Source organism: Coregonus clupeaformis, chromosome 24 (assembly GCF_020615455.1).
Source record: "Coregonus clupeaformis isolate EN_2021a chromosome 24, ASM2061545v1, whole genome shotgun sequence".
In the NCBI taxonomy this organism is placed as follows: domain Eukaryota; kingdom Metazoa; phylum Chordata; class Actinopteri; order Salmoniformes; family Salmonidae; genus Coregonus; species Coregonus clupeaformis.
In genome coordinates, this window is record NC_059215.1 from 45,794,677 (window position 1) to 45,915,425 (window position 120,749).

The following is a 120,749-nucleotide window of genomic DNA, read 5'->3' on the forward strand; positions in this document are numbered from 1 at the left end:
CCATGACTATGAAAATGATATACAGTAGGTGTTGTCTGAAGAGATGGTTTGTGAGTCTGGTTTTAAATATGCAAATGGGTGATGGATGTTCCAGGCATTTCAAAGGACAGCAGCTGAGCTGAAGGCACTGAGGACATGGTCCCCAGTGGCCAGGAGTCTGGTGTTTGGGGGTAAGGAAGCCGGAGTCAGATAAGTAGAATGAGTGACAGGGGGTTATGGTGTGCAGCATGTCAGAGGTAAGAAAGAGCCAGGACATGGAGAGATTTGTAGGTGAGCAGTGGAGTTGGTGGAGAGTGCATAGGTCATGTGATCAAGGAGCTATTTCATTGTATGTGATTTTTACAATATGTGTATATATATATTTCTTGAATTGTTTTATGAGAACTAAAGAGCGTGCAACATGCATCTCTATGTAATGAATAATAGACAATTGAAATACTACTAGCCTCATGCCATGGATATCAAATCAAATCAAATTGTATTTTTCACATGCGCCGAAGTGAAATGCTTACTTACAAGCCCTTAACCAACAATGCAGTTTTAAGAAAAATAAGTGTTAAGTAAAAAATAGGTAAGTAAAATAAAAAATTAAAATCAATAACAAATAATTAAAGAGCAGCAGTAATATAACAGTAACGAGGCTATATACAGGGGGTACCGGTACAGAGTCAATGTGCGGGGGCACAGGTTAGTCAAGGTAATTAAGGTCATATGTACACTACCGTTCAAAAGTTTGGGGACACTTAGAAATGTCCTGGTTTTCGAAAGAAAATAAAACATTTTGTCAATTAAAGTAACGATAGATCAAATTGATCAGAAATACAGTGTAGACATTGTTAATGTTGTAAATGGCTATTGTAGCTGGAAACAGCTGGTTTTTAATGGAATATCTACATAGGCACACAGAGGCCCATTATCAGCAACCATCAGTCCTGTGTTCCAATGGCACATTGTGTGTTTGCTAATCCAAGTTTATCATTTTAAAAGGCTAATTGTTAATTAGAAAACCCTTTTGCAATTATGTTAGCACAGCTGAAAACTGTTGTGCTGATTAAAGAAGCAATAAAACTGGCCTTCTTGAGACTAGTTGAGTATCTGGAGCATCAGCAATTGTGGGTTCGATTACAGGCTCAAAATGGCCAGAAACAAATAACTTTCTTCTGAAACTGGTCAGTCTATTCTTGTTCTGAGAAATTAAGGCTATTCCATGTGAGAAATTGCCAAGAAACTGAAGATCTCGTACAACGCTGTGTACTACTCCCTTCAAAGGACAGCGCAAACTGTCTCTAACCAGAATAGAAAGAGGAGTGGGAGGCCCCGGTGCACAACTGAACAAGAGGACAAATACATTAGTGTCTAGTTTGAGAAAGAGGCGCCTCACAGGTCCTCAACTGGCAGCTTCATTAAATAATACCAGCAAAACACCAGTCTCAACGTCAACAGTGAAGAGGCGACTCCGGGATGCTGTTCTGTGAAGGGAGTCTACATTATGGCAAGAACAGCTCAAATAAGCAAAGAGAAATGACAGTCCATCATTACTTTAAGACATGAAGGTCAGTCAATCCGGAACATTTCAAGAACTTTGAAAGTTTCTTCAAGTGCAGTCGCAAAAACCATCAAGCACTATGATGAAACTGGCTCTCATGAGGACCGCCACAGGAATGGAAGACCCAGAGTTACCTCTGCTGCAGAGGATAAGTTCATTAGAATTACCAGCCTCAGAAATTGCAGCCCAAATAAATGCTTCACAGAGTTCACCATCAACTGTTCAGAGGAGACTGTGTGAATCAGGCCTTCATGGTCGAATTGCTGCAAAGAAACCACTACTAAAGGACACCAATAATAAGAAGAGACTTGCTTGGGCCAAGAAACACGAGCAATGGACATTAGACGGGTGGAAATTTGTCCTTTGGGCTTGAGTCCAAATTAGAGATTTTTGGTTCCAACCACCGTGTCTTTGTGAGACGTGGTGTGGGTGAACTGATGATCTCCGCATGTGTTTTTCCCACTGTAAAGCATGGAGGAGGAGGTTTGGCTACCACAGCATTCTGCAGCGATACGCCATCCCATGTGGTTTGGGCTTAGTGGGACTACCCAACACACCTCCAGGATGTGTAAAGGCTATTTTACCAAGAAGGAGAGTGATGGAGTGCTGCATCAGATGACCTGGCCTCCACAATCCCCCGACTTCAACCAAATTGAGATGGTTTGGGATGAGTCGGACCTCAGAGTACAGGAAAAGCAGCCAACAAGTGCTCAGCATATGTGAGAACTCCTTCAAGACTGTTGGAAAAGCATTCCAGGTGAAGCTGGTTGAGAGAATGCCAAGAGTGTGCAAAGCTGTCATCAAGGCAAAGGGTGGCTATTTGAAGAATCTGAAATATAAAATATATTTTGATTTGTTTAACACTTTTTTGGTTACTGCATGATTCCATATGTGTTATTTCATAGTTTTGATGTCTTCACTATTATTCTACAATGTAGAAAATAGTAAAAATTAAGAAAAACCCTTGAATGAGTGGGTGTTCTAAAACGTTTGACCGGTAGTGTATATATACTGTATATTGACTTTAAAAAAAAAGGAGGATTGGAAATGATGCAGACAATGACATTGATGGAAGACACAATCTCTCTGCAATATTAATGCTAGTCAAATAGGCTTGCAGCTTCTCTTCAGTCATAACTTGTCACACGGTTCGTGTTTTACAGACGATTTTCTTGTCCAGATCCTCACGTCTGTAGAAAAAAGCAGCTTTCACAAGCCCCATGTTATGGAATATGCGCAAAATTAATTACGGCGGAAAGAGTGGATTGAGCTGCAGCCACTACAAGAAATAGTACATCTCTAGCACAGGGTTTCCCAAACACGGTCCTCGAACCCCAAGGGGTGCACATTTTGGTTTTAGCACTAGCACTCCACAGCTGATGCAAATAATCAACTAATCATCAAGCTTTGATAATTTGAATCAGCTGTTTAGTGGTCAGGCAAAAAACAAAACGTGCACAGAGTTTGGTAAATGCTGCTCTAGCATAAACACACAGGGAGCTATTCAATATGACATCACCGTGTGATGCACGGGCATGTCAATCGACTCTAGGGGCTTAAATTCAAAAGGTATAATTTTTGCTCTCTCATTTCGGCTCTCATTTGTTGGGAAAGTAAACATGTTATAATGCGATATATTCGTCTCACAATATCACAGTCTTTCACAATAGACTTGTCTCACCCAATGTTCAAGAATGGCCTTTTTCCCTTTATTCAGATTCACAGATTTCCCTTTAAGTCATTCACAATAATATTCAAAGTCGTAGTAATAGACATTCATCTTTCACAGTATCAAATATTTAAGTAGGCATAGTAATAAAATCTAAGGTTATTTGTTCTGAAGATACAGAATAGTTTACATAGCACAATTAAATAGTAGCCATACATACAGTGCATTCGGAAAGTATTCAGACCCCTTGACCTTTTCCACATTTTATTATGTTACAGCCTATTCTAAAATGGATTAAATTGTTCCCCCCACCAATCTACACACAATACTGACAAAGCAAAAACAGGTTTTTAGACATTTTTGCCAATTTATGTAAAAAAATACTAAAATCATATGTTTACATAAGTATTAGACCCTTTACTCAGTACTTTGTTGAAGCACCTTTGGCACCGATTACAGCCTCGAGTCTTCTTGGGTATGACGCTACAAGCTTGGCACAACTGTGTTTGGGGAGTTTCTCCCATTGTTCTCTGCAGATCCTCTCAAGATCTGTCAGGTTGGATGGGGAGCGCTGCTGCACGGCTATTTTCAGGTCTCTCCAGAGATGTTCGATCGAGTTCAAGTCCGGGCTCTGGCTGGGCCACTCAAGGACATTCAGAGACTTGTCCCGAAGCCACTCCTGTGCTTAGGGTCATTGTCCTGTTGGAAGGTGAACCTTCGCCCCAGTCTGAGGTCCTGAGCACTCCAGAGCATGTTTTCATCAAGGATCTCTCTGTACTTTGCTCCAATCATCTTTCTCCCGATCCTGACTAGTCTCCCAGTCCCTGTCACTGAAAAATATCCCCATAGCATGATGCTGTCACAACCATGCTTCACCATAGGGAGGGTGCCAGGTTTCCTCCAGACGTGACACTTGGCATTCAGGTATGGATAATTTTCCAGTATGTATATGATTAAATATTAAGATGAAATAACAGAATCATTATGGGCTTAAGGGAAAGCTGTAACCACAGCTTTTTGTATAGGAGAAGGGAAAAACAGAATAAAGCATGATTGACACTTTGTAATCCAGATGCATGCCTGGATAGTAATGACAGTCAGCACACCCTGTAATCTAATCATCTTTAAAAATGTACTCATATAATTTTTTATGATACTGCTAGTATCACACCACCAATATACTGTAACTGTGTTAAGAGTCCAAGTGGAGGGGAAACCCCACCTAAAGAGAAACCACTTAGACTTTGGAAACAATAGTGGCGTGGGACTAAAATATGTCAATCATTTCCCTTAAAGAGGAGTGAGTACAGTGGGGGAAAAAAGTATTCAGTCAGCCACCAATTGTGCAAGTTCTCCCACTTAAAAAGATGAGAGAGGCCTGTAATTTTCATCATAGGTACACGTCAAGTATGACAGACAAATTGAGAAAAGAAAATCCAGAAAATCACATTGTAGGATTTTTAATGAATTTATTTGCAAATTATGGTGGAAAATAAGTATTTGGTCACCTACAAACAAGCAAGATTTCTGGCTCTCACAGACCTGTAACTTCTTCTTTAAGAGGCTCGTCTGTCCTCCACTCGTTACCTGTATTAATGGCACTTGTTTGAACTTGTTATCAGTATAAAAGACACCTGTCCACAACCTCAAACAGTCACACTCCAAACTCCACTATGGCCAAGACCAAAGAGCTGTCAAAGGACACCAGAAACAAAATTGTAGATCTGCCCCAGGCTGGGAAGACTGAATCTGCAATAGGTAAGCAGCTTGTTTTGAAGAAATCAACTGTGGGAGCAATTATTAGGAAATGGAAGACATACAAGACCACTGATAATCTCCCTCGATCTGGGGCTCCACGCAAGATCTCACCCTGTGGGGTCAAAATTATCACAAGAACGGTGAGCAAAAATCCCAGAACCACACGGGGGGACCTAGTGAATGACCTGCAGAGAGCTGGGACCAAAGTAACAAAGCCTACCATCAGTAACACACTACGCCGCCAGGGACTCAAATCCTGCAGTGCCAGACGTGTCCCCCTGCTTAAGCCAGTACATGTCCAGGCCCGTCTGAAGTTTGCTAGAGTGCATTTGGATGATCCAGAAGCGGATTGGGAGAATGTCATATGGTCAGATGAAACCAAAATAGAACTTTTTGGTAAAAACTCAACTCGTCGTGTTTGGAGGACAAAGAATGCTGAGTTGCATCTAAAGAACACCATACCTACTGTGAAGCATGGGGGTGGAAACATCATGCTTTGGGGCTGTTTTTCTGCAAAGGGACCAGGACGACTGATCCGTGTAAAGGAAAGAATGAATGGGGCCATGTATCGTGAGATTTTGAGTGAAAACCTCCTTCCATCAGCAAGGGCATTGAAGATGAAACGTGGCTGCGTCTTTCAGCATGACAATGATCCCAAACACACCGCCCGGGCAACGAAGGAGTGGCTTCGTAAGAAGCATTTCAAGGTCCTGGAGTGGCCTAGTGTCACGGTTTCGGCCGAGGCTGCCTCTCTCCCTTGTTCGGGCAGGTTTCGGCGTTCGTCGTCTCCGGAATTCTAGCTGCCACCGCTGTATGTTTCATGTTCGTTTGCTTTTGTCTGTTTGTTTCCACACCTGTTTCTGTTTTGGCGTAATTAGTGTCCTATAAGTTTCTCATTGTGTTTGTCTAGTGTTGTGTGTAATTATTTTCCGTCAGTTGTGTGTATTGCTCGGTTGAGCTTCTCTCCACTACGCTGGAGTATTATCGCACCTGTTTGTGCGCGGTTACATTTTGTCGCACCTGTTTGTGCGCGGTTACATTTTGTCGCACCTGTTTGTGCGCTGTTTCTTTTCGCCGTTGTGCGTAATTTTCGCCTTCGGGCCAAGTTGTCCTTTTTGCCTATGTATGGGCAGTAATACAAGAGATTGGAATATCGTTCTGAGTCCTGCGTTTGATTCCACCATTACACCTACAGCACGCCCTGACAGAATTACACACCATCTATGGAATCAGCAGGAGCCGAAGCAGCCCAGACGAGACTGGAGGCCCAGGTTCGGGACCAACAAGATCAGCTCCTGCAGATGGGGACCGCCCTGCAGGAGGTGATTTCCACCCTCCGAGGCTGGGGTACGCCTCCACCGCCTCCCGCCCTGCCAGCACCATCGGCCAGCCCGCCCATTCCAGCGCCGGAACCTCGAGGAGTCCGACTATCTCTCCCGAGGGCCTACGACGGAACCGCGGCTGGGTGTCAGGGATTCCTACTCCAGGTGGAGCTATACCTGGCCACAGTTCACCCGGCACCTTCAGGGCATGAGAGCGTGTCCGCCCTGATCTCCTGCCTGGCCGGAAAAGCGTTGGAGTGGGCCAACGCGGAGTGGAGGAAGATCGACGCCACGACGATTACTTACAACGAGTTCTCCCGCCGCTTCAGGGCGGTGTTTGACCATCCCCGGAGGGGAAAGCGGCGGGGGAGCGTCTGGTCTTCCTCCGGCAGGGGAGGAGAAGTGCCCAGGAATTCGCGCTCGAATTCCGTACTCTAGCGGCAGATGCAGGGGTGGAATGATCGGGCCCTCATCGATCTATACAGATGTAGCCTACGAGAGGACGTCCGTCGGGAGCTGGCTTGTAGGGACACCAGCCTCTCTTTCGACCAGCTGGTTGACATGTCCATCAGGCTGGATAACCTACTGGCTACCCGCGGACGTCCTGCGGAGGGTCCGTCCATTTCACCCTCCAGCGCCTCCGAGCCGTGTCCTATGGAGCTCGGGGGTGCTGGCGCTAGAGAGAGGAGGAGTCGGCAGGCTAGGGGGTCCATCCACTGCACCAACTGTGGTCGGGGAGGACACACCGCGGCTAGGTGCTGGGGATGGCCTCCTAGGGGAGATGACGACAGGTCCCGCACTGGGGATTCCCTCCAGGTGAGTAGGCGCCCCACTCACCCAGAGCTCACTGTTGCCCATTTTTGTATGCCTGTACGTTTTCCACAGGTAGCACCTCATTCCCAGCATAAGGCGCTGGTAGATTCAGGCGCGGCTGGGAATTTGATTGATAAAGAGTTTTGTTTAGCGTTAGGGATTCCCCTCATTCCTGTTGATGTTCCTTTTCCCGTTCACGCCCTAGATAGTCGTCCGTTGGGTACGGGCTTAATCAGGGAGGTCACGGCGCCACTTAGGATGTGTGCGCAGGGGGGATCATCAGGAGATGATTCAGCTGTTCTGATTGACTCTCCTGCGTATCCGGTGGTGCTGGGCATGCCCTGGTTGAGTACCCATAACCCAGCTATTTCGTGGCAGGAGAGGGCTCTGATGGAGTGGTCTGCTCAGTGTGTGGGTAGATGTTTGGGCGTTTCCGTAGGGGCTACCTCGGTGGAGAGTCCAAACCAGGTGCCCGCATTGCACGTTCCACCTGAGTATGGGGATTTGGCTATTGCGTTTAGTAAGGCGAGGCGACGCGGTTGCCACCCCATAGGCAGGGAGATTGTGCGATAGACCTCCAGGCAGGAGCTGCGCTCCCACGGAGCCATGTGTATCCTCTGTCTCAGGAGGAGAAGAAAGCTATGGAGATTTACATAGACGAATCGCTGAGACAAGGATACATACGGCCTTCCACTTCCCCTGCGTCCTCGAGTTTCTTTTTCGTGAAGAAAAAGGATGGTGGTTTGCGCCCGTGCATCGATTACCGTGGTCTCAATCAGATTACGGTGAAGTATAGTTATCCACTCCCGCTGATTGCGACCATGACTGAGTCGTTGCATGGGGCGCGTTTCTTCACGAAATTAGATCTCAGGAGCGCGTACAACTTGGTGCGCATCAGGGAGGGTGATGAATGGAAAACAGCCTTTAGTACCACCTCGGGCCATTACGAGTATCTGGTCATGCCATACGGGTTGATGAACGCTCCGTCAGTTTTCCAATCATTTGTGGATGAGATCTTCAGGGACATGCAGGGGCAGGGGGGTGGTGGTGTACATTGATGACATTCTCGTGTACTCACCTACCCGTGTCGAGCATGTGGCCCTGGTGCGTAGAGTGTTGCGGAGGCTGGTGGAGCACGACCTGTATGTGAAGGCAGAGAAGTGTCTGTTTTTCCAGGAGTCGGTCTCCTTTTTGGGTTATCAGTTGTCTGCGTCAGGGGTGAAGATGGAGGTAGACCGGGTGTCGGCCGTGCGTAATTGGCAAACACCAACCACTGTGAAGGAGGTGCAGCAGTTTTTGGGGTTTGCAAATTACTACAGGAGGTTTATCCGGGGTTTTGGACAGGTGGCAGCTCCCATCACGTCTCTGTTGAAGGGGGGTCCGGTGCGTCTGCAGTGGTCGGCCGAGGCGGACAGGGCGTTTGGGAGGCTGAAGGACCTGTTTACCTCGGCCCCGGTGCTGGCGCATCCGGATCCCTCTTTGCCGTTCCAGGTAGAGGTGGACGCGTCGGAGGCCGGTTTAGGAGCCGTGCTTTCACAACGGTCTGGCGCGCCACCTAAACTCCGCCCCTGTGCTTTTTATTCTAAGAAGCTCAGTCCGGCGGAGCGGAACTATGACGTAGGGGACAGGGAGCTGTTAGCCGTGGTACAGGCTCTAAAGGTGTGGAGGCACTGGCTTGAGGGGGCTCAACACCCTTTCCTCATTTTGACGGACCACCGTAACCTGGAGTACATCCGGGCGGCGAGGAGGCTGAACCCTCGCCAGGCAAGATGGAGTATGTTCTTGACCAGGTTTACTTTTAAGATCACGTACATCCCTGGGTCACAGAATGGCAAGGCAGATGCGCTGTCTCGGCGGTATGACACGGAGGAGAGGTCCGTGGAGCCCACTCCCATACTGCCTGAGTCGTGTCTGGTGGCACCGGTAGTGTGGGAGGTCGATGCTGAACTCGAGCGGGCGTTACGCACCGACCCTAGTCCACCACAGTGCCCGGAGGGTCGGAGGTACGTTCCGCTCGAGGTTCGGGATCGATTGATCTATTGGGCTCACACGTCACCCTCCTCTGGACATCCGGGTATCGGCCGGACAGTGCACTGTCTTAGTGCCAAGTACTGGTGGCCCACGTTGGCAAGGGATGTGAGGGTTTATGTTTCCTCCTGCTCGGTGTGCGCCCAGTGTAAGGCGCCTAGACATCTACCTAGGGGTAAGTTGCTACCCCTGCCCGTTCCACAACGACCATGGTCCCACCTCTCAGTGGACTTTATAACAGACCTTCCCCTCTCCCAAGGGAATACTACCATCCTGGTCATTGTGGACCGGTTCTCTAAGGCCTGTCGTTTGCTCCCCATGCCGGGTCTTCCTACTGCCCTACAAACTGCCGAGGCACTGTTTACCCATGTGTTCCGGCACTACGGGGTACCCGAGGACATTGTGGCTGATCGGGGTCCCCAATTCACCTCCAGAGTCTGGAGAGCGTTTATGGAGCGGTTGGGGGTCTCGGTGAGCCTCACCTCGGGTTACCACCCGGAGAGTAATGGGCAGGTGGAACGCGTAAACCAGGATGTGGGTAGGTTTCTCAGAACATACTGCCAGGACCGGCCGGAGGAGTGGTCAAGGTACGTTCCCTGGGCCGAGATGGCCCAGAATTCCCTACGCCATTCCTCCACTAACCTAACTCCATTTCAATGTGTGTTAGGTTACCAGCCGGTTCTGGCACCCTGGCAGCAGAGCCAGATCGAGGCTCCTGCGGTGGATGAGTGGGCGCGGCGCTCGGAGGAGACTTGGAACGCTGCACACGTCCACCTGCAGCGGGCCCTCCGACGTCAGAAGGCGAGCGCTGATCTCCACCGCAGTGAGGCACCGGTGTACGCACCTGGTGATCGAGTCTGGCTCTCTACCAGAAACCTGCCCCTCCGCCTGCCCTGTCGGAAACTGGGTCGGCGGTTTGTAGGGCCATTTAAAGTCCTGAGAAGGTTGAACGAGGTATGTTATAGATTACAGCTACCTGTGGAGTATAAGTGTATTAACCCCTCGTTCCATGTGTCCCTTCTCAGGCCGGGTGGTAGCGGGCCCACTCCAAGAAAATGAGATCTTGGAGACTCCTCCGCCCCCGTTGGACATCGAGGGGCACCGGCGTACTCCGTGAGATCCATCTTGGATTCGAGACGTCGGATGGGGGTCTCCAGTATCTAGTGGAGTGGGAGGGGTACGGTCCGGAGGAGCGGTGCTGGGTGCCGAGGAGAGACGTTTTGGACCCGTCGCTCCTGACGGAATTCCATCGGGGGCATCCGACGCGCCCTGCTCCGCGTCCTCCTGGTCGCCCCGAGGCCGGGAGTCGGCGCACGTCTGGAGCCGCGCGTCAAGGGGGGTACTGTCACGGTTTCGGCCGAGGCTGCCTCTCTCCCTTGTTCGGGCAGGTTTCGGCGTTCGTCGTCTCCGAATTCTAGCTGCCACCGCTGTAAGTTTCATGTTCGTTGCTTTTGTCTGTTTGTTTCCACACCTGTTTCTGTTTTGGCGTAATTAGTGTCCTATAAGTTTCTCGTTGTGTTTGTCTAGTGTTGTGTGTAATTATTTTCCGTCAGTTGTGTGTATTGCTCGGTTGAGCTTCTCTCCACTACGCTGGAGTATTATCGCACCTGTTTGTGCGCGGTTACATTTTGTCGCACCTGTTTGTGCGCGGTTACATTTTGTCGCACCTGTTTGTGCGCTGTTTCTTTTCGCCGTTGTGCGTAATTTTCGCCTTCGGGCCAAGTTGTCCTTTTTGCCTATGTATGGGCAGTAATACAAGAGATTGGAATATCGTTCTGAGTCCTGCATTTGATTCCACCATTACACCTACAGCACGCCCTGACACCTAGCCAGTCTCCAGATCTCAACCCCATAGAAAATCTTTGGAGGGAGTTAAAAGTCTGTGTTGCCCAGCGACAGCCCCAAAACATCACTGCTCTAGAGGAGATCTGCATGGAGGAATGGGCCAAAATACCAGCAACAGTGTGTGAAAACCTTGTGAAGACTTACAGAAAACGTTTGACCTGTGTCATTGCCAACAAAGGGTATATAACAAAGTATTGAGAAACTTTTGTTATTGACCAAATACTTATTTTCCACCATAATTTGCAAATAAATTCATTAAAAATCCTACAATGTGATTTTCTGGATTTTTTCCCCTCATTTTGTCTGTCATAGTTGACGTGTACCTATGATGAAAATTACAGGCCTCTCTCATCTTTTTAAGTGGGAGAACTTGCACAATTGGTGGCTGACTGAATACTTTTTTTCCCCACTGTATGTATGTTGTGTAAGAATGAAACTGTATAAAACAAGAGCTCCGAGTCAGGATGGGCAGTTGCTCAATGGACCAGCTTGGCTTGTTACTTTGTAATAAAGTCTATACTGAATTCACAAGCTCCGGTGTCTGAGAGATATCTTTGAGAAGTATTTCCACTACATATCTTGGCGTCACAAATAATTTTGGCTAAAAGGGACCAGAAACGGTGAAAACCTGCGGCTGTGGACGTCTTGGGCGAACTGCACAAACAAGTGGGCACTAAAAAAGGTAAGCGAAATTCTTGCTTGATAGTATAGAGTTTGTGGGGTTCGCTCTGGGGCCTGGCCTCAGCAGCAGGACACGAAGTAGGTCTCTCCAAATTCAAGAACTAGAAAAATATAAACTGTGAGCTTTTGAATTCAAAATGCATGCAAAACAATGAAGGAATAAAAAGCCTTGAGGGTTGCAATAAGTAGAAAAAGCCCAGGTAGAAGTAGATCTGCTCAGATAATTTGGGTGCATGGTTTGCTTGTGTGGTTTTGTTTAATTCAGTTCGGTTAAGTTGGACTGTTCACCTGTTTCATTCAGGTTGTTCATTTGATCAGTTTGATCAATCTGTTTGATCCGGTTGTTTTATCTGTTCGTTTTCACCAGACCTGTCTTGTTCAACCTGTTCCAGTTGCGAATGCAACCCGTTCATCTTATTCAATCAGTCTGACTCAGTTCGGGCATTCAACTCATCGGGGTCACTCAGTTGTTCATCTGGTACATTTGTTCAAATCGTCTGATTCATCTGTTCATCCTGCAGATCGTTCTGTTTGATTCATTTCGGCGCGAGCGGCTAAATATCTGTTTGAGGTGATCAGAAAATAATTTAGAAGTCCTGCAGATACCGCTCTAGTGTGTTGAGAAGTGTATCACTAGGGGGCTGCATGGGTAGGCAAAAGTCCTGTGGATACTGCTTTATTGTGTTGAGGAAGTGAATCAATTAAGGCCTGAATTTGCAGGTTGTTTGTGGGAGAAACATAAAGAAAGTGTGAAAGCTTCTGTCTCTGGTGGGGAAGGGGCTGCGCACCACTCCTGGACCGTTGCTTAAGTGTAACCTGGCAGAGAGGACGCACCCAGTCTCGCACTAGGAGAGAAAGAGTGAACGGTGCGTGAATGTCAATTGAAGTACTGGGAGTAGAAAGATACACACTGCCAAGCGGTTTAGAAATAAGAACAATAAGAGTAAAAAGACGATTTATGAGATTAGCTAGAAAAAGGTGGTGGATCTCAGGAGAAGTAAGCGAACTACGAGAAAAACGAACACACACATTTACAATAACTGAGTTTTGGCTAGGAGAATCAAGATTGTGGACAAATTACCAATAGGAAAAGTGAATAACAGGATAAAAAGAAACTAGGGAACAAAGAAGAATACAGGAAGGAAAAAAAAGGTTGAACTTGGGACTGACAGTAGAAATGAGTAAAACAGCAATATACATTTTAAGGGCCAGGTATCCTCTGTGCAAAGAGGAGCTGATAAAGATATCCAAAAATTGGGAACAGCGCAGCAAAAAGATGGGCACCAAATGGCCAGAAGGAGGAACGCTTGACGTCTCGGTGTGTGAGGAAATGGAAACACTAATTAAAAACTATAAAACAATGACACAGGAAAGAAAATAAAGGCCAAGAGAAAAAGAGGTACTAAAAATGTTTAAAGCAGAAGGAGAAGGACTGCTGAAAAACATACGGGAAGCTAGAAACATGTTGAAAAAGGATAATGAAAAAACTAGTGGAAAGAAAGTAGAATGGTTCAGCGGGCAATATCCCCTGGTATCTGGGGTGGTGAAGATAAAGGGAGAAGTAGAGTTGGAAAATGAGTGGGAAATGTATGCTGCATCCACTCAGAGGAGAGAAAATGACCTGGAAAGGACAGGGGAGAAAGAACAAGAAACAGGGAGGAACCCAGGGAAAAAGTTTAATTGCTATGAAGGATTGAGAGGCCTTGGAAAAAATGAAGGTGAGAAAGGAGGAAGATGAGGAATCCATGGACGGATATATGATAACTGATACTGAAATAAAAAGTGGGGAAGTAGAGAGAGAAATAAAAACAGCTAAGCAGGAAGAGGGAAAGAACAGAACAAAGAGAACAAAGAGAACAGGCCTGTAAGGAACAAGACGGGGAGAGCGGAGAAGAGACAGCCAGCTTTAGGGACATAATGTATGGCAGAGAGAGAGAAAGAGGAGGGCTGCGAGATAGAAAGACACTGAAAAAACCTACAAGACTTGGTGCACAATACCCAATCGATATGACATCTTTTTATACAGTATTTGTTAATGTCTTTGATCTTAGGAGCTGCATAGGGATTGGGAGGATGAGGACATTCCATGTTTTATTTCTGTCACTGGTGGGTGCCAGAAGGTCTGCGTGCCAAGATAGCTTGGGGGCCACTGGTGCTAATCTTAGAAGGAGTATGTGATGGAATATACTGACTAGGGTACAACACAATACCATATGGGGTGATACTATTGTTGTTGGGAGTGACACTCAATAATGGTTGGCAACTGTTGGATGGAATTAGCTTGCAAAGCCGTATATAAACTGAGAGATGTTGTATGCCTATCATTCAGAAGACAATAGGCTACGCCCGTACTGCTTGTCATGTGTCAATAGGCATGTCGTAAGGCAGGTCCTCACCAGACATCACTGGCAACAACGTTGTCTATGGGCACAAACCCACCGTCGCTGGACCAGACAGGACTGACGAGTCACGGTTTTGTCTCACCAGGGGTGATGGTTGGATTCGCGTTTATTGTCGAAGGAATGAGCGTTACACTGAGGCCTGTACTCTGGAGCGGGAATGATTGGGAGATGGAGGGTCCGTCATATTCTGTGTCACAGCATCATCGGACTGAGCTTGTTGTCATTGCAGGCAATCTCAACGCTGTGTGTTACAGGGAAGACATCCTCCACCCTCGTGGTACCCTTCCTGCAGGCTCATCCTGACATGACCCTCCAGCATGACAATGCCACCAGCCATACTGCTCGTTCTGTGCGTGATTTCCTGCTAGACAGGAATATCAGTGTTCAGCCATGGCCAGCGAAGAGCCCGGATCTCAATCCCATTGAGCACGTCTGGGACCTGTTGGATCAGAGGGTGAGGGCTAGGGCCATTCCCCCCAGAAATGTCTGGGAACTTACAGGTGCCTTGGTGGAAGAGTGGTGTAACATTTCACAGCAAGAACTGGCAAATCTGGTGCAGTCCATGAGGAAGAGATGCAATGCAGTACTTAATGCAGCTGGTGGCCACACCAGATACTGACTGTTACTTCATATTTGCAAGCAATGGTAGATGATGCATTGGCAAAATGTGAAGTTTGTGCGCAAAATAATGTGTGTAAAGGCATAACCACGTCTATAGGTCACATACCAGTCCCAGAAGGACCATTTAGACAAAAAACAACAACGTAAATATCACATTTACATAAGTATTCAGACCCTTTACTCAGTACTTTGTTGAAGCACCTTTGGTTGCAATTACAGCCTCGAGTCTTCTTGGGTATGACACTACAAGCTTGGCACACCTGTATTTGGGGAGTTTCTCCCATTCTTCTCTGCAGAACCTCTCAAGTTCTGTCAAGTTGGATGGGGAGCATCGCTGCACAGCTATTTTCAGGTCTCTCCAGAGATGTTAGTTCAGGTTCAAGTCCGGGCTCTGGCTGGGCCACTCAAGGACATTCAGACTAGTCCCGAAGCCACTCCTGCGTTGTCTTGGCTGTGTGCTTAGGGTCTTTGTCTTGTTGGAAGGTGAACCTTCGCCCCAGTCATCAAGGATCTCTCTGTACTTTGCTCTGTTCATCTTTCCCTCGATCCTGACTAGTCTCCCAGTCCCTGCCGCTAAAAAACATCCCTACAGCATGATGCTGCCACCACCATGCTTCACCGTAGGGATGGTGCCAGGTTTCCTCTAGACGTGACGCTTGGCATTCAGGCCAAAGAGTTCAATCTTGGTTTCATCAGACCATAGAATCTTGTTTCTCATGGTCTGAGAATCCTTTAGGTGCCTTTTGGCAAACTCCAAGCGGGCTGTCATTTTCCTTTTACTGAGGAGTGGCCACTCTACATTAAAGGCCTGATTTTTGGAATGCTGCAGAGGTGGTTGTCCTTCTTGACGGTTCTCCCATCTCAACAGAGGAACTCTGGAGCTCTGTCAACATGTCCATCAGGTTCTTGGTCACCTCCCTGACCAAGGCCCTTCTTCCCTGATTGCTCAGTTTGGCCGGCGGCCAGCTCTAGGAAGTGTCTTGGTGGTTCCAAACTTCTTCCATTTAAGAATGATGGAGGCCACTGTGTTCTTGGGGACCTTAAATGCTGCAGACATTTTTTGGTATCCTTCCCCAGATTTGTGCCTCAACACAATCCTGTTTCGGAGCTCTAAGGACAATTCCTTTGACCTCATGGCTTGGATTTTGCTCTGACATGCACTGTCAACTGTGGGACCTTATATAGACAGGTGTGTGCCTTTCCAAATCATGTCCAATCAATTGAATTTACCACAGGTGAACTACAATCACGTTGTAGAAACAATTCAAGGATGATCAATGGAAACAGGATGTACCTGAGCTCAAGTTTCAGTCTCATAGCAAAGGGTCTGAATACTTATGTAAATAAGGTATTTCAGTTTTTTATTTTTAATACATTTGCTAAAATGTCTAAAGGGTCTAAGGGACTGCGTCGCCGGTGCATGAGGCCTCACTACAGACCCGGGTTCGATCCCAGGCTGTGTCGCGACCGGGAGAACCTTGAGGCGTCGCACAGTTGGCCCAGCGTCATCCTGGTTAGGGGAGTTCTTGGCCGGCTAGGATATCCTTGTCCCATCGTGCTCTTGTGGCGGGCCGGCGCATGTACGCTGACTTTGGTCGCCAGTTGTATGGTGTTTCCTCTGACACATTGTTGCTGCTGGCTTCCGGGTTAAGCGAGCAGTGTGTCAAGAAGCAGTGCGGCTTGGCAGGTTCATGTTTCGAAGTATGCATGGCTCTGGACCTTCACTTCTCCTGAGACAATACAGGAGTTGCAGCGTTGGGACAAGACTGTAACTACCAATTGGGGAGAAAAAGGTGTAGAAAAAAAATACAACTCAAACAAGAAAAAAATGAATACAAAAAAATGAAAAAAAAAGATTCCAATAAAGAAATATACAATTAAGATTATTTCTGACTATTCTGAAGAAGTGTATACTGGCTATGGCGTCTCAAAATGGACAAACAGTTTTTTTTTGTGAGTATGCAAGCACACTCGCAGCTGAACTGAAGCATGCATACGCCATTTACTCAATGCGATTAATGCGATTAAATGCTGGGGGCCATCAAAACAGCAATGCAATGGAGGCTGTGTTACCAGTATGATAGCCAGGAGAGAAGCATCTTGGAGGGGATGTAGTTTCCAATATTAGGCCTACACTAATTTTGGTAGTGTGTTGGGAAGAGAAGTGCAGGCAAAACCTTATGAATACATTTTATGAGGAGCTTCTTGTTGGAGTCCCTCTTGCAGACCGACACATAGGCTACTGGCACTGCTACATAAATAATCGTCGCTACTATAGCCTATATTACATAGACGTGTAGGCTAGGGCTGTGGCAGTCATGAAATCTTGTCAGCAGGTGCTTGTCAAGCAAATAACGTCCAGTCTCACGGTAATTGAGAAGGCAACAACTGTTGGCGTAATTATTAGAAAATGGAAGAAGTTCAAGATGACGGTCAATCATCCTCGGTCTGGGGCTCCATGCAAGATCTCACCTCGTGGGGCATCAATGATCATGAGGAAGGTGAGGGATCAGCCCAGAACTACACGGCAGGACCTGGTCAATGACCTGAAGAGAGCTGGGACACAGTCTAAAAAAAAACTATTAGTAACACACTACGCCGTCACAAATTAAAATCCTGCAGTGCACGCAAGGTCCCCCTGCTCAAGCCAGCGCATGTCCAGGCCCGTCTGAAGTTTGCCAATGACCATCTGGATGATCCAGAGGAGGAATGGGAGAAGGTCATGTGGTCTGATGAGACAAAAATATAGCTTTTTGGTCTAAACTCCACTCGCCGTGTTTAGAGGAAGAAGAAGGATGAGTACAACCCCAAGAACACCATCCCAACCGTGAAGCATGGAGGTGGAAACATCATTCTTTGGGGATGCTTTTCTGCAAAGGAGACAGGACGACTGCACCGTATTGAGGGGAGGATGGATGGGGCCATGTATCGTGAGATCTTGGCCAACAACCTCCTTCCCTCAGTAAGAGCATTGAAGATGGGTCGTGACTGGGTCTTCCAGCATGACAACGACCCGAAACACACAGCCAGGGCAACTAAGGAGTGGCTCCGTAAGAAACATCTCAAGGTCCTGGAGTGGCCTAGCCAGTCTCCAGACCTGAACTCAATAGAAAATCTTTGGAGGGAGCTGAAAGTCCGTATTGCCCAGCGACAGCCCCGAAACCTGAAGGATCCGGAGAAGGTCTGTATAGAGGAGTGGGCCAAAATCCCTGCTGCAGTGTGTGCAAACCTGGTCAAGACCTACAGGAAACGTATGATCTCTGTAATTGCAAACAAAGGTTTCTGTACCAAATATTAAGTTCTGCTTTTCTGATGTATCAAATACTTATGTCATGCAATAAAATGCAAATTAATTAGATGCCGTCTCTCACAGTTGAAGTGTACCTATGATAAAAATTACAGACCTCTACATGCTTTGTAAGTAGGAAAACCTGCAAAATCGGCAGTGTATCAAATACTTGTTCTCCCCACTGTATCTGTGATTTCTCATAAACAGGGGCAGGGGAAAAAATACATGTCATCTATGCACTTATATAGCAAATGGAAGACGCTTTTCCCGTGGTTCATTTTCATGCTAGCAAGGTAGGCTATACTCCTGTTTTAAAGAGAAGTAATGTGCTTAATATTTGGAAAGTCGAGAAATAAATATAGTAAGCCTAGAGAAAGCTGATGGGATCCTCCTCTTTTTAAAAGAGGCCATCATTCTGTTTTCTCACGCAATTGCATAGCCTATAGAAATGTTGTGCAATAGGAGCTCATGGGCTCTCATGAAATGTTTGATTAGATTTTTCGAAAGCATTTGCATTAATGTCAGAGTTATTAGAGGGACAATAGAGTGCTGAGTACCAGACAGTTAGCAAGTTTGGTAGGCTACTAATAAACATGATCAGCATCAGAGCTCGGAGAAGCCTAATTACCGTGACTAAATTGTCACAGTGGAATTTGACTGCAGTCATGACTCGTGACAGGTATGGCGGTAATACGGTCACCGTAACAGACCTAGTGTAGGCTACACTTCCATGTACAACGTTTTATATTTAAAAAAAATACTTAGTCACATATGCGTTTTTTGGACTTGAGGAGCAGTGGTGTTGAGAGAAACTGCTGGTCGCTAAATCCGGCGACCTAGGACCATTAAAAAATGGCTAGCTGGAGCTCGTCTGAGCGGTCGGCTGTGAATGCCCTCAACCGCTATTAACTTATGCTGATCGCTTAGGTTCTGCTCACTACAGTGTTGTCCGGTTAGAACACGATGTTGAGTCCCATTACTGTCTTAATTGTTGCCACACACACACACACACACACACACACACGTGGACACAGCTGCTTCCATTGAAGGGTCTTATGTAGGTGTGGTCTAAAAGGGAAACAGATACAGTACATCATGAGGATCCATTTCTAAGAAACTAAGACATTAATATACAGCATGCAATAATAATAGAGATGTGCAAATATGATATATTTGTAGCTCAGTTGGTAGAGCATGGCGCTTGCCACGCCAGGGTTGTGGGTTCGATTCCCACGGGGGGCCAGTATGAAAATGTATGCACTCACTAACTGTAAGTCGCTCTGGATAAGAGTGCCTGCTAAATGACTAAAATGTCAAATGTAAAGGGTGCAATAATATTACACTGAGTACAGACACATACCGAAACAGGATATATACATACTGCCAGAGAGAGAAACTAGATACATTTTGTAGCCCTCTCTCTCTGGCTTGGCTAGGGGTGGATTTTATCTAAGGCATGGCAACTGTGCATGCGCTGGCACATAGAAAGAGCTAGATGGCACTGGAAACTTCTAGAAACTGTACAATGGCGCCAGCGACCATAATAATAATATTTGAGGCTATACAGCTTGCAGAGGTAGCATGCAAATAAATACACATTGCTAGTACACAAAATGGTTCGATGTTGCACTCAATAAACCCACACCTAGCAATGATAACAGCACCACTATGAATTAGCATGCACAGGGCACATGCACAAACAATGCTAGCATTATCTGGAAGCTAGCAAACACTACTACAAATGTATCTTGTAAACTTATCTTAGCGCAGGGCAGGTATAACACTATTAATCATTAACCCAGATATCCCCCAGTGAATATGCCCAAACTGTGGAAATTCACACATCTTAAAAGGCCTCAGTGGGGGGCTTAGTCCTGAAATGGCCTAGTCCTATCCGGCAGGACAGGCAGGGCAGAAGGGCAGAGCAGCGAAGGGACAAGACAAGGTGGGATCCAGTCGTACTGTGCAACTAGCCGAACAAGAAGGGTAGCTGATAACCAGTGTCAATTGAGAGGACCATGGGGCCAGGAAGGTACCATCTCTGGTACACCTAAGGGGCTTAGGGGCCGCCCTGTGAGGAAGGTGCACAGAGGCGCAGAGACGGTTCTGGGCCGCCCCATGGAACACAACGGGTGAGGTGAAGGACCCTCTAACTCAGCTGGTGCAGGGCCGCTGGGGCCCATCCGTTGGCACTGAGTATGATGCCGGAGGCTGGCCTAGGCTGGAGATGGAGACTTGCCTTCTGCGGCGGATGAATGTGGCACGCCGGCCACAACTGTCGGTAGCAGCTCAGTGGATGCGGCTGAGGCTGGTGATTCTTTCAGCACTGCTATGGTGGAGCAGGTGGGGAACCCTGGGTGAGGCTCATCAGGGATCTGGAGGCAAGGGCCGGCTGGGCACCAGAGACAGGATCAGTTGGTTCCCCAAGTGCCAGGGCCGGAAACTCAGGGCCTGATAGGGCAGGGAACTTGGAACCTGCTACTAAGACTGCAAGCCAGGTATGGCGGGAGGCTGCGAACCTAGCTGAGCAGGGAACTTGTAGCCTAGCGCTACTATAGGCGCTGGGCACAGACTGAGGCTGGGGGCTGCGAACTGGCTAGGGGCAGGGACTGCACACCCAGAGGAGCAGATAACTCAGAGCCTAGTGGGACAGGAGACCCAGGGCCTAGAACTAGGGCAGGGGGTTTGGCGTGTAGCACTGAGGGAACTGACTGCTTTCCGACTGAGGCTGGAGGCTGCGGACCAACTGAGGGGAGAGACTGCAGACCTAGTGGGGCAGAGAACCTATAGCCTGGACTGAGGGCCGACTAGAGCTGGAGACAGCAAAACTAGAACGGCTTAGGGCTGGGAGTATAGTGCTAATAACTTTGGGCCTGACAGGGAATGCGACTCTGGACCTGAGAGGGAAACTGACTCTGAACCTGAGAGGGAGAACGACTCTGAAACTAACAGGGAAACTGACTCTGAACCTGAGAGGGAGAACGACTCTGAAACTAACAGGGATACTGACTCTGGACCTGACAGGGAAACTGACTCTGGACCTGCCAGGGAAACTGACTCTGGACCTGCCAGGGAAACTGACTCTGGACCTGCCAGGGAAACTGACTCTGGACCTGCCAGGGAAACTGACTCTGGACCTGCCAGGGAAACTGACTCTGGACCTGCCAGGGAAACTGACTCTGGACCTGCCAGGGATACTGACTCTGGAACTGACAGGGATACTGACTCTGGACCTGACAGGGATACTGACTCTGGACCTGCAATCTGAACAGGACAGGAGACTCCAGGGTTCAGTTCTAGGCTCTCTCCTCTTCTCTCTATACACCAAGTCACTCGGCTCTGTCATATCCTCACATGGTCTCTCTTATCATTGCTATGCGGATGACACTCAACTACTTTTCTCCTTCACCCCTTCTGACACCCAGGTGGCGACACGTGTGCCTGGCAGATATCTCAACTTGGATGTCGGCCCACCACCTCAACTTCAACATCGACAAGATGGAAGTGCTCTTCCTCCCAGGGAAGTCCTGTCCGCTCAAAGACCTCTTCATCACAGTTGACAGCTCCACAGTGTCGCCCTCCCAGAGTGCAAAGAACCTTGGCATGACCCTGGACAACACCCTGTCGTTCTCTGCAAACATCAAAGCAGTGACCCTCTCCTGCAGGTTCATGCTCTACAACATCTGTAGAGTACGACCCTACCTCCCACAGGAAGCGGCGCAGGTCCTAATCCAGGCACTTGTCCTCTCCCGTCTGGACTACTGCAACTCGCTGTTGGCTGGGCTCCCAGCTTGTGCCATCAAACCCCTGCAACTTATTCAGAACGCTGCAGCCCGCCTGGTTTTCCCAAGTTCTCTCACATAACCCTGCTCCTCCGCACACTCCACTGGCTTCCAGTTGAAGCTTGCATCCACTACAAGACCATGGGGCATATCTACGGAACAGCAAGAGGAACTGCTCCTTCCTACCTTCAGGCTATGCTCAAACCCTACACCCCAACCTGAGCACTCCGTTCTGCCACCCGCTCAGCCCAGTCCAAACTCCACTTCGGTTGGCATTGTCTGAGAATGCCCACAGGTACGCCTACATAATTTTACTTTTTTTTACATCAGACAATCTCCAGTAAGAATGCAAAAATTCCAGGCAATATCGTCCTATAACACTGCTGTCCACCAAATGCTCAAATTATATTCACGTATAGTTTGCTATGGAAAGCATATTCAGCCAAAATCATATCAAGCCAAGATGATAGCTAGCTAGCTATAACGTTGGCTCATTGATTGTGATATAGTATAGCTTATTTGTTGGGATATACTTTAATGTCAAATCGAATAATTAGCCATCTAACAAGCTATAGGCATGCATGATGTATCAGCTTTTACAATAGCATCACAACTAATTTTCATATGAAGGATTTGCAAAACTTTTTTTATCGTCCGCTTGAAGTTTCAGGTGATGTAAAATGTAGTATGCACTGGGATCAAGCTAAGCTAACTGCAAGCTAACTAGCTATATCCACACTAACGTTAGGGGTTGCAACGATTTCCAAATAGACTTAGTACTGTGTTATGTCCTGCATACAGGATCTCTTCGGGTTTGCACTGCCTCATTATCTTTCTCATTAATTTCAGGGTCAAACTCTGGCTCATACAGTGCCTTCGGAAAGGATTCAGACCCCTTGGCTTTTTCCACATTTTGTTACGTTCCAGCCTTATTCTAAAATTGATTTTTCTTTAAAATCCTCAGCAATCTACACACAATACCCCATAATGACAAAGCGAAAACTGGTTTTTAGAAATATTTGCTATAATATAATACAAAATAAATACCTTATTTACATAAGTATTCAGACCCTTTGTTATGAGACTGGAAATTGAGCTCAGGTGCATCCTGTTTCCATTGATCATCCTTGAGATGTTTCTAAAACTTGATTGGAGTCGACCTGTGGAAAGGCACACACCTGTCTATATAAGGTCCCACAGTTGACAGTGCATGTCAGAGCAAAAACAAAGCCATGAGGTTGAAGGAATTGTCCGTAGAGCTCCGAGACAGGATTGTGTCGAGACAGATCTGGAAGGGTACCAACACATTTCCAAGAACTTGATGGTCACTCTGACAGAGCTCTAGAGTTCTTCTGTGGAGATGGGAGAACCTTCCAGAAGGACAACCATCTCTGCAGCACTCCACCAATCAGGCCTTTATGGTAGAGTGGCCAGACGGAAGACATGACAGCCTGCTTGGAGTTTGCCAAAAGGCACCTAAAGACTCTCAGACCATGAGAAACAAGATTATCTGGTTTGATGAAACCAAGACTCAACTATTTGGCCTGAATGCCAAGCGTCACATCTGGAGGAAACATGGCACCATCCCTACACTGTAGGGGTGTTTTCAGCGGCAGGGAGACTAGTCAGGATCGAGGCAAAAATGAACGGAGCAATGTACAGAGAGATCCTACACCTGCTCCAGAGCGCTCAGGACAGACTGGGGCGAAGGTTCACCTTCCAACAGGAAAACGACCCTAAACACACAGCCAAGACAACACAGGAGTGACTTCGGGACAAGTCTCTGAATATCCTTGAGTGGCCCAGCCAGAGCCCGGACTTGAACCCGGTCTAACATCTCTGGAGAGACCTGAAAATAGCTGTGCAGCAACGCTCCCCATCCAACTTGACAGAGCTTGAGGGGCTCTGCAGAGAAGAATGGGAGAAACTCCCCAAATACAGCTTGTAGCGTCATACCCAAGAAGACTTGAGGCTGTAATTGCAAGTGGCGCAGTGGTCTAAGGCACTGCATCTCAGTGCTTGAGGCGTCACTACAGACCCCCTGGTTCGATTCCAGGCTGTATCACAACCGGCCGTGATTGGGAGTCCCATAGGGCGGCACACAATTGGCCCAGCGTCGTCCGGGTTTGGCCGGTGTAGGCCGTCATTGTAAATAAGAATTTGTTCTTAACTGACTTGCCTAGTTAAATAAAGGTTAAAAACATGATTTTTTTTAAAGATGCTTTAACAAAGTTTTGAGTAAAGGGTCTGAAACCTAATGTAAATGTGATATTTTGTAAAAAAGTAAATAACATAAATTAGCAAAAATTTCAAATTGACTGTTTTTGCTTTGTCATGATGGGGTATTGTGTGTAGAGTGATGAGGATTTTTTAAATCAATTTTAGAATAAGGCTGTAACCTAACAAAATGGGGAAAAAGTCAAGGGGTCTGAATACTTTCAGAAGGCACTGTACATGAAAGGCTGGCTGTATACTACCTTTCTCCAATGCTGGGCTAACATTACAGTTGCTTTTCTGATTAAGTAGCCATGTGGTGAATTTGTTTTGGTTTGCCTCAGCCAATCAGAAGTAAGAAACCTTCAAATGTATAATGTTATCCCCACGACCATACCTTTCTCCAAGTGTGTTTCCAGGAGAGATTCTGGCTTCAGTAAAAGCTGTTTTTAAAATACTTATTGACGAGTATGATATTTTTTTTTTAAATGGCATGTAACAGCTTGATGATACTTCAAGATCATTGTTTATTGAAGTCAAGTGAAACTAAAATGGCTGGGGTGAACCTTCAAGTTCGCTGACTCGATGAGATAGGGTGGGTAATAAATAAAAGGGGGAATAGAGTGAAGAAATGCCTAAACAGTCAAATAGGAAGGCTGTAGGAGCAATAGCGCTTGATCCATTATCCTCATTATTATTATTAGTAATATGGTTTAAATGACCTTAAAAATAAATGTACCCTCAGCATTTATGTGCTCTATACTACAGTATGTACCAAAAAAGGAAGAGGGTATGTACAAAAAATGCATTCTATAATCTAGATCTTCACAAAAATGAATCATGGCATGTAGGCCAAGTTCTCCCTGGGAGATAAATTCAGTAGCGTAAACGGAGGGGGACAGCCATAAAAAAAACTTTACAAATAATAAGGATTTGTGTCGTAGCATTGCTATATGGGACTGGTCTTCTATCCTAAACAGTAGTACGAAAAAAATTGTAGAGAAATAGCTTCCAATTTATATTGCTATGTTTACCCCATATAGCGATGCAATGCGCTGTAAACCCACAAGGAAGCAGCCCCAGTCTGAATGACATTTATATATTGTCATACAGACTGTTCATTAATTGGCAATGTGTCATCATTGGCTAAACGTCCTGGACCATAGGCAATATAATAATAACAAAATCCAATGTTCAGCAATGATGATAATAATAATAAATATAATAATAATATTAATAATAGTGTTAATTCTACCCAATTGAGGGGGTGTCCTCATAATTGTCTTATGCGGAGGGCAGAATCACAGCCACAGGCTAGGCTAGATCTGTCGGCTCGTCCCCTTATCTGTCTTGGGCTTGATGTGCTTCTCAAAGAAGTCTTGAGCCTCCTTGGCAGTGGAAAACGTGTGTGTTGTATTCTGGAAGGTCAATATGAATTTTGCCGAGTGGATAAATCCGCATCTCAGGTTTAGCTTGCGTAGCTGGAATCTGACCTTGTTGTAGGTCGCCCTCTGTTTCAGCAGAGTACTCGGTACTCAGATCTGGGTAGATGCTGATCCTCTTCTCCGCATAGGTCAGAGTCCCCGATTCTGCTGCAAGGCGAACAATTTGCCATTTGTCTTCAAAACTGTGGATTCATACAATCATACACCAAGATCCGTTGCGGAGAGGACCCTTGCGGTGTGCAATGTTCATCAGCGGCATGGGACCCAGCTTCTCCTGCCCAAACAGTTAATAGAAAAGATTGCTCATGAAGGAAGTTGGGTTTCCCACTTCCACACCAGTTTTAATTTAATTTAAGGGAAGGATTTTCGAGTGATTCTGATTCTGTTCTTTGTTAAGAGATTGATTTCCCCTTCTAGCTTAGTTCACGCTGTTTCCATATCACATTGGCCGCTGTCTCCAAACTTTCCACTCTAGCTGAGTAGGTATCCACTTTAGAAGTGAGCAGTGCAAGCGATTAATTTACCGGTTTTAATTGCAAGTTGAGGGTAGAGGTAATTTCCTCACGAACAATCTCTCAGATAGTAGTGGCCAACTCTTTCTGTTGTTGGGTGTTGAGAGCCGCCATGTTCCCACAGGTGAATTGTGAACGGACAGAATATGCCAGCTGGGGGAGCGAAATAGACCTGCTATTGTTCCTTGTAATACAGTGAATGTCCCACACCTTAATATGGTGTTATATGTTAACAATCATTTGAAATTAAGTCTGTTAATTCATAAGTTATTTTACAAAAGAAAGCCACAAGAAAGTCACACGTTTCAATGCATGCCACCAGAACCGGTGCTGAGCACTCTCATAACAAATTAGGGCACATACATTTTGAAATGTCAGCCCTGTTCACCTGTGATTTAGTGGTTTATCCATTCTGTAATTTATGGAAACCACCAGAGTGATGACAGTCCGAGGACTCACCTTTGGCACTCCCAGCCACTCGTCAGCCTGCTGCATGGCCTCTTTGGCATTGTCTACCCACTGTACCTCGTCCCAGCTCTCCCAGTCTGGGCACTGCAGGTAGGGAGAAAGACAGGGAATCAAAATCAGGTTCTGGACTATATAAGCTATAGGAAGTATCCGTTGTCAAGTAACAATAAAGCAGGATGTTGTTTTCATGAATACACTAATAGTTCACCTGGGGCCAGTCCGTCCACCAGTGCTCCCAGAGCCTTGGCATTCTGCCAGTCCTGGCTGAAGTTGGTGATAGGCAGTTCGGGCACCTTGTCCTGGATATACCCCAGCAGCCTAAGCTCAGGGGTCTGTTTCTTGGTCTTGTCCTGGCCCCCATCCTCCAGTAGAGGAGAAGAGATGGAGTAGTGTAGGATCAGGGTACACACCAACCCTAGAACCAGCGTCATATTCCCATCTACTATGGCTTTACTGTCTGTAGGGGCAACACTATATTATACCCAATTACTTTGTAATTACTAAGCTGTACACGGTAACTGCAGGTGGGGTACATAAAACAATGACTGAACTGAATCATAGGAAACTGGCCAAATTGTTTCAAGTCAGTTAAAGTATAGCTACTGTATAGTTACAAGTAATGGCACCTAGAAATAAAAAATACATACTGTATTGGTGTAATGCAACCCCATGCAACCTTATGTAAAGCGTGACCAAAAAGTGTAACATTATTTAATTAACTTCATCCTCAGACTGAACTTCATCACTGAGCCTTTCACCATCTTACTCACCTATAGACACCATCTTGACATTCTCCTGGTCCAGAAACTCCAGCCCCAAAGAGACATTATCCAGCCTCATCTGCCTGAAGGTGAGCCTGGTGTGGTACTTCCTGAACATCTTCTTCTGGCTCAAGACCTCCAGCAGAGCAATGAGAGTCAGCCTGTTGTTCAGGTCAAACTAGAGGTCACCTATAAACCTGTTCACTCACTTCAGGTGCTCATTGCACCACTGTGTGAAGGTGTTATTCTGGATCTTCTTCCATGGTGCATCGTCTGCCAGGTTACAATTGTCTTTTGTTTATAATCTGATCTGTCTGTCCCTCTGTAGTGCTGTGAGCTTTTAAAGGAGGGTTAGATGTGGCATATGAGAAGCCATAGCCTCACAGAGTTCAAGAGTTTTCGTTGGAGGGGAGGGACAAAGTCTCCCCCTCCCTGTTTTCTTAACAAAACATTGTCCAAACCGTTAGCATTTACAGTGAGGGAGTACAATGCACGGAGGAAAAACAGTCCCTCTGACATATCTACCCAGTGTCATCATCATATGGAGTCTTTTTATGGAGAAAGAAGGGTATCAGACACTCATTTTGATGACCTCACTGGGATGGAAATGTATTGATTCTTATGGATGGAGGTCAGTAAGACTATCCCTCGGGTGTAAAGCTGATCCCCAACCGGGGGACCTATGACTAACATCCAGGCCTAACTTAATATACTACACCCCCTGCCTATGTTGACGTTATTCGTTATGTGTATCAGGATAAGACTTATATTACACATATTCTTTTGATGGGCTAGCAACATCTCACATTAGGTTTCCGGTGTAGCAAAATGGGCTTGTGTCATTGAGATGGATGACGCCATTATGGTGTGTGTGTGCTGCTGTATGTTATTGAAAAATCTTGACTCTACACACCATTGCACAATACTGAAACAAGATAGTCCTCTAAATGCCAAACACATGTCCAAGTTTAAGGTACTTTTCGCTGCTTCTTCAGAAAGCACCTTTCTGATTATCAAAAGTATGGTAATACCGATCAGAAATGTCTGGAGTAGGTCAAACAACCTGGCATGATACATAGTGTCTATATGGCAAAATCAACAACTGCTCAACATGACTCAAATGCCATACTGTAGACATTAAGATTTCATACAGTCAATGAGAGGTTTCTACCATGCTGTGTGTAGGATAACAACCCAAACTTAGCATGTCTAATGTCTAATATGTGGTACTACTGTATATCAGGGTAATGGAGAAAAAGTATAATGATCATGAGATTTAGAATGTTTAATTGAGGTCACACATGCAGTACATTTTAGAGCAAATAGTTCAACTTAAAACTCAATTAACTATATTATCACTTTCCATATCTTTACAATATACAGTACATTTTGCACTATTATTTATATTGGAAAAAGCAATGCTTGAATTACAGTATATTTTGCAGAGAAGTTAATTGGATGATAATTCAATTGATCCTAGAGGTTTAAAATGCATGCAAACATTGATTCTAAGGTAGGCCTACTGAATAGTTAGCAGTTTATGGGCTCAAGATCAGCATTAATCTCTAGGTGTTCCTTTACCCTTTTTACCACAATTATGAGTGTATGAAAATGATCTAAGATCATTCACCATGTATTCACACATAGCCTAGGCGTTGCAATGCAGAAAATTAAAATAAGTAAAATAAATAAAGTGATGCGGGCAGTTGGACCTCGAAGGCTAGAAGGTTCTTCTGCAGTAATATTATACTGCAGAAGAACCTACAGTATAATATTAGAGTCCTAATGTAAAACATAAAGAAGAAAACAAATGTATGAGTTCCTGATATTATAACTTTAGGAAGATTGAAGTTGTCTTCTATTGTACAATGTATTTGACATTCACTTCTCTAATTTCTCTCTAGTTAAACTATATAAGTATTTAACTAAAGGGCTCTCCTTGCTACAACATCTGAACATCAGTAAATAACTGAACAGATTAGGAGGAAATGGGTTTAGTGTACAGAAGTCTGACCATATGTACGTATGTGTGCATGTTTGTACTCATATATGTATCCTTGTGTGTGTGTGTGTCTGTGTGTCACACTCAGGTCCTGGTGTAGAGCACGGCAGCAGTCATAGTCGCTACCATGGCAACTGCATGAGGCACCCAGACGATCCACCCACTCTGAAATAGTGACATAAACAGAAACACTGACATCAGCACTGTCTGATAGCCTGCTTTAGCCCTTTAACAGCACCTGATTGGCCAAAGCTGTCATTGAATGCAGAGAGAGCAATGACGGTTAAAAGCACCATCTTCACATAGAGAAAGACGGGAAAAAAATCAGCCCATAGAAAGAGAGATTCTTTAGATATTAATGATCTAGGCAAGACAGGAATATGTCAGATGTTGCACTGTCTGATTAGAAATGTTAGATCTGTCATGGGGAGCCACCACTATTTCCCACAATATTTCTAAGGAATGAGACACTCTTGAATTTTGAGACAGATTTGAGATTGTTTCCATGCAGTGTGCTGAAAGAGATGAACAATGTGAGATGTAGGCCGGGTTGACCTTTGTACCACAATGTGCCAAAGCACCAATACAACAAAACCAGGATAAGGCTGATGAGTATGGCTTGGACATGCAGCAATAGGGAGGTCTAAAGGAGGGAAGGGATATCACAGTAACATAAATAGTTGGGAATGGGTGAAGTTGACCCCAGGAGAGAGGGTCAACTCATGAAATATATTGATATTGGTACATAAAATACACAACACAATATGTCTCTGACCATATTCTAACAGACTACAAGCGTGTCCAAGCGAGTCTAAATCTAGAAGCAACAGTCAAGGGTAGGGGTGGACTGAGATAAGAATTCAACCCTGGCATTTTAGCTGTGGGGAAGATAAATGGAACAAAAATGGCATGGATGGAACTACAGTGCCTTCAGAAAGTATTCACACCCCTTGACATATTGTTGTGATACAGCCTGAATTCAAAATTGATTAAATAGATTTTTTTTCTCTCACCCATCTACACACAATACCCCATAATGACAAAGTGAAAACAGGTTTTCAGAAATTTTTGCAAATGTATTGACATTTTAACACAGAAATATCACATTTACATACAGTACCAGTCAAAAGTTTAGACACACCTACTCATTTAAGGGGTTTTCTTTATTTTTACTATGTTCTACATTGTAGAATAATAGTGGAAACATTAAAACCATGAAATAACATATATGGAATCATGTAGTAACCAAAAAAGTGTTAAACAAATCAAAATATATTTTATATTCTTCAAAGTAGCCACCCTTTGTCTTGATGACAGCTTTGCACACTCTTGGCATTCTCTCAACCAGCTTCATGAGGAATGCTTTTTCAACTGTCTTGAAGGAGTTCCCACATATGCTGAGCACTTGTTGGCTGCTCTTCCTTCATTCTGCGGTCCAACTCATCCAAAACCATCTCAATTGGGTTGAGGTCGGGTGATTGTGGGTGCCAGGTCATCTGATGCAGCACTCCATCACTCTCCTTCTTGGTCAAATAGCCCTTACACAGCCTGGAGGTGTGTTTTGGGTCATTGTCCTGTTGAAAAACAAATGATAGTCCCACTAAGCCCAAACCAGATGGGATGGCGTATCGCTGCAGAATGCTGTGGGAGCCATGCTGGTTAAGTGTGCATTGAATTCTAAATAAATCACAGACAGTGTCACCAGCAAAACACCTCCACACCATCACACCTCCTCCTTCGTGCTTCACGGTGGGAACCATGCATGCGGAGATCATCCGTTCACCTACTCTGCGTCTCACAAAGACACGGCGGTTGGAACCAAAAATCTTGAATTTGGTCTCATCAGACCAAAGGACAGATTTCCACCGGTCTAATGTCCATTGCTCGTGTTTCTTGGCCCAAGCAAGAAGTCTCTTCTTCTTACTGGTGTCCTTTAAATCAAATCTTATCAAATCAAATTTTATTGGCCACATGCGCCGAATACAACAGGTGCAGACATTACAGTGAAATGCTTACTTACAGCCCTTAACCAACAGTGCATTTATTTTTAACAAAAAAGTAAAAATAAAAACAACAACAAAAAAAGTGTTTAGAAAAAAAGAGCAGAAGTAAAATAAAATAACAGTAGGGAGGCTATATATACAGGGGGGTACCGGTGCAGAGTCAATGTGCGGGGGCACCGGCTAGTTGAGGTAGTTGAAGTAATATGTACATGTGGGTAGAGTTAAAGTGACTATGCATAAATAATTAACAGAGTAGCAGCGGATGGGATGGGGGGGGGCAGTGCAAATAGTCCGGGTAGCCATGATTAGCTGTTCAGGAGTCTTATGGCTTGGGGGTAGAAGCTGTTGAGAAGTATTTTGGACCTAGACTTGGCACTCCGGTACCGCTTGCCGTGCGGTAGCAGAGAGAACAGTCTATGACTAGGGTGGCTGGAGTCTTTGACAATTTTGAGGGCCTTCCTCTGACACCGCCTGGTATAGAGGTCCTGGATGGCAGGAAGCTTGGCCCCAGTGATGTACTTGGCCGTACGCACTACCCTCTGTAGTGCCTTGCGGTCGGAGGCCAAGCAGTTGCCATACCAGGCGGTGATGCAACCAGTCAGGATGCTCTCGATGGTGCAGCTGTAGAATTTTTTGAGGATCTGAGGACCCATGCCAAATCTTTTCAGTCTCCTGAGGAGGAATAGGCTTTGTCGTGCCCTCTTCACGACTGTCTTGGTGTGTTTGGACCATGATAGTTCGTTGGTGATGTGGACACCAAGGAACTTGAAGCTCTCAAGCTGTTCCACTACAGCCCCGTCGATGAGAATGGGGGCGTACTCAGTCCTCTTTTTTTTCCTGTAGTCCACAATCATCTCCTTTGTCTTGGTCACGTTGAGGGAGAGGTTGTTATCCTGGCACCACACGGCCAGGTCTCTGACCTCCTCCCTATAGGCTGTCTCATCGTTGTCGGTGATCAGGCCTACCACCGTTGTGTCGTCGGCAAACTTAATGATGGTGTTGGAGTCGTGCCTGGCCATGCAGTCATGGGTGAACAGGGAGTACAGGAGGGGACTGAGCACGCACCCCTGAGGGGCCCCCGTGTTGAGGATCAGTGTGGCAGATGTGTTGTTACCTACCCTTACCACCTGGGGGCGGCCCGTCAGGAAGTCCAGGATCCAGTTGCAGAGGGAGGTGTTTAGTCCCAGGATCCTTAGCTTAGTGATGAGCTTAGAGGGCACTATGGTGTTGAATGCTGAGCTGTAGTCAATGAATAGCATTCTCACGTAGGTGTTCCTCTTGTCCAGGTGGGAAAGGGCAGTGAAGACACTTGCCAGTTGGTCAGCACATGCTCGGAGTACACGTCCTGGTAATCCGTCTGGCCCTGCGGCCTTGTGAATGTTGACCTGCTTAAAAGTCTTACTCACATCAGCTATGGAGAGCGTGATCACATAGTCATCCGGAACAGCTGGTGCTCTCATGCATGCTTCAGTGTTGCTTGCCTCGAAGCGAGCACAGAAGTGGTTTAGCTCGTCTGGAAGTATTGTGTCACTGGGCAGCTCGCGGCTGTGCTTCCCTTTGTAGTCTGTAATAGTTTTCAAGCCCTGCCACATCCGATGAGCATCAGAGCCAGTGTAGTACGATTCAATCATAGTCCTGTATTGACTCTTTTTCTGTTTGATGGTTCGTCGGAGGGCATAGCGGGATTTCTTATAAGCGTCCGGGTTAGAGTCCGCTCCTTGAAAGCGGCAGCTCTACCCTTTAGCTCAGTGCGGATGTTTCCTGTAATCCATGACTTCTGGTTGGGGTATGTACGTACGGTCACTGTGGGGACGACATCATCGATGCACTTATTGATGAAGCCAGTGACTGATGTGGTGTACTCCTCAATGCTATCTGAAGAATCCCGGAACATGTTCCAGTCTGTGCTAGCAAAACAGTCCTGTAGCTTAGCATCTGCGTCATCTGACCACTTTTTTATTAACCGAGTCACTGGTGCTTCCTGCTTTAGTTTTTGCTTATAAGCAGGAATCAGGAGGATAGAGTTATGGTCAGATTTGCCAAATGGAGGGCGAGGGAGAGCTTTGTATGCGTCTCTGTGTGTGGAGTAAAGGTGGTCTAGAGTTTTTTTTCCTCTGTTTGCACATTTAACATGCTGGTAGAAATTAGGTAGAACGGATTTAAGTTTCCCTGCATTAAAGTCCCCGGCCACTAGGAGCGCTGCATCTGGATGAGCGTTTTCCTGTTGATTTATGGCCTTATACAGCTCATTCAGTGCAATCTTAATGCCAGCATTGGTTTGTGGTGGTAAATAGACAGCTATGAAAAATATAGATGAAAACTCTCTCGGTAAATAGTGTGGTCTACAGCTTATCATAAGATACTCTACCTCAGGCGAGCAAAACCTCGAGACTTCCTTAGTATTTGATTTTGAGCACCAGCTGTTGTTTACAAATATACACAGACCGCCACCCCTTGTCTTACCGGAGTCAGCCGTTCTATCCTGCCGATGTAGCGTATAGCCCGCTAGCTGTATGTTATCCATGTCGTCGTTCAGCCACGACTCGGTGAAACATAAGATATTGCAGTTTTTAATGTCCCGTTGGTAGGATAACCGTAATCTTAGATCATCCAATTTGTTCTCCAATGATTGAAGATTGGCTAATAGGATTGATGGGAGCGGCAGTTTACTCGCTCGCCGTCGGATCCTTACAAGGCACCCCGACCTACGTCCACGATATCTCCGTCTCTTCCTCATGCGAATGACGGGGATTTGGGCCTTGTCGGGTGTCTGTAGGATATCCTTCGCGGCCGCCTCGTTGAAAAAAAAATCTTCGTCCAATACGAAGTGAGTAATCGCTGTCCTAATATCCAGAAGCTCTTTTTGGTTATAGTAGTGGTTTCTTTGCAGCAATTCAACCATGAAGGCCTGATTCACACAGTCTCCTCTGAACAGTTAATGTTGAGATGTGTCTGTTACTTGAACTCTGTGAAGCATTTATTTGGGCTGCAATCTGTGGTGCAGTTAACTCTAATGAACTTATCCTCTGCAGCAGAGGTAACTCTGGGTCTTCCTTTCCTGTGGCGGTTCTCGTGAGAGCCAGTTTCATCATCGCGCTTGATGGTTTTTGCGACTGTACTTGAAGAAACTTTCAAAGTTCTTGACATTTTCCAGATTGGCTGACCTTCATGTCTTAAGGTAATGATGGACTGTTGTTTCTCTCTGGTTATTTGTACTTGGTCTTTTACCAAATTGGGCTATCTCCTGTATACCACCCCTACCTTGTCACAACACAACTGACGGGCTCAAACGCATTAAGAAGGAAATAAATTCCACAAATTAACTTTTAACATGGCACACCTGTTAATTGAAATGCATTCCAGGTGACTACCTCATGAAGCTGGTTGAGAGAATGCCAAGAGTGTGCAAAGCTATCATCAAGGCAAAGGGTGGCTACTTTGAAGAATCTCAAATATAAAATATATTTGGATTTGTTTAACACTTTTTTTTAGTTACTACATGATTCCATATGTGTCATTTCAGAGTTTTGATATCTTCACTATTATTCTACAATGTAGAAAATAGGAAAAATAAAGAAAAACCCTTGAATGAGTAGGTGTGTCCAAAGTTTTGACTGGTACTGTAAGTATTCACACCCCTTTGCTATGACACTCCAAATTGATCTCAGGTGCATTCACTTTCCTTTGATCCTCCTTGAGATGCCGCTAGAACTTGATTGGAGTCCACCTGTGGCCAATTCAATTGTTTGGACATTAGAAAGAAACTATATAAGGTCCCACAGTTGAAGAGCACAGTGGTCTCCATCATTGGGAAATGGAAAAAATATGGAACTACCCAGACTCTGCTCCCCGTGTAGCTCAGTTGGTAGAGCATGGCGCTTGCAACACCAGGGTTGTGGGTTTGATTCCCAGGGGGGCCAGTATGAAAAAATAAAATGTATGCACTCACTAACTGTATGTCGCTCTGGAAAAGAGCGTCTGCTAAATGACTAAAATGTAAATGTAGAGCTGGCCATCCAACCAAATTCAGCAACCGGGCAAAAAGGACCTTGATCCGGGAGGTGACCAAGAACCAAATGACCACTCTGACAGAACTACAGAGTTCCTTGGCTGAGATGAGAGAACCTGCCAGAAGGACAACAGTATCTACAGCACTTCACCAATCTCATCTTTATGGGAGAGTGGCCAGACGGAAGCCACTCCTGAGAAAAAGGCACATGACAGCACGTCTGGAGTTTGCAAAAAGGCACGTGAAAGACTCTGAGATTATAAGGCAAAAGATTCTGTGGTCTGATGATTCTGTAGTCTGACAGAAATTGAACTCTTTGGCCTAAATGCAAAGCGCTATGTCGGTAGAAAATATTTGCAGTTGTATGCTACGAGACCTACAGTGCATTCGGAAAGTATTCAGACCCCTTGACCTTTTCCACATTGTGTTACGTTACAGCCTTATTCTAAAATGTATTAAATAATTTCCCCCCCTCATCATTCTACACACAATACCCCATAATGACAAAGCAAAAACAGGTTTTTATAAATTGAAAACTGAAATATCACATTTAGATAAATATTCAGACCATTTACTCAGTACTTTGTTAAAGCACCTTTGGCAGCGATTACAGCCTCGAGTCTTCTTAGGTATGACGCTACAAGCTTGGCACACGTGTATTTGGGGAGTTTCTCCCATTCTTCTCTGCAGATCCTCTCAAACGCTGTCAAGTTGGATGGGGAGTGTCGCTGCACAGCTATTTTCAGGTCTCTCCAGAGATGTTCAATTGGGTTCAAGTCCGGGCTCTGGTTGGGCCACTTAAGGACATTCAGAGACTTGTCCTGAAGCCACTTCTGCGTTGTCTAGGCTGTGTGCTTAGGGTCGTTGTCATGTTGGAAGGTGAACCTTCGCCCCAGTCTGAGGTCCTGAGCGCTCTGGAGCAGGATTTCAACAAGGATCTCTCTGTACTTTGCGCCGTTCATCTTTCCCTCTATCCTGACTAGTCTCCCAGTTCCTGCCGCAGAAAAACATCTCCACAGCATGATACTGCCACCACCATGCTTCACTGTAGGGATGGTGCCAGGTTTCCTCCAGACGTGACACTTGGCATTCAGGCCAAAGAGTTCAATCTTGGTTTCATCAGACCAGAGAATCTTGTTTCTCATGGTCTGAGAGTCCATTAGGTGCCTTTTGGCAAACTCCAAGCAGGCTGTCATGTTCATTTTACTGAGGAGTGGCTTCCGTCCACTCTACCATAAAGGCCTGATTGGTGGAGTGCTGCAGAGATGGTTGTCCTTCTGAAAGGTTCTCCCATCTCCACAGAGGAACTCTGGAGCTCTGTCAGAGTGACCATCGGGTTCTTGGTCACCTCCCTGACCAAGGCCCTTCTCCCCGATTGCTCAGTTTGGCCGGGCGGCCAGCTATAAGAAGAGTCTTGGTGTTTCCAAACTGCTTCCATTTAAGAATGATGGAGGCCACTGTGTTCTTGGGGACCTTCAATGCAGCTGACATTTTTTGGTACCCTTCCTCAGATCTGTGCCTCGACACAATCCGGTCTCGGAGCTCTAAGGACAATTCCTTCTACCTCATGGCTTGTTATTTGCTCTGACATGCACTGTCAACTGTGGGACCTTATATAGACAGGTGTGTGCCTTTCCAAATCATATCCAATCAATTGAATTTTCCACAGGTGGACTCCAATCAAGTTTTAGAAACATCTCAAGGATGATCAATAGAAACAGGATGCACCTGAGCTCAATTTCGAGTCTCATAGCAAAAAGTCTGAATACTTACGTAAATAAGGTATTTCTGTTATTTTTTTTATTTTTTTTTATACAATTGCAAACATTTCTAAAAACCTGTTTTCGCTTTGTCATTATGGGGTATTGTGTGTAGATTGATGAGGAAAAAAAATATTTAATCAATTTTAGAATAAGGCTGTAACGTAACAAAATGTGGAAAAAGTAAAGGGGTCTGAATACTTTCCGAATGCACTGTGTAGGACTATGCCCTTGCAACAGCCGGTGCTCATTCCGCACGTGCGTCACTCCTTATCTTAAAGCCATATCTTGGTTGTAAAATAGTTGCTATTGAGCTGAATATTAAAAATGTTCTGTACCAACAGAAAGCTGAGACCTTCCTCTCCTCTACAGTGACAAGGGGACAAAGCTTTCAAAGCTGTGTTTTCCCACAATTGCAGTTTGAAATGCTATACGATCAGAACGCATTTTTCTCTCAAGCTCATGGGGGGAGAGGAGAGAGGCTCGCTCATCACAGCAGTAGGCCTCAGCGAGAGCCTTCATTACAGGAATCATGAGGATAAAGCGCTTTACTGTTTGACCAAAACATGGCTTTAGCCGCCCCAAAATATAGGACGTTTTGAGTGAGGTGACAATGTAGAATGTGCTCTTTCTACATTTATAGGCAACCTTTTAGTTTTTTTATGATCCATGATCTTGGCGGTCTAACTGATGACAGAGTCGGAGTAGATCTCTTTGCTGATGCCCCGTTTGACTTTGAATGTATGTTTGCGTGACCTCAGCTCAGCCTATCAGAAAACCGGGCCAGCCCATCTTGGTAAGGTCCAGCCGTTGCCCACTGATCAGCCAAAGGCTCATTATAGATTAGTATAGATTAGTATGGCCATGTCACCTTTCTCATTGTTTTATTTTTATATGTGTGTGTCAATTTCGACCAGCCCACACAACAACAAAAAATGGGCCAGCCCATCTGGCATTTGCCAGATGGCCAATCCGCCCATGGTCAAGGGACAAGCAGGTGGGGAGAAGGGAGGGAGCAGGTGTGGTTTGATAAGAAATGCTCTGGTGAATCCTTCCTCTCACGATTCATGTTTGTGTCAGGTTATTTCGCAATGAAAAATATTCCAACCCTCTTGTGCTATGTGGAATGGAATTGAGTTTAGCTCTAGCAGGACTGCCATCATGTGTTCTGCTTTCCATGTCTCTAAGATTGTGTTGTCTTTGTGGGATATGCAGAACTCAGGCTAAAGGGAAGGGGTAGTCTACTACTGGTGCTGCTTGAACTCAATTTAATCTGAACTGAACATTTGAATTCAACTTCAACCCAACATTTACAAAACATAAATGTTGAAGACGATTCATGCAAAACCTCTCCCTCTCCTTACTGGCAGTACCGTATGGACAGTCTTGATAGTGGATAACTCACTTTGTTTCCTTTCTCCCGCTGCATCTTCAGGTCAGCTTTACACTCCCCAAGCTCATCAGTGATCGACTGCTTTTCCTGCTCAGTCGTCTCAAACTTCTCCTTCAGGTCTGACAGCTCGGTCTGTGTCTCCTCATACTGAGAACAGAGAGGTTATAAATATCACAGGCATTCATAAAACATTCAAAGAGCAAGCATAAGGCTTCTGTTTCAAATGGGATAAAACTGTGGTTGTGAAATTCCAGGCCATCTTCAAATACTTTGAACATACATCCTTCCTTCCCCCTTGCCATGAAGTGATCACTGAGCTAACACGGTCGGATCTGACCATTATGGGTTACATTATATCAGGGTATTGAACACATTTTCTGGAGGGCCACACTTAAAATGTATTATATTTCCTGTAAGTCAAAATTAGCAAAGAATAATCCTCTATCGCTTTTGCAATTTTCGATGGTCCCTGATTATCTAGCTTTCGTTTTCGATGACTATTTGCAAGCTGGACAGAGTGAAGAGAGTATAAAGGTAGGTCCATTATAATTTCTACACAGTTTCCATTTGGTTTTAGTCTTTTCAATGTTTTTCACAGACAAAAAAAGGTTAAAGAAAATATATAGTATATGTATTTTAGATTTTACTCAAACTACCCGCAGGCCAGATTCGGCCTTGAGTTTGACACGTGCATTATTTACTGTAGCTTTTATAGCCTATCCAGTCATGTCAAATCACAGACCGTGATTACTTCAAGGAAGGGAGGAAGACAGCGTGCACATCCTGTGCCCACCTCTCTCTGCAGGTCCTTGGTGCGGCCGTCTGACTGGTCCAGCTGGCTCTGAAGCTTGGTGTTGTCCTGCAGGTGCTGCTCCTGCAGGGCCCCCAACCTCTTCTCCATCTCCCCCTGATGGTGCTCCAGGGCCTTCAGGCTGCTGCTCAGCTCAGCACTCTGGGCAAGCGAGCTGGGAGAGAGAGGGGTAGAAAGAGAGATGAAGAAGAGAGATGGATAGAGAAGCAGAAAGATAGAGCGAGACAGAGGTCAGGAGCAGTGTTACTTTATATGAATGATATGTAGCCTGTTGTATTCTAATCGTGACCATTTTGATGTCAACTTTATTGGTCTGTCAATAAGTGTGTGTGTGTGAAAGAAAGTGTAAAAGTCAGAGTCAAAGATAATTAGGGATTTGACTAGAGTAAGGGATTAGAATAAGGGCAGTGTGAGAGCGTTTGGGACCATTTTGGAGTTGGGTTGTGTACCCTCAACTTAGTGTACTGTATGATGTTTCTGAACAGATGTTCTTGCAAGTTGTGTTGCAGATTACAGACTGACCTGGCCAAATCCTTCTCTAACACCATTTGCTTCTTCAGCATGGCCTCTTTCTCTGAGCACATGACTGCACTCTCATTCTGTAGGTTCCCCTTCTCCTTCTGGTAAGCCCTGAGCAGCTCCTCCTTTTCCACCCTGAGGGCAGCACACTCCTTCTGATGTTTATTTAGCACCTCTTGTTTCTCCAAGCGCAGGGACGACACCTCCCTCTGGAGGCTGGTGTACTCCCTCTGTATAGACTCCAGTTCAGCTGCTGTAGAAAACCATAGGGGACGCTCATACATGCCTCAACATGGCATCATATCACAGCCTGAGTGCCAGTCTGTTCTTGTTTTCGCCAACTCCTTGATACTTTCAGTAAAGCTATTTAGTCAGATTACTTTTCCGGGCTGATTAACTGCCCAAACTAAGTTGATGTGGACATACTTTCACATGAATGCAACTGTGAAGCAAAGTTGTGCTTCTTTTACAGTTTGTCAATATACAGTATGGGCTCTATTTTAACAAACCTAACGCAATGGTAAATCTAAGCGCAGGCGGTAATGCTATAGGTTCAGGGGTGTGTCAGAAATATTTTTTGCTATTTTAACTATCACAATTATCGGCGCACTTGCTGGCGTTAGCGCGAAAGGGCTGGGTTTGGATGAATAAACAAGTTGTGGGTTTGTCAAGGCTTGGCCCCTCACTGGCCAATCAGAACGTGCTCCATGGCAAAATATGTGGTTGCTTCAAGTTGTGTATTTATTGTCTTGGAATCAACTCCAATTCCAATGTTAGTCCATTATAGTTTGTTAAATGGCATACAGAAACAAAATAACAAAATGTAGACCTATCTTTGCTAAATAAAAAATGCTAACTTGAACCCATTTGTAGTCCACATTGTTCTAAGTAATTGCATGGCTTCAATAGCATTCACACTGATATACGGGCTAGGCCTACTTTAAATTGCATTATGGCTGAGCATGGACATGCCAAACATTGTCAATAAGCAAGATTACATTAATTATTGATAAGAGAACAAATAATTATAATCAAATCCCCCACCCCCCCTCCAAAAAAATAATAATAATATTGTTTTAAATAGGCTATGTCACACTTACAGGCACCATCATTTCTCCCAGTGGGCATATATAAATGTAAAACAACGCAGACTATGGATGGTTTTACGAACATCCAAACTTTTCACAGTAGCTGGATAAAGATCCAATATAAATAGAAAGGGAGAATGGCCAATCACCGTTATACTGCTACCAAATAGTCCTATGTTTTATGAAGGTCATCAGAACCGTCTTACAGATCAGATGGCATTCACACATCTCCAGAAGTTCCATTGCAAGCACGCCACGGACGTTGTCACCATAAAACCAGGAAGGTGAATCATTCTAATAAGTTTGGTTGTAATAAAATGTAACGAAAAACAAGCCGTTTTTTAAAAACAACAATAAATAAATGTAAAATGTAATGACATCATAAAATGGCCAGGATAAAAAAGACACACATTGCTGTTGAACCAGTCTTCGTTATAGTAGGCCTAAGGGAGGGCTTGGGTTCTGAACATACAGTGCATTCAGAAAGTATTCAGACCCCTTGACTTTTTCCACATTTTGTTATGTTACAGCCTTATTCTAAAATTGATTACATTGTTTTTTCCCCTCATCAATCTACTGTTTTTTTTTTTTTTTGCACATTTATAAAAAATACAAACGGAAATATACATCTACATAAGTATACAGACCCTTTACTCAGTACTTTGTTGAAGCACCTTTGGCAGCGATTACAGCCTCGAGTCTTCTTGGGTGTGACGCTACAAACTTGGCACACCTGTATTTGGGGAGTTTCTCCCATTCTTCTCTGCAGATCCTCTCAAGCTCTGTCAGGTTGGATGGGGAGCGTTGCTGCACAGCTATTTTCAGGTCTCTCCAGAGATGTTCAATTGGGTTCAAGTCTGGGTTCTGGCTGGGAAACTCAAGGACATTCAGAGACTTGTCCCGAAGCCACTCCTGTGTTGTCTTGGCTCTGTGCTTAGGGTTGTTGTCCTGTTGGAAGGTGAACCTTTGTCCCAGTCTGAGGTACTGAGCGCTCTGGAGTAGGTTTTCATCAAGGATCTCTCTGTACTTTGCTCCGTTCATATTTCCCTCGATCCTGACTAGTCTCCCAGTCCCTGCTGCAGAAAAACATCTCCACAGCATGATGCTGCCACCACCATGCTTCACCGTAGGGATGGTGCCAGGTTTCCTCCAGAAGTAAAGCATGGCATCCAGGCCAAAGAGTTCAATATCGGTTTCATCAGACCAGAGAATCTTGTTTCTTATGCTCTGAGAGTCCATTAGGTGCCTTTTGGCAAACTCCAAGCGGGCTGTCATGTGCCCTTTACTGAGGAGTGGCTTCCGTCTGGCCACTCTACCATAAAGGCCTGATTGGTGGAGTGCTGCAGAGGTGGTTGTCCTTCTGGAAGGTTCTTCCATCTCCACAGAGGAACTCTGGAGCTCTGTCAGAGTGACCATCGGGTTCTTGGTCACCTCCCTGACCAAGGCCCTTCTCCTCCGATTGCTTATTGCTTAGTTTGGCCGGGCGGCCAGCTCTAGGAAGAGTCTTGGTGGTTACAAACCTCTTCCGTTTAAGAATGATGGAGACCACTGTGTTCTTGGGGACCGTCAGTGCTGCAGAAATGTTTTGGTACCCTTCCCCAGATCTGTGCCTCGACACAATCCGGTCTCGGAGCTCTAAGGACAATTCCTTCGACCTCATGACTTGGTCTTTGCTCTGACATGCACTGTCAACTGTGGGACCTTATATAGACAGGTGTGTGCCTTTCCAAATCATATCCAATCAATTGAATTTACCACAGGTGGACTCCAATCAAGTTGTAGAAACATCTCAAAGATGATCAATGGAAACAGGATGCACCAGATCTCAATTTCGAGTCTCATAGCAAAAGGTCTGAATACTTATTTAAATACGTTTTAATTTTTTATACATTTGCAAACATTTCTAAAAACCTGTTTTCGCTTTGTCATTATGGGGTATTGTGTATAGATAGATTTTTATTGATATAATCCATTTTATAATAAAGCTGTAACGTAACAAAATGTGGATAAAGTCAAGAGGTCTGATTACTGTCCGAATGCACTGTATAAAATGGAAAACATGCCATTTTTAAAGGTTACAACTTCTAAATACAAGGTTCACCGAAGGTTCTCATCTCTCGTTTCATGATGGGCGTGTACACGTAGCCTAGTCTGATTTAGTGCCTGGTCTGGTTCACCAACTACTTCTCAGATAGAGTTCAATGTGTCAAATCGGAGGGCCTGTTGTCTGGACCTATGGCAGTCTCTATGGGGGTGCCACAGGGTTCAATTCTTGGGCCAACTCTTTTCTCTGTGTATATCAATGACGTCGCTCTTGCTGCTGGTGACTCTCAGATCCACCTCTACGCAGACGACACCATTTTGTATACATCTGGCCCTTCATTGGACACTGTGTTAACAAACCTCCAAACGAGCTTCAATTCCATACAACACTCCTTCAGTAGCCTCCAACTGCTCTTAAACACTAGTAAAACTAAATGCATGCTCTTCAACCGAACGCTGCTTGCACCCGCCCACCCGACTAGAATCACTACTCTAGACGGGTCTGACCTAGAGTATGTGGACAACTACAAATATCTAGGTGTCTGGTTAGACTGTAAACTCTCCTTCCAGACTCACATTAAGAATCTCCAATCCAAAGTTAAATCTAGAATCGGTTTCCTATTTCGCAACAAAGCCTCCTTCACTCATGCTGCCAAACATGCCCTCGTAAAACTGACTATCCTACCGATCCTTGACTTCGGCGATGTCATTTACAAAATAGCCTCCAACACTCTACTCAGCAAATTGGATGTTGTCTATCACAGTGCCATCCGTTTTGTCTCCAAAGCCCCATATAATACCCACCACTGTGACCTGTACGCTCTTGTTGGCTGGTCCTCACTACATATTCGTCGCCAAACCCACTGGCTCCAGGCCATCTATAAATCACTGCTAGGCAAATCCCCGCCTTATCTTAGCTCATTGGTCACCATAGCAACACCCACCCAGTAGTCTGCGCTCCAGCGGGTATATCTCACTGGTCATCCCCAAAGCCAACACCTCCTTTGGCCGCAATTCCTTCCAGTTCTCTGCTGCCAATGACTGGAACAAATTGCAAAAATCTCTGAAGCTGGAGACACTTATCTCCCTCACTAACTTTAAGCATCAGTTGTCAGAGCACCTTACCGATCACTGCACCTGTACACAGCCCATCTGAAATTAGCCCGCCCAACTACCTCATCCCTATATTGTTATTTATTTTGCTCATTTGTACCCAGTATCTCTATTTGCACATCATCTCTTGCACATCATTCCAGTGTTAATACTAAATTGTAATTATTTTGCACTATAGCCTATTTTATTGCCTTACCTCCATAACTTGCTAAATTTGCACACTGTATATTAATTGTATTTCTGTTGTATTTTTGACTTTGTTTTGTTTTACCCCATATGTAACTGTGTTGTTGTTTTTATCGCACTGCTTTGCTTTATCTTGGCCAGGTCGCAGTTGTAAATGAGAACTTGTTCTCAACTGGTTTACCTGGTTAAATAAAGGTGAAATAAAAAATAAAATAAAAAATGAGTCCTGCGCAGATTGAGGGAAACAGAAGACACATACGCGTTCCTGAGAGTCAAGCACTGATGTTGGGTGATCACAGTCAGCGTTCCAATTAATCCCAAAGGTGTTTGATGGTGCTGATGTCAGGGCTCTGTGCAGGCCAGTCAAGTTCTTCCACACCGATCTTGGCAAACCATTTTTGTATGGACCTCGCTTTGTGCACAGGGGCATTGTCATGCTGAAACAGGAAAGGGCCTTCCCCAAACTGTTGCCACAACGTTGGAAGCACAGAATTGTCTAGAATGTCATTGTATGCTGTAGCGTTAAGATTTCCCTTCACTGGAACTAAGGGGCCTGAACCATGAAAAACAGCCCCAGACCATTATTCCTCCTCCACCAAACTTTACATTTAGCATTATGCATTGGGGCAGGTAGCGTTCTCCTGGCATCCGCCAAACCCAGATTCGTCCGTCGGACTGCCAGATGGTGAAGCGTGATTCATCACTTTAGAGAACGCGTTCCCACTGCTCCAGAGTCCAATGGCGGCGAGCTTTACACCACTCCAGCCGACGCTTGGCATTGCGCATGGTGATCTTAGGCTTGTGTGCGGCTGCTCGGCCATCGAAACCCATTTCATGAAGTTCCCAACTAACAGTTCTTGTGCAGTTCTTGTGCTGACGTTGCTTCCAGAGGCAGTTTGGAACTCTATAGTGAGTGTTACAACCGAGGACAGACAATTTTTACACGCTTCAGCACTCGGCGGTCCCATTCTGTGAGCTTGTAGGCCTACCACTTCGCGGCTCAGCCGTTGTTGCTCTTCACAATAACAGCATTTACAGTTGACCGGGGCAGCTCTAGCAGGGGAGAAATTTGACGAACTGACTTGTTGGAAAGGTGGAATTCTATGACAGTGCGACGTTGAATGTCCCCGAGCTCTTCAGTGAGGCCATTCTACTGCCAATGTTTGTCTATGGAGATTGCATGGCTGTGTGCTCAATTTTATACACCTGTCAGCAACGGGTGTGGCTGAAATTGCAGAATCCACTAATTTGAAGGCGCGTCCACATACTTTTGTATATATAGTGTAAATGCATTTCAGAGCAGAAATGATATATACAGCACCAGTCAAAAGTTGACACACCTACTCTTTCCAGGGTTTTTCTTTATTTTTACTATTTTCTACATTGTAGAATAATAGTGAAGACATCAAAACTATGAAATAACACATATGGAACCCCCCTTCTGATAACCAGGTGGCGAATCGCATCTCTGCATGTCTGGCAGACATATCAGTATGGATGACGGATCACCACCTCAAGCTGAACCCTGGCAAGACGGAGCTGCTCTTCCTCCCGGGGAAGGACTGCCCGTTCCATGATCTCGCCATCACGGTTGACAACTCCGTTGTGTCCTCCTCCCAGAGTGCGAAGAGCCTTGGCGTGACCCTGGACAACACCCTGTCGTTCTCCGCTAACATCAAGGCGGTGACCCGATCCTGCAGGTTCATGCTCTACAACATTCGGAGAGTACGACCCTGCCTTACACAGGAAGCGGCACAGGTCCTAATCCAGGCACTTGTCATCTCCCGTCTGGATTACTGCAACTCGCTGTTGGCTGGGCTCCCTGCCTGTGCCATTAAACCCCTACAACTCATCCAGAATGCCGCAGCCCGTCTGGTGTTCAACCTTCCCAAGTTCTCTCACGTCACCCCCCTCCTCCGCACACTCCACTGGCTTCCAGTTGAAGCTCGCATCCGTTACAAGACTATGGTGCTTGCCTATGGAGCAGTGAGGGGAACGGCACCTCCGTACCTTCAGGCTCTGATCAGTCCCTACACCCAAACGAGGGAATTTTGTTCATCCACCTCTGGCCTGCTGGCTCCCCTTCCTCTGCGGAAGCATAGTTCCCGCTCAGCCCAGTCAAAACTGTTCGCTGCTCTGGCACCCCAATGGTGGAACAAGCTCCCTCACGACGCCAGGACAGCGGAGTCACTCACCACCTTCCGGAGACATTTGAAACCCCACCTCTTTAAGGAATACCTGGGATATGATAAAGTAATCCTTCTACCCCCCCCCCAAAAAATAAAAAATAAATAAATAAATAAAAATAAAAATGTGTAAAGTGGTTATCCCACTGGCTCTGGATAAGAGCGTCTGCTAAATGACGTAAATGTAAAAATGTAAATGAATCATGTAGTAACCAAAAAAGTGTTAAACAAATCAAAATATATTTTATATTTGAGATTCTTCAAATAGCCACCCTTTGCCTTGATGACAGCTTTGCACACTCTTGGCATTCTCTCAACCAGCTTCACCTGGAATGCTTTTCCAACAGTCTTGAAGGAGTTCCCACATATGCTGAGCACTTGTTGGCTGCTTTTCTTTCACTCTGCGGTCCGACTCATCCCAAACCATCTCAATTGGGTTGAGGTCGGGATTGTGGAGGCCAGGTCATCAGATGCAGTACTTCATCACTTTCCTTCTTGGTAAAATAGCCCTTACACAGCCTGGAGGTGTGTTGGGTCATTGTCCTGTTGAGAAAGAAATGAGAGTCACACTAAGCCCAAACCAGATGGAATGGCGTATCGCTGCAGAATGCTGTGGTAGCCATGCTGGTTAAGTGTGCCTTGAATTCTAAATAAATCACAGACAGTGTCACCAGCAAAGAACCCCCACACCATAACACCTCCTCCTCCATGCTTTACGGTGGGAAATACACATGCGGTATCATCCGTTCACCCACACCACGTCTCACAAAGCCATGGCGGTTGGAACCAAAAATCTCCAATTTGGACTCCAGACCAAAGGACACATTTCCACCGGTCTAATGTCCATTGCTCGTGTTTCTTGGCCCAAGCAAGTCTCTTCTTCTTATTGGTGTCCTTTAGTAGTGGTTTATTTGCAGCAATTCAACCATGTCCTGATTCACACAGTCTCCTCTGAACAGTTGATGTTGAGATGTGTATGTTACTTGAACTATGTGAAGCATTTATTTGGGCTGCAATTTCTGAGGCTGGTAACTCTAATTAACTTATCCTCTGCAGCAGGTAACTCTGGGTCTTAATTCCTGTGGTGGTCCACATGAGAGCCAGTTTCATCATAGTGCTTGATGGTTTTTGTGACTGCACTTCATGAAACTTTCAAAGTTCTTGAAATGTTCCGTATTGACTGACCTCCATGTCTTAAATGGACTGTTGTTTCTCTTTGCTTATTTGAGCTGTTCTTGCCATAATATGGATTTGGTATTTTACCAAATAGGGCTATCTTCTGTATACCCCCCTACCTTGTCACAACACAACTGATCGCAATTTCTAAAGGTTACAACTTTTAAATACGAGGTTCACCGGTATTCACCGAAGGTTCTCATCTCTCGTTTCATGATGGGCGTGGACACGTAGCCTACATCCTTGAGGGGGTTTTACGCACGTCCAAAACGGAACCTGCATGGCTAAAATAATGTGGGCCTTCATACAGTGCATAGATAAAAAGGGAATGTCAGCTCACTGTTTCATTCCTCTCAAACTTTATATTTTAATAAATCTTTAGTGATTAAGATTGATTTCCAAGCGGTCTCAGGAGCCAAACGCTTTATCGACAGTCTTGACTACTTCACAATTGCATTGGGCAGAAAAAAAGCCTTAATTGAGAGGAGGGGAGTGCTTGGTTTTTAATCAAACAAAACAAAATGGAAGAAAAAAAACAGTTTTTAATGTTTCTAAATACGAAGTATACAGGCACCAAAAGCACATTAGGCTACTCTTGTTCCATGCGCATATGGGAAGTGTGCGTCACGGCTGGATAGACTGTGTTACTGCTAAAACCAGTTTTTGGTTGGTGTTAAATATCCTATCAGCACTGCCTGAAATTAGCACTATGGATAATATTTTTAAGCGAGCTGATATAAGACAGGTAACTTACATGACGAAATTGCAAACTAACTTGACACTAGCGCCGCCTTAACGCCAGCCGAACATAGAGCCCTATATAGGCTATATAAATATGTATTATGTATTTTCTATACCTTGTGACTCTGCAGCCTTCTGCCACTGCTTGCTCTGCTGCTGTAGGTCACCTTGCAGGCCGTTAATCTCACGCTCGTACTTGCTGGCCGTCTGTCGCCACTTCTCCATCTCCTTGGAGACGGTTGCTAGGTTACTCTGGACAGCAGCAACCTCCCGCTCCCGATCGGCGGTGGCAGCATCCAGGGCGTGACGCAGTGTCTTCACTTCTTCTCGTGCTCTGTGCAGTTCATCTTGGGAACTCATGAAATCGCTGTCTTTCTGCTCTCTGAGGACCCCCAGCTCGTCCTGTAGCTGTCGCAGCTGGCCTGCTCACACAGAAGGATGTGCGAGGAGGGTTATTTCACTAGCTGGGTGCAGATGGGTGATACAATCTAATCTTTCACACTAAGGGGGGTAATATTATTAATGGCAGCTCTTTCTATCTCACAGGAGTGAACCAACAACATAACTAGGCCAACACACAAACTTTAACTTACACAGATATAGTAGCCTACATTCATGAACAGACACGTACAGAAACACTTGCACAAACACAGCTTTAACCACACACATTCCTGCACATTGCTCACACACCCCTAAAGTAATTGTAGGAAACACGCACACACTTAGGCCTACCCTGTAGGACTTTCATCTGTTTTGCAGACTCGCCAGCTTGCTGCTTGTTGGCTCGCCTCTCTTCCTCCAGGAGCCCTGCAATGTATGACACAAATACAGAAGGACAATAAGTTAACTTCTCTAACAGAGAACATTCAGTGCTGTAGATGTTATGTGAATGTGTGTGTGCTTTTGCATGTATGGTTTTACAGTATTGGGTAATGCACTGTTGTGTGAGTGTCATTCCTAAAGCCTTTCCAGTACCTTGCAGTTCCATGCATTTCAGTTTTCCTGTCTTGGAGAACTCCTGGGCCTCTTGAAGCTCCTCGTTCAGATGCTTGATGACTTTTTCTGAGTCACTGGTGCCCATGTTGGATCGGTTCAGCTCATCTGGGAAAAGGAATGGAGATGAATACAGTGTTCGGCAGAGGACACACCAAACTGACCAACATGGCCGGGTGGAGATGGTTGAGCTGCACTTATCTACAGTATAGGGGCAAATGAGGACAAACCTTCTTGCAATATTAAAGATGACTGACATTAGGCAGTGTAGTTCAACAAGTTGTCTGGTACTTTGTGTGACTCTTTAAAGGCCTTCATGAGATTCCAAAGGTAATATCAAACTTGACTGAATGTCTTAATCTCTGGACTATTTTGCCTCCCCACTCACAGTCAACAGATTACATTTAGCCATGGAAATGTGAAATAATTTCCCAAGACGACCAAAAATGGGCCTAGTACATAAACGATGATGTGCCAAAATTTGAATAATTAATATGATTTCATCTGAACTCAAATATAAGGGCTCCCTCATATATGTGGGCTCTCATAGTCAAGCCCATTGATGTACTCTCAAAACAATCACATCTCTCACAGTTTCAAAACAATGCCCTCTACTGACTATGAATTCATAGGTCGAAAAGATGACTAGTGGAGAAAGCAATGCATAACTCTCTCTCAAAATAGACGGAAAAAAACACAGCGAAAACTTTTCTTCTAATCTGCCAGGGCTGGGAAAAGAGATGACCTCCTCCTAGATCAAACGTTTGGCAGAGGCAAAAACAAGGCGCCAGAACAGGTCAAGCCTGTGCACTATAAATTGATTTATCAAGGGGATATGACATCACTGTGGCAGACACTGTATCAGTGCAGAAACTAATAATATGGGTGTTTCAGATAGCAGACACAACATACACATGCACACACACAACCTCTCACACTCGCTAGCTCATTGAAATACACATCTAAACATTACTGTCTGAACGAACCGTGCCTCAACTATGTCAACAGAAGCCTTTAGACGTTAATGTTAATTCCTTACATTATATTTGTCAAACATGACTGGTGTTTAACCTTTATTTATGTAATTAAAAGTCTCATTCAAGTTTGGCTATATTTTCTGGTACCTCCCTCATGTCAGCATCGGTGTGGACATATCACCTAGGCTACACTTTGAGATGTAGGCTAATTATTTATGTACAGATAGCTGCCCAAATAAAGGAAACACCAACATAAAGTGTTCAATGCGCCTTGGCATAGATTCTACACACACACACACACACACACACACACTTTAAACCCCCTATGCTCTTTGAGACCCCTCTTTCAGTCATTGAGATCTCTTCTTCTAGCCATGGTAGCCAAAATAATGGGCAACTGAGCATTGTTATACATGGCCCTAAGCATGATGGGATGTTAATTGCTTAATTAACTCAATAAGCACCTGTGTGGAAGCACCTGCTTTAAATTTAGCCTCCTTTGTATAACTCATTTACTTATATTTTGCTAAATAGATTTGAATATTATTCCAATGTTGGCCTTTTTAGAGGCACATTTTTTATGTGTATTTCTGGCTCAGTTGACAGACACATTTATCTATTTCACGTAACCTAACATAGCAGGCATAAAATAAATGCCTGAAACTAGATCCCCTACATCAGGGGTTCCCAAACTTTTTGGGACCCGCGACCCCATTTTTGATATCAACATTGTTTTGCGACCCCACCATGAAACAAAAGTGATGTAATCAAAGGCCAATGCTTACTTTTTTAATTGGGGCTATGGCACTTTGACAGTACTTTTGACAGTATTTCAATCTGAAGTGACTGAAATGCATCAGAAAGGTATTAGGAAGTTCATAAGATCATCATTCCAAGATGGCGTAGCAGTGTGGTCGTGTATTGTGTTGTGTCCTCGTGTAAATAGCCTTTTTTTTTTGTCTTCTTTTTCGTATATATTTCTCTATCTCACTTTCCATCCTTTAACTAAATATACTTTCCTGCAACCCGCCTCACTCAATGTGGAACAGATTCTATTATTTCTTAATTTTTATCAAGAACCTACGGCTGAAACTAGCCAGCTAGCCAGCTAACTAGCTACTTGCTATTAGCCTCCGTTAGCGGTCTTCACCACTGTCTGTGGCCTGCACTACCTACCAGCCAGCTCTAGCCTGGACAATTATCGGCCAGTCTGCACAGCGTGCTATCGACCCAGAGCATATCGGATTTTCTGCCAGAATCACAGAATCACTGGACCTTAACACCGGACCATCTCAACTAGCTAGCTGCAACCGAATGGCTGTTGTTGGCTAATCACCACTGTCCCGACGTACCAGTTAGCCTTGAGCTAGCCTCGAGCCAGGCCCATCTCCCGGCTATCTACCTCTCTGTCAACCGGACGGGACCTCCTAGTGTCGACACGGAGCCCCGCGATCCATCACGAATGGTCTGCCGACATAATCGTCTGATGTGGTTTCAACAGGCTTCCCGTTGCGACGACCACGAAGATCCATCTGCTAGCCCCGGCCCGCTAGCATGCGCAATCAACAGCCGTGCCTCCTGCTCACCTGTGCTGTAGTAGCCTACGAACTGCCTATTGCTGTTCACTGGACCTTTTGATCACTCAGCTACACAGCTAATGCCTGCTGGTCTGTTCCTTTACACGGTACCCCATCCTGTTTATCTGTTTAGCCTCAGCCCAAACTTTCGTCGCCATTACCAGTTGTTGTCTTAGCCCTCTCGAATAACACCTGTGATTGCCTCTCTCCCATGTCAATATGCCTAGCCTATTGCTGTTTGGGTTAGTTCTTATTATACAATTTCACTGTAGAGCCCCCAGTCCCACTCAACCAGCCTCAGAGAGCTACTTTGTCCCACCCCCCATACACACAGAGAATGGCTCAATCGGTACCTCCAGTGATGCTATCTCTTTCATAGTTACCCAATGCTTAGGTGTACCTCCACTGTACTCATATCCTTCCATATTCTTGTCTGTACATAATGCCAAGAATCTATTCTACAACACCCGGAAATCTGCCCTTTTTATTCTCTGTACCCAACGCACTAGAAGACCAGTTCTTAAAGCCTTTAGCCGTATCCTTATTCTATTCCTCCTCTGTTCCTCTGGTGATGTAGAGGTTAACCCAGGTCCTGTAGCCCCCAGTAACACTACTACCCCCCAGGCGCTATCATTTGTTGACTTCTGTAACCGTAAAAGCCTTGGTTTCTTGCATGTTAACATCAGAAGCCTCCTCCCCAAGTTTGAGTTAGTCACTGCGTTAGCACACTCTGCCAACCCTGATGTTCTAGCAGTGTCTGAATCTTGTCTCAGGAAGGCCACCAAAAATCCAGAAATATCCATCCTGAACTACAACATCTTCCGTCTAGATAGAACTGCCAAAGGGGGTGGAGTTGCAATCTACTATAGCCTGCAGAGCTCTATCATACTATCCAGGTCTGTGCCCAAACAGTTTGAGCTTCTACTTCTAAAAATCCACCTTTCCAGAAATAAGTCTCTCACTGTTGCCGCATGCTACAGACCCCCCTCAGCCCCCAGTTGTGCCCTGGACACCATATGTGAATTGCTTGCCCCCCATCTATCCTCAGAGTTTGTACTGCTTGGTGATCTAAACTGGGATATGCTTAACACCCCAGCCATCCTACAATCTAAACTAGATGCCCTCAATCTCACACAAATTATCAAGGAACCTACCAGGTACAACCCTAAATCCGTAAACATGGGCACCCTCATAGATATCATCCTGACTAATTTACCCTCTAAATACACCTCCGCTGTCTTCAACCAGGATCTCAGCGATCACTGCCTCATTGCCTACGTCCGTAATGGGTCCGCCATCAAACAACCACCCCTCATCACTGTCAAACGCTCCCTACAACACTTCAGCGAGCAGACCTTTCTAATTGACCTGGCCCGGGTAATCCTGGATGGATATTGACCTTATTCCGTCAGTAGAGGATGCCTGGATGTTCTTCAAAAGTGCTTTCCTCTCCATCTTAAATAAGCATGCCGTATTCAAAAAATGAACAGATACAGCCCCTGGTTCACCCCAGACTTGACTGCCCTTGACCAGCACAAAAACATCCTGTGGCGTACTGCATTAGCATCGAACAGCCCCCGCGATATGCAACTTTTCAGGGAAGTCAGGAAAGCAAAGGCTAGCTTTTTCAAACAGAAATTTGCATCCTGTAGCACTAAATCCAAAAAGTTTTGGGACACTGTAAAGTCCATGGAGAATAAGAGCACCTCCTCCCAGCTACCCACTGCACTAAGGCTAGGAAACACTGTCACCACCGATAAATCTACGATAATCAAGAATTTCAATAAGCATTTTGCTACGGCTGGCCATGTTTTCCACCTGGCTACCCCTACCCCGGCCACCAGCTCTGCACCCTCCACTGCAACTTGCCCATGCCCCCCGCTTCTCCTTCACCCAAATTCAGATAGCTGATGTCCTGCAAGAGCTGAAAAATCTGTACCCCTACAAATCAGCTGGGCTAGACAATCTGGAACCTTTCTTTCTAAAATTAGCCGCAGAAATTGCCGCAACCCCTATTACTAGCCTGTTCAACCTTTCTTTCGTATCGTCTGAGATCCCCAGAGATTGGAAAGCTGCCGCGGTCATCCCCCTCTTTAAAGGGGGTGACAGTCTAGATCCAAACTGTTACAGACCTATATCCATCCTGCCCTGCCTTTCGAAAGTATTTGAAAGCCAACTTAACAAACAGATCACCGACCATTTCGAATCCCACCGTACCTCCGCAATGCAATCTGGTTAGCTGGTCATGGGTGCACCTCAGCCACGCTCAAGGTCCTAAACGATATAATAACCGCAATCTATAAATGATAGTACTGTGCAGCCGTCTTCATCGACCTGGCCAAGGCTTTTGACTCTGTCAATCACCACATTCTTATTGGCAGACTAAATAGCTTTGGTTTCTCAAATGACTGCCTCGCCTGGTTCACCAACTACTTCTCAGATAGAGTTCAATGTGTCAAATCGGAGGGCCTGTTGTCTGGACCTCTGGCAGTGTCTATGGGGGTGCCACAGGGTTCAATTCTCGGGCCGACTCTCTGTGTATATCAATGATGTCGCTCTTGCTGCTGGTGACTCTCTGATCCACCTCTACGCAGACGACACATTTTGTATACATCTGGCCGTTCATTGGACACTGTGTTAACAAACCTCCAAACGAGCTTCAATGCCATACAACACTCCCTCCGTGGCCTCCAACTGCTCTTAAACGCTAGTAAAACTAAATGCATGCTCTTCAATCGAATGCTGCTTGCACCCGCCCGCCCGACTAGAATCACTACTCTTGGCGGGTCTGACTTAGAATATGTGGACTACTACAAATACCTGGGTGTCTGGTTAGACCGTAAACTCTCCTTCCAGACTCACATTAAGCATCTCCAATCCAAAGTTAAATCTAGAATCTGCTTCCTATTTCGCAACAAAGCCTCCTTCACTCATGCTGTTAAACATGCCCTCGTAAAACGGACTATCCTACCGATCCTTGACTTCGGCGATGTCATTTACAAAATAGCTTCCAACACTCTACTCAGCAAATTGGATGTAGTCTATCACAGTGCCATCCATTTTGTCACCAAAGCCCCATATACTACCCACCATTGTGACCTGTACGCTCTCGTTGGCTGGCCCTCACTACATATTCGTCGCCAAACCCACAGGCTCCAGGTCATCTATAAATCACTTCTAGGCAAATCCCCGCCTTATCTTAGATCATTGGTCACCATAGCAACTCCCATCCGTAGTATGCATTCCAGCAGGTATATCTCACTGGTCATCCCCAAAGCCAACATCTCCTTCCTTCCAGTTCTCTGCTGCAAATGACTGGAACGAATGGCAAAAATCTCTGAAGCTGGAGACACTTATCTCCCTCATTAACTTTAAGCATCAGTTGTCAGAGCAGCTTACCGATCACTGCACCTGTACACAGCCCATCTGTAATTAGCCCACCCAACTACCTCATCCCCATATTGTTATTTACATTGTTATTTATTTTGCTCCTTTGCACCCCAGTATCTCTATTTGCACATCATCTTCTGCACATATATCACTCCAGTGTTAATACTAAATTGTAATTATTTTGCACTATGGCCTATTTATTGCCTTACCTCCATAACTTACTACATTTGCACACACTGTATATAGATTTTCTATTGTGTTATTGACTGTACGTCTTGTTTATTCCATATGTAACTCTGTGTTGTTGTTTTTTTCCGCACTGCTTTGCTTTATCTTGGCCAGGTCGCAGTTGTAAATGAGAACTTGTTCTCAACTGGCTTACCTGGTTAAATAAAGGTGAAAAAAAAGGTGCTCTTGAGAGATTTCATCAGACTTTGAAGTCTGTTGAGGGCTTACTGCTTTGAGTTTGAGAGACTGTTATGAAGGGGTCTTGTGCTGTTTCCAGCATGGGAGGTTGTTAAGGAATCTCTCAGTTTTAATCCGAATGAACTCGTGTTTGGACATCATGTCAGAAGTCCTTTGAGTTTGCTGAGAGAGAGGTTGTTGCAGGGCGACACTTGTATTTTTGACTTTATGTTTTGTTTACCCCATATGTAACTCTGTGTTGTTGTATTTAATCACACTGCTTTGCTTTATCTTGGCCAGGTTGTAAATGAGAACTTGTTCTCAACTGGCTTACCTGGTTAAATAAAGGTGATATAAAAAAGAAATAAAATCAGGCAAAGTTTTGGTGGGGGGGGTATCCTATGTAGAAAAGAACATCAACATTTATCATTTTATTTTTTACCCCAGTCTGATTTAGTGCCTGGTCTTGTTCACTCTTTTCTAATGAGTCCTGCGCGGATTGAGGGAAACAGAAGACACTCCTTTCTGAGAGTCAAGCACTGATGTTGGGTGATGACAGTCGGCGTTCCAATTAATCCCAAAGGTGTTTGATTGTGCTGATGTCAGGGCTCTGTGCAGGCCAGTCAAGTTCTTCCACACCGATCTTGATAAACCATTTTTGTATGGACATCGCTTTGTGCACAGGGGCATTGTCATGCTGAAACAGGAAAGGGCCTTCCCAAAACTGTTGCCACAACGTTGGAAGCACAGAATTGTCTAGAATGTCATTGTATGCTGTAGCGTTAAGATTTCCCTTCACTGGAACTAAGGGGCCTGAACCATGAAAAACAGCCCCAGACCATTATTCCTCCTCCACCAAACTTTACAGTTGGCATTATGCATTGGGGCAGGTAGCGTTCTCCTGGCATCCGCCAAACCCAGATTCGTCCTTCGGACTGCCAGATGGTGAAGCGTGATTCATCACTTTAGAGAACGCGTTCCCACTGCTCCAGAGTCCAATGGCGGCGAGCTTTACACCACTCCAGCTGACGCTTGGCATTGCGCATGGTGATCTTAGGCTTGTGTGCGGCTGCTCGGCCATAGCAACCCATTTCATGAAGTTCCCAACTAACAGTTATTGTGCAGTTCTTGTGCTGACGTTGCTTCCAGAGGCAGTTTGGAACTCTATAGTGAGTGTTACAACCGAGGACAGACGATATTTACACGCTTCAGCACTCGGCGGTCCCATTCTGTGAGCTTGTAGGCCTACCACTTCACGGCTCAGCCGTTGTTGCTCTTAGACGTTTCCACTTCACAATAACAGCGTTTACAGTTGACCGGGGCAGCTCTAGCAGGGCAGAAATTTGACGAACTGACTTGTTGGAAAGGTGGAATTCTATGACGGTGCCACGTTGAAAGTCCCCGAGCTCTTCAGTGAGGCCATTCTACTGCCAATGTTTGTCTATGCAGATTGCATGGCTGTGTGCTAAATTTTATACACCTGTCAGCAATGGGTGTGGCTGAAATAGCCGAATCCACTCATTTGAAGGGGCATCCACATACTTTTGTATATATAGTGTAAATGCATTTCAGAGCAGAAACGTTATGTACAGTACCAGTCAAAAGTTTGGATACACCTACTCGTTCCAGGGTTTTTCTTTATTTTTACTATTTTCTACATTGTAGAATAATAGTGAAGACATCAAAACTATGAAATAAGGGTCTATTAGAAGTTAGTAGGGCTCTTTTTTATTTTCTCAGAAGTATTAAGTATATAAGATTCCACAGAGAACTGTGGCCCTTAGCACAATGCCTTAGAAATGTGAGCTCTCAAATTGCCTGTACACCCAATATTTCCTTTTCAAAGTCTGCCTCTCTTTGACCCTTTCCTCCTCACTCTGGTCTGGGATGACTTGCAAAAGTCAGAATTAGGATAAGAGTGACTGGTCCTAGACATCAGAACTGATCCAACATACAGTATATCCAGTCCAATCTGTCCAATTTCATGTAGTAAGAATATAGAGAGGGTTTGTGTTACCTTTAATGAGAGAGACATTATTCACAGGTTCTTTCAGCTCCTGATGATCCATTTGCTTATCTGCAAAAAATGAGAGTCTCATTTGAGTAGACTGACTTTACAAACAATTAGGGGTGCGAGATGAGCTAAATCGAGAATGAAATATTGACAAGCTATCATAACACAATAAGAAAAAAATAGCATAACATTATATGAAGCACAATACTAAAATATTTAATTGACTTGTTAATTTATGGGCATACAACACACATTAAGGATTTTATGAAGATATTATGTTGTATTACAATTCTATGAAATAAATGAATAATACAAGTATAACATGATAATAATGGATAATAATTAAGCCAATTAAATGCAAGTACATTATATTTCAAAACGTATAATAATGTGATATTACCTCAGGTCAGGTGTCCTCTGCTATTATCAGTGCTGGGGCAACAGCAGTCCCTGACATGAATAATTATTTTCCAACTATCTGATTTTTCAGATGTGAAATTGAATAGTCCATCTGAAGAGGGGGAGATCAGTTGCAATAACAAAGATTGTCCATCAGGCTGCCAAGCTATTTTCCAAGGCTTGTAAGAAAAATAACCACTGGTACTGTAAAAATGACTGGTTGATTACTGTGATGGTACTCAAAACCTAACAATAGAGGTCATCCAGATTAAAACTATAATTTGTCACAAATGGTCCCCCCTCTTCATGGTGGAGGGTTCCGGTCTTTCCACAGTAGGTCATGAATCCGACTAGGGCATCTCTGAAGCTGCAGCTGCATACTGAAACAGAAGGAGGTTTTGTTCAGGGAATTCAGCTGCTCCCTGGCCAGTTGGTACTGATGTAGAAACGGGGGTTTAGCCTAACAATAGGACCTGCCAATATGAGATTGTGTGAGAGTGGGTACTGTGTGAGAGTATGTGTGTGCGTGCCTTTTTATGCCAAGTAGGGCACTGCCATTTCCCTTTAAATTAACTCCATGTTGACCATACAGTATATGTTGGTAATGGTTTTGAGCTCTGAAAGGAGCACTTTTTACAATAAATGCAGGACATAGAATAAACAGAAGCAACTGATGTAGAAAAGTAGAACATGACCGGATGTGAATTTAGAGGTGAATGATGCAACTAATGCACTGAACTAATGCAGTGTGACATTGCAAAGGTTAGGAGGCTTTGCCAAAAGTGCAGAAAGGGCCTGAATAATAAGAGAGATTAGGCAAAAACAAAGAGACTAATCTAGGAAATCCATGAATGGGGGAAACTACCAGACAGTACACAGTCTCAAGGACAAACTAGACAACTCTGACCAAAACAGAGTGAAAGAACAAAACGTAAATACCCTCAGGGTAATACTGCCACTCTGATGTGTGTGTGTGTGTCCCAAGTATTGTGACTCCCACAGAACTACAATGTTTTTCCTCCTAATACGTGACCCAATGCCAATGGCTACTAATGCTGCTTTTGAACTGAATGGATATATTTGATCATTCATGTGTAGAGATGAATAGAAATGAAGGGGGTTGATAAAGTTTTCATGGCCATGTGACCAGGAGAAACTCTGGGGCCTAATTGTAGGGTATAACTACAGCCCATTTTGTCCTGGTCAGGTCATGTGGTCAGGAAAAACTCAGGCCCTTAAAAAGGTACCGGTAACTAAATGGATTGTTCTGTATTAAATAAAATCAAATGTTATTGGTCACATACACATATTTAGCAGTGTTCCTAGCTCCAACAGTGCAGTAGTATCTAACAATTAACAATAATACACACATATCTAAAAGTAAAATAATGGAATTAAGAAATATATAAATATTAGGTTGAGCAATGTCGGAGTGACATTGACTAAAATACAGTAGAATATAATACAGTATATACATATAAAATGAGTAAAGCAGTACGTAAACATTATTAAAGTGACTAGTGTTCCATTATTAAAGTGACTAGTGATTCCATGTCTATGTATATGGGGCAGCAGCCTCTAAGATGCAGGGTTGAGTAACCAGGTGGTAGCCGGCTAGTGATAGTGGACTATTTAACAGATAGAAGCTGTTTTTCAGTCTCTCGGTCCCAGCTTTGATGCACTTGTACTGACCTCGCCTTCTGGATGGTAGCGGGGTGGACAGGCCGTTGCTCGGGTGGTTGATGTCCTTGATGATCTTTTTGGCCTTCCTGACATCGGGTGCTGTAGGTGTCCTGGAGTGCAGGCAGTGTGCCCCCGGTGATGCGTTGGTAGACCGCACCACCCTCTGGAGAGCCCTGCGGTTGCGGGCGGTGCAGTTGCCGTACCAGCTGGTGAAACAGCCCGACAGGATGCTCTCATTGTGCATCTGTAAAAGTTTGTGAGGGTCTTAGGGGCCAAGTCAAATTTCTTCAGCTTCCTGAGGTTGAAGAGGCGCTGTTGCACCTTCTTCACCACACTGTCTGTGTGGGTGGACCATTTCAGACTGTCAGTGATGTGTAAGACGAGGAACTTGATGCTTTTCACCTTCTCCACTGCAGTCCCGTCGATGTGGATAGAGGCGTACTCCCTTTGCTGTTTCCTGAAGTCCACGATCAGCTCCTTTGTTTTGTTGACGTTGAGGGAGAGGTTATTTTCCTGGCACCACTCCACCAGGGCCCTCACCTCCTCCATGTGGTTGTCTCGTCATTTTTGGTAATCAGGCCTACTACTGTTGTGTCGTCTGCAAACTTGATGATTGAGTTGGATGCATGCGTGGCCACGCAGTCATGGGTGAACAGGGAGTACAGGAGGGGGCTGAGCACGCACCCTTGTGGGGCCCCTGTGTTCAGGATCAGCGAAGTAGAGGTGTTGTTTCCTACCTTCACCACCTGGGGGCGGCCCGTCAGGAAGTCAAGGACCCAGTTGCACAGGGCGGGGTTCAGACCCAGGGCCCCAAGCCTAATGATGAGCTTGGAGGGTACTATGGTGTCGAAGGCTGAGCTATAGTCAATGAACAGCATTCTTACATAGGTATTCCTCTTGTCAAGATGGGATAGGGCAGTGTGCAGTGCGATGGTGATTGCATCGTCTGTGGATCTATTGGGGCGGTATGCAAATTGAAGTGGGTCTAGGGTGTCAGGTAAGGTAGAGGTGATATGATCCTTAACTAGCCTCTCAAAGTACTTGATGATGACAGAAGTGAGTGCTATGGGGCGATAGTCATTTAGTTCAGTTACCTTTGCTTTCTTGGGTACAGGAATAATGGTGGGCATCTTGAAGCAAGTGGGGACAGCAGACTGGGATAGGGAGAGATTGAATATGTCCGTAAACACTTCAGCCAGCTGGTCTGCACATGCTCTGAGGACTCGGCTAGGGATGCCGTCTGGGCTGGCAGCCATGCGAGGGTTAACACGCTTAAATGTCTTACTCACGTCGGCCACGGAGAACGAGAGCCAACAGTCCTTGGGAGCGGGTAGCGTCGGTGGCACTGTGTTATCCTCAAAGCAGGCTCTACCAGATCAAGAAATTCGCATCAATGTCCAATTTATTCGCTTATACTGTATTGTCAAAATTGTCAAAGACTCCAGCCACCCTAGTCATAGACTGTTCTCTCTGCTACCGCACGGCAAGCGGTACCGGAGTGCCAAGTCTAGGTCCAAAAGACTTCTCAACAGCTTCTACCCCCAAGCCATAAGACTCCTGAACAGCTAATCATGGCTACCCGGAATATTTGCACTGCCCCCCCACCCCATCCTTTTTACGCTGCTGCTACTCTGTTAAGTATTTATGCATAGTCACTTTAACTCTACCCACATGTACATATTACCTCAACTACCTCAACTAGCCGGTGCCCCCGCACATTGACTATGCAACGGTACCCCCCTGTATATATAGCCTCCCTACTGTCACTTTATTTTACTGTATATATAGCCTCCCTACTGTCACTTTATTTTACTTCTGCTCTTTTTTTTCTCAACACTTTTTTGTTGTTGTTTTATTCTTACTTTTTTTGTTTAAAATAAATGCACTGTTGGTTAAGGGCTGTAAGTAAGCATTTCACTGTAATGTCTGCACCTGTTGTATTCGGCGCATGTGACCAATAAAATTTGATTTGATTTGATTTGATTTGATTGTCTGTCCTATATCTAGGAGATCTAAGAAATACCTTATTTTTGTTGGCACAAAACTACCTCCATACATACCCGTGACACTTGTGGGGGCCATAGAGCAAAACAGATAACACCATCGTGTTCACGAGAGTTTGTAGCCCAAACGTATTAGTTTGTAGCCCAAACGGTTCGGACGCTACAGACAGAAGTTGGCACATCAGCCTTACCAACTTCAGATGAGTCCCGTGACACTTGTGGGGGTCGTCGAGCAAAACGAGTCTCATCTTTCCATAGAGTGGTCATATTATTAGTTTGTAGGCCAAACCCTTTGGACGCTACAGACATTTTAGTGAGAAGACCGATTTTCGGTATGTCTCATGGTCTGACAAACACCGCTGTTGCTTGGCCACCTTCCACCGCAGATGCGGAAGGCCGACATAGACGGATGTGGTGGATTGAGACGCAGCCCATGCAACAAAAAAAACACATCTCTAGCTTAAACTAACAGATTTTGATGGGGATTCTTTACTACGGGTGCGTCAATGGACTCTTAAGGTTAATGTAGTCAAAGATAATAATTCCTGTATTATACTTATGCTAAAATATGTATTATTTTCTACTGAGCCATTGACTTTATGTTCGAATTCTTCTCTTTTATAATGATTGTTATTGCATTGTCGAGAAGGAACCTGCAAGTAAACATTTCATTGGATGATATACACTACCAGTGAAAAGTTTGGACACACCTACTCATTCAAGGGTTTTTCTTTATTTTTACATTGTAGAATAATAGTGAAGACATCATAACTATGAAATAACACATATGGAATCACGTAGTAACCAAAAAAGTGTTAAACAAATCAAAATATATTTTATATTTGAGATTCTTCAAATAGCCACTCTTTGCCTTGTTGACAGCTTTGCACACTTTTGGCATTCTCTCAACCAGCTTCATGAGGTAGTCACCTCGAATGCATTTCAATTAACAGGTGTGCCTTCTTAAAAGTTAATTTGTGGAATTTATTTTCTTCTTAATGCGTTTGAGGCAATCAGTTGTGTTGTGAGAAGGTAGGGGGGTTATACAGACGATAGCCCAATTTGGTAAAAGACCAAGTCCATATAATGGCAAGAACAGCTCAAATAAGCAAAAGAAACGACAGTCCATCATTACTTTAAGACATGAAGCTCAGTCAATACGGAACATTTCAAGAACTTTGAAAGTTTCATGAAGTGCAGTCACAAAAACCATCAAGCACTATGATGAAACTGGCTCTCATGAGGACCACCACAGGAAAGGAAGACCCAGAGTTACCTCTGCTGCAGAGGATACGTTCATTAGAGTTACCAGCCTCAGAAATTGCAGCCCAAATAAATCCTTCACAGAGTTCAAGTAACAGACACATCTCAACATCAATTGTTCAGAGGGGACTGTGTGAATCAGGCCTTCATGGTCGAATTGCTGGAAAGAAACCATTACAAAAGAACACCAATAAAAAGAAGAAGAGAAACACGACCATTGGACATTAGAACGATGGAAATTTGTCCTTTGGTCTGGAGTCCAAATTGGAGATTTTTGGTTCCAGCCGCCATGTCTTTGTGAGACACGGTGTGGGTGAACGGATGATATCCGCATGTGTAGTTTCCACCGTAAAGCATGGAGGAGGAGGTGTTATGGTGCTTTGCTGGTGACACTGTCTGTGATTGATTTAGAATTCAAGGCACACTTAACCAGCATGGCTACCACAGCATTCTGCAGCGATACGCCATCCCATCTGGTTTGGGCTTAGTGGGACTATCGTTTGTTTTTCAACAGGACAATGACCCAACACCTCCAGGCTGTGTAAGTGCTATGCCAATTTACCAAGCAGGAGAGTAATGGAGTGCTGCATCAGATGACCTGGCCTCCACAATCCCCCGACCTCAACCCAATTGAGATGGTTTGGGATGAGTTGGATGGCAGAGTGAAGGAAAAGCAGTCAACAAGTGCTCAGCATACAGTGGGGGAAAAAAGTATTTAGTCAGCCACCAATTGTGCAAGTTCTCCCACTTAAAAAGATGAGAGAGGCCTGTAATTTTCATCATAGGTACTGTGACTGTTTGAGGTTGTGGACAGGTGTCTTTTATACTGATAACAAGTTCAAACAGGTGCCATTAATACAGGTAACGAGTGGAGGACAGAGGAGCCTCTTAAAGAAGAAGTTACAGGTCTGTGAGAGCCAGAAATCTTGCTTGTTTGTAGGTGACCAAATACTTATTTTCCACCATAATTTGCAAATAAATTCATTAAAAATCCTACAATGTGATTTTCTGGATTTATTGTTCTCAATTTGTCTGTCATAGTTGACGTGTACCTATGATGAAAATTACAGGCCTCTCTCATCTTTTTAAGTGGGAGAACTTGCACAATTGGTGGCTGACTAAATACTTTTTTACCCCACTGTATGTGGGAACTCCTTCAAGACTGTTGGAAAAGCATTCCAGGTGAAGCTGGTTCGAGAGAATGCCAAGAGTTTGCAAAGCTGTCATCAAGGCAAAGGGTGGCTATTTGAATTAATTTGTAATCGTTTCTTTCCAGCAATTCGACCATGAAGGCCTGATTCTCACAGTCCCCTCTGAACAATTGATGTTGAGATGTGTCTGTGACTTGAACTCTGTGAAGGATTTATTTGGGCTGCAATTTCTGAGGCTGGTAACTCTAATGAACGTATCCTCTGCAGCAGAGGTAACTCTGGGTCTTCCATTCCTCTGGCGGTCCTCATGAGAGCCAGTTTCATCATAGCGCTTGATGGTTTTTGCGACTGCACTTCAAGAAACCTTCAAAGTTCTTGAAATGTTCCGTATTGACTGAGCTTCATGTCTTTAAGTAATGATGGACTGTCGTTTCTTTTGCTTATTTGAGCTGTTCTTGCCATTATATGGACTTGGTCTTTTACCAAATAGGGCTATTTTCTGTATACCCCCCTTACCTTGTCACAACACAACTGATTGGCTCAAACGCATTAAGAAGAAAATAAATTCCACAAATTAACTTTTAAGAAGGCACACCTGTTAATTGAAATGCATTCTAGGTGATTACCTCATGAAGCTGGTTGAGAGAATGCCAAAAGTGTGCAAAGCTGTCATCAAGGCAAAGGGTGGCTATTTGAAGAATCTCAAATATATTTTGATTTGTTTTACACTTTTTTGGTTACTACGTGATTCCATATGTGTTATTTCATAGTTTTGATGTCTTCACTATTATTCTACAATGTAAAAATAAAGAAAAACCCTTGAATGAGTAGGTGTGTCCAAACTTTTGACTGGTAGTGTATATCATCCAATGAAATGTTTACTTGCAGGTTCCTTCTCGACAATGCAATAACAATAATTATAAAAGAGAAGAATTCGAACATAAAGTAAATGGCTCAGTAGAAAATAATACATATTTTAGCATAAGTACAATACAGGAATGCACAGCGCGTTATCGACCCAGAACATATCGTTTTTTCTGCCGGAATCACTGAATCACTGGACCTTTAACTCCGGATCATCGCAACTAGCTAGCTGCAACCAAATGGATGTTGTTGTTGGCTAATCAGCCTTGAGCTAGCCTCGAGTCAGGCCCATCTCCCGGCTATCTACCTCTCTGTCAACCGGACGGGACCTCCTAGAGTCGACACGGAGCCCCGCCGATCCATCACGACTGGTCTGCCGACGTAATCGTCTGTGGTTTCAACAGGCTTCCCATTGCGATGACCACGAAGATCCATCTGCTAGCCCCGGCCCGCTAGCATACGCAAACAACAGCCATGCTTCCTGCTAGCCTGTGCTGTAGCACCAATTCGAACTGCTCTCGGACTCACATATTGCTGTTCACTGGACCTTATGATCACTCAGCTGCACAACTGATGCCTGCTGGACTGTTCCTTTACACGGTACCCTGTCCTGTTTATCTGTATAGCCTCAGCCCAAACTTTCATCGTCATTACCAGTTGTTGTCTTAGCTCTCTCGAATAACACCTGTGATTGCTTTATGCAACTCTCCCATGTCAATATGCCTTGCCTATTGCTGTTCCAGTTAGTTCTTATTATACAATTTCACTGTAGAACCCCTAGTCCCTCTCAAACTTCCTCAAATAGCTCCTTTGTTCCACCCCCCCATACACGCGGAGACTGGCTCAATCGGTGCATCCAGTGATGCTATCTCTTTCATTGTCACCCAATGCTTAGGTTTACCTCCACTGTACTCATATCCTTCCATATCCTTGTCTGTACATAATGCCCTGAATCTATTCTACAACGCCAGGAAATCTGTCCCCTTTACTCTCTGTACCCAACGCACTAGAAGACCAGTTCTTAAAGCCTTTAGCCATATCCTTATTCTAGTCCTCCTCTGTTCCTCTGGTGATGTAGAGGTTAACCCTGCAGCCCCCAGTATCACTCCTACTCCCCAGGAGCTATCATTTGTTGACTTCTGTAACCATAAAAACATTGTTTTTTTGCATATTAACATCAGAAGCCTCCTCCCTAAGTTTGAGTTATTCACTGCGTTAGCACACTCCACCAACCCTGATGTTCTAGCAGTGTCTGAATCTTGGCTTAGGAAGGCCACCAGAAATTCAGAAATGTCCATCCCCAAATACAACATTTTCCGTCTAGATAGAACTGCCAAAGGGGGTGGAGTTGCAATCTACTGTAGAGATAGCCTGCAGAGCTCTATCATACTATCCAGGTCTGTGCCCAAACAGTTTGAGCTTCTACTTCTAAAAATCCACCTTTCCAGAAATAAGTCTCTCACTGTTTCCGCTTGTTACAGATCCCCCTCAGCCCCCAGCTGTGCCCTGGACACCATATGTGAATTGATTGCCCCCCATCTATCCTCAGAGTTTGTACTGCTTGGTGACCTAAACTGGGATATGCTTAACACCCCGGCCATCCTACAATCCAAACTAGATGCCCTCAATCTCACACAAATGATCAAGGAACCTACCAGGTACAACCCTAAATCCGTAAACATGGGCACACTTATAGATAACATCCTGACTAACTTACCCTCTAAAAACACCTCCGCTGTCTACAACCAGGATCTCAGCGATCACTGCCTTATTGCCTGCGTCCGTAACGGGTCCGCGGTCAAATGCTCCCTAAAACACTTTAGCGAGCTGGCCTTCCTAATTGACCTGGCCCAGGTATCCTGGATGGATATCGTTCTCATTCCGTCAGTAGAGGATGCCTGGTTGTTCTTTAAAAGTGCTTTCCTCTCAATCTTAAATAAGCATGCCCCATTCAAAACAATCAGAACTAAGAACAGATATAGCCCCTGGTTCTCCTCAGACTTGACTGCCCTTGACCAGCACAAAAACATCCTGTGGTGTACTGCATTAGCATCGAATAGCCCCCGCGATATGCAACTCTTCAGGGAAGTTAGGAACCAATATACACAAGCAGTTAGGAAAGCAAAGGTTAGCTTTTTCAAACAGAAATGTGCATCCTGTAGCACTAACTCCAAAACGTTTTGGGACACTGTAAAGTCCATGGAGTCCATAAGAGCACCTCCTCCCAGCTGCCCACTGCACTGAGGCTAGGAAACACTATCACCACCGATAAATCTACAATAATTGAGAATTTCTACAAGCATTTTGCTACGGCTGGCCATGCTTTCCACCTGGCTACCACTACCCCGGTCACCAAGGTCCTAAACAATATTATAACCGCGATCGATAATAGACAGTACTGTGCAGCCGTCTTCATCGACCTGGCCAAGGCTTTCGACTCTGTCAACCACTGCATTCTTATTGGCAGACTAAATAGCCTTGGTTTCTCAAATGACTGCCTCGCCTTGTTCACCAACTACTTCTCAGATAGAGTTCAATGTGTCAAATCGGAGGGCCTGTTGTCTGGACCTATGGCAGTCTCTATGGGTGTCCAACAGGGTTCAATTCTTGGGCCGACTCTTTTCTCTGTGTATATCAATGATGTCGCTCTTGCTGCTGGTGATTCTCAGATCCGCCTCTACGCAGACGACACCATTTTGTATACATCTGGCCCTTCATTTGACACTGTGTTAACAAACCTCCAAACGAGCTTCAATGCCATACAACACTCCTCCCGTAGCCTCCAACTGCTCTTAAACGCAAGTAAAACTAAATGCATGCTCTTCAATCGAACGCTGCTGGCACCCGCCCAGAATCACTACACTCCACGGGTCTGACCTAGAGTATGTGGACAACTACAAATACCTAGGTGTCTGGTTAGACTGTAAACTCTCCTTCCAGACTCACATTAAGAATCTCCAATCCAAAGTTAAATCTAGAATCGGCTTCCTATTTCGCAACAAAGCCTCCTTCACTCATGCTGCCAAACATGCCCTCGTAAAACTGACTATCCTACCGATCCTTGACTTTGGCGATGTCATTTACAAAATAGCCTCTAACACTCTACTCAGCAAATTGGATGTAATCTATCACAGTGCCATGCGTTTTGTCACCAAAGCCCCATAAACTACCCACCACTGTGACCTGTACGCTCTTGTTGGCTGGTCCTCACTACATATTCGTTGCCAAACCCACTGGCTCCAGGCCATCTATAAATCACTGCTAGGCAAATCCCTTCCTTATCTTAGCTCATTGGTCACCATAGCAACACCCACCCGTAGTATGCGCTCCAGCAGGTATATCTCACTGGTCATCCCCAAAGCCAACACCTCCTTTGGCTGCCATTCCTTCCAGTTCTCTGCTGCCAATGACTGGAACGAACTGCAAAAATCTCTGAAGCTGGAGACTCTTATCTCCCTCATTAACTTTAAGCATCGGTTGTCAGAGCACCTTACCGATCACTGCACCTGTACACAGCCCATCTGAAATTAGCCCACCCAACTACCTCATCCCCATATTGTTTTTTATTTTGCTAATTTGCACCCCAGTATCTCTATTTGCACATCATCTCTTGCACATCTATCATTCCAGTGTTAATACTAATTGTAATTATTTTGCACTATGGCCTATTTATTGCCTTACTTCCATAACTTGCTACATTTGCACACACTGTATATATATTTTCTGTTGTATTTTTGACTTTATGTTTTGTTTTACCCCATATGTAACTCTGTGTTGTTGTTTTTATCGCACTGCTTTGCTTTATCTTGGCCAGGTCGCAGTTGTAAATGAGAACTTGTTCTCAACTGGCTTACCTGGTTGAAAATAAAGGTGAAAAAATATATATATACATATAAATACACTTTCGTTATCACTTTTGTGCCAAAAATATCCATTAAATTATTCAAGTAATTTTGTTCGAGACCAATTTTTTCTCACATCACTCACTGCCAAAGATATTAACATTTTATATTCATCCAATGTCTGTCATGTTTCTGAATGACGTGATGACGTCATCACTGCTTGCACTGCTCCAGTGCTGCTTGCGCTGCTCCAGTGCACACTGAGTGCTAGGGTGAGTTCCAGACCAACTAGGTAGAGATCCCTGTTTTTCTACAATCAAAATACTACAATAGCCACAAGGCTGTTGACAACCAAAGCAACCATTACTGCAGTAAAAAACAAAACAAAAAAAAACAGTAAGTTCAGGTTCTACCTCCGAAGAATGACGGCTACTTATACATATTTACAAATTGGGTGTGGGAATTTCCATCTGGCGTTGATAAACATCAACAAATAGGGCACTGCCATCTGTCACTGAAGCTACCTAGCATGCTAACCTTATCTAGCTAGCTAATGTTATCTGTTGTTGCTGTTTTGTTAACTACAGCCAGCTGGCTCTATGGCTGGTTCTGATGCTGGATTTGTCATAAGCATTGATTTAGAGAGAACTTCACCACAGACGGAAACCACTATCTTTGACTTTGCCATCTATTGTTATGTCCAAAGTTTTGGCATCTTCCATCAATTGTGGCAGAGAATCTGACATAGAAATAGTTAGAAAGAATAAGATAAAGCTCCGGTAATATGGATAACTATTGAAAGCTGTGTTTTTCTACATTCTAATGGACACTGTGCAACCTTTGGTAGGCTGCTGGATTAGGATACTTTTCTGGTTTAAAAAAAAGTGGAGGTGCAAAAAAACAAGTTTGCACCCCCTATTTTTATTTGGACAAGTGGACAAAAGGCAGTCTGGCTCATCTCAGTCATGAAGAGGAATAACTTTGCAGTTGTTTCTAATTAGTAAACAATGCCATGCTGGTGGGTGGTAACATTCAAATAAAACCCAGCCCTGAAATGAAACGTAGGATGAAAATAATTTGTATGTCATATCATAGGAAAAGACACCGCATTCATGTGGATTTGCACGAAGTGGGCAGTTCGGATTTCTCACTTCAAGCCCAAATATATCATACTTCCACTAAAACAATTCATTATTGACTTAAATCGTTGTGCAACACCATGGTAAGCTCTGGCCATTGTCTTTCAGCTCGAAAAAGTGGATCTCTACTGGTGTGGGTGTTTAACATACACTACATGGCTCGTCGAACATCTCATTCCAAAATCATTGCATTAATATTTTGAGTTGGTCTACGCTTTCCACTAGATGTTGGAACACTGCTGCAGGGACTTGCTTCCATTCATCCACAAGAGCATTAGTGAGGTCGGGCACTGATGTTGGGCGATTAGGCCTGGCTCGCAATCTGCGTTTCAATTCAACCCAAAGGTGTTCGATGGGGTTGAGGTTAGGGCTCTGTGCAGGCCAGTCAAGTTCTTCCACACCGATCTCGACAAACCATTTCTGTATAGACCTCACTTTGTGCACGGGGGCATTGTCATGCTGAAACAGCAAAGGGCCTTCCCCAAACTGTTGCCACAAAGTTGGAAACACAGAATTGTCTAGAATGTCATTGTATGCTGTAGCGTTAAGATTTCCCTTCACTGGAACTAAGGGGCCTAGCCTGAACCATGAAAAATAGTCCCAGCCCATTATTCCTCCAGCTTTACAGTTGGCACTATGCATTCGGGCAGCTAGCGTTCTCCTGGCATCCGCCAATTCCAGATTCGTCCGTCGGACTGCCAGATGGTGAAGCGGGATTCATCACTCCAGAGAACACGTTTCCACTGCTCCAGAGTCCAATGGCGGCGAGCTTTACATCACTCCTGCCGACGCTTGGCATTGCGCATGGTGATCTTAGGCTTGTGTGCGGCTGCTCAGCCATATAAACCCATTTCATGAAGCTCCCGACGAACAGTTCTTGTACTGACGTTGCTTCAAGAGGCCGTTTGGAACTCAGTAGTGAGTGTTGCAACCGAGGACAGACGATTTTTAATGCGCTACGCGCTTCAGCACTCTGCAGTCCCGTTCTGTGAGCTTGTGCGGCCTACCACTTCGCGGCTGAGCCGTTGTTGCTCCTAGACGTTTCCATTTCACAATAACAGCACTTACAGTTGACCGGGGCAGCTCTTTGACGAAATTTGACGAACTGACTTGTTGGAAAGGTGGCATTCTATGACGGTGCCACGTTGAATGTCACTGAGCTCTTCAGTATGGGCCATACTACTGTCAATGTTTGTCTATGGAGATTGCATGGCGGTGTGCTCAATTTTATACACCTGTCAGCAACGTGTGTGGCTGAAATAGCCGAATCCACTAATTTGAAGGATTGTCCACATCTAGTGTAGCAGTCAATCTATTTCCTGTAGTCTCAGAATTATTAAACATTTTGTTTCATGTAATAAAGTTACTTCAAATGGAGCCTACTTTATTTTTAACATGTAAATAATATGAAATAATGTCATTAAAATAAGTTGATTCACCCACATAAGTATACCTGGATGCATGTATCAACTTTCCTTGTTTGGGCTTATGACTAAGCTAATGTTGCTTCAAGCACCTGAGGACATCGCACTTTGTAAGAGCCTGCAATTCACACCTCCCTTGTAGATGGGGGATATTAGCATAACTCTCAGTGCTTGGCCCCTCTTTCCCGCCAAACAGTCAGTCTCCATGCTAGGCAATTCTCAGCCATTTCACTGATGCAGGCAGTGACTCTACTTCCGTCAGCGGCATCATTTGTCTTGACCGCTAGGACACTTTTTTTGGCTATGATTCCAGCGTGAACCAGCAGAGTTCGCCCATTGGTTGTTGTGTCACCTCGTTTTAGCTGAGGAACGTGCCCCTAGCGCTCAGGCGTAATCATCTCTGTATTAGCTGATTTATGCTACGGAGGCGCCGTATGGATGGTGTGATGCACCGTCCATACGGTGCATCACACCGTCCATACTGTATTCTATAATATTCTACTGTATCTTAGTCTATGCTGCTCTGTCATTGCTTGTCCATATATGCATATATTCTTAATTCCATTCCTTGCTTAGATTTGTGTGTATATGTTGTGAAATTGTTAGATATTACTTGTTAGATATTACTGCACTGTCGGAGCTAGAAGCACAAGCATTTTGCTACACCCGCAATAACATCTGCTAAACATGTGTATGTGACAAATAAAATGTGATTTGGAGCCTCTAGAGGCTTGCGGAGGCCAAATTGAGCACCTCCCAATTAACAATGCAGAGGGCTCCGTATAGCTCCGTATAGCTCCGCATTGACATGATTGGTTGACGGTAGGTGGGGGTGGGAGGTCCTGTATAAACACAAACTCACTTCTTTGACCACTTCCTTCACAACAGCTCTGCTCTGCTTCGCAAAGCACAAGAAGTATGAATGCCCTGACTTCTACAGAGGCCGTACTGCAGTAAATGCTGTATGGCCACTGCAGAAGCCTTTAAAGCAGAAGGCAACCACCACAAAACGGAGTATGTGAACTAGATTACAGGAGTGTTCCTCAGAGTAGATTACGGGTGAGTTCCTCAACTGCACAGGCGCCTTACCTAGTCGTCCGGAACTCAGCCTTTTGACGTGACGTGATTGGCCATGTTCGAGAACATCAAAACAACAGCAGGCAACTGCCGACTGACTGATCTACAAATCACCTTCCATCATAAATAACGACTCATTATTATTTGTAGATCAGTCAGTCAGTCACAATTTACCCCTGATACATTGCAGTTTTCATCCTCTCAAACACAGCTATTGTATCCACTGCTTCAAAAACATGATAAACATTCATGATGGGCCAGGAAATAGGTATATTGCTGCGTTCATAACCAAGTGGGAAGTTGGTAATTACCAGCTGTGAAGTCGTAAATACCAGTTGGATGCATTCACGTTAATGGTGCGCAGGTCAGCTGTTTGTTCACCCACACCTGCCCGCAAATGCTAATAACCCATCTGCAACCACCCGACTATATGTGATAAAGTGAAAATCTGAGGCCCTCACCCGACACTCACCCGCTAATTTCGAAACTTAGCTGTAGGCTACAGTCGGAGACAGCAGAGCGATTTTTTGACAAGGGGGTGGAGGATTTTTTTGGCCTGATTTAGATAGGTTTCTACTTATAATTTTGGTAGGCTATTTGTTAGTCAACTTGTCTATAATTAGATACATGCAGCTTCTCTTCTGTTATTATATGTTGCCCTTGAAGACTAAATAAACCCTTCTCACCAGAGTAATGTAATAAATCGATAGAATGAATGGCACAATCTAGTTGACATTGGTATAGTTGTCCCTGTTATCTCTGCTTCTTTCTCGGAGCAAATACGTTTAGGGACCGGGGAGAAAATGCAATAACCCCAATTAAAAACAGGAAAGATTTTCTGTGCAAAATGTCCAAATGGCATCAGTTTCACAGATTGTAAGGAGATAAGCTGTGAAAACGACCCAACATGTTTCTGATAAGATTTCAGTTCGGCTTGGATGCATATTTTATGTGGTTGAAATACTATCAGCTTTTATGATGCTGATAAAGATAGCACCTCTACAGATGGTATCTAACAGCACATTCACATTCTCTCAAGATGCTGAAAGAAATAAATCATATTTCTCCACTCCTGTTCCCGAGTCAAAATGTAGCCTACATTTGGTGTATATTTTTATATTTTAATTCTGCAGGAGTTAATATTAAAGGGGAATTTCACCCTGGCTCAGCCACGGCATATAGTCATTACTATATTAACAGCATTATGTTTTTATTATAAACATCACAAATATCCAAACCACAAGCTAGAACTAGCACATTTTAATTTCACTGGAAAAATCGTGAAGTTTCAACTCCCTGTGTATTTGTCTGCTCATAGTGAACCACAAAGTCCAGCATTCATAGTGAATGCTAATACCGCCTGCTAGGTAGATGGACCGTTCCCACAAACTAGAATAATGGTGTTGTTTACTTCTAACAACCAACACACAGTAATCTCAGAACTTCTCAAGGCAAGATGTTTTTGAAAACGTTAGTTTTTCACTGATTGTCATCATGCCCGTGTGGTGTTCTGTGCCTGGCTGTGCTAATTACAAACAAGCACCAAAACGAGTTATCTTTCACCATTCTACCTACCAGATTCACCCCAATTCTCCCAGTTGCTTGCCACTTTCAAGTATGATGCGGTGACCAAAGACTATCAGAGGGATTTTCAGGCTGAACTGATGGGGAATTCACTTTGATGACAGCGGAGAAGTGCTGCGTTTTTTAAAATTTCACAACAAAATGGAAGATTCTCAATTAGAGGTAACCTAACGTTAGCTAGCTTGCTAGCCTAGCTGGGTAAGTTAGCTAGCTAGCTAACGTTACAGCCCTGTATTGAACTCTGAAAGCCATCAGCTAAATCATATAGCTATCTTTTGGTAAACACACTGTAAATCAATATCGCCTATGCAATTGTACTCACTCCTAGACTAGTAGCTACCTTCTTCAGAATAAACATGTTTGTTAATTCTAGCTAATGGTACCAAATAAAAAGTATCTCAATTTGGTAGCCATTATTCCACCCTTGTCTAGAAAACATAGAATTGTCGATATAGCTAACTCACTCTGTTTGTGTGTTGATAGCAATGATGAATGTGTATAAATCGTCTATGGTAGGTTAGTTGGTTCTCAGCCAGTCTCATCTGGCTAGCGATCTTGCTGCCAATTTAGTTACGTTAGTTTGCTAACCTCAAGCTGAAAATATTGAAATGTCCATGTTAGATATGCTTAGCTAGCCAGTCTAATAGAGATCAATACAATTAGTAGGTTGGGTAAATTGTGTATTGTTGTGTATTTTGTTGTAGGTGGTACAGAATCTGATTCCACCCCTCTGCTCAAGGTGAAGGTAAGTTGGCCAAAATATTTACAAGCTGACGGCTAAGATAGCTCAATTTACAGTAAGCATGGTATAAACATGAATTGGGTAGTGTTTGTATGGTTTGTGTTATGGGGTTACAGGTGGTTAGTGGTAGCCTGAGGATCATATAATCAATTTAGTTTACCCCTCTTAGGGGCGGCAGGTAGCCTGGCGGGTATGAGCGTTGGGCCAGTAACCGAAAGGTTGTTGCATCGAATCCCTGCGCTGACAAGGTAAAAATCTGTCGTTCGGCCCATGAGCAAGGTAGTTAACCCACTATTCCCCATGCACCGATGACATGGATGTCGATTAAGGCAGCCCCCCGTACCTCTCTGATTCAGAGGGGTTGGGTTAAACGCGGAAGACACATTTCAGTTGAATTTCATCAGTTGTACAACTGACTAGGTATCCCCCTTTGTCTTTTTACCTTTTATTTTTGTAAAACTCAGGTTACCTGGAATCATTCCACAGTGCCCTGCTGAGAAAGCGGACACACCTTGCAGTTATGGAGCACAACAAGCTTGTGGATCAGAAACTAGCAAGGGACACTGAAGATATAAATTCATGACTACAACAGTAATGACACAATCACCTCATTATTCTCTCTGTTGATTCTCAAAACACAATACAAAATGCCTCTGCAAAGGGCTACTATTGCCAAGAATGATCTGTCAATGTCAATGGGCTGGGGGAGGTTTACAGACAGTACTTTTAGATGAGGAAGGGGGTTTTGGTTGTGCAGGGTTGTGCTTCGACAGTAAATGTAATGTTGTGTATAAAAGTGATTGATTAATTATTCAAATCAGGTGTGCTAGATTAGGGTTGGAGTGAAAACCTAAAGGACGGTAGCTCTCCAGGAACAGGGTTTGAGAGTCCTGATGAGAACCACCATAAAATAAATATGGATATTTTTTTTATCAATCTTTGAAATTTGTCTGCCCTTTTGGATTCACATAATATATTTATATAAGCTGTACAGGGCTCTGTAGCATGCTAGACATTCAGATATTGTTTGTTTCTTTGGCAAAATCTAAAATACAGGAGGGTGTACACTATTTAATGATAACTCAAGAGAACTGGGTATTCAACAACAATGTTATATGGTAAAAGTAACATAAATAAATAGTAGTATGAACAGTGTAGGACAGTTCACTGTGTCCGAGTGTGTCTCAGGTGTAGACACACACAAGTGCAGAGAACTGTAGTTACAGATTGTTACACCAGATAATGTGATTTACCCAAAGGTTTTTGCCGACATCTTGTCTATTTCAAGTCTTCTCTCATTGATCGAGACAGGTGGGTGTCCACCCAAAGAGCTGCATGTCATGTTGACAGAGACCTGTCCCGATTAATGAGTGAGAAGACTTGAAATAGATACGATGGATTACTTTATGGAGCAAAAAAATGGAGCATTTTCTAAATTCAAAATGACCCTCTGCAACTGGACACAGACATTTTATGAGACTCCTATTTCCCCGAATCAAGGACGAAGACGGCATTGCTAAGATTGGTCAAAAATCCTCTGTGCCACACCAAACAGTACCTATCCTGTAACCCCCAGTAATGGATACCAAAAACCTTTCTGTAGCTAAGAGAACTGGTGATCAGCAAATGATGGGAGAGGTGGTCATGATGAAATTGCCATTCCAAAGAAACATACAGTTAGTTCAGGGAATACTTGTAAAGCTGTGGGAGGAATGCTGTCATGATCAAACTGCCATTCAGTTCCTCATGAGTCATCAGCTTGAAATCCAGCATAATGTCTAATCCCTCAAGAGGGATACAGTTCACGAGATACAGTTCTGCTACAATGACACACGCAGGCAAAGGAATTCTGTTTCTATGTCTAGAATCCACTCCAGGAAGAAGCCCAGGCACTACACAGTAATTTTTTTAAAATAACTATATTGTACAGTTTGAACAGCAGTTGAACCGTGCCAGCATAACATCAACATTAGGTTAGACTAGTTGAACATGCATACATGTGCACAGGCACAGAGATTACATTTACAACAATATCTAGCCTAATATAAATAAATATGGCATAACCCTCAACTTTTGCACAGTGACCAGACCATACAAATGAGCCTAGGTAGGAAGACAGTATCTACCTACAGCCATGTCTATCAGGTATGCTTAGGCAAATATTTCTTATAGTAAAACCAGCTTCAGTTTTAGAGATTTACAACAGCAATTTGTTGCATTATTGTTTTTCCTCACTGTATGGTAGTAAACTTAGCTAGCTAGCTTGCTGGATATGCAATACTTGTTTGTTTTTTACATCTATTTGGAATCCTACCTTTCATCATGCCTATAATTTTGTGAGATTGAAATGCATCCAAGGTCATAATCATAACTAATGCCAACCCTCGTCAATTATGTTACATAGCTAGCTAGTAAAATGATTTACAGTTGCTGATGTTACACATCTTTGCTAGAAAGTTACAAATGTGAGGCATGGCGCATAACAGGTTTGTATCACAACTAAAGTGGCCAAATAACTTCTTAAATGTAAGCACATGAATCCGCTTTATAATGGGTGTAGAGCCTAACTGGCATACATACGCAGCGCGTGAGTTTCAAGTTTGGGGAAGATAATTTTCACCATAAAAAATATAATAAAAGCATCACATGCATAATCGCATTTGCTGTCACTTTTGAGAATGGTGTTTTTTCGCTAATTGATTGCATTTTGGAACATTCACGCTTATAGCCTACTGCCGTTTGCGCATTGCTGCGCTTATAATGTGAAGAAATAGCCTAATAGTTTATCAACATTTAAGCTAAACGTTCTGATATGTTGCGTCAGCCTCATTGCTTAAAACAGTTTTTTGATGCTAGTGGTTGTATTAATTTGGGATCTATCGCATCCCACAACTGTCCCAGACTTTGTTAGAAATATGTATTTGTCGCACATGTGGAAGGACCACCAGGGGGCAGTCTGTGCCCACTGATAGTAGCCCAGCCCGGCATGTGAGTAGATGGGATCAGAGGCAGTTAAGCACACCTGGCGGCACTAATCACCTATTCTCGTCCTCCTATATAAGATACGGAAAACCAGTAGTAAGGAAGAGCTCGGTGGAAAGAGGACGTGCTGATTCTCCAAACTGATTACTTACCTGACAGACGACAGAAGAAAGGAACGGACTACCTCTTGGGAATGGCAAACACTGATTCTCACCACCACCAGAAATGAGCTCTCCACGAATGTATAGTTTAGACGGTGACACACCCGTGATTTATGTTATAGTTCAAGGTTACTCACCTTGTTGTCCTTATTCCTGTGAAGAAAAAGATTTGTGTTGTCCTTTTGAGATCATCCTTGGTTGTGTGGGCATGTTTGAGAAGAAAAGATACCTCAGTAGAGAACTTTGTTCTATGTCAAAAACCTGCTCCCGACTCATTTATTCCACCTTTCAGCTTTAGAGCAACCGACAGAATACTTGGTCCGTTCACACACAGAATAGAATAGGTCAACTTTTGTACAATGGGGGATAGTAGATTGACATAGGCTAGTGCTTTTGCTGTTTGTTAGGCCTACTCATCTTGTTGTCTGACGAAAAGTAAATGTGCGCCTCGGAATTGGATAAGGATGCGCGCAGTTGCGTCCTCGATGTGTCTTTCTTCACTTCTAGCCCGTGAGAAGGACCCGATTTCATGACGGGCATTGGCTAATAAGAATTGAGCTATCTGAGAGAGCCATGTGAGTGAGAGGTGCATCGGAGCACAGCAACCGGGAGAAGGGAATTATAATTATTATATTCAGCCCAAGGGAGCAATGGCTACTGGCTGCAAAAGGCATGGATTTTTTTAGGGGACACTACGGCCACACAAAGGGGATGCCGCCGGGAAATTCGAGGCATTATCAAGTGCTTGTCAAATTGTGAATGAGAGACTGACGTGTGTGCAGCCTGCGCAAAAAACTAAGAAGAGCCTTTCATGCAACCTTTTTCAAATCCTCATTAGAGTCGCATCATGCAGCCTTAGAATTGATTAAAAATCAAAACATATAGCCCAACTTTTGTATTACAACTAAAGTTGTATAAATAACTCTAAATTAAGCATATAGGAGGACCTGTTTCTTTGTTAATCGCTCTACACAGCATAGCCGCATGTGCATCCTTTCTATTTTATTCAGCTATGTTGAATTGTATTCTTCATACTATAAATTAATATAAAATAATGCCACATAATTCTAAGCAAATATTGTCTGCTAAATGAACTAGTGTATCCCACAGCCATATGGCATAGCCAGATCAGGACCTAACATAAGGACAACTCAGAGTATGCTATTCTGTTCTTCTGAAATAGACTACATTTTCTTCATATCATGTTTCTTTAGACCTGTCTAAAATAAAGAATGGATTTATTGTGATAGTGTAGGCTATATTACATGGATTTATTAGATTTTTTTAAATGTAGATGTTCAAAAGGTCTGCAAATGTATTTATGTTAATTAACGGTCAATTACCGTTAGACCAACAGTTATTTACTTGACAATCACGGGCTGACAAAATGTCATGACCGCTACGGCCCTAGGTATGAATACTTTCTGAAAGCACTGTAACTGAGGATGGATCAACAACATACTCCACAATGTGACCTACATGTTGTGTGTATGTACTGACATGTACAGTATGTGTAACTGATAGATGCACACAGACACTACATGTTAATATTTTTAAATGTACAGTATGTAAATTGTAAAGTATTTTGTCTGTAATGTCTTTTTCGTTATGTGTCGGACCCCAGTAAGACTAGCTGTCACAATTGGCGTCGGCTAATGGGGATTCTAATAAATCTAATCTAATTAATACTAACATAAATGACAGAGTGAAAAGAAGGAAGCCTGTACAGAATAAAAAATATCCCAAAACATGCTTCCTGTTTACAATAAATCACTAAAGTAATACTGCAAAAAATAATCATAGAAATTAACTTTTTGTCCTGAATATAAAGCGTTATGTTTGGGGCAAATCCAACACATCACTGAGTACCACTCTTCATATTTTCAAGAATGGTGGTGGCTGCATCATGTTATGGATATGCTTGTCATCGGCAAGGACTAGGAATTTTTTAGGATACAAATAAATGGAATAAAGCTTAGCACAGGCAAAATCCTAGAGGAAAACCTGGTTCAGTCTGCTTTCCAACAGACACTGGGAGACAATTTCACCTTCCAGCAGGACAATAACCTAAAACACAAGGCCAAATATACACTGGAGTTGCTTACAAAGACGACATTGAATGTTCCTGAGTGGCCGAGTTAGTTTTGACTTAAATCGGCTTGAGAATCTATGGCAAGACTTGAAAATGGCTGTCTATCAATGATCAATGATCAACAACCAACTTGACAGAGCTTGACACATTTTTTAAAGAATAATGGGCAGATATTGTACAATCCAGGTGTTCAAAGCTCTTAGAGGTTACCCAGCTGTAATTGCTGCCAAAGGTGATTCTAACATGTATTGACTCAGTGGGTTGAATACTTATCTAATCAAGATATATTCGTATTTTATTTTCCATTAAACAAATACATATGTTCTTCCACTTTGACATCACAGAGTATTAAATGACAATTAGATCCATTTTAATTCTTAAAAGTCTAAGCTGTTGGGGGATGGGTTCTAAGCTGATATATGGAATTGTTTTAAGATGGTCATACTATGGATCATTTAGCTATTTGATTGAGGATTTTAGGATCACTTTAGGTATCAAACATTTGTTTTATTTGTATTATTTGATAAAATATTGAGTTTGGCCTTTACTACTATAGCACAGAGAAACTCATTGAATAACAAATTCATAAATGGCAAAAAAGACAGTCAAAAAATAAATAATAAGAAACAAGGTTTTTAAGTGTCTGCTTTATATCTAGGAGATATAAGAAAGCTCAGTAAATACAGTGGATAAAAAACTCCAGAAAAACGCATGTCAAAAATGTTATAAATTGATTTCCCTCACTGTATGTATTCACCCCCTTTGCTATAAAGCCCCTAAATAAGATATGGTGCAACCAATTACCTTCAGAAGTCACATAATTAGGTAAATAAAGTCCACCTGTGTGCAATCTAAGTGTCACATGATCTGTCACATGATCTCAGTATATACAGTATATATAAAAAGTATACACACCCCTGTTAAAATGCCAGGTTTTTGTGATGTAAAAGAATGAGACAAAGATAAATCATGTCAGAACTTTTTCCACTGTTAATGTGACCTATAATGTGAACAATTCAATTGAAAAACAAACTGAAATCTTCGAGGGGGGAAAATGAAAAATAAAAACCTTACAATAACCTGGTTGCATAAGTGTAACTGGGGATGTGGCTGTGTTCAGAATTAACCAATCACATTCAAACTCATGTTAAATAGAAGTCCTTACACACCTGCCATCATTTAAAGTGACTCTGATTAATCACAAATAAAGTTCAGCTGTTCTAGTAGGATTTTCCTGACATTTTCTTAGTTGCATCTCAGAGCAAAAGCCATGGTCCGCAGAGAGCTTCCAAGGCATCAGAGGGATCTCATTGTTGAAAGATATCAGTCAGGAGAAGGGTACAAAATAATTTCCAAAGCATTACATATACCATGGAACACAGTGAAGACAGTCATCATCAAGTGGAGAAAATATGGAACAACAGAGACATTACCAAGAACTGGACGTCCCTCCAAAATGTATGAAAAGACGAGAAGAAAACTGGTCAGGGAGGCTTCCAAGAGGCCTACAGCAACATTAAAGGAACTGCAGGAATTTCTGGCAAGTACTGGCTGTGTGCTACATGTGACAACAATCTCCTGTATTCTTCATATGAATGGGCTATGGGGTAGGGTGGCAAGACGGAAGCCTTTTCTTACAAAGAAAAACATCCAAGCCCGGCTGAAGTTTGCAAAAACAAACATCAAGTCCCCCAAAAGCACGTGGGAAAATGTGTTATGGTCTGATGAAACCAAGGTTGAGCTTTTTGGCCATAATTCCAAAAGGTATGTTTGGCGCAAAAACAACACTGCACATCACCCAAAGAACACCATACCCACAGTGAAGCATGGTGGTGGCAGCATCATGCTTTGGGGCTGTTTTTCTTCAGCTGGAACCGGGGCCTTTGTCAGGGTGGAGGGAATTATGAACAGTTCCAAATACCAGGCAATTTTGGCACAAAACCTTCAGGCGTCCGTTAGAAAGCTGAAGATGAAGAGGAAGTTCACCTTTCAGCACGACAACGACCCAAAGCACACATTCAAATCCACAAAAGCATGGCTTCACCAGAAGAAGATTAACGTTTTGGAATGGCCCAGCCAGAGCCCAGACCTGAATCCAATTGAACATCTCTGGGGTGATCTGAAGAGGGCTGTGCACAGGAGATGTCCTCGCAATCTGACAGATTTGGAGCACTTTTGCAAAGAAGAGTGGGCAAATATTGCCACGTCAAGATGTGCCATGCTAATAGACTCCTACCCAAAAAGACTGAGTGTTGTAATAAAATCAAAAGGTGCTTCAACAAAGTATTAGTTTAAGGGTGTGCACACTTATGCAACCAGGTTATTGTGAGTTTTTTGTTTTTATTTTTCCCCCTCAAAGATTTCAGTTTGTTTTTCAATTGAATTGTTCACCTTATAGGTCACATTAACAGTGGAAAAAGTTCTGACATGATTTATCTTTGTCTCATTCTTTTACATCACAAAAACCTGGCATTTTAACAGGGGTGTGTAGACTTTTTATATCCACTGTATATATATATATATATATATATATATATATATATATATATATATTTAACCCCTTTTTGGGTAGGCACAAAACTACCTTCATACTTCCATTAATTTTTTTAAACCAGTTACCTTCAGACAAGTCCCCTGACGTGTGATAATCATAGAGCAAAACCATCGTGCTCGTGAGAGTCTCCTTTTCCATTTAATTTATTAATTCGACCATTTAAAAAAACAAGCACACATAAAACTTCAAAAAGCCATACATACACATGAGTAAAAACACAAAGTCTGGGACTTATTTCCATTGTGGTCCTCTTGAAACAAGATGGCTAGGCAAGATCGAACACGGTTGAACACAGTATGACAGCGAGATAATAAAACGTAAAAACAAAGAAGAAGAACATTATCTCATCATTGCATTTACATCGTAGGGTACATTCATATGGGTACAGCAGACATCAAACAGTTTTTTACTTTATTTTGAAAGCTGCCCAGATAGGACGTCATTTTTATGGGCAAAGGCAACTCATTCCACACTGAGGCTCCAATATATAACTTGCTAACCAGCTTGCTGGCAACAGAAGTAAAAATAATAGTTGAATTAATTGGCAACCTCTGCTTTTTCATAAACCATCCCTCCCCTGATGTTCAATCCAATACTGTTTTGTTTGTTTTTGGTAGTACTACTACAGCCTAGTTCCTTAAATGATTTCCAAAGCGTTTTAGCGTCATTTTTGTTCTCAATGATTTTATCCATCCTGCTCTGTGCTTCATTTCTGTGACGTTTATATAGGACAAAATCAGGCTGCTCTTGAGAGTTATTACATTTCTTAAAGACCTTATTCCTTGCTTGGATAGATTCTAGAATAGCATGATTAAATCAAGGGCTGGATCTCCGCTATACCCTGACCCGTCTAATGGGAGCCGTCACATTCACCACATCAAGGAATCTACATTTAAAGGCTTCCCAGGCACTGTCTACCCCTACACTATCCAGCACAGGTGACCAGTCAATTTCACCCCCCCTCCCACCCCCTCTTTTTACGCTGCTGCTACTCTCTGTTTATTATCTATGCATAGTCACTTTACCTCTACACACATGTACAGTGGGGAGAACAAGTATTTGATACACTGCCAATTTTGCAGGTTGTCCTACTTACAAAGAATGTAGAGGTCTGTAATTTTTATCATAGGTACACTTCAACTGTGAGAGACGGAATCTAAAACAAAAATCCAGAAAATCACATTGTATGATTTTTAAGTAATTAATTTGCATTTTATTGCATGACATAAGTATTTGATACATCAGAAAAGCAGAACTTAATATTTGGTACAGAAACCTTTGTTTACAGAGATCATACGTTTCCTGTAGGTCTTGACCAGGTTTGCACACACTGCAGCAGGGATTTTGGCCCACTCCTCCATACAGACCTTCTCCAGATCCTTCAGGTTTCGGGGCTGTCGCTGGGCAATACGGACTTTCAGCTCCCTCCAAAGATTTTCTATTGGGTTCAGGTCTGGAAACTGGCTAGGCCACTCCAGGACCTTGAGATGCTTCTTACGGAGCCACTCCTTAGTTGCCCTGGCTGTGTGTTTCGGGTCGTTGTCATGCTAGAAGACCCAGCCACGACCCATCTTCAATGCTCTTACTGAGGGAAGGAGGTTGTTGGCCAAGATCTCGCGATACATGGCCCCATCCATCCTCCCCTCAATACGGTGCAGTCGTTCTGTCCCCTTTGCAGGAAAGCATCCCCAAAGAATGATGTTTCCACCTCCATGCTTCACGGTTGGGATGGTGTTCTTGGGGTTGTACTCATCCTTCTTCTTCCTCCAAACACGGCGAGTGGAGTTTAGACCAAAAAGCTCTATTTTTGTCTCATCAGACCACATGACCTTCTCCCATTCCTCCTCTGGATCATCCAGATGGTCATTGGCAAACTTCAGACGGGCCTGGACATGCGCTGGCTTGAGCAGGGGGACCTTGCGTGCGCTGCAGGATTTTAATCTATGACGGCGTAGTGTGTTACTAATGGTTTTCTTTGAGACTGTGGTCCCAGCTCTCTTCAGGTCATTGACCAGGTCCTGCCGTGTAGTTCTGGGCTGATCCCTCACCTTCCTCATGATCATTGATGCCCCACAAGGTGAGATCTTGCATGGAGCCCCAGACCGAGGGTGATTGACCGTCATCTTGAACTTCTTCCATTTTCTAATAATTGCGCCAACAGTTGTTGCCTTCTCACCAAGCTGCTTGCCTATTGTCCTGTAGCCCATCCCAGCCTTGTGCAGGTCTACAATTTTATCCCTGATGTCCTTACACAGCTCTCTGGTCTTGGCCATTGTGGAGAGGTTGGAGTCTGTTTGATTGAGTGTGTGGACAGGCATCTTTTATACAGGTAACGAGTTCAAACAGGTGCAGTTAATACAGGTAATGAGTGGAGAACAGGAGGGCTTCTTAAAGAAAAACTAACAGGTCTGTGAGAGCCAGAATTCTTACTGGTTGGTAGGTGATCAAATACTTATGTCATGCAATAAAATGCAAATTAATTACTTAAAAATCATACAATGTGATTTTCTGGATTTTTGTTTTAGATTCAGTCTCTCACAGTTGAAGTGTACCTATGATAAAAATGACAGACCTCTACATGCTTTGTAAGTAGGAAAACCTGCAAAATTGGCAGTGTATCAAATACTTGTTCTCCCCACTGTACATTTTACCTCAATTACCTCCACTAACCTGTGCCCCCTGCACATTGACTCTGTAACGGTACCCCCTGTATATAGCCTCGCTACTGTTATTTTACTGCTGCTCTTTTATTAATTATTTTTACTTATCCATTTTTTACTTAACACTTTTTTTTTCTGAAAACTGCATTGTTGGTTAAGGGCTTGTAAGTAAGCATTTCACTGTAATGTCTACACGTGTTGTATTCGGCGCATGTGACATATAACATTTGATTTGATGTAATAAAATGATCACTGATTCCATAGACTATTACTCCACCCTGCAATATTTTGATTTTATCAGACACCAATATTAAATAATTTGTACTTTGCACTGTTTCACATACCCCGGTGGGATCTTTTATCATTTGGGTCAGAGCAAATGATCTACAGAAGTGCATAAATACATTGTGGGTTGGGCTATTCTTTTTGCAGATATCAGTATTGAAGCCACCTAACAAAATGATTTCCTTCACCAGGGAATCATTACAGTTTGACAACACATACATTGGCTTGGTTTTGGGAAGGTAGATATCCCGCCAGACAATGTCCGATCTTACAAAGGCACATATCCCCTCACTGTTCTGATTCCGATCCTTCCTGACAACAGAGTAATTGCCTATCTCAATTTCTGAGTCATAAACAGATTAATCCAATCATGTCTCTGTAAAACATAAGACACCCACCTCTGATTTGCGAACCAACAGGCGTATCTCATCGATACTCGGTAGTAGGCTTCGGACGCTTAAGTGAACAAAATGTCAACCTATCTTCCCAAGAGCCTCGCTGAATTCCCCATCCACTTGTAACTCGCCTCCCGCTGCACTACAATACTCACGCTGCAGCCATGGAGCACCCCTCCCCAGCTGCGCCGTCGTCCTCACCACCTTGTCCCCCTTCTCTCGCCTCTGGTGGCCTACGCGCCGCCCCTCCTTTTGGTTTGTGCCAAGGTGTAATGAAAGTTTGGTATTTAACATTCCTTCCAAATCCGAAGTGCCGTATGCCATTAAAAGTGTTGGCATGACTGAGACATTTCTGTGAATTTACCTTTCTTACATCTAGATTGCAGATGCGATTATTTCCAGTGATATTTAGAGTGGTCGTAATAGTTTGTAGGTTAAACCGTTCGGACGCTACAGATGTTTTCGTGAGAAGATACTTTTTCGGGATGCCTCATGGTCTGAAAAACATTGCTCTACCTCTGCAACCTTTCACCGCAGATGCGGAAGTGCGACATAGGCTGATAAAGTGGATTGAGACGTATCCAATGCAAAATAACAGATATATCTAGTTTATACTGACAGATTTTGATGGGGGAATTCTTTATCAAATTATGTTACTTAGATTGACGCACCGGTGTAACACACCTAAATGTGGAAAAAGTCAAGATGTGTGAATACTTTCTGAAGGCACTGTAAGCATTAATCGGCTACAGTCAACATAACTTAAGCTGAAAGCTTGAAACAGTGCATTCAGAAAGTATTCAGACCCCTTGACTTTTTCCACATTTTGTTACTTTACAGCCTTATTCTAAAATGGATTAAAACCAAAAAAAATTAATCAATCTACTCACAATACCCCATAATGACAAAGTAAAAACAGGTTTTTAGACATTTTTGCAAATTTAAAAAAATTAAAAAGCTGAAATATCACATTTACATAAGTAACACCTTTGGCAGCGATTACAGCCTCAAGTCTTCTTGGGTATGACGCTACAAGCTTGGTACACCTGTATTTGTGGAGTTTGTCCCATTCTTCTGCAGATCCTCTCAAGGTACGTCAGGTTGGATGGGGAGCGTCACTGCAAAGCTTTTTTCAGGTCTCTCCAGAGATGTTCGATCGGGTTCAAGTCCGGGCTCTGGTTGGGCCACTCAAGGACATTTAGAGACTTCTACCGAAGCCACCCCTGCGTTGTCTTGGCTGTGTGCTTAGGGTCTTTGTCCTGTTGGAAGGTGAACCTTCGCCCCAGTCTGAGGTCCTGAGCGCTCTGGAGCAGGATTTCATCAAGGCTCTCTCTGTACTTTGCTCCGTTCATCTTTCCCTCGATCCTGACTAGTCTCCCAGTCCCTGCCTCTGAAAAATATCCTCACAGCATGATGCTGCCACCACAATGCTTCACCGTAGGGATGGTGCCAGGTTTCCTCCAGACGTGACGCTTGGCATTCAGGTCAAGGCCCCGTGTAGCTCAGTTGGTAGAGCATGGCGCTTGCAACGCCAGGGTTGTGGGTTCGATTCCCACGGGGGGCCTGTATGAAAATGTATGCACTCAATAACTGTTAGTTGCCCTGGATAAGAGCATCTGCTAAAATGTAAAGTAAATGTAAAAGAGTTCAATCTTGGTTTCATCAGACCAGAGAATCTTGTTTCTCATGGGCTGAGAGTCCTTTAGGTGCCTTTTGACAAACTCTAAGCGAGCTGTCATGTGCCATTTATTGAGGAGTGGCTTCCGTCTGGCCACTCTACCATAAAGGCCTGATTGGTGGAGTGCTGCAGAGATAGTTGTCCTTCTGGAAGGTTCTCCGATCTCCACAGAGGAACTCTGGTGCTCTGTCAGTGTGACCATCGGGTTCTTGGTCACCTCCCTGACGAAGGCCCTTCTCCCCCGATTGCTCAGTTTGGCCGGGCGGCCAGCTCTAGGAAGAGTCTTGGTGGTTCTAAACTTCTTCCATTTGAGAATGATGGAGGCCAATGTGTTCTTGGGGACCTTCAGTGCTGCAGACATTTTTTGGTACCCTTCCCCAGATCTGTGCCACGACACAATCCTGTCTTGGAGTTCTACGGACAATTCCTTCAACCTCATGGCTTCGTTTTTGCACTGACACACTGTTAACTTTGTTACCTTATATAGACAGGTGTGTGCCTTTCCAAATCATGTCCAATCAATTTAATTTACCACAGGTGGACTCCAATCAAGTTGTAGAAACATCTCAAGGATGATCAATGGAAACAGGATGCACCTGAGCTCAATTTCGAGTCTCATAGCACAGGGTCTGAATACTTATGTAAATAAGATATTTATGTTTTATATTTTTAATAAGTTTGCAAACATTTCTAAAAACCTGTTTTTGCTTTGTCATTCTGGGGTATTGTGTGTAGATTGATGAGGAAAAAATTGATTTAATCAATTTTAGAATAAGGCTGTATAAAAATGTGGAAAAAGTCAAGGGGTCTGAATACTCTCCGAATACACTGTATAGTATTGTCAATTTCAACCCTGCAACTTGATTTGCTGCTGGGAGGCTGACTGTGATATTGCAAAGCACCAGTTGTGAAATAGACTAGACTACGCTTATGCATGTAAACCAACTTTATGTCAAATATTAATGACTATGCTTACAGACTTAGGAAACATGTTGTCTCTGATAATAATACGATACCAATCCATGATTGCTGGCAATGGCGTGTCGGCGAGGCTGTTCAACAAGCTGCTCTTGGGTTCATCTTAATTTGAGTCCACTCCTATGCAACCATATAGTTGTGAACAGCGCAGCAGCAATCGGCCTGTGTAGATCAGCGGACAGGGAGTTTTCACAGCCCAGGCAGGGCATGACCATGAAAGACGCGCCAGTGTTATATGATATTCCATACATTCTAATAAAATTAATAGAGAGGAGAGAGCGATAGCAAGGGGAGAGGAAAAGCACAACACGTTAAGGGGAAAGAGTGGGCTACACACCTGAAACCAAACATAAAGCCTAGACTGATAACATGCGCTAGATCTGTAATAGATCAACATGACATGATAAAAATAGACATAGCCCCATGATGAGTGAATAAGATTGCCACCAGTAAGCATTTAATTGAACTGTGAAGCCTACACCACGTCTATCCTGTACATATGACAATAACATTTGATTTCATTGGTTTGTGAAGGCATGATAGCCGCTACAATGAAGGCTACATTATGCCTATGCATTGCATGCATAACTTAAAAGGTCCAATGCAGCCATTTTTATCTCAATATTAAATCATTTCTGGGTAACAATTAAGTACCTGACTGTGATTGTTTTCAATTAAAATGGTCAAAAAGAAACAAAAAATTGCTTCTTAGCAGAGGGTAATTTCTCAAGTAAGAATTTTGCTAGGACTGTCTGGGAGTGGTCTGAGTCGGGAGGGGAAAACTGAAAACTAGCTGTTATTGGCAGAATGTTTGGAACTCTCTTTCTTATTGGACTATTAACTAATTTAAGGCCCAAACTCCATCCCACCAATACAGGCTGACATTTTAGGGAGTCCTTTCAAACAGCTCTTAAACTATAAGGGCATTATCATAATTTTCACAATTTCAAAGTATAATTCCAACCTCATAGTGTGGAAATACAGTGCATTCGGAAAGTATTCAGACCCCTTCACTTTTTCCACATTTTGTTACGTTACAGCCTTTAATATGGATTAAATAAATACAAATCCTCATCAATCTACACACAATACCCCATAATGACAAAGTGAAAACAGGTTTTTAGAAATTTTTGAAAATGTAATAAAGATAAAAAACAGAAATACCTTATTTACATAAGTATTCAGACCCTTTCCTATGAGACTGGAAATTGAGCTCAGGTGCATCTTGTTTCCATTGATCATCATTGAGATGTGTTTATAACTTGATTGGAGTGGAGGGAGGACCAGCCTGATCGGAGACAGCCATGGCTCGCTTCTTGGAGTTTTGGCAAGTCGGTTAGGACATCTACTTTGTGCATGACACAAGTAATTTTTCAAACAATTGTTTACAGACAGATTATTTCACTTACAATTCACTGTATCACAATTCCAGTGGGTCAGAAGTTTACATACAGTAGGTTGACTGTGCCTTTTAAACAGCTTGGAAAATTCCAGAAAATGACTTCATGGCTTTAGAACAGGGGTGTCAAACTCATTTTAGCTCAGGGGCCACATGGAGGAAAATCTATTCCCAAGTGGGCCGGACCGGAAAAATCATGGTATATATAACTTAAAAACAACAACTTCAGATTGTTTTCTTTGTTTTAATACGATCAACATACAACATAAAGCTGGAGCCTGAGGACAGTGTGTCCAAAATAGTACAAGCACAACATCACTATTAATCATAAAACACGTCAAGTTTATTTGAAAATTCTAAAGAAAAAGAACACACAAACACACAATGCCTCAGTGATTAACAGAACTGTTTCACAGATCACAGAACTATATCAGGGTGTCATTTCTCAGGCAGAAATGTAGATAAAAATAATGAAATCCTGTTCCCCAAACAAGTGCAAGAACCACAGAGTCAAGAATAGGTTAAATATACAAATAAAATAAAATCAATTAAAAACAATAGCACATCAACATAAAACATAAACATAAATCTGAAAGCGTTGCTCAAACTCCCGTAACAGTCCCGTTATTTATCTTTGAACCGCTTCATGTCTGCCACATGTTGGGTCGCGCACACATTTTTCAGACAGGGGAAGTGAGCTGCATCACCACCGGCAAGTTGCGTCTCCCACAATGACAGCTTCAACTTGAAAGAACGTATGCTGTCATAATACTGCGTGACAACTTTGTTGCGCCCTTGCAGCTGTTTGTTCAAGTTATTCAGATGCTCTGTAACATCCACCATAAATGCAAGGTCCTGCATCCATTCTGCGGAATGAAATTCTAACACTGGTTTGCCCTTTTCTTCCATGAACTGTTCAATTTCTTCTCGTAAATCAAAGAAACGCCTCAGCACAGCACCTCGGCTTAACCATCTTACCTCAGTGTGGTATGGCAGGCCATAGATGTGGTCTTTCTCTCTGAGAAGGCTGTCAAACTGACGGTGATTCAGGCTTCTGGATCGGATGAAATTAACAGTTTGGATGACCACCTTCATGACGTTATCCATCTTTAATGACTTGCAACACAAAGCCTCCTGGTGCAAAAATACAGTGAAAAGTCAAAAATCACGTCCTCCATTTGCAGATTGCACTTTCTCTCTGAACTTTGTCACAACGCCTGCTTTTTTTTCCCGATCATTGAGGGCGCACCATCTGTAGCCAGGCTGACAGCGCGGGACCAGTCCACTCCGACCCTGTCCAGCGTGCCGGCAGAGTGCGGTAAAAATATCAGCTGCTGTCGTTGTATCTGTCATCGGCACCAACTCCACGAACTCCTCGGTGACGGTCAATGTGTCATCAACTCCGCGGATGAAAATGGCCAGTTGTGCAACATCTGTAATGTCCGTGCTTTCATCAATTGCAACCCGAAACGCAATAAATGACTTTACTTTTTGCTTCAACTGGCTGTCCAAATCCACTGAAAGATCGGAAATCCTGTCTGCAACTGTGTTTCTTGTCAGGCTGATATTTGCAAAAAGCCTGCCGCTTTTCAGGGCACACAATCTCCGCTGCCTTCATCATGCATGTTTTTACAAATTCACCCTCACTAAATGGTTTTGAAGCCACTGCGATTTCATTAGCAATGAGGTAGCTAGCTTTCACTGCAGCGTCACTGATGTCTCGGCTGTGAGTAAACACAGACTGCTGTTTCTTCAGACCCGCCAACAGTTCATTCACCTTCTCTCATCTCCGCTGTCCTTGAAAGTTGTCATATTTGTCGGCATGAAGACTCACATAGTGGCGGCGAAGGTTATATTCTTTCAGCACTGCAACATGCTCTGAACACACCAAACATACAGCTTTCCCATTCAATTCCGTGAATAAATAGGATGACCATTTTTCTTGGAACACTCTGCACTCTGCGTCCACTTTTCTCTTTTTTGACAGAGACATATTGGGGCAATGAGGGTGCCAAAGCACATAATGTTAAAAGTAGAAGCCGTAATAAATATCGCGGGCAAAACAAAGTAGCTCATTGGCTGCACGTGCTTGACCTACTTGCTCTGCCCCGGTATAAACAGTTTGCTTGCTTAACACAATTGCTATTGCGCCATCCAGTGGACGCAATTGGAACAGCAGTTTATTTTATTGAAAAATTGCAAGGCATTTTTATACTTTTTTTTTTTTCTAAATCATCTCACGGGCCGGATTAAACCCGTTTGCGGGCCTGATCCGGCCCGCGGGCCGTACGTTTGACACCCCTGCTTTAGAAGCTTCTGATAGGCTAATTGACATAATTTGAGTCAATTGGAGGTGTACCTGTGGATGTATTTCAAGGCCTACCTTCAAACTCAGTGCCTCTTTGTTTGACATCATGGGAACATCAAAAGAAATCAGCCAAGAAATCAGAAAAAAAAACTGTAGACCTCCACAAGTCTGGTTCATCTTTGGGAGCAATTTCCAAACGCCTGAAGGTACCACGTTCATCTTTACAAACAATAATACGCAAGTATAAACACCATGGGACCACGCAGGAATCATACCGCTCAGGAAGGAGATGCGTTCTGTCTCCTAGAGATGAACTTACTTTGGTGCGAAAAGTGCAAATCAATCCCAGAACAACAGCAAAGGACCTTGTGAAGATGCTGGAGGAAACAGGTACAAAAGTATCTATATCCACAGTAAAACATGTCCTATATCGACATAACCTGAAAGGCCACTCAGCAAGGAAGAAGCCACTGCTCCAAAACCGCCATAAAAAAGCCAGACTACATTTTAGTCATTTAGCAGACACTCTTATCCAGAGCGACTTACATTTTCATACTGGCCCCCCGTGGGAATCGAACCCACAACCCTGGTGTTGCAAATGCCATGCTCTACACGGGACTACGGTTTGCAACTGCACATGGGGACAAAGATTGTACTTTTTGGAGAAATGTCCTCTGGTCTGATGAAACTAAAATAAAACTGTTTGGCCATAATGACCATTGTTGTTTGGAGGAAAAAGGGGGCTGCTTGCAAGCCGAAGAACACCATCCCAACCGTGAAGCATGGGGGTGGCAGCATCATGCTGTGGCAGTGCTTTGCTGCAGGAGGGACTGGTGCACTTCACAAAATAGATGGCATCATGAGGAAGGAAAATGATGTGGATATATTGAAGCAACATCTCAAGACATCAGTCAGGAAGTTAAAGCTTGGTCGCAAATGGGTCTTCCAAATGGACAATGACCCCAAGCATACTTCCAAAGTTGGGGAAAATGGCTTAAGGACAACAAAGTCAAGTTATTGGAGTGGCCATCACAAAGCCCTGACCTCAATCCTATAGAAGATTTGTGGGCAGAACTGAAAAAGCGTGTGCGAGCAAGGAGGCCTACAAACCTGACTCAGTTACACCAGCTCTGTCAGGAGGAATGGGCCAAAACCCAACTTATTTTGGGAAGCTTGTGGAAGGCTACCCGAAACGTTTGACCCAAGTTAAACAATTTAAAGGCAATGCTACCAAATACTAATTAAGTGTATGTAAACTTCTGACCCACTGGGAATGTGATGAAAGAAATAAAAGCTTAAATAAATAATTCTCTCTACTATTATTCTGACATTTTACATTCTTAAAATAAAGTGGTGATCCTAACTGACCTAAAACAGGGAATTTTTACTAGGATTAAATGACAGGAATTGTGAAAAACTGAGTTTAAATGTATTTGGCTAAGGTGTATGTAAACTTCCGACTTCAACTGTATATTGGACATTTACAAGCGGTTGTGAATGAGAGACATTGTGCAAATGAACAAAGTTTTGACACATGCAGTACTGGCTCTCCAGCAGCATGTCTAAACTCTGTGTCTCTGTGGAGTCTGGAGTAGCTAGGGCAATGGGCCTGCCTTCTCTGCTCGGAGGAGAGGGGGGAGGAGCAGACAGCCAAAGAATGGAAATCAAGATAGCAGTGGCAGCTGTACAAATAACTCATCCAAAGGGCTTTGCCTTCTCAAACACGGCAGAAAGCGAACACAATATAATAATCACCTTATTAATTCAGCTACTTAGGAAAAAAAGGTTTTGTAAAAACAGATCTAAAATGCTTCTTCATGTAATTTCTGCTCTGCATCAGAATAATTTTGTGCTTCAGTTGCACTTCTAAATTCGGATGAGAATTGACAAACAGGCATTCTATCAGCAGACAACGCTCCGACTGATGTGTAGCTTCATAATGTAAAATAATGTGACAGGTGATTTATCTCCTAACGCATTGCACAAGTTGACTGCAGGTATTTACTTAAAAAATTGCTACAAATATTAAAATATATAACTTTTTTTCAGCGGCATTGACGGTATTGAAAAACCATCACTTGGATATTTTCAAACACCCCGGTATACGGTACATACTGTATACCGCCCAAGCCTACTTTTCAGCCAGGATTCCTAGAAGGTGAGTATAGGAAAATGGGGCCACTTGTCTAATGGCAATTCTCTCACTTCTTCTCAGGGAAATCCTAGTCGTGGACAATTCACCTGGATCGCCTGGGAGTGCGTGTAGATCGAACGCTAGAAAATGGGGCGTATCCTCTACCTCAGGGGAGATTTTGGCGTCTGACATGACTACCATACACAGAAGGCAATGACATCGTTGGAAAACTGTTGCAAGTGAGAGAACAAGGGTACGTTGATATAAATATATCCCAAGATTTACGTCCATTGGTTGAGAGGATGGTGATTATGCAAGAGTGAGCCCATAGGTTAAACGGCAAGCGAGAGGAATGTGGATTATTGTGCCGTGCTTATAGGTTATAATGTACTGTAAATAGGTGAATGACATTCCGCACATGGCTAATAGGACAGAGGAGAAGAAACAAGACGCTATGCTGATGATGATATATTTGTATTCATTCCCACTATGCCCGTAGAATAGGAAACAAAGTGAATTATGTGATGCTTACTGGATTAAGTTAAACGAGCATTTCCTGATTGAACTTTCGTAAACTACAATGAACAAAAATATAAACGCAACATGTAATGTGTTGGTCCCATGTTTCATGAGCTGAAATAAAAGATCCCAGACATTTTTCATACACACAAAAAGCTTATTTCTAAAAAATGTTGTGCTCAAATTTGTTTACATCCCTGTTAGTGAGCATTTATTCTTTGCCAAGATAATCCATCCACTTGACAGGTGTGCTATATCAAGAAGCTGATTAAACAGCATGATCATTACACAGGTGCACCTTGTGCTGGGGACAATAAAAGGCCACTGTAAAATGTGCAGTTTTGTCACACAACACAATGCCACAGATGTCTCAAGTTTTGAGGGAGCGTGCAATTGGCATTCTGACTGCAGGAATGTCCACCAGAGCTGTTGCCAGATAATTTAATGTTAATTTCTCTACCATAAGCTGCCTCCAACGTCATTTTAGAGAATAAGCTGCGCACGTGCGTGGGTGTGCAGTGTCCCGAGACTGCCATGCAGCTCCCCCCAGACTGCCACACAGGATGCGGGGTAGTATGCTGCTGGCAATTTGTGCAGTGGGAAACACTAACCAACAGTATGATGGAAGTATGATGTATTGTATGCTACAAACATTCCATCAACATAGTTTGATGAAAGGAAATTAAATCAGACAGATAGTGCTTACAAAATAAAGGAAAACATATTTGACCAAGAGATTAAATGGGTGAAAAAAATACCTTCTAAATCCGAAAATGTGAGAGTTTACAGAAAACAAATAAAAAGCTAATCTTGCTGTACAAAATAATACAACTTCCATAAAGCCTTTCATTCTCAGGAACACTTCTTGATTTGAGTATGTGTTTCCATCAAATTGACTTGTCGTGGATAAAAGGCTGTGCATGATGACGTAGAGCACATACAGTGGGGAGAACAAGTATTTGATACACTGCCGATTTTGCAGGTTTTCCTACTTACAAAGCATGTAGAGGTCTGTAATTTTTATCATAGGTACACTTCAACTGTGAGAGACGGAATCTAAAACAAAAATCCAGAAAATCACATTGTATGATTTTTAAGTAATTAATTTGCATTTTATTGCATGACATAAGTATTTGATACATCAGAAAAGCAGAACTTAATATTTGGTACAGAAACCTTTGTTTGCAATTACAGAGATCATACGTTTCCTGTAGGTCTTGACCAGGTTTGCACACACTGCAGCAGGGATTTTGGCCCACTCCTCCATACAGACCTTCTCCAGATCCTTCAGGTTTCGGGGCTGTCGCTGGGCAATACGGACTTTCAGCTCCCTCCAAAGATTTTTTATTGGGTTCAGGTCTGGAGACTGGCTAGGCCACTCCAGGACCTTGAGATGCTTCTTACGAAGCCACTGCTTAGTTGCCCTGGCTGTGTGTTTCGGGTCGTTGTCATGCTGGAAGACCCAGCCACGACCCATCTTCAATGCTCTTACTGAGGGAAGGAGGTAGTTGGCCAAGATCTCGCGATACATGGCCCCATCCATCCTCCCCTCAATACGGTGCAGTCGTCCTGTCCCCTTTGCAGAAAAGCATCCCCAAAGAATGATGTTTCCACCTCCATGCTTCACGGTTGGGATGGTGTTACATTTACATTTACATTTTAGTCATTTAGCAGACGCTCTTATCCAGAGCGACTTACAGGAGCAATTAGGGTTAAGTGCCTTGCTCAAGGGCACATAGACAGACTTTTCACCAAGTCGGTTCGGGGATTAGAACCAGCGACCTTTCGGTTACTGGCACAACGCTCTTAACCACTAAGCTACCTGCCGTGTTCTTGGGGTTGTACTCATCCTTCTTCTTCCTCCAAACACGGCGAGTGGAGTTTAGACCAAAAAGCTCTATTTTTGTCTCATCAGACCACATGACCTTTTCCCATTCCTCCTCTGGATCATCCAGATGGTCATTGGCAAACTTCAGACGGGCCTGGACATGCGCTGGCTTGAGCAGGGGGACCTTGCGTGCGCTGCAGGATTTTAATCCATGACGGCGTAGTGTGTTACTAATGGTTTTCTTTGAGACTGTGGTCCCAGCTCTCTTCAGGTCATTGACCAGGTCCTGCCGTGTAGTTCTGGGCTGATCCCTCACCTTCCTCATGATCATTGATGCCCCACGAGTTGAGATCTTGCATGGAGCCCCAGACTGAGGGTGATTGACCGTCATCTTGAACTTCTTCCATTTTCTAATAATTGCGCCAACAGTTGTTGCCTTCTCACCAAGCTGCTTGCCTACTGTCCTGTAGCCCATCCCAGCCTTGTGCAGGTCTACAATTTTATCCCTGATGTCCTTACACAGCTCTCTGGTCTTGGCCATTGTGGAGAGGTTGGAGTCTGTTTGATTGAGTGTGTGGACAGGTGTGTGTCTTTTATACAGGTAACGAGTTCAAACAGGTGCAGTAAATACAGGTAATGAGTGGAGAACAGGAGGGCTTCTTAAAGAAAAACTAACAGGTCTGTGAGAGCCGGAATTCTTACTGGTTGGTAGGTGATGAAATACTTATGTCATGTGTACCTATGATAAAAATTACAGACCTCTACATGCTTTATAAGTAGGAAAACCTGCAAAATCGGCAGTGTATCAAATACTTGTTCTCCCCACTGTACATATAATTTTTTCGCGGTTGAATTCCCACGTAACAAATAAAAACTACAAGTTAAAAACATTATACTCCACTGATGGCTTTGTCACTTAATTTTGCGTTATGTAGTGCATGTGCCCACTCTGGTCTTGGCACGTGCGCTCTAGCTAACAGCTCGCAGATACAGTGCGGCCAGGATAGCCTACATGATGAGATTATTATGAACAAAAGAGCAAGATTATTTTTATTTGTCAAACGGCAGCCAAACATCGATCATCATGTCACCAGAATAAGACCCTTGATATTTATTGGAAAGGAGCATCAAGCTCATCACCGTGCACTTTCACCACCCTGTGAAGTTTATCATGACTTTAGGTTACGGTATGTAACCCCGGTTCTCTGAAGGAGATGAGTGAGACATTGCACTTTAGAACCTCACAAAGGTGTGACGGGAAGCCAAACTAGCCGTTGCATAAATCTCTGAGACTGAAATGTCCCTGAATAGTGCCCATGATGTAGCAATTTGTCTAGTGCAGTGGTTCCCAACCTTTTTCTGTTACTGTACCACCAGCTGAATTTAGCTCTCCCCGGAGTACTTCTGAAGTACTCCCTCATGTGCAGTTTACCAGTAGGCCTATGGTCACATGAGTCTTCTCAAATACTCCTAGGGCTGGGCGGTATACCGTATTTACTACACTGAACAAAAATATAAATGCAACATGTAAAGTGTTGGTCTCATGTTTCATGAGCTGAAAAAAAAATCCCTGAAATGTTCCATACGCACAAAAAGCTTATTTCTCTAAAATGTTGTGCACAAATTTGTTTACATCCCTGTTAGTGAGCATTTATCCTTTGCCAAGATAATCCATCCACCTGACAGGTGTGGCATATCAAGAAGCTGATTAAACAGCATGATCATTACACAGGTGCACCTTGTGCTGGGGACAATATAAGGCCACTTTAAAATGTGCAGTTTTGTCACAGAACAACAGAATCACACTAAATTCGTGCAAATATGTACAAAAAGTATTTCAGCAGATTTCGTACGTTTTTGTGTGTTTGTGTGAATATTACAACCAAATAGTTCACATTTATTTAACAATCCCTTAAAAACGACATGCAGTTGACAATGATTTTAGCGGAGCTGTGGGTCTCCTTGCCCCCCAGCAGGCCAATCGAACGCTTTGTGGTCACCACCAACCTCATCGACTGGTCGATCTTCAAGGCATTCCTAGTCGATCACCAAACATTTCTGTAGAAAAGCGAAAGATAAGGCTTGCGCTCCTTTTTTTTTATTTGTGTTGCTCTGTTGGCTGTAGATGCATTAGATTCAGAAGCCCTGAGCACCGTGTAGGCAAAGTGTTCCCATTTTGAACCATATCATTTGTCTGAAAAGACAAACCTTGCCTACTCGGCGTACCGAAAATCTGTGGCTAAATTAAGTGTGCCTACTGTGCTAGCCAATCGGATAGCTCAAATTACCATGCCTACAGTTTCCACAGCAACTTTTGATACTAGCCTACTTGAGATTTCATCACTTTTAATCCATGACCAGAGAGAGAGACTGTCAAAGAATACAGCAAAGAGATTCTGTTTTTATGAGTGAGTTTATATCAGGGGCGCAACTTTGGTTTTATAAGTGGGGGGGACATATTATTATTTTTCTATCCAGTTGGATAGCCTACCCGACCGCTCGGAGGCGTCCGCATGGTCCTAAAGCACACCGTTGCTCGTATTTGTATCACATTCCAATGAAAAAACTGGGGGGGACAAAAATGCAATTTCAGAATGTGGGAGGGACATGACCCCCCCGTCCCCCGTCCCCAGTGAAAGTTGCGGCCCTGGTTTATGTCAAAGTTTTTATTCAGCACTGTCAACACTGTTTTATTCAACACTATTCAAAACTTAAAATGCGCTTCTCCCTACTTCCATTCACGCCGCAGCTGCAATAAATGAGTAGCCAAGTCTTTCGATAGCCGTGCATTTCGATTATTATTAGCAGCTCGTCATGGCTATTTTAATATCAAGGAATATTTCACTTTCTCTGGTCATGAGGCTGATGCGGTGCGACTCGAGTTACGTCATCAGGTGGAAAGGAAAGAGAGTAGGGACCGTGAGAGGCGGACCCTCTGCTGCTCTCTCTCCCTCTGCTGAGACTAATGCCGTGTTCAAAACAACTGGGAACTCGGAAATCTCCAACTTCAGTGCTTTCAAGACAACTGGGAACTCAAGAAAAAAAACGAGATCTGACTGGGAAAAATCGTTTTGAACGGTCATCCAACTCGGAATTCCAAGTTGAGAACTCGGGCATCTTTCTACGAAAAAAGATTGCAGTCAGAGTGCAGTGTAACTACAGTTCAACTGCAGTTATACTGCAGTTATTCTGCAATCACTGCGTCCAAAATACCACAGTCAACTGCAGTTACTGCACCTTTACTGTAGTTTCAAAACGGCAATCTTTTTTTGTGAGGGTGACTTTCCAACCTGAAGATCACTGACGCAATGTTTTGACTGCGTTTTTTTTTCTCCTTTGAGTTCCAAGTTGACGTGAAAGCACCATGACCATCAGATGCAGGTACCATCAGTCCAGTGAAATAAAAAAGCTAATTATTAGCAAATTATTTATGCTCATTAGATCTCGGCTTGCTTTTTGACTGCAAAAGTGATCTTGACTGAGAAAAGGTTGGTGACCACTGCTTCCTTTAACCCCTGAGTATAGTAGAATGAATGGAGGGCCAGAGCAAATACTGTCAATGGCTTGGTTTTTATTTAGCCTTCTCAAGCTTATTAATTAAGTGTTTTGTGGTGACATTATGCGGACACAGATTAAGCCTAATCCTAGACTAAATTGCACTTTTAAACTGGACTAACTGAAATTGCATTTCTCAGACATGGTTTAAAATAGTTTCAGACTTGCCCTAGCCTAGATTGAAAAAGTCTGATTTCCGGAAGGATGATTAGACTTAATATACTGAACAAAAATATAAACGCAACATGCAACAATTTCATTGATTTTACTGAGTTACAGTTCATATGAGGAAATCACTCATATGGCACTAATCTATGGATTTCACATGACTGGGAATACAGATATGCGTCTGTTGGTCACAGATAAAAAAAATGGGCCTCGCAATGGATCTCGTTACGGCATTTTTGTCCATTCAAATTGCCATCGATAAAATGTAATTGTGTTTATTGTCCATAGCTTATGCCTGCCCATAACATAACCCCACCGCCACCATGGTGCACTCTGTTCACAACGTTGACATCAGCAAACCGCTCGTCCACACGACGCAATACAGTGTGGTCTGTGGTTGTGAGGCCGGTTGGACGTACTGCCAAATTCTCTTAAACAACGTTGGAGGCGGCTTATGGTAGAGAAATTAACATTCAATTATCTGGCAACAGCTCTGGTGGACATTCCTACAGTCAGCATGCCAATTGCACGCTCCCTCAAAACTTGAGACATCTGTGGCATTGTGTTGTGTGACAAAACTGCACATTTTACAGTGGCCTTTTATTGTCCCCAGCACAAGGTGCACCTGTGTAATTATCATTCTGTTTAATCAGCTTGTTGATATGCCACACCTGTCAGGTGGATGGATTATCTTGGAAAAGGAGAAATGCTAACTAACAGGGATGTAAACAAATGTGTGCACAACATTTGAGAGAAATAAGCTTTGTGTACATATGGAACATTTCTGGGATCTTTTATTTCAGCTCATGAAACATGGGACTAACGCTTTACATATTTTTTGTTTGGTGTAGATCTAAGGGAAGGCTTGAATTAAACCTGGCCAGAGGCAGTTTTAACTTCAGATTAATGGATGTTGGCCCCCAAGTTTGCAATGGAGGAAAATGGATTAACTGGACTATTTCATTGATGATTAAAGAGAACCACCAAGGCCAGACTGAAGGGTGGTTATAGTCAGGAGCAACCCACTGAATGATTTTGATGAAATCAATTTCCGTGACCGTTTCCGTATGTACAAAGAAAATGCAGCTGACATCATTTGTTTGCTTGAGCCAAGGCTTTCATCTGATTCTCTTCAGGGAAGGTCCATCCCTCCTTCCCTACAAGTACTGATCACCTTGAGGTTTTTGGCATCTGGAACCTTCCATTGTGAAACACGAGATTTGTGTGGTGTAAGTGAACCGACTGTATGTAGAATAGTCCACAAAGTCTGCAATGCTATATGTGAACTGAAAGACAATTACATCAAGTTCCCTGTGTCTATGAGTCATATTCCCATCAAGTGTCCCGCTACAGCAGATGCTGAGGAGTACAGGAATCGTAAAACTGGTTCTCAATAAATGTACGAAGTGTGTGCACTCCCAATTTGCAGTTCTCCAACATTGTTGCACGTTGGTGCAACTCATGACTCAACGATTTTCCCAAACTCCTCTTTGTGTGCTCAGCTTGAAGGAGGACAACATAGTGGAATCATACTTGGTGACAGACCAACTTCTTGCTCACCCCCATCTTCATGCAATAGGACCTGAGCAACAACGGTACAACCAAGCTCATATCTGCACCAGAGGTGTAGTGGAGCTCATGTTTGTTGTATGGAAGAGTCGTTTCCAGTGTCTCAAACACATTGCGCTTTCAACCAAGATGCTGCATTGTCATAATTGCAACAGCAGTGCTTCACAATGACCTCAAACAGCATGGCTGCCCAGATCCTCGCATTGAAGATGAGGATGGCCCAGATGTTCCCATGGTTGAGGATGACAATGGCAGAAATGGAAAAGCCTGCAGAGATGCTTTTGCTATGCAGTACTTCTCACAACAAAGATAGTTCAAGTGACTGAAGCAAACAATAGCCATGGATTAGTAACAAAAAGGTTTTTAATTCATAAATGGAAATGTCAGGACCCTGAACTGGTGCTGGTTTGAGAAGAACATTGGTACTGCTGCTGCTTCCTGTTTCTCTCCTCCTCCTTCATAGCCAACTCAACATGAAGGATTTTCATCTTCATATCAAAATCTTCTTTTAAATACATTTGTTTACGCACATGAAATTCCACGGCCACTTTCTCATGCATGCTCAGCCTTTTTGTCTTTGTCCTTCGGCCTGGGTTAGTGACACAATATTTCCTTCTGGGTGCTGGGCAGACCTTTATCCTGTCTTATCCCCTCCAAGCTATGTTGATCATCTGCCTCTATAAAATGATTACAATGCTGCATTAGAGAACATCATTTCTTCAAGAGTTGAGTTCATTACATTATTTTTATTATGGGAGTGCAAGAGATTACTGACAACATTACATATTCCCTGCAGTCCGGAAATGGCACATGTTGCATGAATGAATCTTACCAAATGAGGATTTTAATGGTCGCCCATCTGAATTGTCCAAATGGTCATCATCGGGGATACCTTCCAGGGGTTGCTGGCCATCAAAGAATGTCGTCGAAATTCTAATCAAGTGAGAGAGACTTTGTCATTTCTTCAAACAATCAATCTTTATTTGATATCGATGAATTATCGCAATAATGGTGTTGGTCAACGACCCACCAATAGGTGATTTGTTGAGAGCCCAACAAACAGGAAATGCTGACGTCTTATATAGTGGACCTAAAAATGCTTAATCATGGCTGGTTCCACCCCTCCCCGGCAGATCAGGGCATCATAAGCTACCTTGTTTCCTTCTTGTGGCTATGTGTATCGGGTCATAGCCCACAAACAAGTGATAACGTTAGTTCCGTTACTCCTCTCTGTTCAAGCCAGCCTCTATCCACCTCATATCTCCACACAGCTGTGCCCTTGAAAGATATCAGAAGAACAGGATGGACCGAGACACCGACAAGATGATTGGAAACATTCTGTTCCTCAAGTTTATCTCTATCCCGAGTCGCAAGTTATCTGAGTCACCCCATGTCCTTGACAATACGAACAGCTGCAGGGAGCAGAGAAGGGGAAACCATCCTTTCTCAGAAGCACAGTATTGCAAGTTATGAAAATCTCTTTACCGATGTTAAGAATATAATTGTTTGATACGTAATTTGTCTCTCACATGAGCCCGGTCAACAAGTCCCCCAGCTCATCTGTCTCTGGTCTTACCAGTCTTGAAATGCTCCCTAAGAGCAACAGCATTTGTCTTCTTTAAGTTGATTTTTATGTTTTTCCACAGGATCTTAGAAAGACAATATAGTAATGATATTATTTATTATGTATTATATTTTTTTATGTTACAATTCTGTCACACAAATACATAGAGCCGACTGTGTTGTGTTACACAAGAAAACGAAAGTTTCAAAGTGACTGTGATTTGTAAAAGGGGGCCAACAATAAATACAGTATCTTACCTGAAGTTGTTGCAGTGTCCTTTTGTAAACTTTTTCATTTGAGTTGATTTCATTACAAAATGGTAGGCCAGCCATTATTTTCTTGTTTTCTGTTGATGAATAATGCTGTTTGTTCTCGATCATTGGCTGGATTGGCACAATTAGCTTCAAGAGGGTTTTTTCAAAGTCACTGAAATTATTTCAACGTTGTCTTTTACCTCCATCCATTGTTTGGTTTAGGTGACTTGCTCCAATTCCACACAATGCTTATGTATTAGTGTCCCATCCCTGATTTATGAAGCATCCTAAGGTCAGTATCAAGTGCAGGGGAAAAAAGGAAGTAATATGTGTAATATCCTTTATGGTCAAGATTCAACCTCTCCTTTTTTGAGAACTAGTTGATGATCTAAAAAAACGTGCGGAAACACATACATGTAACGGGCACCAATGTCTACACAGTATCAATCAGCGAACTATGGAGTAGGCAACGGTAAGCCACAGTAGGTTGGTGGCACCTTAATTGGGGAGGACGGGCTCGTGGTAATAGCTGGACCAGAATAGGTGGAATGGCATCAAATACATGGTTTGATGCAATTCCATTTGCTCCATTCCAGCCCTTAATATCAGCCGTCCTCCCGTCAGCAGCCTCTTGTGCTGTAGGCTGCTCTTGGCTACTCTATGGTCAATGACAATAAGACAGCCCTGGTTGGGGGTCGATGAAAGTCATTGTCTTCTATACACAGAGTCACACACTGTTTGTTTCAGTGTTTCAATCCAGCAAAACAAAATGCTTAGCCTTTGATGAGAACTGAAGTATGACGTTCTGTTGTTGGAGTTTCTCGGATTGGCCAGTAGATGTCTGTAATGGTCCACAGGATGTATAGCTAATCATGTATCTTCAGTTTAATGGGCACTTTAACAGTGGAATATGGAGCTGGGTATTCATGGCTCTACTAAAACTTTATCAGAGGGCAATGTAGAGTGAGAAAGGCTGTAAAGGAGCACACAAAGGAGTATTCCAACTTGACTCAGCATCAAAATTAACTGATCAGCACAAATTGTCTGTTTGTCATGATTTAACTGCTGATGTGATATTGAAAATAAAAAAACGAAACTTCTTAAAGAAATTGTTCTGATCAATGTGGGCAGAGAAATTCAGACCTCATTGCCAGTGGTGGTAAAAGTACCCAATTGTCATACTTGAGTAAAAGTAAAGATACAGTACCTTAATAGAAAATTACTAAAGTAAAAGTGAAAGTCACTCAGTAAAATACTACTAGAGCAGTGGCGACCCGTCATTCAGGGCAGGTGGGGAAAAGCCCCAACTGTTTTGAGCCCCACATTTTTAGTTTTGCATGTTATTTTGGAATTAATACGTGTCACATATCAGTTTGCAAACAATGTTTTAAAAAAAGCTGCATACAAACATGGTCTCTTTTTTGCTTTATTGAGTAAGGCAGCTCCAAAATGCAGGTGTTTCAGCCTAGCTCAGTGCTTTCTGTGGTGGTGGGGCAGCCAGCGGAAAATACGGAGCGTAGGGGTTGGTAATGTTCTCTAGTTGCACTGTGATTGGCTCAGTGTTCTGTCACTCATGGGGACACTACGTCACCGCCAAATCTAAGGGTAGAGCTCGAAAATTCAAGCCCCTTGGGTGCTGCCATAGAGTTACATTAGAAGTGCCCATCCAAAGGCTCAAGGTCATTGGCCACAGATAAAACGAAGAAAACTAAGCATATGTGTTTAGTGAGTCCGCCAGATCGGGAGCGGTAGGGATGACCAGGGATGTTCTCTTGATAAGTGCGTGAATTGGACCATTTTCCTGTCCTGCTAAGGATTCAAAATTGTAGCGCAGGAGAGGAAATCACGGAATAAATGGTTTAATCAATAAAACAGAGGTATGCAATGCGTAATACACACCAGTGCGGACAAACGGCACACTTGGGAAAATAAGGCACACGGGTGAATAACCCAGCGATACACAATAGGAACGAGCTTTAATCTCCTCTACAATAAACAATCACACATAAAGACAAGGGGGCAGAGGGAACACTTATACAGGTACTGATGAGGGGATATGAACCAGGTGTGTGTAATAAACAAGACAAAACAAATGGAATGATGAGATGAGGAGCGGCATTGGCTAGAAGGCCGGTGACGACTAACGCCGAAGCCTGCCCGAACAAGGAGAGGAGGCAGCTTCGGAGGAAGTCGTGACAAAAATGTACTTTTGGGTGTCAGGGAAAATGTATGGGAGTAAAAAGTACATGTTTTCTTTAGGAATGTAGTGGAGTATGAGTAAAAGTTATTAACAATATCATTATTTAAGTTCAGATACCCCAAAAAACTACTTAAGTAGTACTTCAAATAATTTTTACTTAGTTACAGTGAGGGAAAAAAGTATTTGATCCCCTGATGATTTTGTACGTTTGCCCACTGACAAAGAAATGATCAGTCTATAATTTTAATGGTAGGTTTATTTGAACAGTGAGAGACAGAATAACAACAACAAAATCCAGAAAAACGCATGCCAAAAATGTTATAAATTGATTTGCATTTTAATGAGGGAAATAAGTATTTGACCCCCTCTCAATCAGAAAGATTTCTGGCTCCAGGTGTCTTTTATACAGGTAACGAGCTGAGATTAGGAGCACACTCTTAAAGGAAGTGCTCCTAATCTCAGCTTGTTACCTGTATAAAAGACACCTGTCCACAGAAGCAATCAATCAATCAGATTCCAAACTCTCCACCATGGCCAAGACCAAAGAGCTCTCCAAGGATGTCAGGGACAAGATTGTAGACCTACACAAGGCTGGAATGGGCTACAAGACCATCGCCAAGCAGCTTGGTGAGAAGGTGACAACAGTTGGTTCGATTATTCGCAAATGGAAGAAACACAAAAGAACTGTCAATCTCCCTCGGCCTGGGGCTCCATGCAAGATCTCACCTCGTGGAGTTGCGATGATCATGAGAACGGTGAGGAATCAGCCCAGAACTACATGGGAGGATCTTGTCAATGATCTCAAGGCAGCTGTCCCATAGTAACCAAGAAAACAATTGGTAACACACTACGCCGTGAAGGACTGAAAGCGCCCGCAAGGTCCCCCTGCTCAAGAAAGCACATATACATGCTCGTCTGAAGTTTGCCAATTAACATCTGAATGATTCAGAGGAGAACGGGGTGAAAGTGTTGTGGACAGATGAGACCAAAATCGAGCTCTTTGGCATCAACTCAACTCGCCGTGTGTCGTATCGGATGAGTGGTGGCAATTATTGCTGATGAACAAAAGGAGTCTGCTCATACTGAACGTTGATCATAAGGTTTATTCAGATCACAAGCTTCAGCATGAGTGACAGGTGACATGACACCCGGAGAGTGACGCCTCAGAATGGCTGCTCGTTCTGCCCTCTCCTTCGTTTTCCCCCCTATTTATAACAATGATGCTCCCTCTTCTGGCCAATCACCAGTCTCCCCGGGGGCGTCACCCTAAAACATTCCCTTTTGATACTAACATAAACAACATTCATTGTTCCTCCAAAACAGTCATAATGTTAATACACCACATTTCCCCCCTTCGAGACGAACTAAACATCTCGAAAACAAACAGAATAGGATTATGACCAGTAACAATTTATCTTATTGAGTATCTTTAACATTAAACTAAAAACATTATCCTCTAGAGTGTAAATACCTTTCTATTAAATAACTGTTTATGAAGTGTGAATACATTACTATGAAATATGAACAAATCTCTATGGAGTGTAAGAGCGAAAAACTGTCCGGCAACCTTCCATCCATCAATCAAGACAGTAAAATTCTCTCACGGTCCCTCTGCCCCAGGCAACCACCTTCGGTACTCCAGATAACCTCATAAACCATGTAAATGCATTTGAAACTATGATGCAATTAAATACACATGTAAGCCCCTGCAAACAAAATCCTATCCAATAACATCCATTGTAAGGCTGGTCAACCCATTGGACCTTACAGTGAAACTCTCCCTGCCTAAATTTCCTCTGTCCCTAAACATTCACGAAATAAACAAAAACATCTAAGATCCTCACATGTATTCAATAACATCAAACATCATTCTACAAAAATTAATACCTAAGAATATGACACAAATTATGTATTACACATCAACTATGTCTATATTTCATTGCAGACACTGGAATGTAGTCCACTACACTTCATCTCCCCGTAGTCTCCTCTTCCAATGGACTGTTGATGATGGAATCGGCCACACCCTCCTTGTTTCATCTCCTCCAGTCATATTGTCCCTTCATATTGTCCCTTCATATTGTCCCTTCATATTGTCCCTTCATATGTTCCCCAAATGCTTCTGGAAGAAAAGAAAAAGACCAAACAGTATCTTTTGCAAAACAACACTTTCAAATTGACCATCAATATCAACTAAGAATATAAAAATGATATATAAATGATGCATGAATCACATAAACCCATTCCCCCCTTTGATTCATAAATCATACCACAAATCACACCAATATTTTTTTTTTTTTTTTTTTAAATGATCAAATAATCAAAAATGATATTTATCCATTCAGTTCCACTTGTCCATCTTTATCCAGATCAGGAACAGTCAACACCGGCATCTGAGTGTTGTCTCCAGGCATCACTCTCCAACCTATCTCAATATCATAGCTTTCTCAAAGATCAGTAACAAATTACAAACATCACACAGTGTTATCAAAGCTGAAACTAAAATCTGACCCATCACTGCCCCTACTGGGCCTAACTGATCTTGCAACCAAATCTTCTCAGATCTCCCAAACGCATCCCTTATATTCTTCAATGCATATATAACCCTAGTGATAATATCTGAACTATCTGGACTCAAAGTATCTACTAATATTATCAATATGATCTTTCCAAATGTTACACCATACCATGGAAAAAGTCCCCCCTTCTCCCTTAGATTTATCCTTCAATGATAGGCTTGAAGACTATGACATGTAGCCATGTCACCCTTTTAACCCTAGATTTAACTGTGTCCGGTGCTATCCCTCTTATAATGGTAGAAACCTCATATGGAAGCTTCAACATTGACATGTAACAACATCCTGTCTATCCATAGTGTAAGAATATATATGCTTTATCACCACAAACCCTCCAAATATCTCTAAAATTCCCCATAGTCACATTGTCAGGCAAAAGCTAATCTTTTAACCATCAAAGTCCTGCTGTTCCTACTAACTGGTACATAAAAAGTAACATTTCTCATTACTACCCTTAAGGTCATGCATATAACATCACAATCTGATATTCCCATAAACATACCCCTTACCTCATATGTTTTATTAGAACAAAAACAACTTTTATCCCTCAATGGTTACACCTCAAATGCTTCAGGGTTTGCTTGTTACCTGATTTTACTTTCCATCTAACAAATGCACCCAAGTTAATTCACTTAACCCAATTACACCTAACCCTAGGCTTAAACAAATGTTTTGACAACGACATTATTTTATCTGTTACTGATTGTTGCTGATACCACAGTCATGACAAAGCATAAAATTGACACATACTTGATAGAGGTCGAACGACCGTCTCTAACATGTTTGGTGCTGGAATTCTCACCAGACATGGACCCTCAAGATTCCTCACTGATCTTACAGAATGAGCTGCTGGAACCTGCCCATCTATCTCTAATTTTCACAACAGAAGAATCAAACCACTCCCTTTAGTTTCTCTCTCCCCTAACGAGCGGTACTGATCAGATACCTCTCCTTGTCTGTCATTAAAATCAAAGACCTCATCCTGTCCTCCATGATAAATCTATATTCTCTCTACTACTATCTGTTCTCCTATTTTAACCCTATTCGTACTATCATTGACAGCACTCTCCATCTGTAACATAACCCCATGAGTCCTTCTTGCTACCCCTTTAATTTCAGAAAAGTTGTCGGTGTCATACTTCCTACATTTGCTTATTGCCATCGTATCATTAATCCCTTCCAAAGTTACCATTAAAGTAGTTGACTTAATTGCTGTATCAACCCTAATTACTTCTAGTGCAAAAGTTCCCATTATCCTCTGTGTATTATCTACTGTTGGAGTGACTACTGTAATCTACTCTTCCTGAACTCCCTTGATGACTGTGAAACTTCAACAGATTTCAAATCTTCCATCATAAGCGTTACTTTACGAATTACATATCCTTTTAACCAATAATTCTTAACCGGAACAACTTCTAATGCTTGCCCTAGATAAGTACACATATACTCTCCCTGACCTTTCTCTGTAACATTACGCCAACTAAGTGAACAGTCACTCCTAACCTCTTCCAAACTATACCTCCTTTGACTAGGTGCAACAGCTTCTACTCCTGGTCCTGATAACAATACTTATTCGCCATAATTATCTCTCCATGTGGGAGGAACGTCCCCATCCTAACCCTAATAAGTATTTTTCCCTAACATTGGTGCTGGAGCTATTGGTTCCCTTATAATCAAATGCGATATATTTATGGCTTTAATAACTTTCAATGTTGAAAGAGTTAACTTGCTTCTCACTGTTGTTATAATAGACTGAAGTTTTAATGTCCTTAGTTACTTCTAGTTTTTCCCAAATAAAAGTTGTCTTTGCTTGTACTTCCATCTATCACCACTAGTGTCACTTTTTCCCACTCTCAGTCCTATCTCTAATCCCTGACTTTCAAACTTTTGATTATAAAAAATACACCTATAATTACCTTGATCTCCCTACTCTAAAGTGTCCTTCACTACTGTTCTCGCTCTCTCTTACTACTAACTTTGAAACTTAGCTTACTGTCTTAGAGTTCCTTCAACCTAGTTCTCCTAACTTTTTTAATCTAATCTTTTCCTCCTAACCTTTTAAAAACCTTTTCCACTGATTTATTCACAAAATCCCTTTACCACCAATTTTTAGAATACGTGATTGGGACAGTCCCCACCTGTTTCTGACTTTTTTACACACAGACTTGGCAAACGACTAAACACCTTTTAGCCTAGCCTGAAATCTCTTAGTGTAAGAATGTAACCCAGAATAAACAATGCATCTCTTTCCAATACTGCAATAACAGTATCTTCTAATATTAGTATCTTAAGAGTAATTAACTGTTTTACTACCTCAAATCCCTATCCTAATTAGTTAATTTTACATAGTGAGATGTTTAACCTCTTTAGGCTGAACCCAGATAAGTTTTTCCACTATTCACCATCACTTCTAATGGTCGGTTGTTTTTACTTCAATTGTTGGATATTTTGTCTTCTTCTCTAATCGGTGCTATCAACTGACACCCCCCTTCCGGATCTTCTAGGCACTAACAGGTGATCTTCACTTGCTCCTTTATCTTCCTTAAATCTTCCTCCTTCTTCTAAATCGTCCTCTTCCTCTCCAATTCTGTGTCTGTCCAGAAACTGGCTGTGGATATTGAACATCTGGTACCCTCCTTGGCTGGTACAATTGCATTTGATATTGTTCAGTTGAAGCTATAACAGTGATTGTTGATTTGGTTCACTCTGATTCTTCATAACCAAAGCTTCTCTTCTCCACCCGTTGTATGATTGAGTTTTCTCAGAGTTTCTTCGTCCTGTTCTTTCTTCTTCTCCAATTCTTGGGATCCTCTCAGCAGTTTCTCCTCTTCTGTATCTTCAGCTGTGTTACTTCTTCTAAACTATTTGCTTTATCCAGGCATGATAAACATCGGTCTATATATCTATTTCTTCTTTGCTAGTCATTGTAGGATAAAATCCTCTTGAACATAAAGCACCCTTAATCTCCAAATCTTCATCGCTTTCTTCATCTTTGCTTTCATCAGAGATCAAATCTCGTGTATCCTTCTTCCTTCAACTTCCATCAGAGATCAAATCTCTAGTATCCTTCTTCTTTCCTCTCTTGCCAACTTCCTTCTGATCACAGAGTCATATCCACCCATGACCTCTTCATCATCACTCATCTTCATCATCCTCATCTTCTTTAAGTTCCATCCTCCTTAACCTCCCTCTTTTCTTCCAGACATCACATTTTCTTCCTTCTGGAGTTTTGGATTCATCTTCATCGTCGTTTCTGCTTGTCCTCTATCTATTATTCGTCTTCATCTCTGATGCAACAATCACCCTGCTGGATGATCACTGAAAGCTGAGGATAAACATCCCTAAGCTCTACTTTTTGCTGAATCCGTATGTGAGAAAGGTGTACTAACTTCTGCCATTAGTTTTTCTAACACTACTTTCTAACACTACTTTAGTTAAAGGATTACTATTTTTTCCCTATATCAATCGGTGTAATCACCTTCATCTAGCCTTGCTGTCCTTTCTCCCCATTGTAACAACCCTTTTATATTCCTTTATCGTGAATTATTTTATTTTAGACTGTATAGCCTATGGCTTCCCCCCTGTAATTATTTTTTAAATAAATCAATTAAAAATCATGAATAATTAAAACCAATTTGTATTCCTATATCCTATTTATCAATTAGTGTTGGCTATCTTACCACAACCCATCAAATGCAAGTAAATGTAAGTTAGACAACTTCAAAGCAATCTTAAAAACAAAGCCTTCTAACCTTACAACCCTTTGATTTTTATCAATTCCATTGTTTAATATGCACCCAAGTATCTTAATTGCAGAATAATGTCAGTACCTGATTTCCAACCGAACTGTAATCCAGCCCAGTGATGCACAGAGACTCCAAAATGCAAATTTTATTCAAATAGTATTTGCCAAGCCTATGTGAAATTGTCATCAAATATTTTGTAAGGGATGATTTTGTGAACTAGCCTGATCTCTGATCCGATCGTCTGCCTCTGCCGCTTCACACCTTGTCACGTGACGCACGTCAGTCACACGTTAGCCCCTCCTCTCTCCTGTCGTATCGTATTGCTCCTCTCATATGACAGAAAAACAGAGACACAGAATAACATTTTAGTAGTCAATGCAATCACTGAGTTATCTCAACCATATTCAACATTCCTTCGTTCACCCATTATTCACTCTAAGACTAAAGTCAGAACTAAATAGATCGCTCAAAAACATTTTTATTTTATTTTAATCCGTCATTTAATTTAATTCATTATACTCCGTCAACATATATTTAATTTATAAATTCACTACATCTCAACAAATAGTTTAATGTTCAAACCCCAGCCGCTTTAAACTACAAGATTCGTGTTAAAATCTCTTTGTCTGTGTGTTTCTCTGTCTCCCCCTGCAGCCCCCAGATGGGACCTATGACCTTTACCCATAATGCAGTGTTTTGTAGGCTTAGCACAACCTCATGTCGTAGTTTTAGCCCCGTAAAATCAAGTGCATGCGTACATCCACTCAAAAATACTTTTTCACCGTGGAAGGTCTTAGATCTCTCCCCAATCCCCAAATAGACGGTTAACAGTCCAGCTGTAACTCCCGTTTCCCCCTCATAGTCAAACAACATTTAACAGCGCTTACAAAACATAGAACCGAAATTCCACATACAAACATAATTTAAGAGGCTTTATTACCATCGCAGTGGACCTCTAAGGTTAAGGTTATCATGTAGCACGCAACACAATTAGCATTTAGCAATTAGCATTAGCATTAGCTTTAGGTACAATGTGACACAACACACATTTAGCATTTAGCATTAGCATTAGCCTTTAGGTACCATGTGACACAACACACATTTAGCATTAGCATTAGCCTTTAGCCAACTGCGGCCTACAACCTGTAACAAAACCCGCATTGCGTCTTCAATTGATTACTGTTTCGTTTGTCCTAAATTTATTCTGCCGTGAGTATGGCTATTTAAATGAGCGGTTCCACCCACGCAAATATCCCGTCGGACAGAAGATGAGCAGCCAACCCCCAAGAAAATGTCCCACCAACCCCAGTCCCAGACTGACCTGAAAACTCCTAATGCGTTTCCAGGATTTTGTGGCCCACCCTGCGGTCGCCCCGTTCGTCACGAGGGCTTATCTAAACCTGCAATGCTCTAAAATTGTATACATATCTTGGCCCCGATTGTTCTTGACTTACTATTCAAGCAACACATCTCTATAAACAATCCATAAACTCTAACCACTTTTGCGCTGTTTTTAAAATTTTATAATGATTAGCCAGACCCCCCAGTCATCAGCAAAAACGCCACCCGAGGCACGGTCGTAATGGTACATTCCTCCAGTGTACACAAGCAGTAACAAAACTAACAACTTAGCTGTGTTTGGTCTGGTCATGACTCCAGACCGAGGTAGCTTGAGTTAGCTTGGCGGCTACAAATGCAGCAGAGGAGAGATTGCAGACCACTCCTGGCAAGCTCGCCATTTGTCGTATCGGATGAGTGGTGGCAATTATTGCTGATGAACAAAAGGAGTCTGCTCATACTGAACGTTGATCATAAGGTTTATTCAGATCACAAGCTTCAGCATGAGTGACAGGTGACATGACACCCGGAGAGTGACGCCTCAGAATGGCTGCTCGTTCTGCCCTCTCCTTCGTTTTCCCCCCTATTTATAACAATGATGCTCCCTCTTCTGGCCAATCACCAGTCTCCCCGGGGGCGTCACCCTAAAACATTCCCTTTTGATACTAACATAAACAACATTCATTGTTCCTCCAAAACAGTCATAATGTTAATACACCACACATGTTTGGAGGAGGAGGAATGCTGACTATGACCCCAAGAACACCATCCCCACCGTCAAACATGAAGGTGGAAACCCAAAACACACGGCCAAGGCAACAAAGGAGTGGCACAAGAAGAAGCACATTAAGGTCCTGGAGTGGCCTAGCCAGTCTCCAGACCTTAATCCAATAGAAAATCTGTGGAGGGAGCTGAAGGTTCGAGTTGCCAAACGTCAGCCTCGAAACCTTAATGACTTGGAGAAGATCTGCAAAGAGGAGTGGGACAAAATCCCTCCTGAGATGTGTGCAAACCTGGTGGCCAACTACAAGAAACGTCTGACCTCTGTGATTGCCAACAAGGGTTTTGCCACCAAGTACTAAGTCATGTTTTGCAGATGGGTCAAATACTTATTTCCCTCATTAAAATGCAAATCAATTCATAACATTTTTGACATGCGTTTTTCTGGATTTTTTTGTTGTTATTCTGTCTCTCACTGTTCAAATAAACCTATGTGATGTCACGAGAGGCTGTGTCCTGGAGGGACGTTACATCCCCCTGAGGTGGCTGCAAACCCAGACAGCTATGGCTCCATCTGCTGGTATGGTCGGGAACTCCACCCCTCTATGGCCAATCTTCCCACGCAGCTGAAACAAATGAGGAGCTGATGAGCTGAAGGTTTGGGAAGGGAAGAGACACACTGAGGGAGTGTGTGGGTTGTGAAGAAACACAGTCTCCAACCTGGGCTCTCTGGAGGACAAGAGTGCTGCACGTCCACTTCCATGAGGAATATAAGGATTTGGAGATACTTACCTTTGGGAAATACTCACCTTTGGATATATGCACCTGTGGAAATACGTGAGAGACATTTGGAAGGACTTTTGGCTGGGTTGGCCACTAGCTGCAACGTGGACTACAGTAAGGCTGGGGAAAAGTTATCTGAGCGAGTGAGAATTATGATGTTGGATGTGGAAGAGACATCCCTGAACTGTTAACCCTTAAAGAGCCACAAGAGAACAGAATTTTGTTATATTTTCGTTAATTTCCCCAGACCTATAATAAAATCCTTGTTTTGTTTGAACCTTGTCTCCTTGCACTACTTGAGCAATCCCGCTGAAAGCTGTGTAGCCTCTCGTGACGTCACAGATGGTGGAGAATACGGGCACGCTCAAGCGTTAATAGTGCATGTCAGAGGAGGATACCGAAGGTTTGATCACCCAGTTTTCCAAGTTGGCCGTAGGCTCCCCGCCCGACTGAAATGGAGGACATATTGAAAGCCCTTGTTGCTGGCCAGCAAGCCCAGATGCAAGCAAACGTGGCTCTCTTGGAGGAGCAAAAGAAAGCCAACCTTCTGAAGGCAGAGGAATTGCAGTTGCAGAGACAGAGGGTGGTCCAAAATACCCGCCCAATAAAGGCAAGTGACTTTATATCTAAGATGGGAGCTACCGATGACATTGAGGCATACCTGCATGCATTTGAGGCCACGGCCACTAGGGAAGCCTGGCCCAAGCAACAGTGGGTTGGTCTGTTAGCCCCCTTTCTAACCGGGGAATCGCTGAATGCTGTCCGGGACCTGGGCCCTGACCAGGTTACTGACTATGATGCCCTGAAGTCTGAGATCCTCAGCAGATATGGACTCACAAAGTTTGGTATGGCCCAGCGCTTTCACAGCTGGACCTTCCAACCAGACCAACCTCCTCGGGCGCAGATGCATGAACTTGTCCGAATCGCAAGGAAATGGCTGGATCCGCAGAGGAATACAGCAGCGGCGGTGGTGGAGGCCGTTGTGGTGGATCGTTACCTCACGCGCCCCTGCCTTATGAGGCAAAACGGTTCATCAGTCAACAGGCCTTGACCACGGCTGATCTGACCGTGGAAGCTGTGGAAAAGTACCAGGCCACAGCGGAGATGCTGAATGCTTCCCGAAAAGACCCCAGGAGTGCGGCCCCACCACAAATGGGAAGAACCCGTCCAAAGGACCCCAAGGTCTCGAACCCAGCCACGTCAGGACTTATCCCGGCTCCAGGGGGAGCCAGAAACCAGGCGGGTCCAAGAAGAGTACACCAGGAGGGGGAAACTCGACAGTGTTACCGGTGCGGGGAGATGGGACATATCTCCTGGCAGTGTGGGAAACCAGCCGATGAACCTATGCCCACTGCGGAGTCCTCCAGCTCAGCACCCACACACCGTTTGCCTCGCTCTTGGGAGTCGTAGATGGCGGCCCAGATCGACCCCCCACCTGCCCGGTAACTGTGAATCACCATGATGTGGAGGCCTTACTGGATTCTGGTAGCCGGGCCACCCTGGTGCGTAAGGATTTGGTGGGCCCAACGTGTCTGACCCCCGGGAAAGTCCTCCCAGTTTCCTGTGTCCATGGGGACACCAGAGAATACCCCATTACTGAACTTACAATGACCAGCACACGGGGAACCATACACACGACGGCGGGGGTGGTTGATTCCCTCCCCGTCCCTGTCCTAATTGGACGAGACTGCCCAGCCTTTTACCCACTCTGGAGAGAGTCTCAGGAGAGGATAACCCGAGTACCTCGGAAACGGAGAGGCAAGACTCATCCTGGGAAGGCTCCGGTGCAATCCTCCGAGTTACTCACTCCCGCCCGGGCTCTGATAGGGATGGCAGGTGCCCAGACCGACACAGAGACGGAGCTACAGAATCTGGACAAAGAACTGTCTGGTCTGAAGGGGACCGCTGAGAGGTATCGTTTGTTAAAGCAACAGTTAGACATGAAGACAGAAGAGTTAGATATCCTCCAGGCTAAACTCCAACAGAGCTCCTTCCCTAAGCAACAGGAGGAGCTGGAGAGGCTGCGCAGGACCATCGAGGAGTGTGAGGAGACCCTGCGCAGTAGTAAGGAGGTCCAGAAGAAGGCAGAGGAGAAGTACAAGGTGTTGGAGAACAAGATGAAGAATGCGGAGGCAGAGAGAGAGAAGGAACTGAAAGCTGCTCAACAGAAGCTAAACTCTGCTAAAACCAAGGCTGATGCGTTCAGTAAGAAACTCAAGGAGAGACAACAGGAGGCTGAGTCCCTGGTCCTAGAGGTGGAGGAGTTGAAGAGAGAGCAGGCTGGCAAGCACCACGGCAATGCGGACGCCCTCTCCCGGCGTGATGCCTTCTTCGCTGCCTTTACCCCGACGAGGACGTCGGTCCCGAGGAGGGGGATGTGTGATGTCACGAGAGGCTGTGTCCTGGAGGGACGTTACATCCCCCTGAGGTGGCTGCAAACCCAGACAGCTATGGCTCCATCTGCTGGTATGGTCGGGAACTCCACCCCTCTATGGCCAATCTTCCCACGCAGCTGAAACAAATGAGGAGCTGATGAGCTGAAGGTTTGGGAAGGGAAGAGACACACTGAGGGAGTGTGTGGGTTGTGAAGAAACACAGTCTCCAACCTGGGCTCTCTGGAGGACAAGAGTGCTGCACGTCCACTTCCATGAGGAATATAAGGATTTGGAGATACTTACCTTTGGGAAATACTCACCTTTGGATATATGCACCTGTGGAAATACGTGAGAGACATTTGGAAGGACTTTTGGCTGGGTTGGCCACTAGCTGCAACGTGGACTACAGTAAGGCTGGGGAAAAGTTATCTGAGCGAGTGAGAATTATGATGTTGGATGTGGAAGAGACATCCCTGAACTGTTAACCCTTAAAGAGCCACAAGAGAACAGAATTTTGTTATATTTTCGTTAATTTCCCCAGACCTATAATAAAATCCTTGTTTTGTTTGAACCTTGTCTCCTTGCACTACTTGAGCAATCCCGCTGAAAGCTGTGTAGCCTCTCGTGACGTCACACCTACCATTAAAATTATAGACTGATCATTTCTTTGTCAGTGGGCAAACGTACAAAATCAGCAGGGGATCAAATACTTTTTTCCCTCACTGTACTTTACACCACTGCTCATCGCATCAAAGCAAACCCTGAGAAACAAACTATAAGTCTACTCAAGGTTTGTGTTAATATTGGAATGCTCTCTTGCTGTTTTAGATAGAAGGAATCTCATGAATGAAATGTTTATCAACACCGACTGTCTGTCCTGGGCTTTTGTCACCAATCATACAGACAGATTTCCTTTATGTCGACCTGGTATGGTGACCAGGAAATACTTCAGTTCTGCATGTTCTTTCCCATTGGGCACGGACGTCAGTTCAATGTATAGTTTTTATTTACATTTGGTTGAGTTGTCAACTAACGTGAATTCAACGTGAAACCAACAAAACATGTCACCATTTAATTGGATTTAGGTTAAAAGTTAGGTGAAAAAAAGACGAAATGCCCTTACGTTTATTAATTATTATTTTTTGCCCACTAGGCTTATTGCACATCATATCAAAAACCTTCGTTGGGTATGGTTCAGTGGTCTTGTGTCTAGAATCCTGAGTTTTTTTATGAAGAAGACATGACCTGACCAGGAAAAACTCTAGACCCTAGTTGCAGCCCACAATAGAGTTTATCTGGTCTGGTTGATGATGATTCTCTATGATTCCCTTTTCTACACAACATATGTCTGTTATACAGAAGAGATTGATATCGGAATGTGCTGTTATTTGCACCCAGGTTAATAAGCCAATGCTAGCCTGACACATTACCACAATTTCCTTTGATTATACCTATAAACCCAGTTGCTGTCTTCCAGTCATTGTGACTGTAAAATGGCACATCCTGGCCTCAAAGCAATCCGCAGAGCAATCTAGCAATCCAAAGGTTGCATGTTCGAGTCGCGGTGGGGACAACTGTAGCATTTTAGCTAACCCTTATTCTAAACGTAACCCAATTCACTTTACCTTTTGTCGTTTTAGTTCTCCTAACCGCCAATGTAAATTTTCCCCGTAATTCTCTTTTGTTGTTATGGTGCAACAAACAATCTGGTCTCAGATAAATACATCCTCCAAGATGTAAAATAACTTACATCATCCAATTCAAATGCTATTGTACAACGGGGTAAGACGTATGATATTATATGTCCTCTAATTCGTATGATATTGTACGACCGCTATTCCATTCATAGTGTAACTTAAATTAACATACCATACTAAATGCCAGAGATGTGTACTCGAGACACGTGACTTGGACTCAAGTCGCACATTTTACGACTTGAGACTTGACTTGGCAAATAGAAGAAACACTTGACACTCGACTTCGACTCAAGTATCTACGACTCGGGACTTAACTTGGACTTGAGCTGTAACGCTCAAGAGACTTGAATTTCCCCCTCCCAAAAGAGCAGCACCACTTTCCTCTCCTGTTAAATTCTGTTATTACACCGTGAACATACATTCGTGGCAATTCCGTTGCTCAAAGCGGAGAATTGCATTGGGTTATATGGAAAATTACTGTTAAATTTGGCGGCGCTGCGCCAGCAGGTGCGGAAAGGCAAGGGGAAAAAAGAGCACAGTCCTATATTATTGACGCTTGTCGCTTGAAAATATGAGCTCTGAGCAAGAGTTTCTGTGAATGTTTATTCTCAGCCAACCACAGACCTTTCAGTGTGCATGTAGTGGGAAAACTGCAACACTTGATTCTAATTGGAGATTTCACAATGTCAGTTAAACTGTAGCTGTACTATCAACACTAGCTGTAAATCCTCATTTGGATGGCCTTTCTATTAGTTATGATGATTCAAAAAACATTTATTGTATGATCTGTTAAGTTTATTATGTAGGCCTACTTACTGTACTAGTAGGCTAGTGTAAGGAAAACAGAAAATATAACTTGAATTTAAAAGTGCATTGAAATTGCTATAAAACACTTAATCATTGACTTGAGGACTCAAAATCCAAAATTAGGGACTTGACTTGAAACTTGCCTATTATTACTTGGGACTTCACTCGCTACTCAAAGGTTAAGACTTGAGACTTGCTTAGGACTTGCTAAATTGCGACTTGGTCCCATCTTTGCTAAATGGCGTGCCCTGAGACCACATTGCATTGCATTGTTCCGAATTATACACAAGAAAGCCACCATGAATACAAAAACCTGTTTTGTTTCTCTCTCTCATTGATGTCGCTTGTTAAATCCACTTCAATCAGTGAAGATGAAGGGGAGAAGACAGGTTAAAGAAGGATTTTTAAGCCTTGAGACAATTGAGACATGGATTGTGTATGTGTGAATGGTCAAGAGGGTGAATGGTCAAGACAAAAGATTTAAGTGCCTTTGAACGGGGTATGGTAGTAGGTGCCAGGTGCACTGGTTTGTGTTAAGAACTGGAGATGGCTCAACTGGCAGACTGTGCCCTACCCGCTGAGCTAAGACTAAGAACATCACAAACTACAATAGCCTGGTCCCACATTGTATAGGATTTAGCCAAGTCATTGTTGGCATGGCAAGAATAGTCAGAGGAGTTGGCTAAAGCACATACTGAGCAGATCTGGGAC

The 120,749-nt window shown here is 43.5% G+C and overlaps 2 protein-coding genes and 1 long non-coding RNA gene across 4 annotated transcripts; all 3 read right to left on the reverse strand.

Annotated features, from left to right (window-relative positions):
* Window positions 1-26,389: 26,389 nt before the first annotated feature.
* Window positions 26,390-27,274, reverse strand: LOC121537305 (filamin-B-like). The gene is made up of 3 exons (XM_041844967.1): window positions 27,166-27,274; window positions 26,604-26,852; window positions 26,390-26,479 (listed from the first exon to the last, which is right to left on the reverse strand). The coding sequence occupies exons 1-3, from the start codon at window positions 27,272-27,274 to the stop codon at window positions 26,409-26,411; spliced, it is 429 nt and encodes a 142-aa protein (XP_041700901.1). The 3' UTR covers window positions 26,390-26,408.
* Window positions 27,275-28,426: 1,152 nt separating this feature from the next.
* Window positions 28,427-85,999, reverse strand: LOC121538603 (sarcolemmal membrane-associated protein). Its single transcript, XM_041846767.2, has 10 exons — window positions 85,846-85,999; window positions 57,943-58,321; window positions 57,546-57,605; window positions 49,162-49,287; window positions 48,919-48,993; window positions 48,303-48,608; window positions 39,657-39,906; window positions 39,117-39,288; window positions 38,336-38,470; window positions 28,427-29,323 (listed from the first exon to the last, which is right to left on the reverse strand). Exons 3-10 carry the CDS (start codon window positions 57,595-57,597, stop codon window positions 29,243-29,245), a joined length of 1,197 nt encoding a protein of 398 aa, XP_041702701.1. The 5' UTR covers window positions 57,598-57,605; window positions 57,943-58,321; window positions 85,846-85,999; the 3' UTR covers window positions 28,427-29,242.
* Window positions 86,000-102,323: 16,324 nt separating this feature from the next.
* Window positions 102,324-104,149, reverse strand: LOC121537554. 2 transcript variants are annotated; one of them, XR_005995099.1, is made up of 4 exons: window positions 103,800-104,149; window positions 103,555-103,627; window positions 102,811-102,911; window positions 102,324-102,655 (listed from the first exon to the last, which is right to left on the reverse strand). It is a non-coding gene; the product is annotated as an uncharacterized LOC121537554 (long non-coding RNA). The 2 variants fall into 2 exon arrangements; XR_005995098.1 differs by lacking the exons at window positions 103,555-103,627; window positions 103,800-104,149 and having other exon boundaries at window positions 102,811-103,019.
* Between the last annotated feature and the right edge of the window lie 16,600 nt (window positions 104,150-120,749).

Bases quoted from the DNA above. Each gene is read 5' to 3' on its own strand.
- LOC121537305 (XM_041844967.1), bottom strand. From the start codon at position 27,274: ATGTTCAGGAAGTACCACACCAGGCTCACCTTCAGGCAGATGAGGCTG. The intron at 26,853-27,165 runs GTGAGTAAGATG...TTGCCCCTACAG, and splicing joins TGTCAAGATGGTGTCTATAG to ACAGTAAAGCCATAGTAGAT. The intron at 26,480-26,603 runs GTGAACTATTAG...CCCTACCTGCAG, and splicing joins GGTGGACGGACTGGCCCCAG to TGCCCAGACTGGGAGAGCTG.
- LOC121538603 (XM_041846767.2), bottom strand. From the start codon at position 57,597: ATGGATCATCAGGAGCTGAAAGAACCTGTGAATAATGTCTCTCTCATT. The intron at 49,288-57,545 runs GTAACACAAACC...TCCTTTTCCCAG, and splicing joins TAATGTCTCTCTCATTAAAG to ATGAGCTGAACCGATCCAAC. The intron at 29,324-38,335 runs GTGAGTTATCCA...TCACTATTTCAG, and splicing joins AGCGGGAGAAAGGAAACAAA to AGTGGGTGGATCGTCTGGGT.